A 144,179-nucleotide genomic window follows, 5' to 3' on the forward strand; every position below is an offset into this window, starting at 1 on the left:
TGTGAATCCCTAGCTCGTAGCTTGCTTTGGCCTTTTTATTTATTAATGGGGTAAAAGACATCAGCATGGAGGTTGATAACTGTTGCTCCAAAATCTCTCAGCTCCGGTTCAACCAAGAAGTGTATTGAACCTAGGAGTTGTGGATCAAGGGAAACTCATGTTAGCTAGCCACCTCTGTGAATGGAAAATCACCTTCGATGATAAAGTTAGATTATGGATAACACAGTTCCTCGTACAAAGGAGCAAATGCCTAAAGACGTGAAGTTCTCTCGGGTTGGTGTCGAAGTTAATGTTGATTTAACTTGGCTTACCTAACAAGGTGCTATTTGATCGTTTGTTTTAGTTGAAGGATAACTTCTTATTCGATATGATCTTGCCAACGAGTAATGGCTAAGAGATGTCTTGAGTGATGTGTTCAAAAAATATCTCCTGCCAAGTGGTTGAGCCAATAACCCTTTTCCAAGGAGTGTTAAGAGAGATTAGTTTTTAGTCAAGAGGCTAATCCGAAATCTAGATTCCAAGGAGGGATAAGGGCCAGTTCAAAGATTGAATTCTAAGGAGAGCCAAGTGGCTGGACAGAGGACTAAGCCGAATCCAATTGACCTTAGTTCATATAGTTTGCACCAGTTCGGAAGTCTCAAAAGTGGTATGATATAACACAAGTCCCCTAGTCTTCGGATTTGCACTTTGTGTGTCAGTTCCGAAGAGTGACTATTCAAAAAAAAAAAATCGATCTAAATCGTCATCCAAGAACTCAAAGAGCTAAGCATTCCTTGAAGTGACTCATTAAATGAAGTGTCAGTTCGGTGGCGGTTGAAAGGAAGTGTGCGCCACTTGAGGCACTTCCCACAACGTCACCTTTGCACACCATCATTGCACCATTTTAAACCGAAACATCGATCCTTTGATGACCGTTGATCAAGAAGGATCTGAACCATCCATTCAAAATTTGCTTGGCTACATAAGGCCTTCACCGCCTTCTTCTTTTTAATGGCGACTATTGTATTGAAGCTCTTGGCGAAGTTACTGAAGGTCTTCATTTCGTTCCAAGTCTATTCAAATCTTCTCTTTTTCCCACCGTAAGTTCTTTCATTCTTCGTGCTTCGTTTTCTTCCAAAACCACAGTTAGGAATTCTTTTAGGAAGTATGATGCTTGATTGAGGAAATCATCCCAGCCAACTAAGGAAGGGACTTTGTAATTTTTGGGGTAGTTCTTTTGAAGGAACCCTGCTTGACCCATATCCTGGTCTTGCTTTTGCTTCCGATAATTTTGCAATTTGTGCCAAGTGAGAAGATAATTCTTCGGAGGCAACTGTAACTGGAAGAAACTTATCTCTCGTCTCAAGTGGAGGATTGTGGGTGATGAGCCACTTGGTCTTTGACTCTTTATTAATTCTTTTTGTTTCTGAAACTTTCGTTTCACTTGTTTCTCTTTTCAGCTCCACAAATGTTTACTAGCAAGGAAATGGCTGAAAAGTACAAAGCATCAAAGGTAGCATCCTGCGAGCATTCTTTTGAGGTTGAGAGACATGAGAGAATGACTACTGCTGACGAGGGTGGTTCTAAGGAACCTGCCACTCCAATGTCGTCCCTGTCCCCTTCAGGGATTTCCCTTCGGCCTGGCTTCGTGATTAGGGATCGAAAGAGGCCTTTAATGCCTCAAAAGGGGAAGGAAAAAATGACATAGATTTCTAGGGTAGCCTCGCTTCAAGATGATGATGTAGAGATTCTAAGATACTCCTAGACGATAGAGGAGGAATTCACCTTCTAAGATCTCGAAAGAGACCTTTGTCGCCGCTAGACATTTTGAGGAAAAATGGTGGGAGATTTAGATTTCATATCTCCAAGGTGAAAGAGTGATAGAAGGAATAACGGGAAGAGATTTTATGGCTTCTCTCTCTCTCTCTCTCTCACACACGGAGGTGGGTGCGTTCCCCAACTATTGCATTTAATGAGACGTTAAGCTTTTCTTTTTCTTTATCCCAAGGCAGCACCATTGCTCTACTAGTCCACCTTCAGGGAAAGCAACCCCGTAGCACCAGCAAACCCATGCCCAAAAATCTCTCTTTGCTTCTGTCTCTCTTCGCTGATTTTAAGTTTTAACCCTTTTAAATGTGGTGATATTTCCCCGACATTTTGGGAACACTCGAATTTGGACTGACTTTTCAAACCTTGTTTGAAAATAAGATCAAGTTTGTTTTTGTTTTTTTTGTTTTTTTTTTTTTTTTTTTTTTTAGTTTTAGTTTGAGACGAGCTGGGATAATAAATTATTAGTGGGTAATTTTCATCTGGACCCCCTTAGGTTTGGTCCATGTCACTTTTAGTCCAGTTTAAGTTTCCTTTTGCATATGGCTCTCCCTGTGGTTTTAAGAAATTATTAAATAAGGACAAGCTTAACAGAAACCATTAGTTTCATAAATTTTGTGATGAAAATACCCTTGTGTCCTTTTGAATTTTATTTATTTATTTTTAATTTTAATCTACTAAATAGATACTAATAATAAAATGAAAAGCCTTACCAGAGTATTTCAGTCCCAAAAATATCAAAGTCTGAACAAAATGGAATACGAACAGTTGCTTCTACAACAAAGGAAGAAGACCAATAGTCTGCTTCAAATCCATCACTGGGTGTCATGCTCAACCCCCAATATAGGTTTTTATCTTCCTTCTAAAACCTTTGTTCAATTCTTGTTTTTTTTTTATTCTTATTTTGTGAACTGTTGTTCTACAAGTTCACAACCGAAGGAAGAAGACGGACAATCTGCTTCTTCAAATCCATCACTGGGTGTCGACGCTCAACCCTCAAATAGGTTTTTATCTTCCTTCTAAATCCTTTGTTCAGTTCTGTTTTTTTTATTCTTATTTTGTGAATTGTTGTTCTGCAAGTTCACAACCGAAGGAAGAAGACGAACAGTCTTCTTCTTCAAATCAATCACTTGGGTTATTCCTCTCTGTTCGTATCTCAACCCTCAATATAGGTTTTGATTTTTTTTTATTCTTATTTTATTCTGCTGATTGGTTATTACTCTCTATTCATATCTCCTTCTCCAATTTTTGCTTGAAATTGAATAGATTGTGGATAGAAGTTGGGTTAGTGAAGCAGGATGAAACAAGGTTCGAAGGGAGAGAAAGGGAATCAAGTCTGGATTGGAAGGCATCCAAACAAACTGTGGAGGTGTTGACATCTGGGAGCTGGAAGAGGGAGGTGTCTTTGAGACGCTGAAAAAAGCAATTCCATAGAGGTTGAGAAGGGTTTGCCAGCAATCGCTTGTTGTTCCATTTTGGCTCATCTTTTGCTGTGGTATTACTCCTGCAAGAAGAATCATCCCAAGAGATCGTCTACACATAGCTAAGATCAAGCGGGCATGTAGAGGTATTGGAATCGACTGCAGCTGCACCTGAGAGAAACAAAAACAGTAACTCTAAGAGCAAGAACCCAGATTGAAGCTTCATCTCTCTATGTGACTGCAAACCTCTTTGTGTTGGGGATTTACAGGGTTATCTATTTTCTTCTTCATCGGCTTCAGGTGGATCTGTGGAAGAGAATCATAGTTTATTAACGTCAAGAGGAAGCTTGGGCTGATCCTTCCTTTAGTCGCCTGAAATCGAGTGATGGTGAACCTTAAAGCCCTAACAGAACAAAGAAGCTCGGTGCTAGCCGTTGTTTAAACCTTGTTGGCGTTGCCGTCTATAAATTCATAGTTGGGAGACCAAAACAGGGTTCCAAAAAACCGAAATTGGAGAAGGAGATACAGAGAGGAATAACCGCCTCAAGTGATGGATTTGAAAAAGCAGATTGTTACAAAAAAAAAAAAAAAAAAAAAAAAAGACTGTTCGTCTTCTTCCTTCGGTTTTGAACTTGCAGAGCAACCATTCCCTTTTGTTTTCAAACTCCCTTGTTTTTGCCTTGGTATAGTTTCGTAAGCTTTTCATTTATTTATTTATTATTATTTATTTTAGCATGTATTTTAGTATATTAAAACTTAATAAATAAAAAAATACAAAGGACAAAAAGGTATTTTCGTTACAAAATTTATTGAACTAACGGTTTCTGTTAAGCTTGTCCTTATTTAATCATTTCTTAAACCATAGGGGAGCCATATGCAAAAGAAACCTTAAACTGGACTAAAAGTGACATGGACCAAACCTCAGGGGGTCCAGATGAAAATTACCCATTATTAGTTGAAGTATGCGACTTCAGAACTGAGATCAAGGTTTTTTTTTTTTGAGTTTCAGACCGGCATCTTATTGTGATTTATTGTTTGCATTCTATTTTTTAAACTTTGTGATTTCACATCTCCAATCGCCTTCTTGATTTACCAAGCTGCAATCGAGTTTCTTGAATTTCTTAAAACTCTTCTAGAGATTTATTTTGCAATTTGCATTTCGAAGCTTCTGGGCTGCGATTGAACATAGGCTTTGGTAGATGAGTGTGGATCATGTCCCGCTGACGGGTGTTCCGAACAAATTATGTGGGCCTAGAAGTAAAAATAATTATCATCACCCTAATGTTGTGGGCTTCCTGTAATTTGTGGTCAATTAAAATATATATTTTAAAAGAGAAAAAGAAGAAGAAAACAATAAAAAAGAAATTAATATCAAACTAGAAAAAGAAAAGAAAACCAGCACAAAATCGATCTAAAGGCCCTTGATATTTCTGTGTCAGTAAGAGTAAAAGAGTGTTTTAATAATGCTTTGGTGAAGAACTCTCATGGCAAGAGGTACGGTTTGATTGGTCCTAATGCGAAGGGGAACTTCACCTTATTAAAGCTTATTAGTTGGAGAAAGATTCCAGCCTCAAAGGGGAAGGTGGGGTGGTTGCCGGTAATGTGGGGTTTAAGCAAATTATGGGAAGATGATGGGGGTCGGGTTAGAGAGGGCAATTTAGTCTTTTTATAATAATGAGGGTGTATCAAATATTTGACCTCCAAACTTAACAGTTAAAAGGACTTGACTGGTATCAATTTTTGAAGTTAAGCAAGGTTTGGTGCTATGCAATTTATTCCACTTAAGTGGACAGACAGAAATTAGAGGCCCACTTAAGTGGGTGCCCTGCAAAAAAACTCATAATATTCATGGAGAGTAATTTGTAGGGACCATTAGGTCACTCATATCTTTGCAATCTGAAATAGAATGATTGAGCAGTCCCCCCCCCCCCCCCAACTCAAGTAGACCTGTAAACAAATCGAATTTGGCTCAGATACACCAATATCCGAATCCGGCAGAAATTTAGAGAAGACATCCAAATTCGAATCCAAAACTTTATCGAATGTCCCATTGATAAATTATTCGATTATTAGATTGGTGATTAGTCAATTTTTTTATTTCTGATTACCGATTACTAGTTTCCGTATCCAATTATTAGTCCATTTTGAGAGAAAACGTGTTTAATATTTTACTCTAACCGGATAATTTACGATTATCTGGGTTCTGATTACCAGTTTCCAAATCCGATTATCATCATTTTTCAGATAAAAAAACATTGAATACTTTACTCTATCTGAATACATTTTTATTCAGATATTACCGGGTCCGATAAGCAATTGTCCGAATCCGAATCCGAAACTGGTTGCTTAGGAAACAGATACGGATATTTTCCGGTAAGAAAAATTCCGAATACGGACACTTGGTATCCACCTACAGGTCTAAACCCAACAATTGGGCCTGGCCATTATAATGGTAGAATCGAACTGTTTGGAGGTGGTTCATCAGATTAATTAATAGAGAGGGGCGAATGGGCCACGTATACATTCAGCCCATTTTAGATGACATCGGCTTTTTATTATCCAATTTCCCTACAAGGTGGGGTATGTTGCTAGAATGGCAAATTCTGTTGCTGATAGTGTAGTGTCTACATCACTCCCTTGGCAGAGAACAATGTATTTCTTTGATGCTTTCTCATTACACAACAGTGGTAAGACTCACTTCCAAATATTGGGGAGATGGAAATCAAATGCAAAAATCTCAGTGCATCCCATGTAGACCCCCTAATGTGTGGTTTAAAAGCGTCATGGAACATATTGTTCTCCCTTAATGGGGAGCTGATCCGAACTCAAGGGGGTATTGGTTGGGACAATTTTGCTACTCTGTGGTTGGTAGACCTTTGTAGCATATATTCCGTGAGTTCAGCTCCTGAATAAACTCACCTTTTATGAAAAATTAAAAAAAAATTAAAAAAAAAAAAAAAAAAAAAAAGAAGAATGAAGAAAGAGAGAGGAGGTATAGGGACTATGTTCCCTCACACACAATTATTACCCAAAAGATAATTCAAGTAGCAAATGATATAATAAGAAGTAAACCAAGCACCTAATCAAATGCAAATTTTACACAAATCATACAATAAATCCAAGTAAAAACATGATCATGGGAAATGTGAAGATTATTTTCTAGGTTTCTACATTTCTACCCCAGAAAGTATAAATATCAGACCATCAATGTGATCAAAGTTGTCAACATCCAGTAATAACACATGCCCAAGAAGTGCCATGGAGCTAAAGAAATGTAACTGAATCTACTCTAGATCAGGGATTCGATTTTGCAAGGACTCATTCACACTTGCCATTAAGTTTCAAAGTAAATGCCTGCAATGATAAAAGAACCTGTTTTAACCTCTCCTTGGCCTCAGCATCCAACAAGTTGCCATCAGAATCGAATTTCTGTGGAGGTTGGAATGCATTCAAGAAAAACTCTGGCTTGTTTATAAAATGAAGATCAAGATAAACCCCAATTTGGCGCAAATGGTACTGTGCTCTTCCTCCACCAAAACTTCCTCCAGCACTTACCATAGCAGCTGCCTTACCAGCCCAAACATTTGGAGGCCTAGATGCCCAGTCAATCGCATTCTTCAGAATAGCTACATTCAGAGATAGAAGAAACAAATGTTGGCAACAAACTTTAAAAAAATTCACAAACCTCAACTACTTGAGGTTTCTTGTTAGGTCAGTGAAATCCACAGCAACTGCAGACTCCAATGTGCCAAATTTTCAAATATTTGTACACAAAACAGAAAAATTCTTAAGAAACGTGACCAGCTCAAAACTTATCATTAGAAAGAGACAGAGAGAGAGAGCATTAAAGAGCTTTCTGTCCATATCAAACTTTGAAAACACATACATGATGATTTACTACACACAAAATTCTTCATCATGACTGTTTAGTGAAATTACTCATAATCAAGACCAATTGCCTGCAGTTATTAACCATTTTACCTGAATCAAATATGCCATGGCCCTATTATCTTGTGCCCAAACTAGTTCATGTTTCTCAGGATTTTCCTAACATTTCTTTTTTGTTGGACTGTGCTTCTTACGAGAATCAGCCATGCCTTGGCATTACAACAGAATCATAGTCTGTTGTACTCCAAGAGTTTTGTATAAGGATTCTTTATTTCATCAAAAAGAGAATCTTCTCCATGACAATGTTCTTTTTTTCTTTTTCCTATTTTTCATTCCATTTCTCCCTTGAGGCAAGTAGAACTTAAAGTCCAAGTTAGCTTAAGGTGGGAAAGTAGCAGGTCACAAAACTTAAATGATCTCTGCGCAACTCAGTTCTCAGGTCCAACAGGGACTGAAGATAAATCCTTTAAAGCCCAACAAACATGATAGGGGGTATTATATGACATTACTGCCAACAACTCAGATGTATCCCAACTGCATGGGAAATGCTACATGGATCCTTGCCCTCCAATCAGCTTTTTTCAAGGTCATACAAGGCTGAAGCCATGCATGCCTTATCATACCATTTCTCCTATGATTATTTTACGTCTGCCCTTGCTCTTTGGGTACCATTAGCGAAAAACATACACCAAAGAACCTCATCTTGAATGTCTCTAGTTAAATCATCCATAATAAGCATGACTAAATAAGGTCTTAATTGCAACCCATATTTTCTTCAAACACTTCTCCTCTCCAGCAGTTTTAACTCTCAAGGTACTCTGTCATAGGCTGTTTCTAGGTCAACAAAGACCAATGGAGATCCTTCTTGCAATATCTAAATCTTTCCACAAGTCTCCTTATTAGGTCAGTAGCTTCTTTCGTAGATCTTCTTGCGATAAATCCAAATTGGTTCACCATAATAGTAGTGCATAATTCTGTAGTGTGTGACATCAAAAAAATTTTTAATTTTTTTTTATGCCTCTACCGTTATTGCAGAGTTTCAAATATCACCATTATTTTTTTCCTATCAGAACCATGATTGGGGTCAAAACATTTAGCAACAAACACTGATAGTTCTACAGAATCACCTTTAGCTCTATAATGAGAGTAGAATGATTTTAAAATTTAACTAATGGCTCTGCTAATAATAAAGTTCTAATATGCTTGTTCCAAGAACTTCTCATTGACATATTTGTATACTTTTGTGAAGCAACGGTGGTTGTGGCGATGAACTAGCATACTTATTAAAAGAATAAATAGAACTTTATGTCTTTAACTTTTGAGGGCCAATGATGCAAGCCAAATACAAGCAACAGAAAATATAAAGGACTAATCAGCTCTACCCTCACTCCCAACATGTCCATTCAAGTCATCTGCAAGAATAATTGATTCTGTTTGGCTAATAACCCAATGATAACTCATCCATCCATTCAAAATTGGCAATTATTACTTTCATCCAATCCTACTTGGGGTGCTTAAGCAGAGACAATGTTGACACACACTTTCTCCAAAAACAGTTATGACATATAATCCTGTCCCCTAATATTTTGACCTCTACCAAACCATTATTGATGTTTTGTCCACAATTATGCCCACTCCATTTCTACTGATATCTGCTCCCACATGCCAAGGTTTGAAGCCATCCAACACCTTAGCTTTGTTACGGTTGCTTCCATCTTGTCTCTTGGCTACATGTGGAATTATCCTTTGTTTCCTCATAAGTCATAACATCCACCAACTCTAAGCTCATTATGGATTCAATATTCTAGAAGACATATGTAATTGTACATTCGTACATTTCTAGACTGAAATAAATCCTTTCACATGCCCTTGAGTATCAAAGCTTTAGGGGCATCTGCACAATGCATTGCCTAAAGGGGTTCTCCTCAAAGGACGTGGACAGAAATGCATGAAATGATGTGAAAAATATCAAAAAGAAAATGAAAGAATCCATGCAAAAGGTGATCGGCCAAATGTAATGAAGTGCCAGCTGCCAACCAGATGCATCACTATTGGAAATTAAACATATTTATCAGAAAAGTATAAACAATAGATTCCCAAACCATGAGCCAGCCAAAGGATGCAAATCAAAAGCAATACACTAAGCTGAGAGAGACCATAATAAATGGCCAAGAAGCAAATTTTGGCACAATATATGATACAGATAATAAGATAACAGAGGAATGTATCACAGATAAAACTACTTGCCAAATAAGCTACTAGCAGGTCACCATAAACAAAGGGGCCAACAAATAATCAATTCACAGATTATTATAATAAAAAAATAAAAAATAAAAAACCAAAACTGCCAGCAAGATAAACAGTTCAAGAAGTAGTACAAAAGTACCAAGTAAAGGAACAAACTAAACACAGAATACTCAAAATGAAGTAATCGGTATACTTAGTTAAGATCATTTGCTGCTTGAACCATTAGCCATGTACTTCTGGTTAGTCAAAATAAGCATCTAATTCAATTCCAACCCACGGATCTGCAAGCATTTCAGTTTTTTCCCAAACATATGATCTTATCTATGGCGTATACAGTAATTACTTGAGATTATAATTCATTAAGTGGTTGTTTTTTCCTTGCATAGTCATACCTGGTCCTGCTTTAGTACAGTTTTTCTCGGATCCACCAAGGAAAAGCATTTTCCTTATTTAATTTTTTATTATAAGTTCTGATAATCTAATCTCAGGTCACAAACACCAACTGCAAAAATCCAGAACTAATCAGGTTCAGATTATTTTGAACCATAAGGAAAACTCCGAATCTCCCTCTTAGAATATTGGACGAACATGTTTCCAATAGCCTTAGAAAGATGACTGAACACACAACTTCCATGTGCACATTTCCTTCCAAATCTGCGATTTGGCCTACTCAAATGATTTCAAAACATGGACCCATAAAGTTTCTATTCGAACTTCAAAGCATATTTCCACCTCACCCAGAGCTGCCACATGCTACCAATCACTACCAAATGCTGTACATATGCTCAGATCCCTCTGTATCACTGCTAAACTGACACCGCGTGCTCTACCAAGTCAGTATTTGATACAGTCAACATTACCCCATCACACGTGAACACTGTCATATCATTGGAACTCTGCATACAGTTGCCAACAATGACAACATCTGCTCCAGTTTGCCAGCCATTATTACCAAAACAAGTTATCGTTCCATCATAGAAATACTTAATCAACTGAAAATGTCCACTTGGACAGTTTACTTTAAACAAGCAAACAGCAAATGTAAATTTAGTAAACAATTTCAAATATATCCTAGAAATGCTTTCCAAACTACAAAAGAGATAGACAAGATAATAACCAACCCATGAAAAAATGTCAAAGAGCCCCCTCTTAACAAAACATTTAACCTCAGCAAAGGTGCGAAGTCAATCTCTAAAAAAACAGTGAAACATCTTGCATGTGGGAAGTCCCCATGTACAATTTGCAGATCAATGGTATAGGCAGAAAATACAGGATTCTTGAAGAAAAGAGGAGAAGATTCTTGATCATTTATCTATACACCTGTCCTGGAAATCAAATAAATATGTGCTATAAAGCTTTCTATCATATGTCCTGGCCCCCAAATCCTTTGGAGATGATTTTGGATCGGTCCAACAGAGATGAAGCCAGGTTATATAATAGTGCCTCATCTTAAAGAAACTTTCTAGCACCCTAATTTTCACTAACTGATCAGTGAAGCTCTTAGCTGCCCTCTCTCCATTTGATTATTACAAGCGCAGCGAAGAACTTGGTTGTCCTAATCAAGTGTGGGCATCTTAATGGGCTACTAGAGTCTTAACCATTCAGGGACCAAAGGCTGCACATTCCTCAATAATTAACAGTTTTTATACATCTGATTTAGATTTTTTTTTGTATGTGATATATAAAACTATACACCCGAAAGGGTTTTAAACATTGTGCTTCACTTGAATTTATTGTTTTCTGCTTCATATGTCTAAAGAGGTAACAAGAAAATAAAACAGAAGAAATTAATAGTGACTTCTAATTCATAGTCACACATGGTAAGGCGACCCCAAAACATGCCTAGAAAGTGGGGTTGGGAATCATAATATCTCAAATTACTAAATCTTAAGCAATTGCAAGCCTTCTACGAACTGTTCCATGATTATTTGGAGTGTAACGCCTTGCTTTCCCACCAAAAGAAAAATGTTCAAGACTTATTTCTTTCATGAATGAAAAACTTACTCCATAGAAAATAGAAAAAACTTGTTGAGCAGGATAATAACAAAAGAATCAAACTACATACAAAACCAAAACTGGGAATAAAGAAAGAACTATAACAGAATTAAAATTAAAATAACCAGAAATAACAGAGAACTTAAGGAAAAGAGAAGAAGTGGTGGAGAAGGAGGGAATGAAGTAGCTGAATTCCAAACTAGAAAAGAGCTTCAAATATCTTTCCAGATTAGAAATATCTTCCAATCTGATTACAAGTACAGAAGAAGGAAACCAATTACAATCCTAAGCGGACTTGCTTGACATCCAAACAACAAGACAAGAAAAGGAAACATTGAAAATGGAAGCATGTCCATGACCACATGCACCCCCACAGTGTACGAGGGTCATGCCCCTTACAATACTTACCCGTCAACAAGAACAAATACCCGTTATGTCATGGCATTGCATATTGCACCTACCAGAATCATAGTTTGGTAACACTTGGGCATCCAGGTGCCTTGGTCTCCTTGAGTCTGAACCCCCTATAGTGCCTGGGGTCACCTGTACACCACGACAACTATGACTAGAATGCTTTCCTCTCATTCCTCATTCCAGTCAAGAAACTGAAGTATGTTTCAGCATAATCTTCTCAAGCAGTTGTTTTCTTCTCACTCCAATCAAGAATACTGAGAAAGGTCCACCATAATCTTCTTAAGCATTTCACTATCCTGAACATCATTATATATGTTAGACATAATATCAGTTCCCCTTGATGCTTGCCACTTGTATATTTCCTGGTTTTGTCATCATCAAAGCTGGTTTTTATAATGATCAAGGCTTCCAGTAAAGGATGGACATAATAGTGCTCACCCAGAAAGCTAATTCACTAACTAAAAATGGGAAGAATACCTCAATTATGCACATTTCAACCTAGGTGTAACTCTACACGTCAAGACAGGCTTTACTGATGGCACATTAATAGTGCTCACCCAGAAAGCTAATTCACTGACTAAAAATGGGAAGAATACCTCATTTATGCACATTTCAACCTAGGTGTGACTTACATGTCAAGACAGGCTTTACTGATTTTCTGTGCCAGCAGTCAGCACTTACAACTCAACCTCATTTCAGATCTACACTACCAAGAGAAATACTATGTTGAAACATGTCGTCAGAGAGCTAAGGGGTGGACATGGACATTTGTAAATCTACCCCAGCATACAATAGAATTCACATCTATCTCCTTAGTTCTCTTCTAACCAACCGGTGAAGAACTAAGGGCATCTCCTTTTAAGCATATAAAGGCCCACTCCACATAATCCCATAAGTAATTAACATGAAGGGGTGGACATGGATATTTGTAGATTTCCCCCAGCATCCAAAATAATTCGCATCTATTTCCTCAGTTCTCTTCTAAGTAATCCGTGAAGTACTAAGGGCCTACCCTTTTAAGCATATTCAAGGGATTTTCGGTTTTCCTCATCTTTCTTGATAAAAATGCAACCTATGTGGATAAGAATTTGGGTGAAGGATCTTTAAGAATGTACCTAGTTGGCTAAAACATGAAGGTACCGAGCAAACCCAAGTCACAGTGAGAAAATAGGGAAAGGTCTTCAGGTTTCATAATTTGTTTCTGGTCTGACTTCTAAAAGTTTGTTGGGCACCAACCAAATAACCATATGAGCCAAGAATTGCAAATAATATTAATTTAAATTTCTTTTAGGAAAGGGGAAAAAAAAGAAAGAAGCCTTTAGAGCAGGGCAAGTTAAGGTTGGGAGTTCAATGTGATTGATGAACCAGAACATAAGGACCAATTCAGGAGGGGGGGGGGGGGGGGGGTGCCCATGATTTGCAAGTAAATCTGCAGAATCATTTACTACAGCATACAAGAAACCAGTTAACATGCTTCTCTCTAAAGCTGTACAAGGAGCAAATCGACATTGAGCAAAACTTAACAACTCAAATAAAACTCATAAATCAAGCAAATTAGAAGAAATGAAGAAGAAACAAAGTGAAGGGGAGAGAAGAATTACGGGAAACAGAGTAGTTGTATTCAGGAGAAGCAAAGAGAAAGCAATCAGCAGCAGCGATCTTTTGACGGAAAGCCTCAACAACCGGTGGGTAAGTACCGTCGACCTCGAGATCGGTATTGATGAAAGGGAGTGGTGAGACGTCGACATACTCAATCTTCAATCTCTTAATGGACCCCTGGCTTAACTCAACCGCTACAAGCAGCAGATGAAGGAACACTGACTCAGAACACTAAAAAGTTCATAGCAAGAAATGGAGGAGGAAGAAGAAGAAGAAGCAAGAATTACCAGAACGAATCAGGCCACGATTGTAGGAAGCTTTGCGAAGGGAGCCACAAAGGGCAACCACATTGATGTCCGGCACAGATAATGAAGTAGCCATACTCCTTTCTCTCTCTCTCTCGCTCACCCACTACAGCACTTACACTGTCTCAGTGATCAACCCAAAAGTGTCGCTGGAAAGGCGACGAAGGAATATATAAAGGCAGATCACATAAACAATAATTAACTGTCACGTGTAAAATTTCCGTTCCTAATTTTCAAATCATTTTGCACGTGTAATAATTGGACTTTCCTCCTTTTTGTGAGAATGAGATGTGTACTAAAATATTAAATTAGTCTTCCCATTTTCTGTTCCAAGTAGAAAAGTATAGGTTTTTTTTTTTTTTTTAACATAATATAATAAAAGAAAAAGACTATATTAAGCTAATCTCTAAAAAAAGACGACCAAACCGCTTCTCCCTAACAAACAATCGCAACGGCTTTGGGAGCACCTCAACATCAAGGTTAAGTTAACCAATCGACAACATTATTGATGCCAACCAATCCGCACATCGGTTGGTCTTGCGGACATTATGGACCACCCACCAGTGAGAATCCTTCTAAGAGGATCTGAATCTCTTCCATCAGTTCAACAACAATCTAAGGAGCAACAACTTCTCCCAGAATGGCCTACACAACATTCAAAGAATCGCAACGAATCTTCATAGCCGAAAAGTTATGCTTCCTAACTTTTAGAATACCACACCTGATTCCTCTCAATTCACATGATAGAATATTGTTGTCAGCAACACCACCTCTTATGGCAAACACCACCTGACCATTCCGCAATCTTCCAATTGCACCATATCATGCTCTATGACCCTCCACCGAACCATTAGTATTACAATCATCCAACCCTTCGGAGGATGAACCCAATGGTGAATGGATGGTTCTTTGTGGAAAAATGATACATCAATACTCCAATGCCTGAAAAACTCTTTGTTAACACCTTTGTCTTGCACCTGCAACTTTTGGTCATCGAACCTGTATTGATCCAGCCGCTTCACACGAGCACACACACCTGTGTAGCGGTAAATGTGTCTTACATAATATTAAGTATAATTCTTTCTTACCACTTAATTCAAATCCGATTACTAGGTTTCCTTAATTATGAGTTTTCACAAAGGTACGAGTCTTACCAATCGACCCCCCCTTGCAGACGCCACATCCCCAACGAACCCCTTTGGCACCCCTTAGGTTACCCCTTCACCCCCCCCCCGGCCTTTCTTCAATCACTTTCAGTGATCTCAATTTTCTTCACATTTTCACTACCTATAGGGAGTTAGGTGGGTTTAAGGGAATAAAGATCATACATTTTTTTTGGGTGGTTTTTTGTTGTGTGTTGTGTGTTTTTTTGTGTGAGTTTTGGGCCCGGAGTTAATTTCCCTCTCGGGGGGGGGGGGGGGGGGGGGTGAGGGGGCCCGGGGGGGGGTCTCAGGGGGGGGAAGACTCGAATATCCAACACCTTATCCATTTTTATCTCTCTGAAGATTGAAGGCCATTTAACGGTTTTCTTCGTTTATGTGTTGTCTGGTTTTTTTCCATACATGCCGTGAGTTCAACTTTGGCACCCTCCGATGATCGATCTGAACCTTCTCACTGGAGGAGGGAATGGGGGTGATAAGCGACCATCATGGGCGGGTCTATTCAAGGGGGAAAAGGTTTGGGTGGGCGCTCATCCACTGCCTTTCCTTGCCCTAAGTGTTGTCAATGGTGAAAAAGTTGCACTATGTAAATCGGCCTATATCAATGCAGAATTTCGACGCTGGGAGTGTGTATTAGAAAAACTAGCTAAAACATAGAATCAAGATTATTTAATCTATAAAAGAAAAAATTACGATTTGAAAAAATCATAATAGAATTAACATACCTCTTTGAAGATATGTTTCAACCTTGTAGAAAAGATATAAATAAAATGAAGATCATTCGCCACTAAAGCAAAACAACTTGAAAGATGAAACTTAAAGAAGATTGCCACAATAAGAAGCATATATGATGCCAAGGATCTCACAAGCAATTAGGGTGTTCACCCCAACTGGACAAGTATACCATCACTTGGTATTTTGAGCTTCTAAAGATCAAGATCCCTTTGATTGTGTGATCTTAAGATATTTATATCTCTAGGGTGGAGATGACCAGCCACAACGTCCACCCTAAGTGAGATGCTAGCCCACTAATGCTCATATCCAGAATGTCTTTAAAGCTTACATTGACAATTACTAAAAAGCCCCCAAAAGAATTAGGGAACAAAATCACATAACTGCCATTAAATAAAACAAAACAAAATTGGTTTAGCAAAAATAGAGAAGAAAATAGATAAATTTTTACTAATATATAAAAGCAAATTTACAAAACCACTTTATCGATAAATCCTTTCAAAAGGCAGTCTGTAGGTACCCGTACACTTTTGTCATTGTCAAGTCACTGGCAATGGAGTACTAGTCACTAAGATCAACACTCAACGTACACATAATTTTTACATGGATGGACTCCACAAATTCAAAGTGTACTAACCATAAAGAGACTAGTCCTTATATCTCCCATAGTCTGAGCAATTTTAACTTGCATCCCTCAAACCCATCATAGTCCAACAATGTATATTTACACAATAACACATTATGATGTGTGCGGTCAAGTCAAGGACTACAAAGTGGTTCAAACCAGGTAATCATCCATAAAAACAATCCAAACAATCTAATGGACTAGGGCTTTTTTTGGTATCAATTATCATTCTCAATTATGAGAATTTTTTATTATTTTAAATTATTTGGCATTTATTATCAGTTTTGTTTTTATTTAAATAATAGAAAAACCTCCAAAATCCATAATAGACTTTTTGCCTATAATGGATTATGGTGAGAATTTCATTCTCTTCATTTATGCAAATGTTTACTTAAATTTTATAATTATTATGAGGGTAAAATAGTTAATACACATTCTTTTATAAAAAGCCATACTTTTTTTTTCTTTCTCTTTTCTCTTTTCTCACTTGCTCACTATCATTTTCTAACAATTTTTTATTTTGACATACCAAACTTATTTTTCACTCCATAATTTATTTTTGATAAAATTCACCAAAGTATTTTTCATTCTTAACCAATAATGAATTCTTGTACTTATTTCTTTTAAATAGGCATAATAGAGAATGAGATTTGATACAAAAAAAGAGCTTAGATAACCACATAAATCATCACAAACAATAAATGCCACATATAATCAAAATAACCTTACAAGTGTCCAATGTGAATGTGCAAGTAATATAATGACATATGTTGGGCCACACAATTCCTACAGTGTGCACTAGTGGGTTATGTTGTGGGAAATAAACCTACATTTACAATGATGAAATCCAATGTAGAACAGAAATGGGGCCATGTCAAGCTTGTGAATGTATTCGGATTGAACTTAGGAGTTTTTGTCTTTGAATTCCAAGAGGTTTATTTGGGTCTTCAAGTTCTAGAGGAGGGACCATGGAGTATTGGATCCAAACCTCTCATCTTACGCCCTTGGAGCCTTGATGTTTCACTAACTAAAAAAGATGTGAGTGAACTCCCTTTATGGGTATGTTTCCCTAGTATGAATCTACATCTCTGGAGTGATAAGGGATTGGGCTGCCTTGCCAGTTGTTTGGGTGTTCCAATTTGTGCCACTCGATACACCACTAGTCGTGAGCACTTATCCTATGCTCGTTGTTGTGTCTCCATCAAAGTTGCAGATGGCCTTCCATCGATGATTAAGGTGGCGATGGACTCGGGTCAAATTTGGGAACAATTTGTTGAATATGATTGGGCACCCCCTTTGTGTCCACTGTAAAGTTTTCGGCTACAATGCTACATCTTGTCATGTGATGTCGTCGTCGACTATTGCGTCTATGGGTGAGACTATTGAGATGGTATCCACTGCCCTAAGCCAATGGCAGAAGCCTCGACAACGTTGTCCAAGTGGAAGACGAGTTGAGAACGGAACAATTACTAATTGTGCACCGTCTCCTTCGAAACAATCAACGGGTCAAAAACAAGTTTCTCCTTGTGCTCCTATCCCAAGTTCGCCTAATCTGGTTTTAAGAGACTATTGATTGGCCTGTGACAAATCATTTGTCTACTAGACCCCAAAATATCTTAGCTTTACCTTCTCCTGATGATGGACCAAGTGAGGATAATCCATGTTCTACCTCTCAACAACTTGTGTTGTCATCCTCAAGCAATGAACAACGGGTGATGTCATCACCCACGAAGGTCAAATCACCGGCAAGTAAGACTTGATGAATTTTACTGGCCACTTTATGTGGGCCATCAGGAAGTAATTACTCTGGATTAGTTTTGGATGCTCAGAACAAGTTTTATGTCCTTCATGAATCCATTGACCTTTCACTCCCTAAGAAGGATGAGTCACTTTGTGTTTGTGATCATAGTCCTGTGGGGGGAAATTTTGAGGACGCCCCTGCACACCGGGAGTTTCTCTATGAAGTTTGGAGTATGGAACGTTCAAAGTCTCTATTATACTCAAGGACGGTATAACCAAATTAATCGCTTGGTGGAGAACACCCCTCTTAATTGAGAATTTTTTGGTTCCTAACATATTCCTATCACCTATATTAATTCACACGAACGACGCCTAACTTGGATCCATCCACCGGTGGATTGGATAGCAATAAGTTGTGATGGATCTGTTGTTGGGGATCAAGGAGGCTATGGAACGATGGGTCGTGATTCTAACGGTGATGTTGTCTTCACGATTGCAGGAGGGTGTATTAGTAACAACGTTTCACGAATGGAATTACTCGCTTTGAAGGCTAGAATGGAGGCCGCAAGTAGCCGTGGATTTATGAATGTCAAAGTTTAGAGTGATTCATTACAAAGCAATCACACTAGTGGATCAACCAGAGGCTGCACCTTGGACAGTGTGTGATTTGTTGGAGAACAATCTAAGAGTCGCGACGAGGATTTTACAAATTGTATTTCCGTCCATCACTTGCGTGAGGTGAATGCTGCTGCTGTTTGGCGAGATTTATTTCATTTGAGGCCGAGACGGAACATGTATTCTTAGTTCATGCTTTACCCCCTCGTCTGATGGAAATTGTTGCCGACGATAAAGTGGGGCATATCTATTATAGGTTGTAACTATCTTTTTTATACTACATCATATTAATCATCGCCTTTTTACCAAAAAAAATTCATACATCTCTTTTTTTGTCAACGATTCCATTTATTTTTCTTTCATTTTTTACTGTTGCGCCTCTGACTTGTATTTGGGCACTATTAAAGCAGCCATGGTTTTGTTCTCAAGCCTATTGGGTAGCTAATGTTTCTTTTCAGGAGCGTGCTTCACTTAGCCAAACCATATGGCTGCCTCCAGCACTGATCTCTTCTGCACTCGATCCCGTGTGAAGGATTTCAAATTCTTGATAGACAAGGTTGCGAGTAGGCGAGGTGCTTGAAATACAAACTCCCTCTCTTATGCATGTAGGCAAGTCCTAATTAAATTAGTCCTCGCAACCATTCTCTTGTTTCATATGGGATGTTTTCAATTGCCTAAGATTGTTTGTAACTCCATAGACTCCATTGCTCTACCATTTTGCAATGGGAGTGTGGGTAAGAACTCCAGCTTTTCTTGCATTAAAAAAAGTTGAACTATTCAGACATATGGTGTTAGCTAGGGGGGCTTGGGTTTCACTTCACCCTAGCAAGGTAACAAGGTTAACTTTTAAGGCCATGCATGGGGACAATGAACTGATCCTTCTTCTATATAGGCTAGGATTCTAAAATTTCTGAGTACCTCCACTTTGGGAGCCATGCTTCACTGATGCCCAATTAATGCGCAGCAATGAGCTGCCTACAGTTCTAGATCAATTCCCACCATTTTGTATTTTTTTTTTGATTTTTAACTACACCACTAAAACTCAAAAAAAAAAGAAAAAAAAAAAGGAGGGGTCAAGATTGACCACTACTTTAGATCTGGATTGTAGGCAGCTCAGTATGCAGCACTGAAGCGAAGCTCAGCGCCCCCTTTCGACGTGGGGGGGAAATGGTCAATGGTCTGGACTCTGGAATAGTCTTACAAGTATGCTGCCATGTTTGAAGACATTTTTTGATTAGGAAGGTGAGGGATGGGTGCTCTAGGCATAACTTCTGGTTTGGTTTCAGCATCTTCTATATTGTCTCTATGTATAGATTGTTGTGTCAGGCTAAAGTGGGATAAGGCTATGCTGAATTGGGTTTTCTCCGTCCTTGGCTATTATCTTTTTACTACTAGTGAAAGGCTTGTGATGCCTATGTTCTGAAACAACAGCCTCTTGACCCAGGAAAAGTCCTCTCTACTGTTCTCTTTTGGCTTAAACAACTGAATATTGTCTCTCCTGGAAGTTCACTTCAGGTGGGCATCTCCCCATCCCCAGTAGCAGGTATAGGAACTCTTATTTCTTCTCCAATTTGGCAAAATACTTTCCTACCCACGTTGGTGATTGCAGGTGTTCGCCTCTCTGGGCTGACAAGCAGGACTTGAGGCTTCTTTTTTTATCCATAATGGCTTGTGTATAGATGAGCATGTAGGTGCTGATGAAGTTTTTGACTTGAAGCTTGAGGCAGTGTTAGATGGATGGACTTCTTCAGGGTACTCTTCAGTGTTGCATGTGGTTCGTGTTAATAGCAATCGATTGCCAGAGTTGCTCCCTCTCCTATTGAAAGACCTTAATTGGCCTCTATTTAGCTCCTCTTTTGCCTACTTAAGCATTGTAAATTCCAGCAACTTGCAGCGTTTATAGATGCTGCTGCTGGTAAACTTTTATTCATTTACTGGTACTGTTTGGCCGTTGGTTGTATTTAATAAATTATTCTGACAATTTCTTGAATACAAAATTCTTAAATACAAATTTTAAGTATGTGATTTGGTGTCATTTTGATAACAGAATCTTACTACCACTATTTTGGATTGAATACATCACAAAATGATCTAGTTTTCCTTAAATCAAGGCGCTATAAAATTCATTCTTAAATTCGTGGAGCTCTACGGCTCCACCATCGTAAGATTGGTCAGTTGATAATACCAACACCTCTTAGTAAACAAGTCGTAGGTTTGATCCAGCCTAATGGTATATTACGTAATACCTCCATCCACAATATATTAAAAAAAATTCTACTTCAAAATAAAATTCATGGAGCTCCTGACAAAGTTGGTATCAGGGTGGATCACTATCAAGGTGGATCACTCCTAAATGTTTGGTGACTAGAAATCAAGCTAGTAGTATCCGATTTCATGTGGTTAACAGTTTCCAGAACCCTTGAATCTATTAGGAGATTAGAAATGCAAAAGGCCAGCCGTATTTGTTTAAGGTGGGGTTATGAGACTCTGTACCAATCAAGATTGGATCAGCTGTATTAGGTATTGCTGAGATATCAAAAGCAACAAATAAATTATTTTCCAAAATTTAATTTTGCAGATGGGAAAGATTAAAAGGTGAAGTTTTGGATCCAACAACCTGAGAAAATTCATCTAGGTTGGTCTTTTTTCTTCTATTGGGAAGAGAATCCAGCTTGGGTTGGCAGATAATGCAAAAGATTTGGTCAACCACCTGAACAACCTTGAATTTTTAGTAAATGGCTTTGAAAAATCCTGAAGTGTCAAACTTCACTAGACACCTTGTTAAGTATAATTTATTATCTTTTAAGTTTACAAGTCAAACTCTGATCTCTCAACCCAATAGCCTCTCCAAAAGTCAGGAAAACGTAAAAAACCAGACATTTCTGATCACCAAAGATTGCCAAACTCTACTGTCCACAACAGATTCAATACTGCTTCATGAACCAAACTCAAACCACTCAAATCTTAGTTCCAAAACTCCCTCCCACACTCAACCAACAAAGTCTTAGTTCTAGAACTCCCTTCCTTTCATCTTTATCTGTCTTCCCACTTCAAATTTTCTTCCAACTCTTCATTCTCCTCCTGAAGAAATCAATCACTTAAAATGGCAGCATGCTTCTGTGTGACAGGTACAAACCTAGACGACGATGCAATGGTACTCTTTTCAACTTCCAACTCGCCACAAGACTCAGCCAGCCCCTCCTCTTCATTCTACTATTCATCACATTCATCACCCCAAACACATCAATACCAATCCACTTACAAGCTAACTGTAAGGAATCTGTCCTATTCAATAACTCACCAGAGCTCAATTAGCATTCCATGGTGTTTTCCAGTGAAAAAGCCTAAGCCCATTAACATACTCAACTCTGTTTCTTTCACTGCTAGGAGTTCTGAGATCCTCGCAGTTGTTGGCCCAAGCGGTGCAGGGAAGTCAACTCTTCTCCAGATCATCTCTGGTCGGGTTAGTGAGAGCCAATTTAATCCGAAGAGTCTGTCACTTAATGATCAGTACATAACCAGTCCAACCCAGTTGCGAAGGATATGTGGGTTCATCCAGCAAGAGGATAATCTGCTTCCCCTGCTCACTGTTAAGGAGACATTGATGTTCAGTGCCAGGTTTAGGCTTAAAGGGTTAGGTTCAAAAGAGAAAGAAGAGAAGGTTGACTCCGTAATGCAAGAACTGGGAATCCTTCATATTGCAGATAGCTTCATTGGAGATGAAGAAACCAGAGGAATATCAGGTGGGGAAAGGAAACGTGTATCGATAGGCATTGATGTGATTCATGACCCACGAATTTTACTGCTAGATGAACCAACTTCAGGTCTTGACAGCACATCGGCGCATCAAGTTATTGAGCTTCTTTCTTCCATGGCAAAAGCAAAGCAGATGACTGTAATTTTAACTATCCATCAACCTAGTTACAGAATTCTTCAGTATATCTCTGAATTCTTGATTCTCTCTCATGGTTCAGTTATCTACAATGGTAGCCTTGAATATCTTGAAGAAGTCATCAACCAAACAGGATACAAAATCCCTGACCAGATAAACCCTTTAGAATTTGCCATGGAGATTATCACCCCCTTGGAAAATTCAAGTCACAGAAGTTCCATAACTGCTGAAGCAGACAAGGTACAATCATCTTACTTAATATGGCCTGAAGAAACTGATATTCAACCAACATTTGATGATAGGGGAATAAGTTATTATAACAACTGGAGATTGCTAGAGGTACTCTCTCTTTGTCTGAGATTTTTCAAAATTATTTATAGAACCAAACAGTTACTCTTGGCAAGAACAACGCAGGCAGTAGTTGGTGGTTTTGGATTGGCTAGTGTTTATTTAAAGCTGAATAGAGATGAAAATGGAGTTGCTGAGAGATTAGGTCTGTTTGCTTTCAGTCTTAGCTTTCTCTTATCTTCCACAGTTGAAGCACTACCCATATACCTGCAAGAACGGAGTGTTTTAATGAAGGAAGCTTCAAGGGGAGCTTATAGGATTTCGTCCTACATGATTGCCAACACCATAATCTTTGTGCCCTTCTTGCTTGTAGTTGCTATTCTTTTTGCTGCACCTGTTTACTGGCTTGTAGGACTCAATCCTACCTTTAATGCTTTTGCATTCTTTGTTTTCATAGTTTGGCTGATTGTTTTAATGGCAAGTTCCTTGGTACTCTTTCTGAGTGCTGTATCTCCAGACTTCATCTCTGGGAATTCTCTCATATGCACTGTTCTTGGAGCCTTCTTCCTATTCTCAGGATATTTCATTCCTAAGGAGAGCATCCCAAAATATTGGTTATTCATGTACTATGTTTCTCTCTACAAGTATCCCCTGGATGCCTTACTCATCAATGAATACTGGAGCATGAGAGAAGACTGTTTTTCCAGGGGAAGACAAGACAATTCAAATTGTTTGCTCACAGGAAGAGATGTTCTGAGGAGTAGAGGACTAAATGAGGATAGCAGGTGGATTAATGTGGGAATCATGTTTGGCTTTTTCTTGTTTTATCGTGTGCTCTGTTGGATTGTCCTTAGCCGTAAGGCTGCAAAAACAATGCTCTAGCCATGGCATCTATGATATTAATGATAATAATTATCAGTCGGTACAGTTCTTAAGAAATGATGTGTAGATTTTCACATTTTCATCCAATAAGTTCCTAAATCCAGAAAAAGTGAGCACTTCTAAGTTGCCTGAATCATTAGTGTTGAAGAGAAATAGGCATTTTACGGCTTAATGGTGGGTTAAAATAATTTTAATATGTCTTAATGGTAGTTAATGACTGAAAATATGAAATATGAATCAGAATTCCACTCAGCTGGATGTTTTAAGAGACCTGCTTCAGGGATGAGCAGAGCAGTTTCGATAAACTTGTGTTTAAGAACGCTAGACATTGCTAGGTTTGAATTTCTGAGTAAAACAAGCTTTCTTGAATACTTTGTGGTGCATTTCAATTTTCTTTTCTTTTATCTGAGAAAGAAAATTTTCTCTTATCTGAAGAGTTAATTACTAAACCTTTTTTGACAGAAAGGTCTAAAACAGTTTTTCATTTTCTTAGATATAGATTTCGTTAATAACATGGAAAGGCGAAACTCCTGATTGAAATATAAAAGGCATGAAAAAGAGTTTCAACTGTTTTCATGAATTCCTTTCTAGGGCTTCAATCAAATTCTGTACCTCATATATTTTCTGCAATTTTCTGTTTCAGAACTAGGGCTATGGTTGTGGAAGGGATGGGATGGTTTCTAGGGTTTATAAGGGTAACCAAACATGAAGGGGGAATTGTGCAGATTTAACAACTACACCGACGAATAATAAGGAATCACAAAAAATAAAGAATGGACTCCATTATTATAAATAAAGTTATTGATATTTTGAAAAAATCCCAAAATTCAAAGCATTACAAGATTGCCCCCCTTCCCCTCCTTCCCTAACTTTCTTCGTTTCCTTTTTTTTTTTTTTTTTTTTTTTTCCCCCCCCTCCTTTTTTCCCCCCCCCCCTTCTTTTTTTTTTGGTAAGGGGGGGAACAGGCTTCTTCACAACTGAGCTGAGACTCAGAATCATTCCTTTCATCATTGTGGAAGCTATCAAAAGAACTGCCTTTTCTCAACGAAAATTGCGAGTTGCACCTGCCTCAACCACATAATCTGAATTTTGTGGATCTGTTTTGATTGTCAGTTCAGCAGAGCACTTGGTGCATTTGAAGTAGAACCGTAATATTTGGATCCCTAAATATATCTCACCAATCACATCTTCTTTCCTGGAGTTGAACTTTGTCCCCTTGTATATATAGTTTCCTACAGGTATTACAACGAATACTCATGGGAAGCATCATACGGACTTTGATCTGTTTGTCCTTGTGTAGCCTCTGACGAGGAAGTTTTGAGGGATCAAAATCTGGTGGGTAGTCTTTATTCAATACCTTTCTCTCTCCCATCTTTGCTTCTCAAAAGTACAGAAATCTATCAGACCTGCAAAAACGAGTAATTTCGCAAACCAGAGCAATTACTGTTCCCTCGCGCTCTTTCTCTCTCTATCTCTCGTTCTCGAGTCTCGTTCTCTCTGGTTCTCTCGTTCTCTGAAATTGAATTCAAGTGAGGGGGACAACAAGATTTCAAAATTTTCTAGGGAGTGAACAAACACACAGGGGCGGCCGCAGGGTTTCCTCCTCTGGAAGCCTTACCTCAACCCATTCGAACCCCCATGGTATATCGTTGTTTACACTCTCAGCAAATTTTATTAATGATCGAAATTGATTTGTTAAATCACTGGCTTTGAATTTATAGTTAATTTTGTCAAAAGAAAAAAGTGATATGTTAATGCTTGGACCCTGAAGGTCCGACTTATGTCACTTTTAACCCAAAAAAGATGATATTTTGCATCTACCTCCCCTGAGGTATATTAATTGAATTTATAGTTAATTTTGTCGATGAACCTCATATCCGCAAAAAAAAAAAAAAAAAAAATTATAGCTAATTTCTACCCAAAAAAAATTATAGCCCTAAAGACTCCCATTGGAATTTTAACTTTTTTGATAATATAAAAAAGTTATCATACTCTCATACTATCATACTATATATAAAATCTATATTCCTCTTTTGCTACAAATCTTTCACTCCACTATTATATCTTTTGTTTTTTATTTAAATGTTATATTTTTTATATTAATTTATCTCTCTTTTTATTTTATTTTCACAAATTCTTGCTCTGTTTTATATTTCTTTTTATTTAAATGCGTAAAATCAAATCAAGAAAGAAATTTTTTTTCTAGATATACTCTTAATATGTTAAAAGAAAAAATTTCACAAAAACATATTTTAAGATGGAAAAAAATATAATATTCGTATTTTTTTAATATTTTATTTAAAATTTTTATATCTTATCTAATAAAATTAAGAAAGAGAATATCACAAAAATTAACATTTAAAAGAAAAAATTCACAAAAACATATTTTAGGGAAAAATAATAATCTTTTTTTTATCTTTTATTTAAAATTTTTCTATCGTATCAAATTAAATTAAGAAAGAGAATATCCCACAAATTTTACGATTCAGCATTCCCACCCAAAAAAAAGAAATATAACTTTGTTTTTTTCAAGAATTTCACAAAAACCATATTTTACGGATAAAAACGCTCTTCATATTTTTCTTTTCCTTTTATTTAAAATTTTTTATATCTTATCAAATCAAATTAAGAAAGAAAATGTCCTAGGATTTTACGATTTAACATTCTGATAATTTTTTTAATCTTTTATTTAAAATTTTTATATCTTTTCAAATCAAATTAAGAAAGAGAATATCCCACAAATTAATATCTTAAAAGAAGAAAAAAATTCACAAAAACATATTTTAGGAAGGAAAAAAATAATATTTGTATTTTTTAATCTTTTATTTAAAATTTTTATATCTTACCAAATCAAATTAAGAAAGAAAATATCCCACAAATTTGACGATTTAGCATTCCCACCCAAAAAAATAAATATAACTTCGTTTTTTTTTTCAAGAATTTCACGAAAACCTATTTTAGGAAAAAAAAAAAGGCCTCTTTCATATTTTTTTTTCCTTTTACTTAAATCTTTTTATATCTTATCAAACCAAATTAAGAAAGAAAATGTCCTAGGATTTTACGATTTAATATTTTGATCATTTTTTAATCTTTTATTTACAATTTTTATATCTTTTCAAATCAAATTAAGAAAAAAATATCCCACAATTAATAACTTAAAAGAAAAAAAATTTCACAAAAACATATTTAGGAAGGAAAAAAATAATATTCGTATTTTTTTAATCTTTTATTTAAAATTTTTAATCTTATCAAATCAAATTAAGAAAGAGAATATCCCACAAATTTTACCATTTTGCATTCCCACCCATAAAAAGAAATATAACTTCGTTTTTTTCAAGAATTTCACAAAAACATATTTCAGGGGAAAAAAAGGCTCTTCATATTTTTTTTCTTTTCTTTTATTTAAGTTTTTTATATCTTATCAAATCAAATTAAGAAAGAAAATGTCCTAGGATTTTACCACTTAACATTTTGACCACAAAAAAGAAATATAACTTCGTTTTTCTAAAAAATCTCACGAAAACTTATTGTAGGAAAAAAATAACCACCTTTCATATTTTTCTTTTATTTATTTATTTAATTCTTTTATATTTTATCAAATCAAATTAAGAAATAAAATATCCATCGATTTCACGGTTTAACATTCCCATCCCACCCCAAAAAAATATATATAACTTAATTTTTCCCAAAAATCTCACAAAAACATAGAAAAAAATAAAACCTTTCCTTTTCTTTCTTCCCTCCCCCTTTTGGGAAACATGTATTTTATTTCTTTCTAGTTCTCCACCTCAATATGCTACAATCATAGAACAAAATTCCATCGAAACTTGCAAAATTTTCCATTTTGAAAAATGTGAAATAAAACTCATGAAAGTCCTCAGTTTTGATCGAAATTGTTGAAATTTCGTCGAAACTTGTCATAACCTCGAAACCTGTCGAAACTTGGTTCAACCCAATTGGACTAGCTGGTTCACGAGGGGAAAAAATTCCCAAATTTCGTGGGAAACTTGAGAAATTTCATGGAAACTTAGGAAATTTTGTGGAAACCTGGGAACTTTTGTGAAAACTTGGGATTTTTTCCTGTAAATTTTGTAGCTTTTTCAAATTTTCAAAATTTTTTTGTTTATTTCATGTTTCCCCAAATACCCACGACAAATACCCCCTCCATTAGGATTTCCCTATCCAAAGTGCCGTGTTCCCTCAGGTTGGTTATCTTAAGCATATTGATGACGAGACTCATAAAGTTACAGTTGTCGATTAATTTGACAACCATAGGCATAAAATGTCATGAGATATCTATGTTCGTTGGTTGGAGGAAAGGATGTTATAGGCATAGTATTATTCAGCTTGCTCATAGGATGAATCCACTCTTGGCACTCCTCTTAACACTAATTTATATTTTCCTTTTATTGTCAACTATTTTGAAATTAGAAATTAAATATTGAATGTTATGTGCTTAAGTAGTTAAGTTTATAATATACTTTTTGGACAACTCTACATTGATGTTATGTACATTGAATGACATATCTACATTGATTTTTTTAGCAAAATACAACAAATGTATTATTTATACTCTAATTAACTTAAATACAGGATCCCACCCCAAAATACTCTCTAAAACCTGTTGAAACTTATATGAAAAAGTCATCGGTTTCCTCGAAATTTCCCAAGTTTCTACCTAAGTTTTCCATTTTCACTTGGTCGAAACTTGAGTTTCCCTCGAATTTTTTACCATGGTTGCAATTGCCATGATCTCTGTTGCCAATTGCCATGATCTTCGTTCTTCTGTTAACAACTCGTCTCTCTCTCTCTCTCTCATGGTTCTACGGAAAATTTCTGTCGCAAACCAGTCCTTGCAAGACAGAAAAATTCTGGGTTTAGCTACAGAAATTGAATGCATATTGTATGGATATGGTGTTTAAGATTATTGAGTAATAACCAATCTTTGTTCTGCAGCTGTTTTAAGTTGTTCAAGGATGGTCACCTGAAGAATTTTGCTGACTTGTTTTTTTCACAAAGGTCTTATTAACTCTTCTCTCCCCCTCTTCCCCTTCTTTACTTAATGTGGATACATGCTTTTGCTGTTGGTTTCTACTGGGGAAGACCCCACTGCTTGAAAATTATGAAGATGTCTGCAGTTTCTTCTGAGTGCTTGTCAAGTAGTGGCAGTTGAATTCTATTGACTTTTGGTACCTATTAGTTTGTTTTTACATGATGATCTGTTTTTGAAGTGATTGAGATAAACAAAAAGACTGAAAGATTCTTCAAGTCAGGCCAATCCACTTTGACATCCATATGTTGGCCAAGGAGATTGTAAAGGGGTGATGGCCAACATATGTGCTTCATGGTGTGAGCATATGGACAGAAACAATCACATATCAGAAAATACATGCCACCCAACACAGAACGATAGGTAATTACTGATTTATCAAGGAAACAGGAACACAATAAAGCCTGTCTGTTTAGTTAGTCAATGAAAGTGAAAAGTTTCAATATCCTTCCACTGAGAAATGCTTAAAGTGGGTTGAACATAAACTACTAGCTCCACTTATCTATCTTAGAGATATCCTCATGAATTGGTATATTGTCAAATGAGTTGAGCAGATATAATGGCTTAAAACCAATTCGTCTTTGTTTGCAAGGCCCCTGCCCTGTACGTTCTTTTAGGCAGCAACATGCTTGGAACAAAGAACCATCCAATAAATCTTAGCTGATTTTTAGTGGATATCTGAAGCGAGCTAATCTCTGCGATTCTTGTGGATAATACAATTCTGTTTTCCCGGTGCTCACCTTTGGGAAAAAACTACTGTTCTCTGGTGCGTTAAATAACGATTCTGTTCGTACTGGCTGGGCGGTTGGCTTGACTTTTTGGTTTACTAAATTTCTAACCTGTTTCTGGCTGGGCTTCATTACCTCACTGATCTAGCAAAAGCACTACGAGAACTAGTTGTGGACAGAATACTTTTGGGAAAAATCCAATCATAAATTTAATATCCAATCTTACAGAGTAATTTGGAATCATTTATTTCAACCCAAAATATTCCATGCCAAATTGGAAATCAGCCACTGCAAAACAGAATATGCTTTAAAAACAACAAACATTTCTGAACACCTATGGTATCACTGAGGAAAGAACACCAGAGGCATCAGCACTGAGTGAGCTTTGTAGCTGCAAATAATTACTGAGCCTTACCATTAAGCTTCAAAGTAAATGCCTCCAATGATTCAAGCATCTGCTGTAGGATCTCCTTGCTTGTCGAGTCAATTAAGTTTCCTTCAGCATCAAACTTCGGTGGAGGGTTAAATGCAGGCACAAAAAATTCTGGCTTGTTAATGAAGTGTAGATCAATATAAACCCCAACTTGGCGCAAATGGTAGTGTGATCTTCCACCGCCAAAACCTCCTCCTGTGCTTATAATGGCAGCTGGCTTACCACCCCAAACATTGGCAGGTCTTGATCCCCAGTCAATAGCATTCTTCAAAGCAGCTACATTCATGGGAAAATTAGTATTAAAAAAAATAGCAAAAAACCAAAGAAGCAAATGCAATATTCTTTAATTGATCCTTTGTTCCTTCCCTTTTGGAGTTAGCAACTTAAATCTTCCTATGGTTCAAGAAGATAAATAAAAGAAGAAAAAAATTAGCAAGAAATTCAAGTCCAACAAGACTCATATAATCCCAAACATTCTCCTCTGGTTGATAAGGCAAATCCTACCACACCCAAAAGGAACAAGAGAGATTTTAAATGAAAACTAAATCAATTAATCTATTTCATTTACTAGCATTAGATTCTCATTTTTCTTTCTTTTGCATAACTTGTAAGAAATTATTTAGATGGGTAATATTTCACTGTTCATATGATAAGCTGCAGCACTGCTGCTAATCTGATTTCTCTTAACCATGAGAATATAACCTAAAAGGAAATGCTTTCAGAACAACAAGAAAAGGTGTATGATGTACAGAAAGAACAGGACGCCCCCAGAACAACTAGACTCATGGATTTTCTAATGCATACCCCAAACCACCAGGTCCCCTAGCTTTTCAAAGCATTTGAAGCACCTATGAGATTGATGTTGAGGGTTTCAACTCTGCAAACCAACCCTACAGTCAGTTTAGAGATTAATCTTTCCATTCCAGTCAACTAAAACTGAAATCCCAGAATCTTCACGGCCCTGGAACCGTTAAGAGATCACAATTGACTTCTCATAGCCCATGCCAAGCAAGATTCAAAACTGTGTTCTCAAACGAAATCAGCAATCAACCCTTTCTGATCGTCTAGATTCATCTCCTGTTCTAAAAGAAAAACATGCTTGGAAATACCCAGAAAAAAGAGGTTCATAAAGAAAGAGAAAGAGCAGAGAAATTACGAGTAAGCGAGTAGTTGTACTCCGGTGATGCAAAAAGAATGCTGTCGGAAGTGAGAATTTTCTGCCGGAAATCCTCAACCATTGTAGGGTAAGTCCCATTAGTCTCGAGATCAGTATTCACAAGAGGGAGTTCTGAAATCCCCACAAGATTAATTTCCATTCCCTTGACAGATTCCTGGCATATTTGTTGTGCTGCAAGAAAAAACAAAGAATCAAAACTCAAACCCACCAAAAGAAAGACATAGAAAACAGAGTAGATCAAAGAAGAAGAATCAATTAACCTACCAGCTCTGATGAGACCAAGATGGTAAGAACCCTTCCTGAGAGAACCACATAGAGCTGCAACTTTGAGAACCATAGCTTCTTCTTCTTCTTCCACTGGCTGCTTCAACTTTGGCAAGCTGGAAGCAAATTTATGGGGAAAGGAAGAGCGGAGGGAGAGACGGCTTGTACTTTGCTCGGATGGTCAGGATTTGATTTATATTTTAACAAACGGAATCTAACGCACTATGTTCGAATTTAAAAATAATAATTGACAAACGGTAATGAAGGACACGTGGAAGTACGAGGATTGGCGGAGGGAACCGTTGACGTAGCGGTTTAACTACTTTGGCTGACTCAGCCTCAAAAGAACCCAAATACTCATCGGCTATTAGCTGTCAGTTGACACGTAGGAAAGAGAGTCATGAGAGAGGCGTGGAAGAGGCAGTATTCCTAGAGTCCGGGTCATCTCCCCGTTAACTCCTGATCATCTCTCCTGATCATCTCGCCGTCAGGGGTGCACTCTGTGCTCCTGGACAGCTTTATAACCACACACTAGGGCGGGGCCCACAGGTAAAAAAATAATAAAATATTTTAAAAAATATCTCTCCATCTTCACCTGTGGGCTTCACTGTAGCGTGTGGTTGTAAAGCCGTCCGGGAGTACAGAGTGCACTTCCGACAGGGAGATGATCCGGACTCATATAGTTGTATTCCTATTCTTATATCTTGGGATAAACTAGTGGGTCTTTATATTGAAAGAAAGCAAACATGAACATAGTTATTATACATGACCGTGCATGAAACACAGTCAACACAGTATTCTAATCGAACGGCTATTTTGTTACAGTCATTTATGAGATTTAAAGAGTTCCTTTGAAAATTAGTGGGTGAGCATACCTATTGTACCAAATAATATGAGAAAGAATAAGATGAATATTCTCTGTCTTTTTGAAATAATATGAAAATCTAATCGTTTGATGTGAAAATAAATCATAAACTGAATTTTAGTCTCAAGATGAATTATTTACTATATATTTAGGGGAGATGGTGGTCAACTTATGCAATGCTTGATGTGAGGGCATAAGAGAGCAAGAAAGTATATCAATATTGATGTATTTTTCAATGAAGAAATAAGAGGGTTAGGTTTTTTTTTTTTTTTTTTTTTAGTTTAATTATATTTAAAGGGTGATTTGTTATTTATGTTAATTTATTGGAGAAAAGGTGTGGGAATTATTGCATATAAGATTGAACCCTAACATCTTTATCAAGAGGCATAGCTCCTTATCAATTGAATTGAATTTTAATGGCATATAATCGGGTTGATTGGATCGGACTTTTTAATACTTTTGACTTGCTCTCAATACCAAATCTGTACGAAAGAAAGTGAGCTTGGTTTAAACTATATCTAAGAAGGAAACCAAGGCTTTCACTGGCAAAACCTATTCCCCCAAATTAACTAGTGGGGAAGGAATCCTTAAAAAAGTTAAAAAAAAAAAAAAACTCTATCGGTCCAATTAATTCATTTCAACTTTGAATTATGTGCCTGTCAAGTTTTCAAACTAAACAATTATGTTTGATTGCATTATGCTCAATGAAAATGGTCGACGTCTATGTTTAATTGGGTTGCTATCGTTCCCTCTATGGCTATAATAACCAAAAATTTCAAATGCAGATCACCTCCCCGTCAGGGAACAATATATATGTGTTCTTTCAACATTTCTTCACCACAAAATCAAATAGGGCCTGCATCTAAATAATAATTGAAAAAATTAGGAATAAAACATGTGACACCTTGATTTTGTCGAACCGGAATGCAACACTGGGAACATTTACCACTCTGCTCCCAGACCAAATGAAGATTATGTTGTTGTATGCTCTCATTCGTCACAAGAACCGACCACAACAAATCAACAAGGTTAGACAAATAATAACAATAAATATTTGAGAGCAAAAAAGAAAACTTGTGTTATTTCATTTCTATCTAAAAGTTACTTGTATGTAAAAACACAATCTCAAAGGCTGAGGTGCATTACACAAAAAAGACATATTTGATGCCGACCCTAAACAAGTGACACTCATGCAACAAAAGAAAATAACACAAACTCCCATCTTAAGGTCCTTCGCTATGCACAAACTAGTCGTAACCCAAAACTCACTTTGATGTCCACTATGTTTCCAAATATTCCACATGGTCTATATGGGTCTACAATATGCACAAATATCGTGTGTGTGTATATATATATATATATATATATATATATATATATATATATATATATATATATATATATATATATATATATATATATATATATATATATATATATATATATATATATATATATATATATATATATATTTCTACTATAATAAAAGCATGTACTCTACCTTTTTCGAAATCTTTTTCTCTCTTTTTCTGTCCTTATCATTGTTCTAAATACCAATAATGTTGTCTATTTGCTATTTCTTTACTTATTTTTACAAGGATAATTTAGACATTTTAGTATCATACTACTATAATAAAAGCATGTACTCTACCTTTTTCGCAAATCTTTTTCTGTCTTTTTCTGTCCTTATCATTGTTCTAAATACCAATAATGTTGTACTATTTGCTATTTCTTTACTTATTTTTACAAGGATAATTTAGACATTTTAGTCATAAATTATTATTAATTTATCATTAATTTAATCTCTCTCTTAATTTCTCTCTCGACCTCTTTCAATCTCTCTAAAAGTCTGTCACTCTCTATATCCCTCTCCCTCTCGAACTCTCTTTCCCTGAATCTCTCTCTAAATCACCACTCTCTATATATCTCTCTGACGACCTCTCTCAGTCTCTCTCAAAGTCTATCGCTCTATATATCCCTCTCCCTCTCGAACTCTCTCTGAATCTCTCTTTAAATCCCTCTCGATTTCTTTGAATCTCTCTCTCAATTTTTCTTTTCAGATAAAGATACATCTTGTTCTTTCTCTTCTTGCTGTTTGTTGGGTGGGCTTAATTTGTTCATTAGTTTTAATTGATCGTAGGTTCCGATGATTTCTCTGATTAATTAGGTTTTTCTGCTAATATTTTCTTGCCCTGTTTCCTGCAGTTTGATTTAGAAGTATAACTTCAAAACGGATTTGCCTTTGGAAACGATGTTCGGAAAGCTCGATACTCTTTTGAAACCTGATGGGTCCGATAAGATGGTTATTGAAGAGTCTATAAGTAATAATAATGGGAAGCTTGAAAACGAAACTTGAAACAACGATGTCGTTCAAAGATTTAGTCTCAAGAAGTGAGGAAGCTGAATTAGCTTCTTCAACTGATAACAAAGACGATGACTTTGTTCGAATTCAGAAACCAAAGATTTCTCTTCCTGAACCAGAACCATTTTTATTTGTCTCTCCAAGGCCTGTAAGTGAGCTTGATGCTGCTGCAGTTAATATTCGTAAAGTATATAAGAGTTACAGGCAGAAGATCTTGCAGTTGTCTGTCACGGTGGAAGAGCTTTGGTTCGTCCTCTTTTTCTTACCAAAAATTGCCCCTTTTTTTTCTGAAGATTTTGTTTCTTTTGTTTTGTTTGGTTTGGTGGGTATTAATGGATGAGTTATTGCAGGTGGAAGGCATTAGATTTTGTTTCTTTTGTATTTTTCTCTTTCATCTGATTTTCCAAATTTTGCAGAATTTACCTTTGCAGAGGTTCAGAATAAAGTAATAACTGAAAAGATATTCTCTGCACCTTCCACTGAATCGAAGGTAAGAGCTCCTTGAAGTAAACCCTTGCACAATTCAAGTTTTTCTTTTGGTATATTATTGTTAATGCATGTTCACGGAAAAGCAAGCTATAATGGGTGAGGTGGGTTGCCTTCTACTTCTCTCTTCCTCTCAATTTTAAAATTTGAATTCGATGTTCTGTTATATTCGAGAAATTTATTGGGTTTCTATGTATTTGTTCTCTCTTTGCGAAAGATAATTAGAAGCCGACGATGGAGAGAGAGGAAGATGGATCGATAATGGCGGTTTTGAAGGTCGACATGCATTGCGAAGGATGTGCCAAGAAAATAAAGCGGCTGTCAAGGGTTTTCAAGGTATTAATCCACTCTCTATAACTTTTTTCGAAGTGCATGAATCATGAATCTTGTAATTTGGGTTATGTCGTATTCAATATTTGTGTTTGTATCTCCAATATTTTCTTGCAACTGAGGGATGGTCTATTATTTAATCGATAACTTCTTTTCAACCGTATGCATCATCTATGCTCGAATGGTTATCTTTTCTTTGTACAGTGGCACCTAGCAACATTCTGGTGCAGTTACGTAGAAACTAATTTTCTTTGATGGGTTACTGCAGGAGAATATCAGAAGGTGTGTGTGCATTATATATGATCCTTCACGCTCCAATCAAGGGGTTTTAGTTCTCAAGGCTATGAAGCTAACGGACTCTTTCATGGAAAAAAATCCTCTGCTGTGCACAGCAGTGCAGCACCACAATTTGACACGTGGCATATTCTTAATAAACGGCTCAGATTAGAAAGTTGGATTTTAAGTATAATTAACCCATGTTATGACCCATTTCAACAAAAAAATAACCCATTTTTGGACCCGGTTCTAAATATGGGTTGTTAAAGATTTTTCACCCATCGTGTTCTCACTTTTTGGACTCCATCTTCTTCCCTCTCCACTGCTGTTCTTCCATTCATCTTCTTTCCCTCTCAGTGGCGCCTGTCTTTCACTATAATGTTTAACAAACCTCCACAACCCCAGCAATCGTGGTGATCAAACAGTGCCGCCTATCTTTCACTATATGCCCCTTTTTAATAATCCGATCAAAATGCCCTCCACCAGCACATTGTTCCATAACCAAATGCACAAAGGGAATCTTCTCACCACATTAGGGTGCTCAGATAACAGGTGCATTATTTTAATCCCTTGATATCCATCTTCATAATCCTCTCTGGAAAAAAAGCTTTCTCTTGGGTATAGATTTGGATGCATAATGGTTACCTGTAGACTTCTCTATGCAGAGATATGTGGTTCCAAACTGCCTTAAAAGTTTCAATGATTGGGTACTTTACCCTCCCTCCCTCCCTCCCATTTCTTTATGCGGCTCGAGCTCGATTATTTTCTTCCTTTTTTTCCTTCTTCCAATTTCGATTTCAGCGTTTATCGCGAGGTTTGTGAGAGATGGAATTGTGACCCGACTCTCCTATCCTCACCCTTTTGGTGAAACGGGTCATAACATGGGTTACTTTTATTTAAAATTCAGCCTTCTAATCTGAACCGTTTATTAAGAATATGCCACGTGTCAAATTGTGTCGCTCTCCCGTTTTTCCCTCTTTCATGGATCTTCATCGCAATAACAATTTTTCAGGGAAAAGTTGTCTGTTCCTCATGTTGTTAATGTATAGTTTTGCAGTTCAAATCTCATCATATTTTCCTTCTCCATATGGTTGGAATGGTGAGGGTTCCTTGTTCTCTGACTCTTTGCACAATTTACATGTATAATTATCGAGTTTTGGTAATTGGTGATGTCTTTAATCAATTTTGGTCTGGTCCTGTCGTTGTTTCATACATCAAAAAGCAAGAGTCATATTTGTTACTACTGTGAGAATAGCATTCCTCATAGGTGGTGCTATTTCAAGAATCAATTTTGAGATCTAGTCTTTTATTTTTATTTTTTTCTTTTTCAGGAAAATGTGAACTTTCCCAACCCCACGATTTCAGTTTCTATTTTTATATTGTAAAAAAAAATCTAATTCTCTCCCATTCTTATAAAAACCATATCTTTTTTTATAAAAGCCAAAAACCTTATATGAGATTCATTTTTTTAGCTGATAAATTTTCCAATATTCTTGATATATTGTCACCTACAAGTCTCATTCTTCCTATCTAAAACTAAAATAAAAATAAACAAAATTTACCCCACTACTAAGGTTGGAATTCAACTCTTCCAACTATATTTCAGCTCCACTATCCAATGAAAAATTACCTTGTTCTTCTCACATTCTCCTTCCCTCCCTCTCCAATTACCCATTTTTGTTAACTTTTCAAAATAATTACCTTATTCCTCCATTCCGTGCCCCTTCATTGCTTTTCCACTTTCTTTTCTATTTTGAAATCATCCATCTGGTTTATATTTTTTCGGTAAAAAAAAAAAATCTTTGTAACCTTTATATTTTTATTTTATTTAAATTTATAAGACCAAATCAAAAGATAATATTCTATAGATTTCACATAAATCACGAATCAGCATTCACACCCAAAAGGAAAATAGTTTCATTGAATACCAATAAGAAATCAAATTAAATTAATTTTTAAAAAATTACCATTCTTCTCCGTCTCCTCCCCTCCCTCCTCTCTTACCCTTCCTTTAACTTTCCAAAATAATTAACTCATCCTATTCGTCTCCTTCCTTCATTCTCTTCCCCTCTTTTCTTTTGAATATATCTCATCTTAGTTTGTATTTTTTCTTCAATTTCAATATCCTAAGAGCTTTCCTATTCTCTCTCTTCTATTTGCAGTCAACAAGCCACCGAAGAAACCTTCAAATATTCCCTAAAGCCTTCATTTGACGCCAATGTTTTCACTAACATGTATTGTAATTTTTTCCCGTTGAGAACTTGTGTCCTGTGTCAACTGTTCCGCATTGTCGTTTATCTATGGCTTGCGCCGCACTCTTTTACTTTGTTTCTTCTAAGTTTAGAACATTTAAATTTTTGAGTTGATCTTTTTGCACATATCCATTGTACCATTGAAGTACTACTATGAATATACTTAAGTGAAGCAATACTTCTTTCTTTAAAATGGTGATATTTGAGTTTACGCCTATACTCAGGGTTTCCTACGGAAGATAAAGCTCAAACATTTATGAAGAAATTTATCTTTACAAAGGCATCCATGCTCAAATTTTACATAATAGAAAAAGCTTTACAAATCTACATTAGGTCTTCTGGAATAGATGAATTGTATTTTAGGTTATTTTAAATTGCTTTACCCTTTGGTGTTCTAATATAAATCTATAATAAAAATTAAAGCATATCTAAGGTGCTATAAAGAAGAATAAGCACGCAAGATGCTATAAAAGGTTCTTCTCGGTCGGCATATTATTAATGAGTGAAGCCATGCTTTGGTTATTCTAGAACATTCTATTAGGGAATAAATTTCTAGAATATCTCTCTTCCGTGTTTGGGTGCGTTCGTTTCCCCCCTTCCCTGCCGGCTGCCCGGTCGTTATATATATATATATATAATATATATATATATATATATATATATATATATATATATATATATATATATATATATATATATATATATATAGTAGTATGATGAATATGATGCACAAACATATGATTTAGCACATAAATGCCTAGGTCCGTGAGGGTTAAGCACTACTCTAATCCCAGTGCAATATTTTTCCATCAAGGGATAATTTCGTATCATTCACATAATACCCTAATATCATCAATATCAACAAAGGCCTCTCATCACCTATCATAATCATATATCCACAAGAATATCATTGGACCATTGGGATACTCACATTTTACCCTAGAAAACCACATGGTACACACATTCTTTGGGCTATTCAAATTTCACTTTGGGCTACTCACAGTTCACATACATCTCATTGGTTGGCCAAAAATTAACCCCATGTTAGCAAGGGGAATAGCACTGGAGTATGCACTCTAACATGCAATCTACTATGATAATTATGCAAGGTCTAAGGTAATGCACTCTAACATGCAATTTACCATGATAATTATGCAAGGTCTAAGGTATGTTTTGTGTCTCATACCATAGGCATACAACTAACATTGTATACAATATAAAACTAGAGCAAAGTATTGTCCATTTAATTGTAATACATTCATACATCCATTTCATACATATCATCATCAGGGTAGTGATGAGTGTAAGAATGCCAAGTGTACTATCCATGAATGTAACATCCATCATACACTCCCACAAGTGTACTATCCATGAGTAATTTCAAACCTGACACTCGAAATGTGCCGTACATAATTTATACTCTACGGTATGAAGACGGTATTTTAAAAATGACACGATACGATTTGGGTATAGAAAATAGTACAAAAAAATGGCATGGTTCGGTATACGGTACGGTATAATTTTGGCATGAAAAAAATTCATTCTTCTAATCTTCTAATTTATAATGTTTCCACAGGAATTTCTAATTTCAGTCTACATCCATAACTGAAGTCCAAGCCATCAAAACCATCTCTAATCTATAGCATAGTCTCATTTCCATTTTATCCAAGTTGGAGCAAATCAAGCGGTTTTGTTCCAGACAATAACTTTACTTTGGATGAATTGTTTCAAGACATTAAGTTACTGATTTATGTCCCTAATTCTAATACTTTGATTTTTAGATAAATGGAGCTAAATCATCCTTGACTTGGCTTTACATTAGTAAGCTTAAACTACACATACTAATTATTTTCACAAAGCACTAGAAATGCATATTTATTGAACAAAAGACAAAATAAGATGCTAAACCAAAGTTGTTAAAAGAAGAAGCCAACAAGAATAATCAAGAAGTCCCATACCATTGCTGACATTTTTATGGTGGTTAAATAAAAGATAAAAAAGTGATAAAAATTCCCATTACAAAAGCCAACATTGCCCAGCCCACGTCCATTACAAAACCTACCATGTTTGAGCCCATCTACATTACTAAACCCACTTTCTCAAAACTCATAGTTGTTACAAAGCCCAACACCGCCTAGCCCATATTGATTACAAAATCCACCATCACTCAACTAAAGGTATCAAATTTGATACGTTCAGGATAGTATTCAAACCAATGGTATACTACCTAAACAGATACCATACCATATCAAATGTCAAAAATTCAGTTTCAGTACATACTATACCGAATTTGAAACTGTATAGTTTAAATGGTGCGGGTTTGGTATCAGTAAACGATTTCGGCACCAAATTGATTGTCACACCCCACCCAACTGGATTTGGACTCACCCGAATACCCTTGGGGTGATAACTCTATAGGATCAGGTTCATAGTCAACCCTTAACAACATAATACAACATAGCATAATCCAAGAGCAGGGATAAAGATATAATATCAAATATCAAGGGATCTAAATTAATTACATGTATCCTCAATTCATATCTCAAAGTTAGTAAATAAGAATATGATCAAAGTTTAAAAGAAGAAAGAAAAAATTACATGACACTCACAATTTTTGGGGGTGAAACTAGTGACCACCCACCATTAGCTTCAAAATTACATGGCACCCACATGCATAATTACAAGTTACCCACAGTTAAATTATATTGTTAAATAAGTAGTAGAATTACCTAAATGCCCTTACCCTTAAAGTCATTTAAAATTTAAGTCTAATTACTCAAATGCCCTTTGGTTAGTAAATTACATAATTACCCCCAAGTAACTCCCTTACCCTCTCCCTTCAACGTCTTCATCTCCACAACGTCTTTAGAAAGCAAGAGAGAGAACAAAGAACAAAGACTACAATCTAGTGGACAATATTTAAAGTATCGGTATCGAGTATCGTATCGGTCAGGTGATTTTAAGAGACGTATCATCCTGGTATCACTCGGCTAATGTATTTTAGTGTAATTTAATGGAGAGACGTATCGAGATGTATCGTATCGGTTGGGTCAAATAAAGTACGTATCGGCTAGTATCGTATGGTATCATAAGATACTTTAAACCTTGCTAGTGGATTGCAGCCCATGTTGAAGGCAGCGCCACTGAACCTTGGTTGAGCAATCACGCAGATTTCGATCAAGTTTTCATCGGCGGCGATAATGTTGGAACCAACATCGCCCATAACGTGGCCATCCATGCATGTAAGCATGGCTTGCCTAATGGTTTGGAAATTTATGGTGCTCTCCTAGTGCATCCTTACTTCTAGGGATCTGGAATAATTGGGTCAGAAAAATTAAACAGGAAAATGCAAATCGTCATTTCATGATCCAAACTCCCAATGGGGAATTATGGTTCGATTGTAGATTCCAGAGTGCATGATGCAGGGAAGTGAATTAAAGAAATTGAATATGGGATCTTTTTTGGCTTGGAAGTTTTGAGCGGAGCCTTTCCACTCCAAGGTCTGGGCATGGTTGGAGTCGCAAATGGAAAAAATGTGGGTTCTCTGATGGCCAAGGGCTTATCTTCTGAGGTTTCTAAATAGCTTTACTGAAACTCAAATGGAGCTCCAGGAAGGAGTTAAGTTATGCCGGACTCGTCGATGATGACAAAGCGATTGTCGTCCGATGAAATTACTCCATCCTTAACTGGTTTGTAGTAGTTGGAGCGGCGATAAATGGATTTAAGTGCTAGGTTTGGTTTCTCAGATTGTGGAGGTGAAGTGGTTTTGCTTTGATGGGATTTTTGGATTTGAGGGTTCTACGGTATCTCCTTTGGATGACATATTTAATTTACATTTGAATCTCAATCGAGAATGAAACCTCTTGCAGAGGCATTGCGAACTACCAATAGAGGGGGTGGGTTGGGGAGGAGGAAAGCGAATCCAACGTGCGCGAGAGAGATGTAGGTAGAAAATTGGTAAAGGGAGAATCCCTTCACCCACCTAAGGGTTGGGTAGATCATTTTAAATGAGTTAAACAAGGGTAAGGGTATTTAAGTAATTTTACTAACCATTTAACATCATAATTCAACTATCGGTAACTTGTAATTATGTATGTGGGTGCCATGTAAGTTTGGAGATAATAGAGGGTGGTCAGTTTCACCACAAAAATAGTGGGTGCCTTGTAATTTTCTCAAGAAGAACTTGTTTAACAACGGAAGTCTACATATTCTTGAAGAGGGTTAAAAGCATAAAACGAAATTTTGTTCATATCGCCCAGTTCGCTGGGCAGCGAACCGTTCGAAATGGCGAAATATCGCCGATATCTTGGCGATATTTCGCCATCCGGTTCGGTAAATTTCGCCCCCCAGTTTCGGGGGTTATTTTTTGTCAAAATGAGCTAAAATTTGGTGAGTAGTCTAATTTGACGCCAATAAACACAGTGGAATTGTTGGTTTTGCTTAAAAACTCACTCAAATTGGTGTTCTTGATCCGCATATAATCAATTGTATATACCGGTAAAATTGTAATTCTACAACATTATTTTAAACAATTAAACTAACATAAATATGCACAATGATAATAGAGTGATAAACATCATTAAAAAAAACTATTATACTAGTAACAAATACAAGTATACAACTACGTACCAGTCAATACTAAATACCAAGGACTATGCCTTGGTGGATCCACGTCCCCCAGCTCTGTGTCCGTTGATAGTTGGGTACAAGGCCCAAAGACTACAACGTCAAACTTACGCTCCATTATTTTCTTGAAGTCACTCCAAGACATGTCATGCTGATGGTTGTTGACATACAAAGAAACCAGGCCTCTGTAATTTTCATCATCCATGATTGTAAAACTACTCCCCTCAGGGAGGGTAACATGAACGGAGCTCTTCAATTGACATCATATGATTGAAAGGATATCGGTATGTTGCCTCCAACATAGCAATTCTCTGCGAGCCAAATGGAGGCATAAGTGGGACACCCTGATGTTGATAACCCCAACTATCAATACCCCAACCACCATACGTGTTGCCTTCCTGCGAACCCAAACTCATGGAAGATCCATCATTATATCCATGGTAGTGTAAACTCCTAGAAGACAGGTGTGTATCATCGTGTCCAAAAGCAGAAGGGACACCATAGCCATAAGCAAGTGTGGAGCCTACAGACTCCTCCAAGGTCATGTACTACACTATGGTAGGGCCCGTAGGTGAAAAACAATAAAATATATATTTTTTAAATCTCAACACCTTCACCTATGGGCCCCACCGTATTATGTGATTGTAAAGCTGTCGGGGAGCACCAAGGGCAGTCCCGACAAGGAGGTGATCCAGATTCAGTATAGTCGTAGTCCTATTCCTATAGCTTAGGATAAACTAGTGGGTCTCATTATTGAAAGAAAGCAAACATGAGCATTGTTATTATACATGACCGTGCATGAAACACAGTCAACACAATATTCTTATCAAACGGCTATTTTATTACAGTCATTTATGAAATTTAAAGCGTTCCTTTGAAAATTAGTGGGTGAGCATACCTATTGTACCAAGTAATATGAAAAAGAATAAGATGGATATTCTCTCTTTCTTTTTGAAATAAAATGAAAATCTAATCGTTTGATGTGAAAATAAATCATAAACTGAATTTTAGTCTCAAGATGAATTATTTATTTATTTACTATATATTTAGTGGAGATGGTTGTCAACTTATGCAATGCTTCATGTGAGGGCATAAGAGAGCAAGAAAGTATTTTTCAATGAAGAAATAAGAGGGTTAGATTTTTTTTTAAATTTAATTATTTAAAAGGTGATTTATTATTTATGTTAATTAATTAGAGAAAAGGTGTGGGAATTATTGCATATAAGATTGAACCCTAACATCTTTATCAAGAGGCATAGCTCCTTATCAATTGAATTGAATCTGTACGAAAGAAAGTGAGCTTGTTTTAAACTATATCGAAGAAGGTAACCAAGGCTTTAAAAAACTATCAAAACCTATTCCACCAATGGTGTTCCCAGACCAAACGAAGATTACGTTGTTGTATGCTATCATTCGTCACAAGAACCAACCACAACAAATCAATAGGGCTAGACAAATAATAACAATGAATATTTTAGGGCAAAAAAGAAAACTTGTATTATTTCATTTTTATCTAAAAGTCACTTGTATGTAGAAACACAATATCAAAGGCTGAGGTGCATTACACAAAAAAGATATACTTGATGCCGACCCCAAACAAGTAACACACATGCAACAAAAGGAAATAACACAAACTCCCATCATAAGGTCCTTCGCTATGCACAAACTAATCGTAACCCAAAACTCACTTTGATGTCCACTATGTTTCCAAATATTCCACATGGTTTATGTGGATCTACAATATGCACAAATATATATATATTATATATATATATATGATGCGCAACATATGCTTTAGCACATAAATGCCTAAGTCCGTGAGGGTTAAGCGCTACTTCAATCGCAATGCAATATTTTTCCATTACGGGGTAATTTCATATCATTCACATAATACCCTAATATCATCAATATCAACAAGAACCTCTCATTGCCTATCATAATCATACATCCACAATAATACCACTGAATCGTTGGGATACTGACAATTTACCCTAGAAAACCACATGGTATACACATTCTTTGAGCTATTCAAATTTCAGTTTGGGCTACTCACATTTCACATTCATCTCATTGGTTGGCCAAAAACTAACTCCGTGTTGGCAAGGGGAATAGCACTGGGGTATGCACTCTAACATGCAATCTACCATGATAATTATGCAGGGTCCGAGGTATGTTTTGTGTCTCATACCATAGGCATACAACTAACATCGTATACAATATGGAATTAGAGCAAAGCATTGTCCATTTAATTGTAAGACATCCACTTCATACATAACATCATCAGGGTAGTGATGAGTGTAAGAATGCCGAGTATATATACTCCATGAATGTAACATCCATCATACACTCCCACAAGTGTACTATCCATGAGTAATTTCAAACCTGACACTCAAAATGTGTCGTACATAATTTATACGCTACGGTATGAAGACGGTATTTTAAAAATGGCACAGTACAATTTGGGTATAGAAAACAGTACAAAAAAATGGCATGGTTCGGTATACGGTACGGTATAATTTCGGCATGAAAAAAAATTCATTATTCTAATCTTCTAATCTTCTAATTTATAATGTTTCCACAGAGAATTTCTAATTTCAGTCTACATCCATAACTGAAGTTCAAGCCATCAAAACCATCTGTAATCTATAGCATAGTCTCACTTCCATTTTATCCAAGTTGGAGCAAATCAGTGGCTGATTTGTTCCACACGATAAGTTAATGTGGATGAATTGTTTCAAGACATTAAGTTACTGATTTATGTCCCTAATTCTAATACTTGATTTGTAGATAAATGGAGCTAAATCATCCTTGACTTGGCTTTACATTAGTAAGCTTAAACTACACATAGTAATTATTTTCACAAAACACTAGAAATGCATACTTATTGAACAAAAGACAAAATAAGATGCCAAACCAAAGTTGTTAAATAAGAAGCCAACAAGAATAATGAAGAAAGCCCAACTTCTTACGGGGAGGTCCTGGGCTTGCACCCATCCAGCGGCACCTATATTAGTAATATTCCCCCACCCTATATATAAACTCTTCGGATTCACAAAAAATAAAAAATTAAAAAAATTAAAAAAAAATGAAGAAAGTAAGAAATCTATTGAAAAGAATGCCACAAAAAATAAAAGATAAAAAGTGATAAAAATTCTCATTACAAAACCCAACATTTCCCAGCCCACATCCATTACAAAACCTACAATGTTTGAGCCCATCTACATTACTAAACCCAATTTCTCAAAACCCATAGTTGTTACAAAACCCAACACCACCTAGCCCATATCCATTACAAAATCCACCATCACTCAATTGAGGGTATCAAATTCGATACGTTCGGTACAGTATTCATACCAATGGTATGCTACCTAAAACAAATACCATATATACCATATCAAATGTCGAAAATTCAGTAAATGGTTTCGGTACCAAATTGATTGTCACACCCCACCCAATTGGATTTGAACTTTCCTGCATACCCTTGGGGTGATAACTCTATAGGATTAGGTTCATAGTCAACCTATAACAACATAACATAATCCAAGAGCAGGAATGGAGATACAATATCAAATATCAATTTTTTGAACCCGGAGGTATCTATATATATATATATTGGTACCTCCGGATTCAAAAAGTTGTACGATCATTTTTCGTATTTGGGTTAGTAGAATTTCATTGAATATAGAATCTACGGGCATTATTGAAGTTCCGCCAAAATATAAATTTAGGGTTACCTTTATTATACTTTTAACTCAATTATTGGATCCTTAGTTATTTCAGGATGTCGGTACCCATTTGTGTTTTGGTCCGGTTCATCGTCATCGGCGTTGGCCACCAAATGTATGCCAAATTAGTGCGAGAAGACTAAAGGCTAAATTTTTAAATAATTGAATTGTACCTTTTCGGAATGACTATTCCACTAAGGGTATCTAGTGGTTCATTCACCAATTCGATAATGTCGACTCGAGGTTCATCGGTCTAAGTTGATTCTGTAGCTAAAAATCAAAAGTTCAAATTAGACTGTGACTTGGGCTACGGGTATTACAAAACCACCACTTGGTTCCATATGAAACCCACCCCATTTTGGGGGTGAAAGAAGCGTCAGGAGAGCACATATTGCTCCATTGACAGGGAGGTGATCTGAATATAAATTCGCATCAATATCCGTTAAGTGGTATTTGAATTTGCTTAATTAATGATAATATATGGATATGATAATAGACATGAAGTTGTTATTTCATACAAAGCATAGGGGCTACATGGTACAAGGTTAATGTTCACTTTAACTAACAATATTATTAAATCATTCAAATGCCATTGTAATGGAAAAATAGAAGATTGGATTGCAATGTGAGAAAGAAATGTGGTTGCACTCTAGCCACTTTGGAGGAAATACTGAAAAAAAAAGAAAAAGAGCCCGTAATGCAAGAATCATGTAAAATTAATAATGTCTAATCCAACTTCAAATTTTCTTGGGACCAGCCAACTAGGAATGAAGTTTCATTGTATGTAGACGCACATAACATCAATTCTAGAAAAAGAGGTGTGTTGCTAAAAATATAAGTATATGCATCGTTTGATGCAAAGAAGGTTGTGGTTACTTAACTTAAAAGTCGATTTTAATTGCCAAGCTAACCACAGCTTAGGGCAACTTCACCTTCAAGTGTGTTCAAATAAAAATTTCATTCCCGGGCTATGTTTTGTTGGATTCACATCCTCTGTAATTCCTTTTCCTACAATTCTAAGTGTAGCCAAGGAAAGCGATAGTGTCAGGGATGGAGATACTAATATGCCTCAATGAGATTCGAACACACTACCTCTTCACTAAGAGGTGTTGGTTTCAACCATTAGAACAGATCTGCGTTGGCGGATGTCACTTATTTCTAACACTGGTAAATTCTCTACTAAGATGGCGGGGTGAGCCTCAATGAAATTAAGAATGTATCCCTCACTGAATATCTTCACTCCATGGTGGGATTTTTTTAGAAACTTAATCTTCATTTCAATTTAAGTCTTTATTTTGGTGCCTTGTGAATGCAAGGCTACTAGATAAGGCTGCTTTATCTTGATTGGCATCCACATGATTTGTTTGTGAATTATGTGGAAAATGTGAGGAGTCAATATGGTACATCTCTATTTCTTGTGAATGGACCAAGAGGATGTGGACGGTAGGGTCTTTAGGATTGAGAATGAAGTCTCTCACTCATACCTCAATATTCCATCTTTGCAATTCCTTCATTTCTAATTTCCAGATGGATAAGACTTCTACCTAGTGGTTTATTTTAGTGTTTATAATAAAATGCTATTTTGTATGTGTAATAACCCCCATATTCCTAATTTGAAACTTGAATTGTAGGTCTCAATACCCAAAGTTTTAGTCGGAAGAAGCTATGGGACATCTGGATTAAAGCCCATGTTTCGGCCCTAGAGTCTATGGATTTGGATGATGTTGGTGAAGAACATGCCTTATTGGGAACAAGAAGGAGATCAAGTTGGAACTCGGATGAATTGGGTAGGTGGATATCCAGTACGAGAAAAGTCGAGTTGGAAAATGTCCATGAGCGAGGTAAGAGCCATCCACTTGTTGGTTAAGGTTGTAACAGAACTAGGGATCAACCGGAAGTGAAAAATACTCGAGTATTGAAAAGTACTAGAGGTGGTTGCTTAAGGTCTATCGATTGGCCAAGCAACCGCCACCCTTGGCGGTTGATTAGAAAATTTTGCTGAAAAACCCTATTTTGCCCCTGACACTCTATTTAAAGCCTTCCACGACCTAATTTCATTATTCTATTTCTGAAGGTTGTTGTGGATTGAGAAGAGCCATAGAACATGTGTTGCTAGAACAAAGCCTCTTTTTGCGGAGAAGCTTTCAAGTTTTCTTTGATTTTCGGATCCTAAGTGAATGTAAGTTTAACCACTCTCTTAATTTATTGAATTTCATCATATTAAAGAATATTTATTCTTCTCTAATTCTCTTGTGGTGATTTAGATTAATAATATATTGCCTTCTCATAGTGAAAAAAATAGATGATTCAATTGCAACAGATAAAGGAAGGAGGTTGCACGCTAGTCACTTGGGAGAAATATTAGGATAAAAAAAGGGCCTGTAATGCACATGTAAAATTAAGTAATCTAATCTTGCTAATGGTGGATTAGTAGAGCGGTTAAAAGCCCAACTTCCCATCGGGGGATAAACCGGTCTTGGGTCACAACCAAAAAAAAGACAAAGCAAGGATGTTAGTAAGCTATTCCCCTGGGACCCATATAGGATAAAAAAAGGGTCTGTAATGCAAAAAAAAATTAAGTAATCTTTTTGAAGGCTCTTATGTCAATGATAAATTAATAACTGTTTACTTAACTTCAAATCTCTTTAAAGCCAAGGTGAAGTACTATTTATAGTTACGACACCCTCCTAAGAAAATTTTGAAAGTATCTCTTATTTCCTAAAAAATAAAAACCTCGAAAAAGTTGTTGGATCTGGATTGAGTGTTTTATAAGCTCATCACTTTAGTGTAACCAGTTAGTCTGTAAATCTATTGTAAATGGTCATTTTCTAATTGATGTATAGAAGAAGCTTGTGGTTCCTTAACTTAGAAGTTCATTCTAATGGCAAACCTAACCTCTACCTCTCTTTTTTTTGGATCCAAGACCACAACCTAACCACAACTAAGACAACTTCACCTTCAAGGGTATTTGTTTAAATAGGATTTTCGTTCCAGCCTATGTGGTGTGGGCCTCTTTCTTTCTTCTTCTTCTTTTTATTTTTTATTTTTTATATTTATTATTTATTTTTTTTAAAAAAATTGAGGTTCATTGATTTAGATCCGTTTATGTGCACCTTGAGTATATCTTAAGAGAGTAATTTTATATTTATTTATTTAAATATACGAATTCATCCTTGATCCAAGGAGATTCAAACTCTTGATCTCATACTAGGAAGCGTTGGTCTTGAGTTCAAATCCTCTGTAGTGCTAAAGTGAGTGGCCATCAAGCAACCAACTCTCAATGAGAGTCACGTGTCTCTTATCTATTTCCAACACTTGGATTATAATTTTTTAAACCGGCCTAATTACTTTGGTTCATCAATCAAATCAATTTATGAATAATCCACAGGTCAAAAATAGAAGGTGACACGTTGCACTCATTGAGAGCTGGTTGCTAGATGGCCGCTCACTTTGGCGCTGCAATGGATTTGAACCCGTTAGTTTTTTTCCAAATGAGCATATGAAGGCATTAATTTGAGTGCAAATTTAGCTCTAGTGTTCTACCTAACCCAACCTAGACTAATTAAGTAGACTCAAGATCAAGGTCAAGCTAGGGAATTTAAGCCAGGGTTTTACAAGCTTGACCCAACCCAATCTTGTTGAAACCCTTACACACTAATACAAAAATTGATTGGTTGCATTTCGATGCTTGGTATATGAATTTCCCGTCTAATTAATTATTCAAGTCTCATATTGATTGGGAGATTAATAGTTGTGCTGACTTTCTAGCTAAGAGGGCTTTGAGAGATAATTTGACATATTTCCGTTCCTTAGGTCCAGGATTTGTTGCTTTGGAAACCTTAGTTTTTTTTTTTTTTGGATCTAAGGTTCATCAAGGCCAACTTGCGCGCACTATGACTACATTCTCAGGAGAGCTTTTCGATAATTAATATAGGCGGAGCTTCGCCCCTGGCCTGAGGGGATTTGAACTCTGACCTCCTATGTGGAAGCGCAACTGAGCCCCCTCGGGATTATACCTTAGTTGTTTTCCCTCAATTATCTCAATGAAAGTCCCAGAAAAAAAAAATAATAATGACCCAAGTTGATAATATCAACTATAAATGACTTCTCTATGATTTCAGAATGTTTATTGGCTTTAAATATGACGTTTATTTCCTTTTTAGATGCCCTAATTAGGAAAGTTCTGTCCTTAATTACAGTTGGGTCGGGTTTCTCGATTAAACCGCCCGATTTTATTGAGCAAAGAAAAGTCAAAGGGGAGATTGCAAATGAGATGAATTTGAAATGGAAAATTATTGGGAAAAAAAAAAGGTCAAAGGGGTTAGTTATAAATAAGATGAATTTTAAACTTGAATATTATCTTATATCGAAAAAAACTAATCTAAAAATTTCTCAGACAGCCGAGACCTTTCTGTTCTAATTCAAATCTCTGCAATTTGTCTTTTTTTTTTTTAAATAAAAATAATCTCTGCAATTTTTTTTTATGATCGTACAAGCGGCGAAAGCTCTCTCTCGCACTATCTTCTTTGCATTATTTCAGTTCTTCCGATTTTGGGATTTATTGGATCTCTCTTTCAGATAATTTGGTTTCTTGAATTCCGCTTCTTCGTTTCAGTAGTAAGTTACATGCACTGTACTGCATTCAATCTTCTTTGAATTCTTGCAATAACTTTGAAGTCGCTAGATTTCTTTCGTGCTCTGGTTTCCTGTTTCGGGTTTAGTGATCTGCTTCGTTACGAATTTCACCATTTACTCTCTGTTTTGGATAATTTCAGATCTGAAGTTCCGGAATTCATGGAAATGATTTAAAGCTTCGTTTAACTTGTGAAGTATTTTATTTAGTTCATCTTCTTTACTTTTCAACTAGTTTGAACGCTTCCTATCGAATTCTTAGGAACTGGTTTTAAATTGTTGGCTACCTCATGCTAACGAGATTTACCCCCTCCTCCCCCCACCCAAATTTCATAGTTTAAATTACATTTATTGTGTTTAGATTTTGATTATCGGTTCTGTTTTCATGAAAAAGCGTTGTCTTTATTGGGATGTATCATTCATCTTTCTTCTGAATTTTGGTGCAGTTGACTTTGGGCGGGGATTTTTGTTTAAATTTGCGTAAAGATACTGACTTTAATGGGATTAATCTGTGCCGTCCGTAGCTGTTAATAAATGGAGAATTGAGTTGAATAGAGGTTGAGAATTTTGGACTTCGCCTAATACAACGACGAAGAAAGATGATTGGAAGAAAGAACATGGGACGGGCATCACCTCTATTTCTAGTGCTTGTGGCGCTAGGGTTTTTCTTTGCAACGTATAATTTCTTAACAATGATGATTCAGTACAGAGGGAAAGGGTTAACTGATGGTGGATCGTTTTCTGATCCAATTATACAAATGCCTAATAATGTGAAGACAATAGGAGGTGCTAAGGTTCCGTTTCATGTTGCCTTGACGGCAACTGATGCTCCATACAGCAAATGGCAGTGTCGCATTATGTACTATTGGTATAAGAAGATGAAGGACTTGCCTGGGTCAGATATGGGAGGGTTCACTAGGGTTCTGCATTCAGGAAATCCTGACAACTTGATGGATGAAATCCCAACAGTCGTGGTTGATCCTCTTCCACCAGGTCTAGATCGGGTGAGCATTCTTTTATTTAAACATTTATTGGTCTCTTCTAGGCTGGAGAATTATTCTTCTCTTATGTATGCATTTGTTTTTCTATATTTTCTCATCGAAGAATTTTCTTCTGGAAAGAGTAATTCTGGGACATGTTGTAAATTCCAAAGGCTATCTTACTGTAAATTCTGAAGCCATTCATTAGTTTGAAGAAATAAACATCTATTGCTGTCTATATGGATAACTGGTCATCCTATATAGAGATCCCTTTCCTCTTATCATTTTGGTTCGTAATTCAATTTTTGGGTTGTTTATTTATGCTGTTTTCAGGGGTACATTGTCTTAAATAGACCATGGGCTTTTGTTCAGTGGCTGGAAAAGGCAACAATTGAGGAAGAGTGAGTTCCTTCTGATAAAATATTCTGAATATATACTTTTTCTATTTCTCTATGGTCTTCAATAGGTCTGAAAGTCTATGAATTCTGTGACTAATGCAGATATATACTTATGGCAGAGCCTGATCACATCTTTGTAAATCCTCTGCCTAACTTGGGACTTGGAGGGCATCCAGCTGGGTTCCCATTTTTCTACATTAAACCTTCTGACCATGAGAAAATAATAAGAAAATTCTATCCTACGGAGATGGGCCCTGTAACAAATGTTGATCCAATTGGCAATTCTCCAGTGATTATCAAAAAGGTAAGTTTCTTCCTGCTATGGCAGATAAGGAAATTGATTGGACTAAATGGGTGTGTATGTTTAAGGTTGTAACCTACTAATCATTGCATCCATCGGCAGTTGGGGAAGTGTGTATGCTAAGCCTGACTGAATTGTGGCACTATATACAGATCAAGAGTCCTTACCACTGTTCTGTTGCCATTTTCATTTTCATTTTCATTTTCGTCATCCTTAGGACCTTATCTATTCTAGCCTTCTTGGGAGTTTATAATGCCTCTTGTGTGTCCCCTTCGTCCTTTGTTTAGTGTTGATACTTGATTAATTGTCCTAGTCATACACAAGTCAATATCATCCTGTTTCAGGACTTGCTGGAGAAAATTGCACCTACATGGATGAATGTATCATTGAGGATGAAAGATGATCCAGGAGAGTGATAAAGCTTTTGGATGGGTGTTAGAAATGTGAGTGATTATTAGTGATATCTTACATCTTTCTCAACTTTGGTTTTGTTAGAGGTCAGCACCTGAGATATCAAGAACATTCTTTTGATGGTTTGATTGCTTCCTTCTGAACTAAGGTATGCATATGCTGTTGCATCTGCTTTGCATGGTGTCCGACATGTTCTTCGCAAAGATTTTATGCTACAGGTTTGTCTTGATTTATCTCCTCTTTGTTTGATTAATTCTATTTCTGCAAACTTTTCATATATTTTTTGAATTTTACAATCAGTTTGTAAATATAGTTTTTGTTATTAAGTACTCTAAATGGTTATTTCAGCCCCCATGGGATCTGGAAGTTGGAAAGAAGTTCATTATCCATTACACTTATGGATGTGATTATAGTATGAAGGTAGGCTGATCTTTCATGAAAAGTTGATGGTCCAGCTATGACAGTGCCCTTGTTCATCTCTTTGCTTGCTTTATTTGCAATCATTTAATGACAAAATGCTTTCTTTTTGAAGCATATAGTTTTCTTGGCTGCTTCCTTGGGTTTATCATGGGCACCCATGTCATGCATCTAGAGTTGTTTCCTGTGCAGGGTGAGCTAACATATGGGAAAATTGGGGAATGGCGCTTTGACAAGAGATCCCATCTTCGTGGTCCTCCACCAAAAAATATCTCCTTGCCTCCGCCAGGAGTTCCTGAGAGTGTGGTATGCCTATATCTGCTTTTTTTTTCTTAATTAGAAGTAACGCATACTGTGAAACATGTAAGCATATCACTTCATTAAGCCCAACATTTATAGTTTATATAATAATGCTCATATGTTTTTGTCCATGACTGTTTTGTGCTTTTGGATGACCTGTGATGGTAAGCATTCTCTCTCTCTCTGTCTTTTAGTGTTGGGATAATGCTGAGTTGTTGTTATTTACTGTTACAGCATGCCAAGCTGATGTCCTTTATATGGCATTATTATAGCTCTTTCCATATAATGGCTCTATCATTTCTTAATGTCTTCACCTGGTAAAAATGTTAGTCCTTTTGTTGCAGTCTCCACAAGCTTTTGATGGGCCTTGAATGGCATCAATGTGTTAGTTGAGTTTACTAGAACTGTAATTCCTAATGTATAACACCACAAAAACAAACTAGCCTTAAACCAACTTAATGGGGTCGGCTGCATGAATCCAACAAAACCAAAGTCAGTGGGAACTGGGTTCAAGCCAAGAAAGAGGAGAATGAAGGAGAGAGGGATGAGGAATGTGATGAGAAATGAAAAATGGAACGATGTAAAATAAAAGGAAAAGGTAAAAAAAAGATAGAAGGATGAAAGTGACAGGAGAATCTCAGCTTGGGTTTGCTGCAAGTATCTTGCCCTTCAGTAGGTTATAATTGAGGTCTTGCTTGGCACAGGGCCTAGAATATGCATTCCCTTTCTCATAGCTTCTCCCATAGCCTAATTGGGCCTGCCCGTGGTTCTTTATGCTCCCTCAATCGAAATTGTATCACTTCATTCTAGGATGACTGTCCATACCACCTCAAGCGACTCTTTCAGCTCTTGTTATTGATTTGGGTAACACCCTAGTCAGTTCTAATATGGTCATTCCTTTATTTATCTTTCTTTAGTTTTTCCACATCTATCTTACCATCCTCATCTTTGCTATACAAAGCCTATTAAAGTAGGACTTTTAACTTTCCAACATTTTTCTCCACACATCGTGGCAGTTGTATGACAATCCTACAGAACTTCCCTTTCAGCTCTATAGGAATACTTCAGTCACAAAGCACTATGGATGTCCCCCTCCACTTCTTGCATCCTACTTTAATTCTTTGAGCCACATCAATATGTTGTCCTCTATATCACTTTTTTATTCGTGATTGACCTTATATATCTAAATTGTTGTTTTGCATATCTTCCTTTCCTAAATTTGCACCATGTTAGTATCCATCATTGGGGTACAAACAATAGGAGTTTAAAAAATTTGTAACTCAGTGCCTCACGATGTTGCAACCATTTGATGAAAAAGAAATTACAATAGAGGAAACTAGGATGGGGGGTTGTGTAACATACCGAAAGATAGGTTCATGTTCCTACTTGGATGTAAAGAAAACCTTCATTGAAGTTGCTCAAAGAAAGCCCCAAAACAGAGAGTGCTGTAGGATAGTATAGTGTCTCCACACTTCACCCTAAGTAATTAGTGGGAGTTTGATCATCTATGATAACAACTGCTATCAACATTTAAATCAAGGTTTTAGAGATCTGTCTGACCCCCACCAACACCTTCCCCTCCCCTGTTTATGGTGGCATCCCTTCCCCTCCAGCCACCTCTCTTGCTCCAATCTATGAACCTCCAACACCACAAACATCTCACCTTTCTTTTCTTACCCCTTGGAACTCTCTCTTCTCTCCTACCCCTAAACCCCCTGGAGCTGGAATACTTGTGTGACTAATCCCTCCTTTGGTTGTCAATGGCTGCATCACTGCCTTTTGCCCAGTCGGCATTCTTGATGATGAAGCTTCCAATTGGAGTTTTTGCTTGGTGAGCAACTTCCTTAGCTCGAGGCCTCCCTTCCACATTGTCCAAGTATCCCTCTTGAAGCATTGGAAAATCTCTAGCTCCTTGGAGATATATCTACTCGGCGGCCATAGATTCTTCTCTCTTTCAGTTTTCCATCAATGAAGATAAGGTTCCTGCATTCGAGGGAGGACCATGGTTTTTTGGCAAAAGACTGCTTTTCCTATGGCAATGGCACAAAAAATTGTAGCTTTCTTGAGGCCCATTCTTCCCTCCCCCACTAGATTTGACTATTGGGTCTACCTCTCCACTTTTGGTGTGCCAAGGGGTTTAGCATCATCAGCTTTGCTCTATGCATCCACCATCTCCTTTAACACCATCATGGTGAAGAAGGAATGACTTTCATACGCCTGAATTTGCATTGACATCTTTGCAGGGGCACCCCTCCCCTCCGCAATCTCCATCATGGAGGAATCAAGGCTTAGTTTCACTCAAGAGGTGCAATTAGTGAAAATCCCCCTCCCCACTGCTTGACTTGTAAAAGCTTCGGCCACCTCAAAATGCTCCCGTTGGCTTCTGTGTCTCACCAAGATTACACAGTTGTCTCTAATCTGAGAATCTCCTTGATTGTTCCTCTAAGGGATCCTTCACTTGGTAGATCCAAGATGCACTATGGTCGGAATGACTGTCCTCTTCTCCAGCGGAACAAGTTGCTGGCAACCTCTACTGTGGTTGATTAAAAAGGATTCTCGATCTTGTTGGATGAGGTTGACCTTGATTGCCCATTGGAGCTCTTTGATCAATGTCCCCCTACAACACATTGCGTTTGACCAATTTGCTCCTACTTCCTTGTCAATTCTTGCTCACCCTAAAACCCATAGTTCCCTTGAATTGCTAACTACAAGCCTGTTCCTTCCTAAACCTTTTTCTCCCTTTGTTGTCGTCTGCCTCCATGAATTTCCTTATCCCCTTTGCCACCCTGCCTTCTTCTTTTGGTTCCACTTTGCCTCTCCTTCAATCTTCAAGCCTCCCTTGCTTCCCCCTTGCCTCTCTCCTTTTATCCCTAGAACCGTCTTGTTTCCCTTCTTGTGATAATCCCTCACTTGTTCCCTCTCTCTCCCCTCCCTCTGTGGGCCCCCTGCCCTTCCCTTTCGCTCTCACCTACCTCATCTAACCCCCTCTCTTTCCATTTTACTCCTCCCCTATGGGTCTCTCTCTTGTGGACCCAGATCTACCCCTACAGGCTTCTATTTTCTTCCTCTTCTCTAGCCCAGCCCACTCCACCCCCATCTTCACCACTTTGATCGCCAAAAACTCCATCCAACTTGTTCCTCTTCCCCCACTCTCTCCTCTCCCTTGCCTTTCCTCTTACCCAACCCTTCCCCTTGGCCCATCTCGTTGCTTTCCCTCCTCCCTCAACCCAATTTCTCCCAACACAAACCGGATCCCCCCCCCCCCCCTAAAACCAATCATTTCCTCAAGCTCTTCCCCCTTCTCCTTGTAGCCCACTTAATCTTAATCCCATCTCTAATGGGGGACAGAATAAAGCAGAAGGTAGGATAAAGGAGATAGGGGGAAAAGGAGAAACCTGAGAAGAAGTAAGTCAACACAAGGAAAGATGGAGAAGAATACTCATAAGAAGAAGAAGAAGAAGGGAAGGGGGCTGCAAGCATACAAAGATCAAACTTTACTATGTTTTTTCTATTCTATGCTCAAATAAACTGATTTGAAGTTTTTAAATAAAACAGACATACTTCGATAGGAAAACAACTATAGTAGGACTCTTGGTAACAAAAACACTCATCCTAATAGGACTCTTCACAATTTAAAACTAACTAAAACTGATCCTAGATATCCTACCCAAATTAAAAATTTGATTACATGATTATCCCAATAAATAACAAGATCCTACATTATCTCTAAGAATCTTACGAAGACAATTCCTATTTTATTTCCTTGCAAGCTAAACCTGGGGCTCACTAAATTTGTATTTATCTCCTTACAAGCTGGACTCGGGGCCCACCAAATATGAAGAATTATCTCATAAGTTACTGTAGCAGGACTAGTAACTTCTGGTATTGCTGCATCAGTTTCTCTATCACCCTTGGCCCATCCTGCTTCCCCCTCGACTGCCCCCCCTCCCACAAAAAAAAAAAGCCCATCCAGTCTCCTCCCTCTCCACCCCTTCCCTCCCTCTTGGTGCATCTTCTCACCCCCCCCCCTCCTCCCCTTATATCCAGCACCCTCCCTTCAGCACCACCTCCCCCTCTCTTCCGTTCCTGCCTCTCCTGTTCGTGGGATTTCTAGCTTCCTCAAGAGCTTGGCGGGCCCTTTTCCTTTTTTGCGCTCTCATCCTCCTCTAATTGCAGGCACTCTGCCCTGAGTATCCCTGTCCTTCCCTTGTCATATGATCACAATGTTGTTTAGGATGATATTGAGTTCGAAATTCCTACCCTGGTGATTGCTTCGGATCTCTATGGTTGCAGGAGAAGCAGATGTGTCCCCAAGCGACACTACCAAGCCAATGGTGATTTTAAATCTTCTAGGGAAAAAAGAAAGAAACAGAGTAGGTCGAGAAATTACGTCCGTGATTGCCTTGTGGTATGGCTGAAAGGTTTAGGGTTTTTGTTGTCTTTCCTTTGCTTTGTTGGGCTCTTGAGGATGAATAAGAATTACAGTTGCAGAAAACCCTGGAGTGGGGATAACATACTAAAAGATGGATGGTTACTGGTTGAATGTAAATGAAACCTCCATTGAAGTTGCTGACAAGAAAACCCCAAAAAGGAAAATGCTTCAGAGTGGTATAGTGTCTTCCACTCAGTTTATCCCTGGTAAATAGTGTAAAACTGTAAATTCACCAGCAGTAAACCATTCTCTCAGTAGCTCTAATGCCTCACTATAAAACTCAGCTGCAGATAAAGTGAATTAGAAACTAAGGTGAGAAGATGGAAAAGAAGAAGAAGAAGACAGAAGGGTGGGGATATGACTGAGTTCTTGGTCATTCTCCACTAACTTAGGTGATGCAGATCCAGTACCAAAGAGGCCTTTTGTTAGGAACAACCTAGGGTTGATATGTGCATAGGTGGGGCTTCCTTTGGACGGTCATCTTTGTAACAACCAACTTAATGGACTGAAAACATTGATATATTATTTAAGTACAAGAATTATCATAGGTTTTGTTTCAGTTCTGGTTTATTTTTTTAATTGAACCACGGTTGATTTGGTTCAGATTTTTTTAATTTTTTATCCAACTTAAGGGTAAATTGGTCTTTTTACATTTCAATTTAGATATTAGGATTTATTTTCCTTTCTAACTTCCAAGTGTCCAAGTCCTATTTCAGCTAGAAGTCCTAGTTCTGCCCAGGTTGCAAGTCATACTTTCAATTGGTGGAGAACATCAAATGCAAAACTATATATAAACAGCCTTGTCGATTGTGAAAAGTATGGATTGAATATTGAGCAGCTTTGCTGTGTATTCTCTTTGAGAACTGTCTGATCAGAATTAGGTTGGGCTGGTTATTTGGTGAGTGACATCCAAAGGCCTGGGATCCTTGGTGAGTAACATCCAAGGTGGTTCCTACCTCCTACTGTGTTCTTGGCAAGTACTATCCAAGTTCCTGCTGTGGCTGATGATGCAGCCTTTGAGCCTATCCTCTAACTCTTCCACAATCAACTCCCCCCCCCCTTTTCTCTCTTAGGAAAAGCTTGAGGCTTTCACCGATCCTTATCACTTTATTTATTTATTTATATTTATTTTAAATTTTCAGACTCCCTCCAAGTCATCCCAAAAAAAAAAAAAAAAAAAAAAAAAAAAAAAAAAAAAAAAAAAAAAAAAAACAAAAAAAAAAAAGAAGAGAAACATCTTCCAATTTAGCCATCCAACTCCAGCCAACTTGGGAGGATCATATCTAATGTCATTATCTACAGTTCCTCCAAGTTCCAGCCCATTCTGAGAATCCTAACCTCTAGATCCAACCAGTTCTTCATCAGAAACCTTATTTCTTGACCTGATCAAGAATTTCTATTACTTGAGAATCAGCGGTCCAAATTCTCTTAGGCTTTGAGAGCATAATCCTCTCAATAATTCCTTCCACTCAATCCAAGTTTCATTGGATTTTGATACCTCTAGGTCACCCAAACACAGCACTTGCAATTTCCCCATCCTCTGCCATGTTTATTCCATATTGAGAAGCCCTTTTTTGCCACTAAACACCACTCCATTTGAAACCAATTAACCCCAACCAATATTAGCATTTGGATCGATGTTAGGTACTTGTCCAATGCGCCAAAAGCTCTGAAGTTGATGGAACAAGTGGGTCAAGCCCTTTAACCTATCCCATACTAGGCTGGCCCAATCTAGTGCCCATACACTAGAGTGGGCCCCATTAGGCACATAACATACCACCATGCTTTTGCAGTTGTTGTCTTTGATGGGTTTCACTCTAGACTGCTCACACTTTGGCAATAGGTAGTCCTCTCCAGGCGGCTGCTTCTGCTCCCTCTTTCTTTCTTTCTCTTTTTTTTTTTTTTTTTTAGGTGGTAGGTAACCCTTTCTTGGTAGCTTTCGCTCTACACAAAGTCCTCTCCTAGGTAGCCCTTTCCGGGATTTGAACTCTTGATGTGTTGTAGCTTTGATACCAAGGGTTAGGTATATACTTGCAAGAATAAAAAAGGAAGCTAGGGATCACGTGAGCAGTAAAGGAGGGGAACCAGATCGGGGACTGAGATTTAGACCAACTAATTAGAAACTACTGTTCTGGAAAGGAGGGGAAATTTATAGGGAAGGAACTGATAAATATTGTGAAGGGAAGAGAGGAGAGGCATGTTAGGGAAACTGCAACGTAGGCCGTTCAAGGGGAGAGCTGCCGCTCTGGGCTTGCTGTAGGAGAAGAGTGATATTGCTTAATTAAATTATCTGTATTATTATGTTATGTTGCTTTGTTCTATACTTGAGTACTAGATCAATAGAAGTTATTATGTTTTGCCCTGTCTTGCTGGTTGCTTCTTGTGTGTGTGTGTGTGTGTGTGTGTGAGAGAGAGAGAGAGAGAGAGAGAGAGAGAGAGAGAGAGAGAGAGAGAGAGAGAGAGAGAGAGAGAGAGAGAGAGAGAGAGAGAGAGAGAGAGATGTTAAGTCACAATTAGGGGTTTAACAATTGCCAGATGCCGAATCCATAAACCATTGCCCATTTTATCCCATTTTGCAAAACCACCCCATGACACACCAACTGGATATAGAGTTGGTTTTGATCAAAGTTCTTGGTTGTATTGGTCCTTGCCCCTGTAAGGCTGCATCACTACGTTTCTAACCTAATTCCAATTCTTTACTAGTCATGACATCAACCAATTTCCACAATTAACTTCAAAATGGTGAAGAGGGGATCTAAGTCCCCTTACATCTCTTGTAGGCTATTGCCTAAACATAACAGTTGTCATATTGTACATATGTATTAAACAACTTTCCAGCAAAAACTGATATTTTTTCCTTAATATTTTATAGATTTTGTAGTTTTGTAGTACTTTAATAAATCAGAAAAATATAATACTTTAATTAATGGATGAAAAGGTCATCCAATGTCAAACCAAACTTCCAAACGATCATTATTAATCTTTCTTTTCAGGTTTACTTTGCGAGAATTCTTTGTGTTTTTCAAAAAACATTATATACAATTATTAGTAGAAAAGAAAAAAAAAAAAAGATATTATACAAACTGTCAACCTGTAGATCAAGCAAAGTTGTTTAACAAATATTAACCTAACTTGTTTTAGGCAAGTGTTTCTTAAAAAACAGATTTGGGAGAAATGCTTTAGCTTGCTTGGATTTGTTGAATATAAATTTTTCTATGGTGGATGTAGCACAAATCAAAGAGCAATGCCCTTATTTGGCTGCTCCGGCAAATTTTCCTCCCAAAATTGAACTAAGAATGCATGTTCCAGAGGTTGCAGTAGCCAAAAGCACCAAAACCAGCAGACCAACGAGTTCTGTCGAGATCTTGTCTTTCTCAGTTGTGTCCGGAAAATTCTATAAGCTTTATAAGCTGGGTTAACTGAGATCTCAGTTGAGTTGGGGTCTTTTTTGTTTCACAAATGGTTTCTTCTTGGTCCATAGAAAAACCAAGGTATTATGATCTCGGTGAGTTCTTGGACAATGTCTCTACTTTTTAAATCCACGTGGTAGTGTGCCCAACTTGGAAAACTAACCACTTACACATGGATTGGTCTTTGTCTACAGTTGAAGTATTCTAAATTGCATAAAAATTTACACGGTTGCATTGGAACTCACTGAATCAGGGGTGTAAATGTTGTGATTAGTAGGACGAGAGAACCTGTACGTGCTTGTGAACCTATCAATAACAATCTGGTTCAGTAACTTAACCCTACCTAATCTGTTGATATTTGAGATTGGGTTTCTCAGTCGAAATTCTCCTTTGAAACCTTCCTACTCAGTGCATCTCTTACTTATTCTGTCGCTCAGTAATCTATTATAATTTTTGGCATTCAGTTCAAATAGTTGAATGTTTAATTACTTAATCTTCTGTTTGAGTCCTCATTTCTGCATCCTGTGACTGTTCTGCAACCACTGATTCAGGAAGCTTGGCTGAAGTCTTAGTTGCCTGGAAACATAACACTCTTTGAGAATATACTTCTTAAACCTGTGACACACTTTATTCTCTAGAGTGCACCAATCACCTGGTTTTGTCTGGAGAGATCCAATGTAAAATTTTGTCTATTAAATAGTGAATAGTCTTTGGCTTTGCTTCTGTATCTGGCACATAATATTGGAGTGTGAAGTGTGAACTACATTAAATCTTTGTACCATCTTTGTGCTACTTATCGTCTAGTTTAGAAAAATGCGTGAAAACCTGAAACCTAGTGTAAAAATTGTCACAATCTGGCATTGGTGTTGTCCAACACTCACATCCCTTATGATAGGGACAAAGAAAATGAGATGTTGACTAGGATTTAAGTATTGGAGAGGTGATTTTAATGGTCGTTCCACATAGTGGTGGAGACGCTAAGGGTACACATTGCGACGGTCAAGGTTTGAAGCATTAGACAATTGATTATGCATTAATGTAGTACGGTTCAGCTTGATGCACGGATTGGAGTAATTGTTGCTTAATCATATGTGTGAGTGAAGAAAAAAGGGCACTGCTCAGTGAAAAGTGTCAATATGATACTTAAAGATCTTCTGTGGCCTAAGACGGGATGTAGTGAAGAATTTACTAGAAGACTCAGGTTTGTGTATGAGTGGGGATTTTGAAGTTTAGTTTAGTTCTATTTTCAGAATCATCCTCTTAGTGATTTTTGGTTGTCTACTACGCAACCTTGACTTGTAGGATCTGATTCCAGATTCAGAAAGTAGGTTTACCTTTTATCTAGAAGTTCCTGTTTTCTTGAAGTCTCAATTTTTGGCTTATTTTCTTTTCTTGTGAGTTTCTAATCTTTTTTTGTTTGTAAAGCAAGCATAGCCGCCCAATATGCAATAATGCCCTTAAGAGGCTCCCACCAATGACTATGATCAAGCCTTTGTGCAAAGTTTTATTGTCCTATTGTGTGGATGAAGGGATGAGAGGCCTGGCTGCTGAGAGCCGAATCTCCAGCTCCCTTTTACTCTCTGTTTTCCCTTCTTCTACCATACTTCTTCCAACCGATCTTTTTCTACTACCATTGTTATGAATGTTTGTTCTGTTGTTGCTATCTCTGTGAAGGCCATGACCCATTGTTGATCATCAGTCAAAGACTGTTACTGCTCCTGGGATCTAGACATCCAGTTTTGCTGCTGCAACTTGTGAGGTTCATAACTCTGTAGCCAGCCATTGGCTTGGTCAATATCTGGAGCGCACAGTTCACTAATGCCTTCTCCACTTGGTCCAAGTTTGAATAGATTCTGCTGGCTGGTTTTGTCTACTCAAGTTACCAAGTCTGAGTTACCTTCTATTTTGGTAACTTTCTGGTACCTTTATCTCCAATTAACAAACCAAGCTAAGAGTTCTAGGGTTTATTCACCCCTGCTGAACCTTTGCGTTAGGAATATCAGTACTGAACAAGTAAGGAAACTACTGGTTCTGGAGTTAGCAATTTTTTGGTGCTAAACTTATGTTTCAGGTGTGCAGTTGCAATGTTCCGGTTATTTGTTTTGTGTGCATTTTGGAACTAGGTGATTTGAGCACTTCAAATCGCAAAACTTGTCTCTTGCAACTCATATAAAACTTTAGATCCAAAAACTTGATTCCTGCACAACCAATATGTAAGAGGAAACAAGTTTCTAAGACTTTCAGCTGCTCAAAGTTTTGAATCAAAGTCAATATATATATATATATATATATATATATATATATATATATATATATATATATATATATATATATATATATATATATATATATATATATTTGTTTTTTGAGGGTGGGGGGATGAATGAGTAAATTCATTAACCAAAGCCCAAAAAGGGCAACAAAGAATGTACAAGGAGAGAAGAGAGAGATGTACAAAGAGAGGAGAGAGAGGGGGGGGGGGGGGCTACAGCCTACTAGCCAGCAAAAAAGAGGATTTTCAAGACCCTAGGAAACAACAATGGTTTTGCTTCTTGGGGTATCCAGAACAGGGGGTGGTGGGAGAGGTACTGTAGATGACTAGAGACCTCAAAATGGATTGCCTTCCAACTCAAATCAATGGATCTAGATTTGGAGGTCCATCACCTAAAGTTCAGCCCTACCATATGTGAGAGATCAAAGTGTTGAAACACCAATTTACTTACCAAGTCACAAATGGATCTGTTTGCGAAATGCCTTAAGAACCAATGAGGTGTCTAGGTCAGGGCCAAATGGAGGTGATGGCTATCAAGTATCAACCACAAGTAACTGGAGAAGGGGCAAGAAAAGAAAAGATGGTCCACATCTTCAGGGCTGTTCCAACAAAGGATGGAGTTAGGGTTGACATTGAGATGGTGTTGGATGAGGAATGATTGGGTGGGTAGGCAATGGTTGAAGGCTCTCCAAGCTGCAAAGGAATGACAGGGGATGTGGTTTTTTAACCAAACAAGGGGGTGCCAATCAACATGGGGGGAAGGGGGTCGGAGGAGGTTCCACACAAGGCAGTGGAAAAAGATCCCAAGGGGAAGGGGGGCCAAATGGTTCAGTCACGGGGGAGATTGGGGTGAAAGCGGGCAGGGGGGGGGCGGTTTGGACCAAACTTGAGTGAGATGTGGATGGGAAGAGGCGGGAGGAGACCAAGAGTGACCAGCAATTAAGTCAGAAAGAAGGGTGAGTTTGGGGATGCAATAGGAATAGACTTGGCAAGGGCCAAAAGGGTGTAAAGGACGCCAAGGATCTAATAAAAAAATGGGTGGATCCTCCATCCACCACTTGAATGGAGCAGGCAGGGAGAGCAAGGGGATGGAGAAGGAGAAACTTCCTTCAAACCCACAAAGGTTTAGTGGGGAGGGAAGCAGTCCAAATGGAGTCTATCTCATACTGGTGGGAATAGATCCAGTTGACCCAAATGGAGTCATGCTTGGTGGCAATAAGAACTCATTTTTCAATGTGCAAGATAATAAAGAGTTAGGGTCAGTTAGAAATTTTGGTGAATTACATTTAGGGGATAAGATTAAATGTTTCTTGGCATACAAAGAGGAGGTTGACTACTTTGCTGTAAACTTAAGAATGGAGTGAGTTGGATAATTTGGTACAACAACTTAAGTTCTATTGTCGTGAATGAGATTTAGGTTATGTGCCCCTAAACTATGTTCTGAAATTAGATTTCATGTCTATGTAGATTTGTCTGTTAATCATCTGTGGGAACTTCCTAAGTTCTGATGAAGGTTTATAATTATTTCATGTACATTTTTTAGCTCGTGGAGTAGAGATTGCATATCTGATATATCTATTGGCATATCTCTGATACCACGCAGCTACTGTTTGCGCATGGCATGTTCCTGATAAAATGTTAAATGAGAGAAGAAAGTCACTGCTAAACATTTTAATTTTTTAAGAATTACTGAATAGAATTCTAAGAAGTCTAATTAGATATCGCAAGCGACTAAAACTAGTTCTGAATTATTTTGCAGCAGTTCTGCTCTAGCATACAAATTTATAAATCTAATTTCTCAGTTAAAAACATAGACAAGCAGCCATATTTACAACCCCTCCCAAAAATAAAAAAGAACCACCAACCCCCGCTGTAGTCTAGGTAAAAAGAGTGCTGATGAGTTAAAAGTGCAATATGAGAGAAGCACACATTTTTCAACTTGCAATGATCATTATTAGCTCAAGATGCAAACAAATCCTCACTTAAAAATAGAAGATGCAACCAAATGTTTGAGGAAGAAGGCTATTGTGGAAGTAATTTGAGTGGCTGTTTTTATTTATTATGAGCTTAATCTGTTGTCTTTGTTACTTTTTAACATGAATGCTATGTTCTCATCGAAAAATATAGTTTTCATATAAAAATGATAAGAGTATAAAACGGAATCTCATTTCTGTTAATTCACAGACTTTTGGTTAATGGATGTACAGGCTATCCATGGGAGTGTGAAAGAGGTTTATCAGGTTGTTTGTTGATTTTCCTGTTGATTATATCTGCAGGTTACACTTGTAAAAATGGTGAATGAGGCTACTGCAAATATTCCTAATTGGGAACAGGATAGTTCTGGCTGAGATGAAGATCAACCTGACAGCACTGATTTTTGGAACTTTCTTCTTAGAGAATCACCATAGGGAGAGAAATCATGTATATAAAGCACTTGGTAAACACTAAAAAGTTTGAAAATGAGAAAAGAAAGGTATGGAAGGAAAAACAATACAACATTTTTTACCGCTAAATTCTTCTCAATGCATTGTTACTCTTGTTATAGCTTTTATTGTTGGTCGTGCGAGGGGCTGAAATAGTAATTTCTAGTTGTCTGTTGTTAATTGCATAGCTAGCTCTTGATTTGTATATTTGGATTTACTTTCTGGGCAGAAGCTGGTCTAGTGGAGATCATTGCATTGGTTAACAACAAATATCAATAGGATTGCTGTGACTCTATATATATGATAGCCAAATTTTGGGGAGCTGATTCCTAACAGAAATGCTAGCTTTGATTTGCACTTCTGTACTTCTTGGTGGAATGATTCCCCCAAACATGTTAAATTTAAACTTGATGGTCCTTACTGACAGTGAAAATTGGGTATCTGATATCCATATCCCAGAATCCAGATTTACTGAAACCTAACCTGCCCTGGGAGCATACATTTCTTTGTGTTTAAAATCGAAGTCAATTTTTACTGGTCCCAGTCAACTAATTACATGTAAAACATCTATATAAATGTGGAAGAAGTGAACTATTGCCAGTAGATAGCTTTAATCAGTAAGAAAGTTGTTAATTGTTACTCGAATTCTTGTACCCGATTTTAAAGATTGACCTGCATAGATATACTTGGGTGCGCGTGGACAATCTGATGATCCGTTTTCTGACAAGAGTAAAGTGGCCCTAGACCTCAAAAGTGGGGGAGAAAGGAAGAAGGGAGTGATTTACTATTTTCACTTGTTCTTGTAGATAAATTACATCTGGACCTCATTTGTGTCTCATGCTTCTTTCTTTTTGGATGCCCAACAGGAAGGGGAGAACAAAGAAAGGTACCGATAACAATATATACAAACTGTAAAGTAGTTTTGCTTTTTTATATCTTCTAATTTAAAGTTTCTTTCTGTTCTAATTTAATCAATATGTCTTCTGTTTCCTACCTTTTAAAAAGCTAACAAACAAGAATCTTATGATACAGAACACATATGAATAGACTGCCCCAATGCCATCACTGTGCTTTCTCTTCAGAGATTACTTTCACGTGACTCAGTGATAAAGAATCTAAAAGTAGAGAGAGAAAGAGATAGCAAGCACTTCATGCTGCTTAAGATGCCATTAGAGTGAAACAGCTCAGTTATGGGACCTTTAATTAGATACTGACACCCTTCTCTGGACTATTATATTTCGGATCCTATGAACAAGTCTTTGTCAGAAAAAAGATGCAATGTTTACCAGGAAGAAATGAAAATGCCATCCTTACTCGACCAATGGCTCAAGATCATAGCTATCATGAGCATAATCTCATTCTACAGATTTCTAGATCTGTTTTCGAGATGTGATATTTAATACTCTATTGATGGCTCAGATCTCACCTGAAGAGTATCACATGCATGACACCTGTAGGTAAAAGAAAAGGACAAAGAAATGATGATCTCAGAGCCAGCAACTCTTCAATCAAATTGAAGCAAATGGGTTCCAGTCTGTGTTATCTCACTGCAGTTTTGATTCATTTGCTCACTCACACCCTATATATACACACACACACTTCTTCAAGCTCAACCAACTTTCTATCAGAAGTTGTAAAGATGGAGAAAACTCCATCACTCTCTCTTCTCCTCTCCCTTTTAGCAGCCCTTCTCTGCCTCTACCCTTCTCATGGCTCTGCCCTCACCTGTGGCTCCTCTGACCAAGGCTCAAACCTTGAGGTCATGCACATCTACAGCCCATGCTCTCCTTTCCGGCCCAAGCAAGCTCTCTCCTGGGAACAAACCATCCTTGACATGGCTGCCAAAGATGAAGCTCGGTTACTTTATCTCTCCAGTCTCATTGGCCGGAGATCCACAGTTCCGATTGCTTCCGGCCGGCAAATTGTCCAGAGCCCAACCTACATTATCCGAACCAGATTTGGAACTCCATCACAACCCATGTTTTTGGCTATGGACACAAGCAGTGATACAGCTTGGATCCCCTGCACCAGCTGCGTAGGATGTGGTTCCAGCCTCTTCAGCACTGCCAGGTCATCCACTTACAAACCCGTCGGGTGCTCCGCACCGCAATGCCATCAGGTCCCAAACCCGACTTGCAGCGGCGGCGCCACCTGCTCCTTCAACCTCACATATGGCTCCGCCAACATCTCCGCCGCCGTCTGCCAAGACAGACTAGCCCTTGCGCAGGACATTATTCCCAACTACGCCTTCGGCTGCGTTAAATCGGTAACCGGAAATTCGATCTCGCCGCAGGGCTTACTCGGACTCGGTCGGGGCCCCATGTCGCTTCTCTCCCAAACCCAATCCCTCTACAAATCCACCTTCTCCTACTGCTTACCCGACTTCCGAACCGCCAACTTTTCCGGTTCACTCCGGCTCGGACCAGTCTCTCAACCACCAGTGATAAAATTCACTCCACTCCTCACCAACCCAAGAAGGTCCTCTCTCTACTACGTCAACATGGTTGGCATCAGCGTCGGCCGCCAGAGAGTCAACATTCCGGCAAATGCATTAGCCTTCGACAAGACCGCCGGTGCCGGAACCATCCTTGATTCAGGCACAGTCTTCACCCGGCTGGTCCAACCGGCTTACATTGCCGTGCGAGACGCTTTCCGGAAACGGGTTAAGGCCGGACCGGTAGCATCATTGGGTGGGTTTGATACCTGTTATCTACAGCCGGTGGTTGCACCGACGATAACGCTGCATTTCACGGGGATGAACATGACATTGCCACCGGAAAACTTCCTGATTCATAGCACAGCAGGAAGCATAACTTGCTTGGCCATGGCGGCATCGCCGGAAAATGTGAACTCGGTGTTGAACGTGATAGCTAACATGCAGCAGCAGAACCATAGAGTACTATTCGATGTACCCAACTCCAGGGTGGGTGTAGCACGTGAACGCTGCACCCATTGACACAGAGATAAGCTCGTGAGCTTCTGTTGTTTTTTTCTGGTTTTGAGGATCTGTGTCGGTGGATGGCTGGTTTGATTTTTTTTGCTTTATCAGTGTAGTTTTGGTTCAATTTTCTGTTTTTTTTACTTCCCTTCCTATATAGTTAATGTAAGCTTTTAACATCTCTTGGTGGAAGTTTGTGGGAGTAGTTCTGATTAGGGTTAAGAGCTAAAATATTCTGTATTAAATAAAATAGAAATTCTCACCCAAAAAAATAGAAAATTTTCAATACATGACATGGTTCTAGGTATTGGTGTTCATTGGGCAGTATCCATAGTTTACACATTATCGATATCTAGTCAATGTCACATTAGTTATGAGATTTGAGTAAGGGATAGTGCAATCCAAGAATCCATTTGGTAAGTATTACTAAAGACAAATTTGTCTATACCATGGATACAATTTTTGAATCAATAATATGCATTTGATAGTGTTAGATGTCATGAGTTAGGGTTGATAATACGTATTTCTTACACCAACGGAAATGTGATTTGCTTTCTTGAGATTGACTATATATAATATAGATTACAACAGATTACATATTTATAGTTATGAGAGTCCTGCTCAACAGTAATTTTGGACTCTTAACTCTAGAGTTTGAATTATTTAATTTATTTATTTGTGTTTGGTATGAACTATGTTTCTTCTGTGTTTGAGTGTAACTCTGAGTCTGATCAACTTGTAGATAAGATGTAATCTGCTGGAGTCTCTTGAATAGTTGAGTTTGAGTCTGATTCTTAAAGAATCATAAGGAATAGAAGATGGGAGGAGGGAGGGGAGGGGGAGGGGAGGAGTGATGGAAAAGAGGTCCAATCACAAGATCAAATCACGTATATATTATTATTTTATTATTTTTATTTCCACATTTCCTCCCTAAAAAACAGCTTACATGGCGACATGGCAAGGTGGATGAACTTTTTCATGCTTATGAAATTCTCGACGTCACAAGCAAAAAGCAGAAATATTTAACGTCGATTATTTTCATTATTGTTGGATGAAAAGGTATGTGTTTTGGTGGTTGGTTGTTGAAGACACAAGAGGGGCTTTGGAGCTTTGGAGCCATCTGTTTGATTTTGAACAATAGAAATACTGGCATCTTTGGCGATGAGCATGTTCTTCTTGTTTTGTTCAAAAATACTATTGCTATAATCCACTCAATCACTATATTCTTTTTTATTTTTATGGGTAACTTTCAAATAAATTCATGGACCTTGTTCTCTAACTATGATAAGACTATAGATAAAAGGGTTCAAATTTGATAGAATTATTATCTAAAATTCAATTTAAATCAAAATGAATGATAATAAGACTTCAACTCTCTATACAAAAGAAAAAAGAAATGGATGTAGCTTATTACATCAATCACAGTCAGCTAAGAAAACTTTTGTCCCATGGTTACTAGATTCTTTTTTTCATTGTCAAGTGAAGGGATCTACATCTTGCACTATTCATATTCCTACAGTTCCCTGTGGTTACTATCTAAGATGTGACACTTGGTAGGTAGTCAATTATTCAATTGTCACAATTAGAATCCAATTAGAAATTGAATCTAATGAATCCCTAAAATTAGGTGCCTTTAGAAAAAAGAAGAGATAAAATTGGGAGAAATCTTCAGGATTCATTAGATTTAGTTTCTAATTAGATTTTAATTGTGACCGCTGGATATAAATGCCACGTGCCACAATTTTAAATGCTAATATAGGATTGTCACCTTTTGAAAATTAAAAGCATTGACCCAATGTTTTCATGGTCAAATAAAATACAAGGGAGGGATCTTGTGAAAGAGTGTGTCTAGATAGGGTTTTTGTAAATTTAGAATTTTTGAATCTTTTTGGTAGTGTTCAGGAGATAGATTTGCCATGGTAAGTTTTGATCATATACTCCAATGGAGATTCCTTGAATCCTGGTTAACAAAAGACCAATTAAATTTCACTATGAAACCAAATGGGAAGACCACCCCTGATCTTGTAACTCAAGTCAATCTAGGTTGGAAGGACCCAAACCTGGGTTCCCCTACTTATCAGCTCTAACAAAAAATAAAAAGTTGTACGAAACTCCTAAGGAGTTGGAGCAAGACCACTTTTCAAAATGCCTCCATTGAATTCTAAAAGCTTTCTCAATTGCTAAAAGCTTGCCAACAAAATCCCCCCCTGTGATTTCACAATTAGAGAGGAACTTGAACTAAAAAGAGAGATAGAGAAACAATTACTGACTAAGGAAAAATTCTGGCATTAGCAATTTCGAGTCCTATAGTTAAAGGAAGAGGATATAAACACCAAATTCTTCAATGCGTCCACAACCCAAAGAAGACAAGAAAATATCATAAACAAATTAAAAGATAGGAATGGTCTTTGATTGAATGAGGATCCACAAATCCACTTTGAGATCTGCTTTCATTTCTCTTGCCTCTTCACCTCTTCTTCATCCCAACCTTGGGGGAATTTCTTTCTAATACTCCTCGTTGCATTACAACTTCAAATAATATTTCTCTATGCTCTCATTTCTCTCTTAAGGAAATCAAATCCACTATTTTCCAGATGAAGGGAATAAAAACCCATTCTTCCAAAAACATTGTGATGTAATTGGTATTGATCTTATTCATGGGGTATATCATTTCTTCAATGGGGGTCATACTTAGAAGCCTCTACAAAACCATCACTTCTCTTATTCCTAAGAGTGCCCATCCCTAGGAGGTCTCACACTTTAGACCTATTAGTACTTTATGCACCACTCCATATAAAATCATAGTCAAATGTTTGGCTAACAGACTCAAACCTATTGTTAGATCCATCATTAGCTAGACACAAAGTGCTTTTGTTCCAGGCATTGCCATCTCAAACAATATCTACCTTGCCCTTGAATATCTTTGTTTTCTTCAAAGTCTAGATCATCCTCTAGGTATATGGCTTTAAAGTTGGATTAATGCAAAGCCTATGACAAATTAGAATGGTCATACATAGAGCATACTTTACGACACTTGGGGTTTGATGATAAATGAGTCGAATGGGTTATGCAGTGCATTACCCCTCTCTAGGAAAATTACCCCCACAAGAGGTATTAGGCAAGGGTGCCTTCTAAGCCCATGTATCTTCATTCTTTGCCAATAAACTCTTTCCCAAAGGCTCTCCTCTATCCTTAGATTCCCTAGAATACCCGTTATCAAGATTGCCTAAAATGCCCCTAAGGTAAACCATTTATTTATTTTATTGATGATTGCATGGTTTTCTCATTGACATCCATTATTCCCAATGCCTCCCAGATTAATACCTTGCTGTAGGATAATGAATTAGTATCGGGTCTCCATATTAATCTAGACAAACCCGCAGTGATGTTTAGTAGGCTGACTCTCCATCCTCTTCGAGATGACATTTTTTCTAACTTTGATATTAAGGAAGTCTAGTATCATGGAACCTATCTTAGTCTTCCTTCATTGATTGGGAAATTAAAAGCAAAGACCTTTTCTTTCATTCTAAAAAGATTAAATTTCCAACTATCTGGTTGGAAAGGGATGTTGTTGTCTATGTAGGTAAAGAGATCTTAATCAAGGTGGTTGCTTTTGCCTGACCTATGTATGCTATGTTATGTTTCCTCTTATCAAATGAATTATGAATGAACTAAAAAAGTTAGACAATTTTAGCGGAAAATGACCAACAGGGAGAATTTAGTGGGTCAATTGGGGTACTTTGTGTAAAGGAAAAGAGAGTGGGTCCTGGTATTTAGGGATGTCCAATGTTTCAATAAAGCCTTTCTTGAAACAAAGTTGGGACTCCTTACTTCTCCCGATTCAATTTGGGCTCAAGTGATGCATGCAAAATACATTAAAGATATTCATTTTCTTGAGTGTGTCCCCTGTAGCTAGTTGGAAGAGTGTTCTGATGGGGAGAGATGTTCTAAGACATGGAATCTTAAGACAAGTGGGAAATTGGACAAATATCAACATCTATATGGACCCTTGGCTCCCATCCATTCCTTTTAAGTGCATCAGCTCTACCCCTAATCCATCTAGTCCAACCTGGGTTAAGGATCTAATCCTTTGGCATAAGTCTCAATGGAATTTACCCTTGCTACAATCCCTCTTCAAGACTGGGGCTATCCTCACAATCCCCAATCTTTCTTAAAACACCTCAGATTCTTGGATTTGGAGAAGACTAAAGATGGTACCTATTTTCAATGTATAGCAATGGCAGATGATCAATGGAATATTGCATCATCTTCTTCTTCCTTAGCTCTCAGGAAATAAATTTGGTAGATCCTCACACTCTAGGATGAAACAATTTCTTTAGAGAGCTTCTCAAGAGGCCATTGCTATTGGTAGCTCTCTATTCCATAGAAGGGTAATACCTGCCCTGGTGTGCTTGATTTGTGGATTGGGTGTTGAAAACATTGATCATGCCCTTTTTCATTGTCCTCGTGCAAAAGAATGTTGGAGACTATCCCTTCTACGTATTGACAAAAGAGATTTTAGGGGTACACATTTGCATGATTGGATGGAATTTATCCAAGTTCTTTTTCGGGGCATGAAAATGTTTCTTTTGTAAATCAAATTGGGAGCACAATGGTTTGGTGTATTTGGAATACTAAAAATGCAAATGTGTATAGAGGAATAGATACTTCAATACTTCATACAATGATTATATTCTCTTTCATCTTTGCAGATATTCAAAATCATAGTTGCTCCAACAATTTTGGGAGAATTGGGAACCCACAATCTCTTGAGGACCCTAGAGAAGGCCTTGATTATTTCCAAGTTTTTCTCGATGGTTCTTGGGATGCGAAGTCTCTTAAAGGAGGTAGATGTTGCATTATTTGGGATTTGGTGGGTAACTTTATAGCAGCCAATTGCAAGACTGGTGTAGGTGGCTAGGTAAAAGCTTAGGAGCTTGAGGCTATTAGAGATGGATTCATTTTTGGTACCTCGTTGGGAGTCTCAAATCCATAAGTTAACTCTGACTGTTTGAATGCAATTTCATCTTTAGAAGGGCATGCTTTCTCTTTAGATTGGATAAGTATTAGTCTTGCTAATGATATATGGAGGTTGTCCTCTTCTTTTCATCATGTTTATTTTCATTATATTCCTAGGAATGGTAGATATTTTAGCCAAGGGAGCAACTGAGCTCTCTTTAGTTAGGTCTTGGTGGCATGTTCCACCTTTGTTTATCACTGACTCTTCCTTGTTTTTGACCAGCTCCCTTAGTCTTTTTGCTTTCAATTAATATAGTTGTTAGTTCTTGACCAAAAGTTCATACCAAGTTTGTAGCAAGATGAGGATCAAGGTGCGAAATGAGATTTCGCCTTTCGTTGGTTACCGAAACCAACGAATCGAGATTTCGCCGATTCATATCTGATTTTCAAAGCTTCCGGTGTAAGTTTTTAGTTTCCACTTTTCATGTATTATTTAATTAATTGTGATGTCATATTAAAATTGTTGAACTTGGTGTGCTGTAAAACACAGATGGGACACAAGTAATTAACGTGATAGGGACAAGTCTTTTACCTTTAATTAATGTAATATAAAGACAAAAAAAGGAGAGAGACTTTAACTTTCACGGGTTTCCAAAATCCAATTTTCCATAACTTAAACCTATGCCCCCCCTTTTGCTTTTGGCCGCCCTCACTTCATCTTCTTCATCTTCTTCTTTCCATCTTATCTGGGTCCGGGGGTTGGGGGTGATCTCCAGGAGTGCGGTGAGCGAAATCGTCATTGGCCTACTCGCTGACGCTAGGGAGCTGGTCTGCTCATTCCAGCAAGTTCGCCTAGTTCAAATCTTCGTTTCTACAACTCCTTTATCGTTTCCCTCTAATTTTGTTTCGAACCCAACAGAGTTCATGACCTTCGTTGATTCGTCGGGGAGGGACTTTTGCGATCTTTCACGACTTTTCGGCGATCTTCGCGATTTTCGGGCTTCGTTTCGCTTTTCATTTCGGTCCTTGCGACTTGGCGTTTCATTCGGGCTTCCCCCGTCGGGATGAAACTAGACAATGAAATTCAATCACATATGGGGATGCAGAAAAGCGAAAATTTCATGGATACCCCAAGATAATTGCCAAAAAACACAAACACCCAAAACTCTTGGGATTCAAATCCTCTATAATTCCTTGTAATTAGCTTCTAGAACCGTGACACGTGGCATTCAATTATCCAATTGTCGTAATTAGAACCCAATTAGAAATTGAATCTAATGAATCCTTAACATTTCTCCCTATTTTGTCTCTTCTCTTTCCTTATGTTGCCTAATTCTAGGGATTCATTAGATTTAATTTCTAATTGGGTTCTAATTGTGACAATTGGATAATTAACTACCACATGTCACAATCTTAGATACTAACCAGAGGGAATTGTAGGAATATGAATTGTAGAAGATGTAGATCCCTTCACTTGACAATAGAAAAATAAGCTAGTAACCATGGGGCAAAGGTTTTCTTGGCCGACTATGGTTGATGTAATGGACTACATCCATTTCTTTTTGCTTTCGTATAGAGAGTTGAAGCCTTCTTTAAAACCAATAAAAAGACCATAAGTTCATACCAAATGTGTAGCAAGATCATGATGAAACTAGGCAATGAGATTCAATCACATATGGGATGTAGAAAAGGGAAAATTTCATGGATGCCCCCAAGGTAATTGGCGAAAAAAAAAAAAAAAGAACTATGCAAATTGGCAATGATCTCCTGAAATGTTTCTTAGATTTGCACTATCGTGCAATCCACTAGTAAATTATGTTAAGTCATGGTTAGATAATTCACAATTTCAAAAATGTCCTTTATCATTCGGCAGTTTACACTATTGCCTTAGTAAAATAGAATCCTAAAGTTCATCTTCTTTCTTCATCTATGAGATCCTTCTTCTTCCGTCATTCGTCATTTTATGTTACAAGATACAAAATAACAGAACTCTGGATATATTTGTGAACATTTCCTCTGAATTATTAATTGTTTTGACGAAAAAGGGGGATTGCCAATTTGGTATAGTTTTAGAGTATCTATACTTTTGCCAATTATCTTAGGATGTTCTTTGAGAACTTTCAAACAAAAAAATATTTTTATTGCACCAAGAAAAATGGTGTATAATTAGATTTCTTGGCAAAATATTTGAATATTTTCAATGCCATTAAATTTATTAGACCAAACCCCACGGTTAGTGGACCAGTGGTTAAATATAATTGAAAAGGATCCAACTTTGGCAATCTCTAATGCACAATCTCCACCTAAATTAGGAATTACTAGGTCATGGTATATCCCAAAATCTTTTGAAGAAAATATTTGTAGAAGAAATTCCTAAAGCATATTGATTTAGATTTGCACAAAGTGATTTCTCCTTCAACTTCTAGGATTACGATTATAAAGTTGTTGTTATTGATGTTGATATTGATTTAATACAACACCAGTTATAAGGTAGGAACAAAATAATAGTGAAATCCATTAATGACAAATCTGTCTAATATTTTTCTTTTTTTTTGGGAAAAGATAGCTTGTATATCATACTATCATGGGAAAAAAATCGTCTGTTGTACAATGATCTTGTGGTGAGTTGCAATGCATATCTCCTAGTGTGCCATGTGGCATATTAACATCCAACAGTTAACAAACTATTTGAGTGTTTTTGTTCTTTAATACCCGAGTAGATTTTCTGGTTTAGATCCCACCCGCCCTACTTGTTTTCTATCGATGGTTTCCTTGGCATTATGGTGTCCAGTTGCAAAGCATGAAACTCATAGATACGAACCTCCTCAACCTAGTGGGTGTAGATTCTTTGACTTGAGTGGCATATAACTGGAGAACAAGCATCACAAGAGATATAAATGGTGAAAATGTGATTCTTCTTCCGCAACTGTTGTGCATAAAACGCTCTAAAGATTCTTAGAAACAAAGAGAAAACTAAGCAAATAAGGACCCTAGGAGGAAAAAAAAAACACAAAACCTACTTTCAATCTCAGAGAAAGAGAGTTGCGTTAATCAGAAGAGGAAAAATTGAATCAAAGTCTAATAGCTACACTTCCTCCACCAAACCCCTCTACCAAACTGTCGTCTTTGCTAGATTTGTTATCTTTCTTCTCTGCTTTGGTCTCTTCGCAAAACTTTTCTTGTCTTTGATCTCAATTCCTTCTAGATTTAACTATTTAATTAATGTTAAACGTTCCTAATAAAAAAGGTTTTAACAGCTTTAATAGTGAATTGATTTATTTTGATTCTTAATTTATATAACCAGTCTCATCCTTTTACCTTGTTCTAAGAATTTTGACATCAAATGAAACCCCTATGACATGCATAAGCTTCCATTGATCGTCTCCCTCACTAGAAGAATCTAATGATCAGCTGATGATGTACCAAACTCCTCAACACGTCCCCTCATGCGAGAGGCATCCATAACCCCTAGCTTGTCCCTTAGTCAAAGAAAATAAGCCCGAGCCAAACCCTTGGTAAGAAAATCCGCTAGCTAATCTATAGTAGAGACATAACGCACAGAAAATTGTCAAAAAACAACCAAGTCTCGAGCAAAATGAAAGTCGATCTCCACATGCTTGGTGCGAGCATGAAAAATTGGGTTCGCGGTTATATAAGTAGCCCCGATGTTGTCATACCATACAAGAGGAGCAGATGGTGTTAGCGAAAATGGAGGAGCGAATCCAATCCTCTAGCTTGATGGAAAGATTTAAATATTTTCAGATGCTTTTCAGATGCTTTGCTCAAAGCATCTGAAAATATTTAAAAAATTCCATCCACATAATTCCACCTTAGTTTAACTGTCCAAAAATCACTATGATTTTAAAGTCTTAACAGCAAAAACATCACATTTACCAAGGCTTCCAATACCAATATTCAACAAAGAAATATGTATAATCTTTATACAAAATTCAATTCAACCACGACTAAGTGAAACTCAGAATGATTGAGAAACCATCACTCAAGTGGTTAGAATAAAGTTGGCTTGTGCTAGCCTAAGTGATGGAACATTTCAAACCAATGATTCATGAGCATCTAACAAGAATCACAAGTAGTAGCTAATGATTGTAACATTAATCAAGGTTAACACCCATGCTAGATTTAAAAATTAAAATCAGCAATGCAATGTTTATAGAAAAATCTACAGAGGAAAGATTAGAAGTACCTTATACCCGTATATTCAAGAGTCATACTTGAAAACAAATACGATTGTACATTCTTGATTTTCTCTCTACTTCTAGAGCTCTACTGATACGGAGCCAAGATTTAGCATCTCAACCAATTGCACTAAAGTTGGACACCTCCAGGTGAGAGAGAGTAAAGCATCTACTGTTGGGTGCTTATTTTCCTTCTCAAACTTTGTAAGTGTTGTGGGGCCCAACAGCATCTATATTTTAATTATCTATCAAGCCCCATTCACAGGCTGGACTACTGGAGGGTCGTGGTTGATCGGTCCCACACGTTAGGGGCCATCATGAACAGCCCGTGGCTGCACACTGCCTTCTCCAGATTGAAGGACGATGACTGCGACGCTGGCTCTCTAAGGGGAATTCGGATCATCACCCCCGGCGTTTGTGCTCCCGGACGGTTTTTCCACCACAAAAAGTGGTGAGCCCCACCTGAAAAATATATTAAAAAAAAAAAAAGAAAAACCCTCCCATCACCACCCTGGGCCCCCCTTTTTTTTGTGGTGGTAAGCCGTCGGAGAGCACGTTGCCCGGATTCCTCCAAGGGGCAGTGCTAGCAGGAAGGAGGACACCGCAGCCGTGTCACCGTTTTCCTCATCTTCTGAACTCAGAAATTTTACAAAACAAATTCTGAAGTTTCCTTGTGATCAGGTACAGCTAATTGCTTACACATGTTGCTGATGACACAGAAGAGTTTCCAATAAAATAAGCAATGCATGGCATGATGAGCATGACCAGAAGAGAGAGATCGAGATGGTCTTTGTGGTAGATGCAACGGAAATTCCAATTCTCCAATTGCTCCAATTGCCTGGGAAGCGGAAGGCCTTGGAGATGACATTGGTATCACCGACGCCGGCAGCGTGGAAAGAAGCAGTGCCAGTAGTATTATAAGAAACAAACAAGAAAACAAAAGACGCAATCTTTCGCCAAGTAGGCACGACTAAAATTCACAAAAAAATTCTTAATTCTTTAAGATTGTTAGGGTTAGGTTGCTTAAGCATTACACCCTAAATATCTAGATTGGAATACCCAGACCGCTGGATTCAGCTAGTATTTATAGAATAAATACTGAATTCTATTGGTAATTGGACTCTCCTACAAAAGCCCATTACACCATTAGATCGTGGCTTATATTAGAACATAAGTTGAATATGATTCAAATACCTCAACATAAGTTGGGTTATAACTTGAGTACCTCAACCTAAGTTGGGTATAACTCAAATACCTCAACAGATGGTATGAGCCAATCTCACACCCAACAAAGACCGATCCCACACAAGCTTTGTAGCAACACAAGCAATACTTCGGTAAAAACCAGAGGATCCTAAACCTTAAACTGCAGAAAAATATTTTTACTGTCACCAAGAAAAATTCTGTGTATAATTGGAATTTTAGGCTGAGTATTTGAATATTTCCAATGACATTTAATTTATCGACCATAACCCATGGTCAGTGGAAGTCTGGCTCAGTGGTTAAATGCAAGGTTTAAAGTATCCCACGATACTTGTCGATACGTATCCATATTTGACCCATTCGATACAATACATCTCGATACCTCTCTCCATTGAATTACACTAAAATACATTAGCCAGAGCGATACAATACTCATTACTCGATATAGGATGATACGTCTCTTAAAATCAACCGACCGATACTTTAAACCTTGTAAATGTAATTGGACAGGACCTAATCTTGGCAATCTATGATGTATAATCTCCACCTAAAACCCCGATATTGACCAGGTAATGTAGGTGCCCAAATCTTTTGAAGAAAAGAACTTGTATTACAATTTCCCAAAGCATATTGGTTTAGACGTACCCACAATGATTTCTCCTTGAATTTCTGGAATCATGGTTATCAAGTTTTTGTTCGTCCTCTTAATAATGGCACCTTCAGAAGAATTTCAAAAAAAATAAAAAAAATAAAATTCTAAATGGCTTTGTAGATATGCATGCACAACAATATGCTTGCATTCTTGGAAGAAGCCAAGCATCAGGTTAAAGACATTGCCACTTTGTTCTCAACCGAAGACAGAACCAATGTGAGAAGCCAATGCCCATCCAGTAATCCTAGAAACAAACCCATCTAACTGATACCTGACTTCCACCCCTATACAAAGAAATTGTCACAAAATGCAACAGAAGGCCATCACTTGACCCAAAAATTTCTTTGCCAAGAACAACTACCAAGATTAGTACTCCACAAACTTGCAAAAGCCAGATGCAGAGAATGATTTTTCAGACTCAAGACCCGTTTGATAATCCATCAAGTGTTTCTGCTATAAAAAATACTTAACTAGTTTTGAATGCTTTTTAGATGCAAAAGCACTTCAATAACCATTTGATAAAACTGGCTTTTAGAAGTAAAAATAATATTACTAGGCATTTTATACTAGTGAACAGAGATGGAGACGATGAAGAGTAGCTATCCATATCTTTAGGTATGAAGAAACAAGTGAAAGATTTCTATCACAAAGTGAAAATATTTTGACAGGATTGTTATGTTTAAGATCCCAGATTCTATGAATCACCCTCTCTAGACTTAAACCCATTGTCACCATATCACTCTCAGAAGTTCTTCACCAATGATCCAGAGCTTCTCAAGAGGGTATAAGATTTACAAGGTAACAAACTCAATATCTGTGAAATCAATTATTGTGGGTTTTACAGTCTGATAATTAAGCAAAAATATATGAATAGAATAAACTTACATAAGAAAACCAAACAATTAAAAAGGATGCCATTCTGAATAATCCAAACCATTAAAAATTTAAGCAAGGCATTAACATATGTTCCAATTCAATCCAAATCAAACTTGGCTAAAACACAACATCGGCTACCATTAGATCTTTTAGCTGCAAGACCATAAATGGTACTTCATCCAGCAAGGCAACACCATAACTAGAATGGAGTAATAGTAGCAGTAGCCTATGATTTAGTTCATTACTTAATCACTCGAAGTCCACATTGGACTTCCTTATAACCCAACCGACCCATCCCCAGTAACTATCAACCACTTGATGATCTTCCCAAAGTGCAGCTCCAACCCTATATGGTTATTTAACCTGATATCTGCCATCTATTATTGCTGCTGCTAATAGTAATGATGACAATGACTAACTGACATTGCTCCAATATAAAGATCAGTTCCACAGCAATAGCAGGATAGCATGTAACATTCTCCTCACTTCACACACTTACCTGAAATGTATAGCGCCAAACCCATTTCCACGATGTTGACGAACATTATGAATTTCCAACCCACCGACTGGGTGTTTACTTACTCTTATCAAATCATTTTATCCCTTCCACAACCAGGTTCGTCTTGTCTGGGAAGGATGGAACACGCTGAAAGCAAAATAATTGAATTCTCAGTCCAAGGTGCATAAGGAGCTACTTTGTTCCCCACTCTAAAATTGATGGCATAGCTTTATACCTGGAAATACTTTTGATTCAATTTAGGAAAATACTTACCCAAATGAACCTAACATTTTAAGCTAGTTCATCAGTAATTTAGCACTGGAGTGACTCACCTGTATCAGAAGCAAGTGTCTGCAGCACTCCAAGACCATCCATGCTCCATCAGAAATTTAGTTAACATTGAAAGAGCTGCAGGAAAGGTGAAGTCCGAATCCAGTAGCAACAGGCCGCAGTGCAACCACCGAAACATATTCTTGGCAACTACAAGAACCCCAAAAAATAAAAAACCCTCTAATCAGCCAAGGTTATAGCAGTATAAAACTTTAGGTGAAGCTAATTATGAATGCAAAATTTGGGGTTGGGGTGGATGTAGGGACAAGACGGGAGGGTGAACAAGGTTCCGAAACTTGGAATCAGGAACTGAACCAGATCAAAAAAATCAGCCTGAACAGATTCAAAGATCAGGAATCTAAGTTATTTTATAGTGAAAATCAAATCAGGAACCACCAATTAATGGGTCAAATTCAAGTCGATCTATAAAGAAAATAAGAATAGCCAACCTGATCCAGACTAAGGATTCAGGAAGCAGTGATTAGAACCAACGTCATCCGATTCAATCTGAATCAGCCAATCCACTGATCCAATTCCAAACTTTAGAACATTGTGGAGAAAGGCAAGGCCCAATTCCAGGTCTCAGCATAAACAATAAGTAATCTAACAAGCTTGGTAAAAGGGGGGAAAACACAATCACGTAATGCAGGAAGAAGCAATATCTTACCATGTATGCTCTGAAATGGAGGAATTCACACAAAGAAATTATTAGCCCACAGAGACTGTCCCTGGTATTGTTCCGACTGTGAAGTAAATTGCTGATTCCCTTGCTGGAGCTGCTGCTTATGCTGCTGTCCTTGGTACAGTTTCAGTTGCTCCTGAAGCTGGTAATCCTGCAAGATTTTCTGATTTTCCAATTGCAACTGTATATTAGCAGCTTTTCCAGGAAAAGGAAAATTGATTGCCTCAGCCAAGCTGCTGCTCATAAGATGTGGGGTCAAATTTGTCATGTCATTCATAGACTTCTGTGGGATGCCATTGGTCGAGGTTGACAACCGATACCCGTCCAACCAGCTATAATCATCCATTGGTGAATTCTCATTCCTCAGCTCTGAACCACCCATGGGTTGATCAAAATACTTAGGTGGAAGAGGACTAAAACCTGGAGGAGGCCCAAAATGCCTAACTGGTCTACTCACAGGGTTCTTCTTTGAATTTGGTGGTAAGGCTAATGATAGCTTCACCATTAGACTATCAGCAGTTGCTCCTGAAGCCATGATTGAATCAAACTTTGATGGTATCTCAGCCTCTGGGACTTGGGTTGGACGTGGTAAAATATTTCCATCGGTTATATTTACATGCGGAAGGCCAAGTGAAGGCATGTGAGACTGTACAACATCAAATGGACCCTGCCTGTCAAGTTTGGGAAATGATCCATTCCCGGTGAAACTGAGACTCATAATCCCATTAGCAAGAGAATCTTGTTCTTCAGCATGCCACTTTGAAGCACTTATGCTAATTGGTTGCAAATGTGGAGGGACAATGTTAGCAAAGGAAGCAGGTTGTTGAGAATTGTTATCCGAAGTGCTCTGTAAGGAAAGACTATTAAGAGGGGCTGAACGAGTACTGATATAAGAACTCCATTCACCTAGTGAAGCATTTTCGGTAGAATCAAGAATCTGCCACTTTGGAGACACCATGCTGGCAGGTTTCTCAACAACCAATGGCTTAAAGACAATCTCTTCATCCTCTTCCTCTACTTCCACATACTGTGATTTTGATTGCACAATACCCAAACTCTTTTTTTCATCCTCAGGAGTATCTGCTATCATTTCATTTGGCATGGTTATATCTGAACTAGAGAGCATGAGACCATCAGACATTTGAGGCTCGACAATGATAGCAAATTTCTTTAGCTTCTCGTCAAAATATATTCCCTGTTGAACAATCTGTACTACATTTGCAAGGGCCCTTCCTGCAGCAATTATTCTTTGTACACGAGCTTTTTTCTCCTTGTCCCCACTTTCACTGCCGATGGAATGCTTTCTGGAGAAGTCCAATATTTGCTGTGCTGGAAGAATAGGCAAGAACCCTCTTAACTCAAAATCTTCCCATAATGCAAGTCGGTTGTCAGTTTCCCCCTCATCATACCTGCTCATATTGAAAAAGCAGGTCTGGTCTTCGTTGTTACCAACAGAGACTAACCTGTTCAACATGAGCTTGTTTAGAAAGGATGTGCTCTGATTCCAAAAGAATGATCTAGCAGCAGCTTGTTTTCCCTCAGCATCCTTGCCAACTGCAATATCTGGTTGACAAGCTAACCACTCTACAAAAACCAATATACCAGGTAGTAGATAACTTGACAAAGGATCCTGTAACTGTATGCATCTCTGTAGGATGTGTCCCATAAACTCAAATGCAGCAGTGAATGCATTTTGGAGTAGAAGCGAACGCTGCAATATCTCAGCATAGGATTGCCCTTCGACTTCCCTATTTACATTATGTACTGTGAATATAAGAATCGCAACAAGCCTAACAATGACAACACCATTTTCAACAGCATCTGAACCAAAATTTAGCTCCTCTTCCAGCCCTGAAGTAAGAAGTTCCTTCAGATCGCTTATGAGTGAGGAGAAAACTTCTCCAAAGGTCTCCAAGCTGCAGAAATAGAGCAATGAAAAGGAAAAGAGAAGATGGTGTTACTTAAGCAAAAGCAGACATATTTTAGCTCACAAGCCACGTCATTCTAACTTGTAATTAGAAGCAGAGTTCTTGGGTTTAAGATTAAAGACCTGGTCCTTGTGAAAAGAATGCCATTTAACCGTGCAAATCGAACACAAAATGCTTTAAAAGTTTCGTTTATATTATTGGTTCTCTCTTGTTCAGAAGCGACTTCAGGTTTGGCATCTTTTGATAATACTTTTGCTTCCCCTTTTCCTCTTCCTATTCCAGCCACTAGCACAGGAACAACCTTGCCAGAACTCTGTGTCTCCACAGGTATCTGTAAGTAGCTCTGCCGGTTCTGCAATATATAAATGTACATTGAAGACTACCTCGAAGAATTTATAGGACCCATAGACAAATGAAGCAAAAATACCAGCAATAATCAACCGCATAACTAACCCTATTGAATTACATCCACAAAGCAGTAAGCCAGTAACATGGCTCGACCTTTCACTCGACTAATCAATGATGCGGCAAAAAGGAAAAGGAGGAAGGGCTAGCTAGCAGGGACTGTTTTATCTTAGGTTTACTGAACAATTCCACATAAGTATTTGATTTGATCCTTCTAACGTGCTCCAAGGCCAGAGGCCCCTGCCCTTCTGTCTCCCATCCCCTCATCCCCAAACAAAAACCATGGCCTACCACAATCTTATGAATAAAGCTTTTATCATGTACTGTGAGAAATTGGCAGTAGTGCTTGGTGAGATCTCAGGTGGCTGACTGGTAATCATGCACTAACTCCGCCTAAATGTTGTTTGACATCAGCTATGGCCAAGGTTAAGCAGCCTGCAATCTCAACCACCACAATTAAACATCGAAGGTTCTCCTAATCTCAGCTGACAAATTCATCTCATGCATAATACCAATTATCATAATAAAGACAATGCATATAAGTATATCACCATTGTCTACAGATATTCTACCCAAAAAAAAATCACTATCCACAGATAAACAATTATTTAAGCAAAACACTTGCTCAAAAAGAAAATAAAAATGAGAGGAAAAGATGAACAAATCCGGCATGACTGTTAAGACAATAACCCAGAATGCATACAAAACAGATATTATTTCACCAGTCCTCATACCCAAAGTAATACCTTTTCAAATGCAATAATCAAGTTGTCCCTTGCAGTTGTAAAAGGACAATCTACCGCCAGGCTCCTGAAGTACCGGTAAATAGCCACCAGCTCATCTCCAAAATAAGAAGCCAGTATTGCAAGCTGAAAACCAGAAGGATACATCCCATCCAATAGATTAGAATCATAATGAAACCAAGAGTCAGAAATTGAAATTGATATGCCCACAGGATATCTGCTTAAAGCTAAAATCAGGACAACGGAATCTAATGAAAGAAAACCTGATGATGCGGGTTGCCGCTTGAAGGCCACAGTGAGGCAGCTTGCATGTAGTAACTTGAAGCAGCTGCATAATCACGAGCTCTAGATTCACCTTCCCCACATAACCCCTTGTAACGTGCAAGGTCACCCAAATATATAAGACAACGATGACAGGACAGAAAGCCTTTCTTCATCTCAGCAGACTTCTTCGCATCCTTTGCCATAATGGTTTGGTTCTCCGAATTGTCAGAAAAATTACCCAGATGCAGTCCATATTTTGCTCTTATCTTCAATATTAGGTCATGATAAAATCCAGTTGCTTCTGAAAGGAAGGTTTTAAACTGAGAACGAATTTTAGCAACACGATCAGGACGGGCTGGACCTTTCACACCTGGAGTAGCAGTTGAACCTGTAGGAGCTAGAGCAGCACTGAGATGTGCTCTCAGCTCCTCAATTCTCCTGTAGTGCAACTGCCATAATGCATACTCTATATCATGCTGTTCGGAAAAAGCATGATCCTCAAGAATTATGGCTTCATAGTTCTCACGCATACGTTGCCATGCATTAGGATCTAAGGGGATTTTTGCCTGCCCTGACTTCTGATGCTTATTCTCCAACTCAATATTCTGCAGAAAAAACAATTCAATCAAATACACTGCAAAACTCATCACTTTCAACGTAGAAAATGAATGTATTGCTATGACCATTTACTTCTTATAGAAAGGAATCTCACTGACTCCCTGCCTACAAGGATAAGAAAAAACTGAAATATGTAATGGCAACAAAAGAACCAAAACATACAAACAAGAACCAAAATGTCAGCAAATAAACTGCTGAAATTGAATTGGTTGAAATTGGTCATAACTTGCCATTTATTAGTTGTGAAACTTAAAGAGTGAAAAAATGAAGAAGGAGAGAAGCCACACAATAACTTAAATTGAACCAGTGGCCTGAATCTGCAGAACTGGTAAGATTTAAAACACCCAAAACATGAAAAACAAACCAAATATAGAAGCTACTTTCGTATTCAACCTAATAATCCCCACTTAGATCCTTAGCAAGGTTTAAAGTATCAGTATCGAGTATCATTTCGGTAAAGTGATTTTAAAAGATGTGTCATCTCGTATCAAGTATTGTATCGTACTGGCCAATGTATTTTAGTGCAACACAAAAGAGAGACATCGATATGTATCATATCCGTGATATCCATCATGGAAACATATTGATTTATATTGTGTAGTATCGTGGGCTACTTTAAACCTTGCTTGGAGTAACCTATCACGTAGGAAAGCCCAAGGAAAAAAGGCCCAATATGGGTGTAACCAACCCTAGACTTATTTCTCATGACTGAAGCACAATTTGATGACAAATCCACATCAACCCAATTCATAATATATTCACTTGCTTTAACTTCTGATCAACTAAAAACCCTAGCAGTCAAATACAGACAAAAACATACAACATTAGGTTCATAATTAGTGAACTTATTCACCCAAAATAAAATTAATTGATGAACTGGCAAATCCAACTGATTATTGCCCAATTCTCAGGAAGAAACAATGCAACAAAAAGGGTCTTCCATCAATTCAAGCCAAAATTAAAGAAAGATATGGAATTTATTGGTAATTAGCTGCCAGATTACAGACTACCCTCGTGATCCAATATCTGGCTTTAGGTGGCACAAAAACCACATGATTGACTGACTGGAAGGAACAAATTTTGTATTCACTAGTAAAAATACATGTGGATTATAAGATAAAAGCACAGTTGAGACTCGATGCAGTGCTGGTATTCCCTTCAATAAATGAGGTAATGTGAATGCCACAGCTTTGGCAATTGAAGAGCCCCTTTTTCTAGCTCAAGAGGAAAAGGCGCAATCTATAGGATTTGTTTCTTGACATGGCCACCTATGGCAAAGAAACTATATTCTGGATTCTGCGTTGCTTTTGCCGTCCTTTTTCTTGGTGGACTCTTCAGTAGGGATGATGTGAACACAAAAACCCCCGGCCACAGTTGTCAAGGCGGCAAGGAGACCAAAGCGATTGGAGCTCCGCCTAGGCAATTAGGAGACAAAGCGGTGCCTCGGCAATAAGGCGACCCAAGCGGTTGGGTAAAAATTTTTCGATACAACTACTTTTAAACTACTTTTCAATATAACTACTTTCTATAATAAGCTAAACAAATATTCGATAGTCACATTCATCCCAAAAAAAAAGCATTCAAAAATCATAATTATGAAAAATTATTCAAAAAAAGAACACAAACATAAGTTCATCTCATCAAACCATGGTTGTCAAAGCGTCTACCTAGGCAATTATTGATTCTTGATGTTGAGTATGACTCATGCTTCACATTCTATTGCCGACAAGCATAGTGGCCCCGGCGGGGGTGTGGGGGCAGCGCCCCTACAGCAAAAAATAGGTTCCATGTCACTTTGGGCCTTGGAGTTCCTTTGCAAATTGAGCATCAATTAAGCAGTTCAAAACAAGGTGGTTGAAAAACCGCCTTGCCGCCAAGGCAAACACTTTGACAACCATGCCCCCGGCCAAAACCCTAGAAGGGGCCCCCAAGATCAAGAAGCCCCAAGCTGGCGAAACCCCTAGTATTAGGGCATTATCAACCCCTCTTTTATTACTGGAATTATTTCAAAATTTTTTTCTAGAGTTCAAATTGACCTTTACTCCTTAATTTGAGTTGTGTTGGAATTGGTTATGTTATGGATAAGACTCGACTCTTGTAAAAAGAGGGTTCCTATCTTTTAGGAGGGTCTTATCCCTTAAGAGTTTACTTTTAATTAGAAGTTATCTTTTAAGTAGTAGGTGATTGAGTGTCCTCAAAAGCTCCTTTTCAAGTGAACTCCCTTAGATAGTCATAAGTTAATTAGTCTTTTATTTTCAACATGTCTTTAATTATGTGGTGGGATCTTTTTCTGTAAACGAAACCCACATAGTGTTAGACTCTTGTCATAGGCTATAAATAAGCCTATTGTTTCTTTGTAATGGAAAGTTTGATTGAATAAAATTAAGAGTATTTGTGAGACGTCATGGCTCTCTTTGGGAGGGCCACGATGGATTTTGAAGAGTTCTTCAACTAGAATCAGCAGCTAATCTCCACACAGCAGCCATTAGTCCTCCACAGAAGATCCTAACAAGTGAAACCCCCAGCCCCATTCCCCTCTTCTTCCCTACCCACACAAGCATCCTTACCCTGCCCCTTCATCCCCAGCCACTCCCCACCCCTCCCCTGTCCTGCACACCTTGGTAATCGCCTCTCCCTTGCTGCCACAACACAGCAGCCCCCAATCCTCCTGCAACACCCCTTATGCCATACCCCCCATCTCTACGACCCTCCCAGCCCATTCCCCACGTCCCCTTGCACCTGCAGGCCTTCCCCACCCCTTCTTCCCCACGGCAGCCCTAGAACCCCTCCCCTTGCAACTTACAAATTCCCAGCCCCTAACCTCCCATTCTTCTCCCCTTAGGATCCAAGCATCCCCTAGGCGTTAACCCTGTTGTTAATCCCTCAATTAAGCCTTGTTTCCTTAGGTCTGAAACTTTTCCTGCACTTCATCTTCTTCCTCTAAATTCTGCAACTTATTTTTCAAACTTCTGGAACCTGCAACCTCCCCTATGTTCCAGAATCATTAAAACAAGGTCTGAACAGTCAAGGCAGCAACCACAACACCTGATGAAACTCCGAATCTAGGTTAGGGGTAATTTGGTAAATTCCCTAGATTCCTAGGGTTGCCCATGATTTCCAGCAAAACAGGGAAGGATGCTTAGGGTTTTAGGGGACTCTTGAGGCTCTAAAACTCTGTTCTAGGTTGTGGTTCAGATCTGAATTTTGGAACTCGGTTTATGGAAGCTTAAATTCTGCAAAATTTCTTATAAGAAGTGCAGAATTTAGAAACTTAGAAAACAAGGCCTAATTCTCAAATTAATTTGCAGTTTCAGTTCCAAAGGGTGAGGCAACCTAAATGGGGTGAAAAGGGAGGCTTAAGGGGCTGGGAAAAGGAAGCCGCAGGGGGGTGGTCTCTAGGGTAGCTGTAGGTAAGGAGGGGAAGGGAGACCTGCTGGTGTTTGGGGAAGTGGGGGAAGGGGCTGGGCAGGGCCGTAGGGCCTAAAGGGAATAATTAGGGAGCCATAGGGGTGAGCATGGTTATTAAAGCGTCCGCCTAGGCGGCAAAGCGGTTTATTAACCGCTTAAAATGTAACCGCCAAACAAACGGTCTGATTTCTTGCCACTTTTTTGCTTAGGCACTACCGCTTTGCCGCCTTTTGCGCCATATTGCCGCCTAGATGCTAAAGCAGCTGCTTTTTTTACATTTTTTAATTTGTGCATATTATTATTATTTTTAATCATCATTTATTCTACAATGCCATATATAAATTTAAATATGTGAGCCATTTTGAAATCGACACCCAATTTGCAAATGAACTCCAAGGCCCAAAGTACTTGTCGGCAACAAAAAGTTAAGCATGAGCCATATTCAACATTGATAATCAATGAATCATTAATAAACAATAACTTGGAAATTGGAATAATGAGATCTATTAATTTATCATGTCAGCACTGATTGGTTAAAAAAAGGGAAAATTTGATACATCAATTTTGATTCCAATTCGAATATTATTCATGTATATTTTATAAAAAAGTCATGAACTCATGTTAAAAATAATTTCACTAAAGTATATATGAATAATATTGTTATTCATTTCGGATTTGCAACTTGCGAGTGATTAGATGGTGGATTGTTCAGAATAATAAAAAATGTAATCCATTAATTTATTGCGGCAAACAAATAGACAAATTAAATTCAGAGAATTCCTTATATAAAAAACGATGACATTATAAGTTTATAACGAAACTGTGCTCCATTTTATGAATCACTATATTGCTCAATATACACAGTTTTTCATAATTGAGATTCTTGAATGTTATTTTATTTATATTTTTATGAATGTGATTGTTGAATGTTTGTTTAGTACTTTAGTTTATTATAAAAAGTAGTTTAAAAGTAGTTATATTAAAAATATTTACTAAACCGCTTTGGTCGCTTTATTGCCGCCTAAGCGCCGCTTAGTCGCCTAATCGCTAAGACGGATCCCCAATCGCTTTAACCACTTTGCCTCTTTAATAACCATGTAACAAACTTCTAAGGACTTGGACACTTCATGATTCAAAATTGACTAACCCAAATAGAAAAACAAAAGTAGATCCATGACCCTTAGATCGAGGGGATTTTGTCAAGACCCATATTGAGACCTAAAAGGGGATGAAAAATGACCAAAATACCCCAGGGTATTTCGGCCAGCTCTAGAAGCTTCTTTGGGTCTGGCTTTTTTGGCTCAATTATAAGAGCCTAACCGAGGTTATATCAGTTCTCCCCTTCTTGAAAACAATCATCTCCTGATGAATGTGATTGTCATGGAACTCAGGATAAACCCTCCAGAAGGCTTGCATGTAAACCCTCCTCTCATCTTGCAGTGTGAAGGAAGTAGTAATTGTGTCACTACTTGCACCTTTCCCTAACAAACCTTGGGAATATAGGATCAGTGGCAATGAAATCTTCATTCCTAGTGGCTTGTGTGTCAGGAGCCCTAGAAGGAACGATGAAGTCAATATCCAAGCCTTTGGGGCCCTGCTTTATCAGCACTTTTATCATTACTGTAGCTATAGCCCTAAGGATCTTTGTAGTATCTTCTCCAAAAAATTTGAGACCCCAAGGAGGGTCAGTCTCGCTTGGGATTGGTGCTGGTATGGACTTGATATCCGAGGGCAGTAATGCTCTTCTTGTACTATAAAGAATCCCTGGAGGAGTGGGTGCTCAACTCTTTACTTAGTTGCTAGGACCTTGTCAACATGGGCTAGGTCTAATTACTATTAATAAGGCAATAACAATTATAGACATATTAATCCCATCCAATTGGATAATGAGATTCAGGGTATTTTAGGAAAGAAAATGTAGCCATCCTTCTCTAGTTCGTGCTTTTATAATAGAGTAATATGGTATGATAATTAACGCAATATCTTGTAAAACAATAATTAAAAAATATATATATGACATAGGCCACAAAAGCAATAATATACCTTCTTGTGAAGACGTTGGACAAGCTCTCGTGATGAAGGAGCAGCCAAATTATCCATTCGAACAGTCATCATCCATCAAACATACACCCAATGGACTTTCTACCTTCCAAAAAAAAAAACTTCAATGCTAGCAAATATGATTGGATCTATACAGAAGTATGTGTTCATCAAAAAAGCATTCGAGAGGGTAAAGGAGCAAAGCTTTGCAAACACATAGGTGACAACATTGAGCCAAGAATATTCAATTCATCCAACAATTAAGCAAATATTTTCCAATTGCATCTTAAAACTAAGAAGGCCATCCTTCTTTGCCACTGTAAGATAATAAAGTTTATGTAATCTTATTGGGGGAGACGACTTCTAATGATAACATGCATACGAGATATATGAGAATTTGCACCAAGAATTACAAGAGAACTACTAATGACATGCAATGTGTTTCGAGTAGCAAATCATGGTAGTTAACCAATATGTTAACAAAAAAGCACCACCCACATAATATCATATAGCTTGGCAACCTCATTATAAAGGACTGATACATATGCAATTCCTTGGATGCTTGTACCGCTCTAAGTATACCTAATTAACTTAGTATGGTTTTTTTAATAGTTGAAGTTATCATGGGGATTCCTATTTTAGTTAAAAAAATAAATGGTGGCAATGTTTAGTTAAGATTTTACTTCAGTCATTAAGTCCCATTGGACTTTAAGGTTAATTTCAATTTTAGAGCTTAATTAGGAACCTTTAATTATAACAACAACAACAATAAGCCTTATCCCAACTAAATGGGGTCAGCTATATGGATTCTTACCCTCCAATCAATTCTATTTGAGGTCATGCTAGATACAAGGCCTAAGTTGTGCATATCCTTTCTCACCACTTCTCCTAAGGTTATCTTTGGTCTACCCCTAGCTCTTCTAGTTCCTTTAATTTGGACTATATCACTTCTACGTACAAAGGCATATATAGTCTCCGTTGAACGCGGTCGTGACGTCATAGCTTATCACTTAAGGAAGCAACTCTCAAACCAACTCTAATATGATCATTCCTTTTCATATCCTTCCTAGTTTTGCAACTCATCCATTTTGGCATCCTCATTTCTGCTACACTGATTTTATCTATATGATTCCTTTTAACAGCCTAACACTTTGCACCGTATATCATAGTTGGTCAAAAGACAGTCCTACAGAATTTTCTTTTAAGCTTTAATGGAATGCATTGATCACACGAGACCTCGGACGCAGCTCTCTACTTCATCCACCTTATTTGGCTCTTTGGAAAACATCATCCTCTATATCACCTCTTTTATTTATGATTAAACCAAAATAACTAAAACAATCACTCTGAGGAATCTCCTTATCATCAAGTTTCACCACCTCATTGTCTGCCCGATCATGACTAAAGTTACAAACTAGATATTTTGTCTTCGTTCTACTTAGTTTCATAAAACAAAATTCCATCGAAACTTACAAAATTTCCACTAAAATTTCCTATTTTGGAAAAGGCGAAACGAAACTCATGGGGACCGAAAAAAATCCTCAGTTTCGATCGAAACTGTCGAAATTTCGTCGAAACTTGTCGAAATTTGGCTCATCCCAGTTGGACCAGCTGGTTCATGAGAAAAAAATTCCCAAATTTCATGGGAAACTTGAGAAATTTCGTGGGAAACTTGGGAAATTTCATGGAAACTTAGGAAATTTCATGGAAACATAGGAAATTTCGTGGAAACTTGGGAAATTTCATGGAAACTTGGGACTTTTTTCCTGTAAATTTTTGTAGTTTTCCCAAATTTTTTATTTTTTTGTTTATTTTATGTTTCCCCAAATACCCCCTCCATCAGGACTTCCCTATCCAAAGTGTGTATTCCCTCAAGTTGGTTATCTTAAGCATATTGATGACCAGACTCATAAAGTTACAGTTGTCGATTAACTTGACAACCATAGGCATAAAATGTCATGGGATGTCTATGTTCGTTGGTTGGAGGAGAGGATGTTACAAGCATAATACTACTCAGCTCACAGGATGAATCCACTCTTGGCACTCCTCTTAACACTAAGTTGTATTTTCCTTTTATTGTCAACTATTTTGAAATTAGAAATTATATATTGAATGTTATGTGCTTAAGTAGTTAAGTTTATAATGTACTTTTTGGACAACTCTACATTGATGTACATTGAATGACATATCTACATTGATTTTTTAGCAAAATACAACAAATGTATTCTTTATACTTTAATTAGCTTAAATACAGGATCCCACCCCAAAATACTCTCTAAAACCTATTGAAACTTGATGTTGAAACTTGTACGGAAAAGTCCTCAATTTTCTCGAAATTTCCCAAGTTTCCACCTAAGTTTCCCATTTTCACCCGGTCGAACTTGAGTTTCCCTCGAATATTTTACCATGCTTAGTTTAAAGCCTCTTGATTGCAAAGTTGCTCTCCATGATTTTAACTTTGTATTAATCCCTATTTAAGTCTCATCTATCAACACAATATCATCAGCAAAAAGCATACACTAAGGAACCTCATCTTGAATGACTTTGGTAAATTCATCAATTATAAGTGCAAATAAATATGGGCTTAAAGTTGATTCTTGATGTAACCCAACTGTAATTGAGAATTTATTACTTTCTCCCCCCACTCTTCTTACACTTGTCACTGAACCATCACACATATCCTTAATCATGTCCATGTATTTATTTGCAACCCTTCTTTTCTCTAGCAATTGCCAAATTAACGTTATAGGAACTCTATCATAAGGTTTTTCTAGGTCAATAAATATCATATAAAGGTCTTTCTACGCTATACATTTCCATAAATCTTCTAATTAGGTAAATAGTATCTGTCGTAGATCTTCCTGGCATAAACCCAAATCAGTTCTCCATAATTGAGGTTAAGTGTCTCAAACAGATTTCAATTACTCTCTCCCATAATTTCAGAATATGGTTCATCAGTTTAATACCTCTATAGTTATTACAGCTTTGAATATCTACTTTATTTTTGTATATTGGAACCATGATGCTTCTCCTCCATTCATCTGGCATTTTCCCCGTGTTCATAATCCTATTAAACAACTTAGTCAACCAAGCTAGCTCGTGGGTTCCTAAGTTCTTCCATACTTCTATTAAGATTTCATCAGGACCTTGTGTTTTGCCTAATTTCATTCTCTTTAGTGCTTCTTTTACTTCGAACATTGAAATGCTCTGTATATATGTTCGAGAATTGGTGCCTTGGTGGATGGTGTAATCATCCAATCACAGATACTTGAAGTGTGCTTGTTTAACAAACTAGAGAAATAGATTTTCCATCTCTTTTTAAAGTCCTCATCTCATACTAATACTTTATCATCTCCACTTTTAACACATCTAACATACTCAAGATCTCTACTCTTCCTATCCCTTATTTTAGCTATCCCATAAATAGATCTTTCCTCCTCCTTAGTGCCCAACTTATTATATACCTCTTCACACTTCTTCTCCCTTACTTTTCCTACAATTTTCTTAGCTTCATTTCTAGCCAACCTATACCTTTAAAGATCCTCAATTTCCTTAGTCCTTTGCCATGAATTAAAACTAGCTTTCTTATTCATAATGGTAGCTTAAACCTCACTATTCCACCATAAAGTCTCTTTATAAGAATGAATTTTTCCTTTTGATTCACCTAGGACATCTTTAGCCACCTTCTTGATACACATAGCCATCTCATTCCACATCGCAATAGTGTCATCAAAATCTCACTTTCCTTGTTTAACATTTCATTAGCGAAGAATTTCAAGCACTCTCCTTTAAAGTTTCACCATCTTATCCTAGGATAGTTAACCTTGCATTTTTCATGAGTTTTCCAAGTTAGACACATATCCAAGACCACAAGTCTATGTTATACAATGAAGCTTTTCCCTAGTATCACTTTGCAATCCTTGCACAACAATTTATCAGTCCTTTTAATTAGGAAGAAATTTATTTGGCTTCTATAGTGCCCACTTTTGAAGGAAATCAAATAATCATCTCTTTTTAAAGTATTTAGATAGATCAAAAGCAACAACAAAATCTAAAATTGAAATCCCTTCCTCATTCCTCTCTCCAAAACCATAACCTCTAATGTATACTCTTATAGCTTCTTTCATCTTTTTCAATATGTCCATTTAGATCACCCCCTATGATAATCTTTTTCTCCTTGACGAATTCCTTGCATTAATCCATCCATATTTTCCCAAAATTCTTACTTCAGACTTTCATCCAATCCTCCTTAAGATGCACATGCACAAATAATATTTACAATCTCTTTCTCCATTACAAGCTTGATAGCAATAATCTCTAATTAGGAACCTTTAATTATTATCTTTAAATACTTCTATAATCGCATTTTATTTCAATTATGATTTTAGAGCTTAATTAGGAACCTTCAATTATTATAGATTCTTCTCATCAGGAATGGAATTATCAAAGGTTTCATGAAATCAAGCAAAGGAAATTAAAGTTGATCTCTCTCTCTCTCTCTCCGTCTGGTTAATTGATTACTACTGCATCTTTTGCTGCTACTCTTTTAAGTGATTTATTGATCTAATTACTGATTAGTATTAGCCTTGCTGCTTCTCTTTTTGCTACTCTCACTTCTATACCACATTCCTCTCCTGGCAAATTACTTTCTGTTTTTGATCCCCGACCTGGTTCAATCCCTTCTTCCCTCTAAAAGCAAATAAGCAGGTAACTCCCTAACCCTTCATCATATTCATCTCAAATTTCACACATCAGCCCTACTCCTACCCCCAAAAAAAAAAAGAAGAAGAAGATTAGTTTGAACTGTCTAACAGTAGATCCATCAATTCTTGATTAGAAACCCTAAATTTCAACCTGAAAAATCAAGAAAACACATAACTTGATAACCACCCATCCAAATTCATTCATACGTAGAGGACCCCATCCCAAACCCCTCCCCCACTGATGCAGTTTCGGAATTGGCTTTGCTATGATGGGCTTTCATAGGAGGGTGATTCGTGTGAACAGGATTGACCTGACCTTGAACACACCCTGAAGTGGGCCCATCTAGGGCCAGCCAAACCCTCTAGGAGGGGTACTTTGGTCACTTTAGCCATATTTTAGTTGCTGGGTTTTATTTTCAAAATTTTCTCTTTTATTTTCTGAAGAGTTTCAGACAGTTAGGAAGTACCGTTTGAGTTAAATAATAATCCTTTAGTCTTTCGTTCCTTTTAAATCCAGCACATGTATATTAGAGTTTTTAATTAAATAGAATTTAGCGTGTGTCAATTAGAGTTGTAGTTAATTAGGACTTTATTTCAGCATGTGTCAATTAGAGTCCATTAGATCTTTTATTATTTATTTCAAAGGTCAAATTAATGTGGTAGGATCCTAATCTATAAAGAAATCACACTTAAGAGTTAAGGTCTTTTAGTATTCAAAGGTCAAATTTATGTGGTAGGATCCTAATATATAAAGAAATCCCACTTAAGAGTTAAGGTCTTTTAGTAGGCTATAAATAGCCAATTCTTTCTTTGTATTCCTCAAGTCTGATTAATTGAATAAGAATACTGAAGTTGAGGACCATGGTTCCTGTTTGAGGAGGCCATAACGAATTTTTGAGTCAAGTTCTCTTCTTCAAGATCAGCAACTCTGTCTAGTACTCTTCTTCAACAATTTCCAGCAGTTATTGACAGACACAGCAGCCTTAAACAAGTACAGCACCCCACCCCTGCCCCTCCCATCACAAGCCCCTGCCTCTCCCTCCCCATCCCTGTGCACCCTAGTTTTCCTCTTCCCCTTGCTGCCATGACTTCACCGCAACCTCCCCCAACCCCCTTTGACATCCCAGCCCCTCTCCCTCGCCCCTATGGTCACTCCTACCCCTCCCCTGTTATGCAAAACGCTAACAGTCCCTCCTCTTAGCTGCCGCACCTAGGCAGCAGCCTCCCTAGGAGCCCATGACAACCCCCACCCCTTCCCCGTACAACCACCTCCCCTCCCCCATGATACCCTCCTTCCCCTCCTTACTCCCTTGGACACTCTCTCCGTGCCCCTTCTTCTTTGCGGCACAGAAAAACAGAAAAGGAAAAGCAGGGGGGGGGGAGGAAGAAGAAGAAGAAAGAAAGGAAAAGATCCAGCCCCATATTGATCAATCCCTAACTTTTTTCCTTTTCCCCAAATTATCGCATCCCATATAATTTTGCCAAACCCACACCTACCCATAACCTTTACATTTAGATCCCCATCTTTATTAAACAATATCATCCTTACCAACTAGATTTGACAATTACTCTGCTGGAGGATTCCGGGCGAACCCTAAATTTTAGGGAATTCATCTTAGAAACCTTAACCCTAAAATCAGGTTTCACATTAGTGATTAGGAGGAGGAAGAAGTGGGAAGTAGAGACAGGGGAAGGAAATCTCACAATCAACTAACACTTAGTCTATTCAAGCTATTCGATCTCAAATTGCATCCTAACACAAGCTATTTAAAAGAAGGAACACAAATCCTAGTTGAAATATGTTCTGACACTTGAATCGAGCCGTAAATGGATTCACTCAAAAAAACACCCACACACATAGAGCATTCTAATTGTATTAAAAAGATCTGAAGATGAAGTGTAAATAACTAACCCATTAAACTCAGTAACTAAACTCTATTACAAGACTCCCTGGACCTGAATACACTCTTAAAATGCCCCAAGGGTCTTCCCCTTTCCGCAAGCAAACTTGGCCCCAAACAAAACACTAATTGATTCCCCCCTTCAGTCACTCTCTTCCCCACAATATAGCGCCCACATAATTCTACCGAACTACTTCCCATTATTGGAATTGATTCCCTAAAACTCCTTATGTTCTACCCCTCTTGTTTGCGCCCCTAAATATTGGTGGCCTATCATAATACGAAACTCAAAACAAAACTCAAACCCAAGTCTAACTCCCTTTTACATAGGAATACTAAAATAATTAAAAGACTAAATTTAAAATTGAACAAAAGTTTATTTTATTAAGTATGACTTTGTTGGACCAAAGGTTGAAGACAACCAAATGGTTGTGTTTCTAGTTCCTTCTAGATATTTATTCCAGATGTGCCCTCCACCATTCCTATCAATCATTGTTGTCCTTATTGTTCTCCTCCTCCAAGTTTACCCTATTCACTAGTATGTACATTCCAATATGTGCATCCCACTCACTTAACCTCTTTAATATGATACTGCCAATCCATTACTCTATTCAGTTATTTACCATTCTAATTTTGTTTATAAAACTTCAAAAATATAAACTGTTTTGCAACTTGCGATTACAATTTGAGTTAGTACCTGGGAGGGCATGCAAGCTATCCAAGTAGGGTTCTCAAATCCTCGATCTGCTTCTAGTATTTCAGCAACAAAAGAAAACAGGAATTGATTGTTTATGGACCATGGTTTTCAAAGTGCGCCTAGGATGTAAAGCAGCTGAAAAACCCGCCTTAGTTGCCACCGTTTTGTTGACATGCAAATTTTCAACTTTTTTTTTGCCTAATTGCTTCCGGTTTGTTGCCTTGTGCTCCTTATTGCCGCCCAGACACCAAAGTGGCTTGTTTGACATTTTATACATAATAATATTTTTTTCTTGATTTTTTTTTTCACATCAAATTTTATTCCACAAAGACATACAAATTTAACAATTAGTCATTTCGGTATTGGGAATCAAAAGAATCATTAGATGTCTAAGGCACTTATTTGGCATCACACTATCATAGACGTAAGTAAAAATATAAAATTACTACTATCATTTTCATACTTATAATTTTATATAGTTCATAGTCATATGTTATGATATGCTTAATGAGATAAACTTATGTTTGTGTTCATTTTTGGATAATCTTTAATAATTATGATTCTTGAATGTTTCTTCTTCTTTTTTGGATAAATGTGATTCTTGAATTTTTATTTTATTTTTAGCTTATAATAGAAATTTATCAGTTTAAAAGTAGTTGTATTGAAAAATTTTGACCCAAATGCTTTAGTCGCCTTATTGCTGCCTAGGCACTGATTTGTTGCCAAATCGCCTAGGTGAAGCCCCAATTGCTTTGGTCACCTTGCCACCTTGACAACCATGTTATGGACTACCTTCTAAGTTACAAAAGAAGAAAAACAGCACTAAGAGAACTTTTCCACAATAAATAAAAAACCACTCAGATTTACTTCTTCAATGAATGTAATCTTCTATTTTGTGGAACCAATTGTAAGTATCTCTTGATTAATCTTAGATTAGCAAGAAAGACAGAACATAGATTATGAGTAAGCTCGACTCAGCTTCTAATAAACTACCCAAAGGGGAATTTTTGTTCATCCCTGAAAACTCATAAAGGAAAGGAAAAATCCTACAATTTTGTCATTATCTGTGATGATTCAAATAATGGCTCCCACTGCTACCTTCCCAATTCAAAAGGATTATTCTGGCAAGATTTAAATATACTACATGGCTAACTCCTTTGAAATACCAGACTGGACTTTTTAAGCAGTTTCTCTGTTCACCCACCTGCAGGGTTGGAATACAAAAGTGACCAAATCTTCCTTTTACTGTTTTCCTTGAGACATATTTAACAGTACTAGATGTGTCATAGACTGCAAAATAACTCTAAACTAGCTACATTAGACGGAACCCCCAGACGCATCTTTTACTCTACTAATATTCAATATCCAACAAGAGAAGTCCAGATGGGAGATCGAAAAAGTAAAAATTATCATTGATAACACTGTAAACTCAATAAATTATTGTTCCGGTCGGCTACATAGATCCTATTTTTCTATTAATTAAAACTCTATCAAAAATAAGAGTATCGACTAGGTTATTTATATGCATCAAAATTGTACAATGATTTCCCACAATCTAAAGAGGCAGGAAGGCTTCCCTAGAGAACATAATTTGGATAGGATACATCCAGAGATGTCTGGATGATGATGGGAATTTGTACATATTTTTCCTTTATGGTGGAATTGTTTGATCAAAGAATCGAATAACTATGAACAATCAAAGCCTATCAGAAAGACTACCCTGGTAAAACAACAAAAATCCATCTCAGGCCCAGCAGAAGAAACCAATCAGAAAAAAAAACCGACCAAAAACCACCTCAACAACAAATTTTTATGGATAATTGCAGCAGAATGCAAAAGCCACGATAACTGGTTGGAATTAAAAAAATTATATTTCAATATTTCGACGTTCTCTTTTTCTGTTTTAATTAATGTTATTCCCCTTCCTTTCCAACGATCTTGTTTTCCCCAAAGTTCCTAAAACATAGAATGAAAAGAAGGAGAAAATAAAAAATCGACAAATTTATTATCCAAACCAAAATCTAAAAACGCAACAAACACAAGATCGGATCTTCTGCAGGCTCTAGATTTGAAATTCGCATTAGACAACATGTAAGAGAGCTTGGACAAGAAAACTCACTTTTGAATCAGAACCAACGAAGACCAAAAACCCTTCTGCAAAGGTCGACCGAAAACCCTTTCTTAGTTCCTCCAAGACCCAAAATCCCCAAAGGAGAGATTGAATTTGGGGAAGGAATCTAGGGGTTTCAGGGTGTTTTGCCCATTAAACAACCAGAATTTCTCGCGTTCGGTCCTGGCGGAGACGAGACGAAACGACCCTGACTTATCTATTATTTTCCTTTTTTTTAGCCAACGCAGGATTTTGGAGACCGGCTCTTGCTAAAGGGGTCGTAGGTTCGACTCTCGTCAAGGGATTTCCTACTCCTATCAGAATTCAGAATACGGTTGAGGTGCGCCCGAAAGAAGATTTTCTTAAATTAAATTTCTCTGCCTCCTTTAACTTTAACTTTAACTCTATCCTATCATACTATACTAAGTACAAATCAATTAGAGATGGCTACATTTTCTTACCTAAAAACTCCTTACTCATTCACGTAATATATATAATTAAATAATATTCAAAAATGTAATTTTACTTTTAATACATATGAATAAATTAAATTAAATTAAATTAAATTAATACTAATTATATCATTTTTTTAATATCATAATTAATAATTTTAATTTATAATTAATCAAACAAATATAATAACTAAATAATATTAATAAATTCATTTTGCAAAGCCTTGAAAATTAAAACCAAAATAGTCCTTCCCTTTTCTTAGTTTTTGTACTATTTTTACTTTTTAATTCTTAAATATTTTGTAGAGTTTTTTACGTAGGTTTATTTAGTAGACCATAAACTAATGTGGGTCCTTTTAGTATAGTATATTATGTGTGGATCGCAACCAAACTAACACTGTTATCCACCATTAAGTATTTTCAAATTTTAAATTTGGAGGAACCAAATTACCCTTCAAGTTATCTAATTTAATGTGTTATAATTAAATCTCCTTGAAAGAATGCAAAGAAAAACTCTAATTTTGATAAGTAGGTTGCTTACCTTGATGGGTAAGTCTTATATATTTATAAATAAACATGGTTGTTGTACAAAATTCGTTTATCATACTATCATACTATCATACTATCATACTATCATACTATCATACTACTAAATAAAAGAAAAGCCTCCAACACTATGGCACATATTTTCTTAGACCAAAATACCCCTCATAAATAGACATGAACCTCCTCAAAAAATTCGTAATCAAACGACCACACCCCTTAAAATCATATCATACTATCATACTATCATACTATCTATATATAAAAAGGAAAACTTCCAACACTTGTGGCACGTATTTTCTTAGACCAAAATACCCCTCCTAAATAGACATGAACCTTCTCAAAAAACCCGTAATCAAACAACCGCACCCCTTAAAAACGTCTGAAAATTGAGCCCCTACACTCCCGTCCGTAGAAAAGTATATAAAAAAAAAAAAAAAGAAAACAACCCAAGAATGGAAAGCAAACCATCACATGACCTCACTCAAACGACAACAAGGTACACATGACCTTACTCAAACGACAGCAACAAATAGTACCTCCCATACAGATATAATAAACTGAACTCTCCAACCCCAAATCCACGCATTATCAATCAATTACAATTACACATTACACATAGTTAAATATCCAATTACCATCAATTCTTAACTTAACTTTCTTCAAAGTTAAATATCCAAAGACCGAATCCCCAAACACGAGATTCTTAACTTAACTTTCTTCAAAGTTAAATATTAAAAGACCGAATCCCCAAACACGCAATGTATAAAAACAATTAACCACCCAAAGAGTTCAGTATTGAATTACCGCTACCCCAAAGACGAATGAGACAGAAAACTATTAATGAACCACACATAGTTACCAAATTAATCTTATAAACCAATCATATGGCCTGCTCGACTCAAATTTGACAAACTGACACCTCTTCAGAAACACAACGACACAATCGTAACCAGCAGCTCCACGAATTGGCACCTCTAAATCCCAGAGTCAATGAAAAGAAGTGATTACCGCAAGATGGCCCTAGGGTCCCACGAGCCAACCTAAAAATAAATTAACACACGATGAATGACGCCCAAAGTTTAAACATTACCAACAACTGCAACTTCCAAAAGAAATCACTCCCAATACACTCATGGAGACTAACAACAACACACAGGTATGGGAATTCCACCTATTATTGTACTCACCATGCACAACCAGCAGAAAAACACACTAACATACAATCTCCTGCAGGGCTCGACAAACCGGAACAAACTGCAAAACATCAACTCCCTCAAACTTCACCTACAAGAATGGAAACTCAGAGCGATTGTACTACAAAAAAGTTGCATCCACGAATGCAACATTGTTAAGGGATCTGGCTGACTGCAAAAAACCATACTACTGGATGAAGAGGTCAGCAACCCTATCCACTCCTGTTTCCACTCCCTCCAATCATCCCTTCAAGAGCAACGCATCACACAACATTACAAACAACCCCCGACTAAAAGAGCATTCCCTGCACAGGAAACACAACCATTAAAACAATTGCAGATTAAATATACCCACATACCCATCATAGCATAGAAAACATTGAAGATGCATGGACTACGTACCAAACCACTGGTGGGAGTGAACACAAAACTAAGAGTAAACCGAATCTTCCCTTTTAGCTTCTGCTTGACGATTTCAAGTTAGAGTTAATGATTCTTTTGTTTTTTAACTATGCATGTTCTTCCTAACATGTCAAATTGAGTCTACTGGTTATTCCCAAACAAAATTGTGGAACAGAAGAAAAAAAAAAACAACTACTACTGTAACTAATCCTATATTAACTTTTGACGGACAACAAGGTACTGCCAAAGGAAGCAAAAACTATGAGGAAAAAACCACAACTTGGAAGGCTTGCTTAACGAAAACAAAATTCTAGGAATACAAGAACCAAGGCAAAAATCCACAAGAAGCCCACTGAAATCTCAATGCACAAACAACCCTTCGAACAGAAACTATACTACCATAGTCACCAACAGCCATTTAAACATGCTATCCTAACAACTAAACCCATAAAATTAGGCAAACATACCCCCAAAAAGGAAAAAAAAAATTTGAAACATAGATATAACAAAAAACAAAAACATAGCATAAGAACCACAAAATGCAGATCGCAACACCCAAACAAAACTAAAACCTAGAAATACCAAAAAATCAAAAACTCGAATGAAGGCCTGACTGAAAAAAAGAACATCACAACCACATAAGTTGCTCATTAACTAAACCCAATGCACAAGCAACCTTGGTAACAAACACAGCAACTTCAGTGTTGTCCAACTTCTACTGAGTCTCTCTTTGGTGAGAGACAGATGGGAGTTGAAATTCAAACCACATATCTATCGAATGTGACATGCAATAGAAAGAATACAAGAATAATGCAATCCATGATGTCTACTTACATGATATGTTAGGAGTGAAGGATAATAATGAATACACGAAAAACCAGATGGTACGCTCACCTGAAGTTGAATTCAAATAGTACTTACAGTCCCTGATTTTCTCACAACCAATATGTTAGATTTTCTCACAGCCAATATGTTCACTAATTAGAAAAGCATGCAATATATGAACAAAGTAGAATAAAGAAGTATAAAAGAGGCACCAAAAATAAAAGAAGAGAGGAAAAGTAATCACATCAAAGTGGAGAAGAATGATATGAGGTAGAAAAGCAACAGCAGGAAGAAATTGTCGAAGGCTGGATAACTATTTGTTGAATAAATCAATGTGAGGATTCATGGATACGTCACTAACCTAATAGGCTCTTGACTCTATTAACATCTAACCCAATCAGCAAGAAAAGAGGAGGACTAAAGTCTGAAACTAAACCTCAAGGTAAACAGAGAACTGATGTTCTGATTCTTACCACAACGTAGAGCTTAGGTGTGATGCTCTAAGGATTTCACCCAGTGATTTATGTAGCTTTAGACTGAATATGAACAGCTAACAGCCAATTCTGCAAAGATATCTAAACAACAACCAACTTCCAAGTTGAGCAACTAAGGTTAGGGATGGAAAAATCTGGAACTTATGGTCTAACTGTGGAACTTGGGACTACACCTCAAGTTGAATTCCAATAAAGGGAAATGGGTTGTCCTATCCAGAAACTGGATAGACCTGATGATTGGATTACATTTGGGGCTAAGGGTTATGTCTAGGAATTCATTAAGCACTTTGTATGCAACCTAATCGCCCATATACACGCCCATAAAAAGGCTATTTTATAAAAAATTGTAGGATCAAAGACCCAATCCTTGATTGCCTAGCACAATCAATAGGGAATTTAATTCAAAAATAAAAAGGAATGAGAGTCTACAGTAACTAAAATATTAGGAGATGAACCTGATTGATATAAACCAAAATAAATAAACCAAAATCCAACTCAATAAAAAAACCAAATGGACTTAGTTCTCAATCAGTTTGAGTCAATCTATAAATATGCCCCTGCATAGTTGAGTCTATTGCATTGTTTACATGAGATGCGTCTATATATAGTGTAGGTGAACGGTAAATAAATAGTACAACTAAAGACAAAGCACTCGAGTAATGTATTAAGATGGATTTCATTTCATGTTAGTCAACCAATTCAAATGAGACAATCAACAATAAATTTAAGATAGAAGAGAAATTCCAAAAGAAGAGACCAGTATGACTGATTGTGTGGGGATTATTCTCCATCGCTACCTCTAGGGAAGAAAATTGCTCATGCTTCAATATTTAGCAACTATCACAATCCTCCAAGTGGGAATACTATCTACTTGATCATCAAAGTTCAAATTTATACAATTCAAATAATAGAGAAAAAAAATAAAACAATAAAATGCATACACAGAAAAAGTAGCTCTTATCTTCTCTATTGGCAACAACACAATGGAAGATAAAATATATAAGAATGATTTATATTCTCCACTTGCAACAAAGAAATGGAGAATTAATATAAATTAGTAACCCAGGTATAGAAAGTGATTCCAACTCCAATAGTCAACTATTAAAATTTATCTCACTTCAAGTAGTAGTTTTTTTGGTCGTATTTGTACTAGACTTGGTGGGGATAATTCTCCATCGCTACCTCCAGGGAAGAAATTTGCTCATGCTTCATTTAATTGTTGCTCGACAATTTGCCCACCAAGTTTATTTCTTGCAATTGGGTGTGACTCTAACATTGTAGATCCAATGTCTGAAAAAATACCTAATATCCTTCACAAGCATCCTACTTGTCCAAGATGGTGGAATCAAATAATTGAAAATATTGAGCTATTAGAATCATTGAAAAATCTAGCTATAGTTTATCAACTTCATTGATGGGTAGCATGAAACAACTCTTAGCTGCCTTAACATTATAGCATGCTTTGCTGTTCTTATCTACTGTTGTTCCATGTTCATCTCAAGCTCACCTATTTAAGCCTCTGATACATCAAAGTTTGCTTTGACAGTACCTCCATCTCGAGGAAACTAGATAAAACGGTTAAATTGAGGTCTTCCACTCCTCAGCTGGCTTTCACTCAGGGGTGCTTACCATTGCTGATTCAACAAATAATAAATCAGCAAAACTTAGCGCCGACATCGGAAAGATTGAAAAAGTTTCATTGTGCTTGACCTATGCCTTGAACCACCGGATAGCCTGACTCATTAGAAGATTAAGATTTTGTTGCTCAGGGGGCTAAGGCCTTTCTTCTCTCTAGGGAGTGTGGCATTGTGCAACCCTCCCCCCCCCCCTTCCCTGTTCATGTTAAACAATTTTTTTACAGCCTCTAGGTCTCTTTTCTTGGAGAGCTTTTTATTGTATTTTTGTTGAACGAAAAAAAAGACAAGGAATACTAGAGATGGAGGCCCCTTCTAAATATGTGGTGGAATGAGTGTGAGGAGAATGCAGATTTGCAGTCTTCAACCCTTGCAGGTAGAAGATCCCAACTTAGGTTAACACGGCTTCTAGGAAGATCTCTACAATTCACTTTTTGGTACAAGGAAGCTTCTATATATGGAGGGGAACTATTATGTTTACTACAAGGGAGAATCCAGCTGGTGACCTCTTCAGTCTACACTAAGAGGTGTTTGGTCACTATGAACTAAGGCAACTCTTTGGTGGTGCTTTATAATTCACTTTACTATAATTCCCTACAGTACACTATTAGGATTGTACACCTAACTATATAAACCAAATGCTCAATAATAAAACGCATATTAGAAAAAATTGAAGAATTTATGAATTTTAATGTTAACCATTAGATTTTATATTGTTCGGTGTCACAATCCTAACAATGTATACCAGGGAATTACAAATAAAAAAAGTGAATTCTAGAAGATGAAAATCCAGGGAGATAGACTGTTCTACCCACTAATCCTTGCAACTTGACATGGGCATGCTGAATTGCCATCACACTCCCATGGAAAAATAATATTCTCATAACATGATTATCATTTCACATTTATTTTTGTTCAGGTGAAAAAGTAATGCATCACACATGTTATCTGAAAAAGAAGAAAAGGAAAAGGGCTGCAAGCCTTGCTATTTAAAAAGAGAAAAAGAAGATGCTGCTATATTTTTTGTTTTCTCATTTTAATCCAATGCGGTGGCAAATTCATGTTTAATGGGGTCATTTTCTCGCAAGGTTTGTGGGATTTGTGGCTATGACACCTCAAGAATACTGTTAAGAACGATGGTTTGATTCAAACTATTGGTCCTTATTGTGTCCCATGAACTGTTTGTTGTTTTTCCTATGAGAGATATTAGAAGTTAAAAATTGTTAGCTGAGCTACAACACAAGAGCAGGGACATGGATAATTATTATATCAAGGGAAAACTGAGAAAGATTGAAAAGAGAGAAGAATTTGAGGTTGAAGAAAATTCAAGTCATGTTACCGTTTATTTTGCCTAGGTTGAGGTAATCTGTATTCATAAGTTCTTGTTTATTATTTTTCTAGATTATGTTTGGTGGTGAAAAACCTAGATCTTTTTTTTTATTATTTTATTTTTGGTAGAACGAAAGACCTAGATAGTGGATGTAATTTGGGGAACTTTAATTAATGTTTTACATTGAAAGTTGGCAAGTTGGTGCTTATCTAGGGGGTAGGGGTTGTTGCCCTTGTTTGAGTTCCATTTCAGACTGAAACAAGGATTGATGTTCTTGGACTATTATAGCAGTCAAACTTTCAGGAGTGTATTAAGTAATATACGAAACCCTAGGTAGGGTATTACTTCGTGGATGTAGGCAGTTTGGCCAAACCACGTAAAATTTGGTGACTTGTGTCTTTGGTTTATTTTTTCTTTGTTTCACATATTGGAGTGTTTCGATTGCAGAGTGGTGGACATTGTTTGGTAGACCTAGCCACATTGTTGTGTGTGGTGAACATGTCATTGTATGGTTAACAACTTCGAACTATTCTGATCAATCTTGTTTTGAGATTAAAGAAGCGTCACCTTAAAAAGAATTTTTTTTAAAGTCATTTCACACCCCCACTCAATGTCAACTTGGGAATAACAATTGGTATCAAAGCTTGGTTCCCGTGGAGAGAAGTTTAACCACTTCGAGATCTGATCAAAGAGGTTGTAAGAATGGCTACAAGTGACGGAAGCTCAAAAGACTTTTGGAAAGTTCCTGTTTTTAACTTGTTATTGTTGTGGTTGATTGGAACACTTCTTCCTCTTTTAACTCTATTCTTTTTGACAGCGTCATGGAATTTCTAATTTTGCTGCATCTTTCTGGATTTTTATTAAATGGGTGGGATGTTCTTGATGGGTTTGCCTAGTGTCACTTGTTTTCTTCAATATACGTATTACTCAATTTTGTGGTGCAACTTTTCCATCTCGATCATCATCTGCATTGACTATGGTTGTTTAACATTTTGCTTCTTTAAACCTTGCTGCTTCTCAAAACTTTCACCTCTTAAAAGCTTCAGAAAGAAAAATGGAAAAAGAATGGCATGATAGCAAGCTTGTCAAAATTAATTTCCCATGATTCTAATCATGTGAATCTGAACCATTCAACTTGCTCTAAGATGACCGACACATCAACAAAGGTTTAACAAGGTGTTGAATCAGTATCCCACACACTCTTCCACTGTGAGCATGCCTGTGAGGTTTGGGAGGCTTTCCCACTTAGAATTGACAAGATCCTCATCACAGTTTTCCCTTTATCACAATTTTTTTGGTTTTAGGAAATCCAATCAAAGATGACATGATCCTCATTTTGGGAAACAAGGGAAAAACTACAGGTCTCAAAAACTATGTTTTTGAAGTGCAAAGCAGTGGTCAAGCTTCTGCAAGATGAACTGGGCTTAGATGTCATCCTGGAACAACCAAGAAATCCATTTACTAGAAATGATCCTGGAGGCCCTTGCAACCTAGACATGAACGAGAAGCTGCCTATTGACTTGGAACCTTTGACCAGAAGACCTGAACTTTTACAAAGGCTGAAGGTGACAAGGAAGTCATTGTGTCAATGGTTACAGAAATGAGGTAGGTATCACTAAAATAAAAGTATCACACAGCTTCCATAACCAGTTTGGCTTGTAAATTTGTGCTTTTGTTGCTTTACAATTTGTATTTAATCATACAGTTTCTGCAGAATGAGTGTTGGGGTAATTGTATTACAAGTTCTTCAAACACACAAAAATGAATTGCAATACAATTGAATGAATCTTCACCGGCTGTGCCCTCATCGATGGGTTGATCTCTTGTCTTTAGGTTTGTGTCTCGGGTTTTCCCTGATGACCTCATGGTGGTTTCTTCTGTTCTTGGCCGCTACACTTAGACTTCGGTTCTTTGTCCTTTAAGTGTGGGGTGTCTCTTGCACCCTGGGTGGTTGGGTTTTTGGCCCAACCTCACCTTACCCTTGGTTCTTGGCTGTTGGTTTTCCATTCAATCCTCCCCCTTGGTTGGCTGTGGTTGGTTGTGGTTGTGGTCAGGTTGATTGTTTCCACCTTCGTACCCCACCACACCACCATGATCAAGACCATTAAGACCCATGACCAATGTCATGAAGAGCCTCATAACCAAGATCATGAAGGACCTCCTTTACTCATGGTGCCTCATTACCACCTTTACCTCATGGGTCCCACACACTAACAAAATAATTAAATAAAAAAAATGCAAAAACTAATTTTGAAACTTAATATATAGATAATATAGATTTTAATAAAAACCCAACAATGAGCCCACTGTATTGTAACATGTACAGATGCTATGAGTCATTGGAAATATTTTGTATAGCTGATGCAAAGTAAAAGTTGAAACTGCTTCTTTTTGGCTCTTTTCTTTTTCCTTCATATTTTTTCTCTTCTCTTAGCAGCTTCAAATTGTTTTGAAAAACCAGAAATGGTTCTCAATTCTAAATTTTACATTGTTAGCAACTAATGCAAGCACAATTGCATTAGCTTGAACATCACTTCATTGTGTGCCATCTTTGTGGTTAAAACTAATTACTATATATAGTTTCAAAATTGTTTTGCTTTCTTATTTAATTGTTTGTTTGTGTGCCCGGGGTGGCCCTGGTGAGCCCTGGGGGGCCCCTGCCGGTTGGGGCCCTCTGGCTTGGTGGGCTCTTCGCTTGGTCTGGGTTTGGTCTTGTCTGGTGTGGTGCTCTTGTGGTGGTTCTCTTCTCTCTTGCCTTTTTCTCTTTCCTCTGCCTTCTGGCCCCGTGGGGTTGTCTTTGTGGGTTAGCTTCATTCCGGTGTATGGGTTCTTCCCGTGTGGGGAGGTTGGTCGGGGTTTTTCACTTAGTGGAGGGGGCCCTTGTTCTCCCTTGTGGGGGGTGTGGTTTGGGCCTTTCGCCTTCCTGCTTGTGGCTTTGTGTTCTCCTCCTCTTTTTTGTTCCGTTCTTTCTTTCTTGGTTGTCGGTTGTGCTCTGCTTTGGCTCCTTGGGACTGGCTCCTCATCTTCGTTGGGGTTGCTTTTCTTGGAGGTGGTGGTGCGCCCTTGGTGTGGGTGCATCTTCCTTGCGCTCGGTGTGCTCACCTCTCTCGTGGTTGGTTGCTCTCGCTCTTCTTTGCTGCGTCTTCTCTCTCTTGTTGCGTTTCTCTTTGTTGTTTGGTTTGTTCTTCCCCAGTTTTGCTCTTGAACCAAAAAAGGAAAAAGAAAAAAGACCACAGTTTTGCTTGTTCTTTCCTTTGTACAAGTTTCTTTTCTTTTTTTCCCCCCTTTTGAGAGGTTGAACACATCTAGTTTTGCTGATGTTCTGTTACAATGTTGAAGTTGAAGCTTCGGGTGTAATATCTGCACAAATATGCAGGGAGTGCCAAAATGCTAATATGATATGCTAGGCACCAACGTTCTTGTTTCAAACTCACTCAAACAAAAATGGGCATACATATAAAACTCATGTTGGTTCTGATTATCTAAACAACAATTTCAGAATCTTATATCATATGATGTAAGGAAGCAAAAGCAGAGGAACACCAAAAATGCAATCTAATGTAGTCGTTCTTACATGACACAGATGTATAAGTGAGCAAAACAGTTTGAGTTCCCAACAAGGCAATTTGTTTTAATACAACACAGCTTAAAGAGCAGGTTTCCAATTCTGGCTAAAATGCGTCATGGGTTTATATTACGTACTCAAGCCAAAATTGTCATTGCTTGTTGTGTTATTCATAATTACATCCGCAATGAGTAAGTTGCTGACAAAAAGTTTTAAGAGTAAGGAAACCCGTATTGGATACCTAAAGAAGTCATATCGGACCCTTATGTTCCCCCCTAAAAACATTTAAAATGAAGCAAGATAAATGAAAGAGCAAAGGAAGACAATTGCAAATCAATTGGCAGCAATAATGAGACTCCTACCAATCACTTGAAACATTATAATTTCACCTGATTTTATGTAAGCAACTGTGTATCAATTGATGTGTATCGTCTTTTTTAATTATTCTATTAAAAATTTAAAAAAAAGTGCCAATTTTGTACTTTGAATTTTGTACATACCATATAAGATTATGTACCAATTTTGCCAGAGAAACGTGCCCTTCTATGTCCAACCATACAAGATTTCAATATATATACTGTGCCAAATTTGCCTAATTCAACACAGAAGCATAAAAAGTGGATTCTGTGTTGAATTTGGAAATTTGGCACAAAATCGTATCATACAACCCCTTGTATATAGATTTATATTTGTCTACCATTGATTGTTTTCTCCTTATTCTTAAATGGATACAAATTTCATATTCCTTTTAGTTAAACTCATAGATTTAATATTTACATATTTTAAAATGGTGAATGTTGTACAATTTTCGATTCAATCCCGAATCAAAGGTTCAACAGATCGATGCATGATATTCAACCGAGGAGCTCGAGACTATTGGAGGGGCTTGTCCTTGTGTCCTTAGAATAGATCAATGATGACATCATTACTATAGCCCCACAACAGGAGAAGCTCGGGAAGACCAATGCTCAAGAGTGTATATCCTAAGCCATAGTTGAAAAGGATTGGGAGTCTAGTGTCATATCCCACTTAAGCAGGATACTTAATAATGAATCAGTGAGGATGACATGTCCACTAAAGAATTTGCAAAACAATTATCAGAACTGAATATTAGGGTGAGACTTATGCGAATTGGACTCCGACATGTCAAGTGGAGAGAGAATCAACGTTATGCAACGTGAGAAGATCCAATGGACACACCGACAAGCTACTCCATATAAACCACATATCTACCCAGGGCAGAGCTACCCCAAGTCCAAGGGTCCATGTCACCCTCCCCTCCAAATTTTTTGAAATTTTTTTTCCTTTCCTTGCCAAATTTTGGAAATTTTCTCTTTAGCTCTCTTTTCATGTGTTAAATATCAGCACTTAGCCCCCATAATTTTTTGAATTTTTCCTCTATTACATTCCTAATTTTTTTAAATTTTCCCTGTAGCCCTCTTTTCATATGTAAAATATTTGTACTTAGTCCCCATCGATGTTAAATCCTAGCTCTGCCCTTGTATTTACGCTGATCAAAATTAATTACATACAACTAAAATCTATTCACTGTGTGTATTCATTTTTTTCTCCTTTAGCTCCGCAACTCCTTCAATTGAGTGTAGGTATAATGTTGCTTCTTACCCATAATCTTCCTCAAATTGTTTATTTCTCTTCTGTTTAACTTTACAAATGAATCGACCCATGGCTATCTCTTATATTTAACAATGGCAAATTCTCTGCTAAATTGGGGAGATAAGCATTGACGAGATCAAGCATAACTTCTTCCCGTAATACTTTCTCACCATGGTGGAACTATTTCTGGAAGCTATCTCTTCACCCCAAATTTAAAACAAATTTCTTTCGGCATCTCTTTTCAATGCAACACTACTAGTCAAAGCAGTACTCTTTCAATGGACATCTATACCACCTGCATGTGATTCTCTGTGGGCCGTCATGCAAAGTCCATCTGGCATGCTTTTCATTCTTGTGATTGGACCAAGAGGATCTGTGCAATAGGACCCCTAGGCTTGAGGATAGAAAGATTCACCCAACAATCTATACTTCATCTCTACAGCTCCTTTATTTTTGAATTTATGCTCAATAGAACATCCAAGCAGTGGCGTGTGCCAATTTTTATAATAACTTGCTACTATGTATGGCAAGAAAGAAACAATAAAACTTTCAATAATATAGTACCCAAACCTCTTAGATGCTTGAATAACATATTAAAGTGGATCAAGGACCTCAAACTTGAACGGGATGTACTTTTGCTCCGTTTGCTAAAGGCTGCCTAGCAAAGTAGACTTGAAGGCAACCAGAACTCAAACGATTCTCAGAGATTTAGAAGACTTATAAAGAATTCAGATCCACTTCGTCTCATGTTGCCCTTCATCGTATCAGTCCAACCGTCGGATGGGCAAGTGGCGAGATAAATTTCAACCTTTAGGATGAAAAAGCTGAAAACAGAATCCGTCCATTTAAAAATAGCTAAAACAAAATTAGTCAATTTTTATAAGGTGTGATTGTTAGGTTTATCTTAAGCAATATATGGGCTTAAATTAAATACTGGAGTTAATAATTGATGGGAGTCTTAACACATCAGAGCCAATGCACTACCATTAGGTTTGAGATGGACCAAACTGGTCCATTGTGGAAGTGGACTAGGGTTTAAGATTGCTATTATAAATAGCTATGATGGGGTCGCTTCAATCTCTCAAGTTCTTTTGTTCTCTTTTCTTTCCACAACAAAGAGGTACGGTAAGAAAGACAAGGAGATTGGAGAAGGCTTCATCATTAGAGAAAGCTTCATCAATTGAAGAAGGCTTCTGGTGTAAGGTATGTTCAATGCTCTCTAAATATTATGTCACATTCTAGTTCTTGTATGGTTTTTATTAGGGTTTTGAGAAAAACCTTAGATGTTCTAACAGTGATTCCACTCCATCAGACAATTGTAATTTTACCAGTCCATGCGTTGCCCATCTAACAGTCGGACGAATAAGACGGAGGGCAACACAAGATGAAGACTTCTCAGCAATTAAATTCAGCATCATCTGCAAATCTAACAAAAGAATAATAGAACCTGGCCAAGAAGCATTTCAACTATTGAAGAATATTCTAGTTTGATCCTGCTAACTAATATTAAAGAAGATGCATATCTCAACTAGAATATCTTTTAAGCAAGCATTCTTTGAAGAGCAAAGATCCTACATTTCAACACTTTATTAGCCACCACCTGTGTCTAGCAGCAAACAACCATTTATGGAGATTATAATAGTTCATCATCATTTTGAGACCAAACCTGGACCAAATTGGTATCACTGATGCAAGAAATAAACCTGCCATACATGCCAAGAAGATAAAGCTTAACACCAAAACCATTGAAGCCAGCCAACTGATTCCACCAGTTACCAAACACAAGCCGGCCGTGAATGACACAGACATCATTGTAAGTGATGCACCCAAGAAAACCAAAGAAATATTGGTGGCCAAATTCGCAAGCTTGACGGATCCTGTTCTTGCCCAGATGAGAGAGATAACAACAATCACAGCAAGATACATTGCTATGGTATCAAAAATCACAAACACTTGGAATAACCTGTTTCTGAGAAAAACTGCCATGCCTTTATCTGGTTCGTCGCTATTGATGCCACCAGGTATTGTGAAACCAGCATCAAAAGTTACAGTCAAAACAAGAGATGACACCACCAGAAGAGTATCAATAAAGGCATTGTAATATTCTGTTGAGCGCCACTGGAAGTCATTTTTACTTTGTTTGAACACTTCGATGCTGTGTCTTTGGTTCATTGACCTTGGTGCACCCACATTGTACAAGGCAATCAATGTTGTGGCCTAGATGATAAACATAAAGAATGTACATCAGGTTTAGATTTTCATCTTGTGGAGATTGAGCCTAGTAATTTGGTTAAATGACACAATTATTTGGTAGTTTTGATAATTGTTTGAAAACCAACCTAAAAAAGCACACACGAGACAAGATTTTACATGGTTCACCCAAAGCTACATTCATGTCCAAGCAAATATGGTGTTTCACTATGAGGAAGAAGATGAACAGCATAGAAACCTAGTTGTTTTTCCACCACTCTCAACCCTGTTAAAAGACTATTAGTATTTATAAGTGATAAACCCTACTTCAAAGTGAAAAGACCAAAACGCCCTAGCCCCTAAAAATGCCTAAAACAACAGCACTAACCCATAATCAATCATTTCAAAGAACTCGAAATTCTTAAGATTACCCATTCCTAAGTGGCAGGTCAACAAATGGTCATCTAGACGCATTTAACATTGAAATGAACCACGGAATATTTCAGATTGTGAAAGTTGGTCTCCACAATAACAATACTATCCTTAATTTATTTAATTCAAAGGCTTAAACTAGATGCTATCATATGCTAAATCCCACTTCAAAGAGAAAGATCAAAATGCCCCTGTACACTAAAAGGTCAAAAAACAATGACACATGACCTCCAAATAGTTTGGGGCTCACAACCAATCATTTTGAAGAACTCAAAATTCTGAAGACCCACACCTAAATGACAATGTCCAACGTAGAAAAAATGCCGTCTAGATGCATTTAGACTTCAAAACAAATCCCAAAATATTCACACAGTAAAAATGATTCTTCAGCACAACAATATTATACTGAGTTATTTGATTTTTAGCACCAAAAAAAAAAAAAAAACACTGATTTGATTCAAAAGCTTAAACTAACAAATGCTAAATCCTAATGCAAACAACTTACCTTGCCGAATGTTGATACCTCCATGCTTCTCTTGGTCTCAGCAATATCAAGAGCTGTTAGTTTATCATTGTTTGTGAGGCTTAAATCAACTCTGGCATCATTTGCAAGAATATTAACAAATTTATAAAGCCAATCCATGGTTGCCAAATGCAAAGGAGTGTTTCCATCTTTCCGCTTCTCATTTAACAATTTCTCTAGCTTGGGGTTTCTGAGAATGTACCTTAACACATTTTCATTTCCACTTTTAACCGCAACATGAAGAAAATTTTCTTTTTCAACTACAGTGAGCAATTCCCAAGAACCAGGATAATTTTCCACGAAATGTTTAATAATGTTAACTCTCCCCATATGGGCAGCAATATGAATTGGGAAGTAGCCAATCTTATCACTTCGGTAGACAACTGAAGTATTCTCTTTCAACAATTCAATAGCTCCATTCACATCTCCCTTGAAGGACACAAGGTGAAGAGGGGTCATCCCTTCTGAATCTGCAATTCCTATTAGTTGTGGCTTGAACTTCACTATCGCTTTCATGATTTCTGAAACAAAATGAATAGCCAAAAACATAAATATATATTGAAATGCTATGAGAGTAAGTTAGGGGCTTATTATATCTGTCCAAACTATTAACCTGTATATAGATCTGAACATTTACTTGGGTTCAGCTAATGCCAAGGTTGAGTTCATATTCTCTACCCCTATTATGTTCTCCTCACACTCTTCTACAATTCTACTATACGTTTAGGAAGGAGACTTACCTTTAAGCACTGACTTCTTGTTGTGTTGATGAAATTCTAATACTTAGGAGCTTGTTTAAGTTAGTTGTGTTCAGTTATATTAGGGTCTAATAATGTTTTCAGATTTTTTTGGCTAGGGGGCTAAGGCCTTTCTTCTCTCTAGGGAGTGTGGCATTGTGCAACACCCCCCCCCCCCCTTCCCTGTTCATGTTAAACAATTTTTTTCAGCCTCTAGGTCTCTTTTCTTGGAGAGCTTTTTATAGTATTTTTGTAGAACGAAAAAAAAAAAGACAAGGAATACTAGAGATGGAGGCCCCTTCTAAATATGTGGTGAAATGGATGTGAGGAGATTGCCGTCTCCCTTGTAGGTAGAAGATCCCAACTTAGGTTAAGACAGCTTCTAGGCATTCCTTCGTCTATTCAAATAAAACTTTAGCCCAACATATACACCCCCTAGAATTTATTCACTTTCATTTACATCCGCAATGTTTCAAATTATTTATTAAACACATCTCTACTATTACAAAAATGGGCTGAAGTGTGGACTCAACATTGATTGTATTTTCAAAATTTCCAAATAACTCTCTATTACCATCAAACCTACTTCAACTTTCAAGGGAAAAAAAATATTAAAAGGAAAAATGGAGAAGGGAGAGTGAAGAAGTTCTCATTACTGAATTTGAAGTATCTTCCTCAAAATTTTCTCACTTATAAAAAGACTCAGCAAATATGTCTCTAGTATTTTAAAGCTAATGGTGTTAGCACATGGGACAATTGTAATATAACAAATTTTAGGGATGTACATATAATAGTTTGCAAAATTAGGGGTGTATATGTAATTTTCTCTTAAAGAAAAGGCGGAGAAAGATTGGGATTGGGGGCAGGAAAGGGATTTTCATGCTCTACAATTCACTTTTTGGTAGAAGGAAGCTTCTATATATGGAGGGGAACTATTATGTATTTACTACAAGGGAGAATCCAGCCGATAACCTCTTCAGTCTTCACTAAGAGGTGTTGGGTCACTACGAACTAAGGCAACTCTTTGGTGGTGCGTGCTTTATAATTCACTTTACTATAATTCCCTACAGTACACTATTAGGACTGTTCACCTAACTATATAAACCTAATGCTCAATATTAAAACCCATATCAGAAAAAATTGAAGAATTTATGAATTTTAATGTTAAATCATTCGGTGTCACAATTCTAAAAATGTATACCAGGGAATTACAAATCAAAAAGTGAATTCTAGAAGATGAAAATCCATGGAGATAGAGTGTTCTACCCACTAATCCTTGCACCTTGACATGGGCATGCTAAATTGCCATCACACTCCCATGGAAAAATAATATTCTCATAACATGATTATCATTTCACATTTATTTTGGTTCAGATGTAAAAGTAATGCATCACACATCTTCATTGGAAACTTCACCTACTCCCTCCCAAAAAAATTGAGTTGGGATCACCTTCCCTTGAGGATACAATATGACATTATTCCTCACCTTCACCACATAATCAGGTGAGAATTTTACATTTGAAAACTAACAAAATAGACTCCCTGAATGAATGGTTTGTGGGAGGAATTTGATTGGGTGTAGCTCCCCAAAACCCTGAGTGTAGACCCAGATCCTCTACCCATCAATTGTACTCTCCTCAAGTCTCTTCACCCCCAAAGGAAAAAAAAAGAGAAAACAAAACAAAGAAGAAAAAAAAGATGAAAAATAAATTAAAATTATGGTGTGGAATTTTATCTGGAGTATGTGGTGTGTATATATAATTATATATACCTTGGTCGCCTCGTAATCGTAAGATGGCAGAATGGAGAGGTGTCTTCCCTCCTTCCCATTGTTGTACATCTGAACTGTCATGAGGAAATTCCAACATAAACTGAAGAAGTTCCCGACGATTCGCTTCAGCAGCCAAAGAAGCTGGTGAAACCCCTTCTTTGTTTCGCAAATATATGAGTCTCGGATCAGCCTGAACCAAAGTGTTGGCAATCTTTTCAAGCATTTCTACTTTGGTTGCTTCCTTCGTCCTTTCCATAATATGAAACCTTTTCATGGCTCGTGCAAGGCAGTGTTTCCTTCTCTGTTTCTTTTCCTCGTTAAGGGCTCTTCTTCTTCTTCTTCTTCTTCTTCTTCTTCTTCTTCTTCTTCTTCTTCTTCTTCTTCTTCTTCAACTTCAGCTGCATTTCCCATCTCGATATCTTGAGAAAATTGGCAATTTTTGATGATAAACTGGACAATGCTTTCTTGTGCATCTCTTGCAGCGACATGAAGGGGAGTGTCGCCGTGAAAGTTTTTCTTATACAGAAGAGATCGACATCGTTGGTAAAGAAGCTCTATGACTTCGTCATGGCCTAAGCTTGCTGCTATATGAGCCACTGTGTTCTCTTGAGGGCTTACTTGCTGGAGTATGTTAGCAGTCATGCCTCTAAGGGTGTTCACGTCGCCGGAAACTGCAGCGTTGTACACATTTGCATCCATCTCTCTCTCTCTCTCTCTCTCTCTCTCTGTCTTTCTGACTCCCACTTTTTTGGTTGTGTAGATGCCTCTCAATCTCAATCTCAATCTTCACTAATACGAAAAAAAAAATGAAAAAAGTAGGCAGGTGACTGAAAGGGACTAAATTTATTGGACGCCAGCTAATAGAAAGCAACACTTTGAGCGACATCTGTTCTTGTTCTAATTGATGGAACTTGCTTGGGTTAAAAAGCCATGCACTTTCGGTGGATAGGATCATAAAAAGCCATGCACTTTAGGCGGCTGAAATCGGAATTTCGATGTTAAGGTTTCGCATTTTACCAAACTTGTTGGATTGCTTAAGAGGTTTCAATTTCACAAACAGGCAGGTGGCTGTTAATTGTTTTTTTTGGGTCACTGTCATACATTAATAAATCTATTAGTGGAATAACGCAGGGAAAGGGACTTCATTTTCATCGTCTGTTTCCAAGTTTAGTTCATTTTCGAATTTAAGATTTGGCTTATTATTGTTTTCTTGGAAGTCTAAACAATGTTGACCCTTCTAATATTTTTTTGTCACAAATATTATATAGAATTCACGTAAGATTTACTATAATTTCTATATATAAATTATTTTATTAATATCAATATGGCCCCATACAAATGTGTGGTGAAAAAGTTTCAAAGAGCATGAACATAGTGCTCCCTGCCAGGGTGGTAATCTAGACTCTTATTTCATGTTTTAATTTGTAGTTCTAATATTTTAGTGCTTTATGATTCTTTGTTTGTAGTTTGAGCATGAAACCTTTCTTTGAGAAAAGCTGGCCTCCGTGCAGCCTTCTTATATGTCTGGGTGTTTTTGTATTCTAAAAATGGTATATTCTTCTCTTGATTACATTTATAACATTTATAATATATTGTTCATTTGGCTTAAAAAGAAGGTGTTTTTGTCATTGTTGGCAACTTAAGTGAAATGATGTCAAAGGTGGTATGTTAAAGCGGTTAAAGACCCAACTTCCCTAGGGGAGGTCTTGGATTCACCCACTCAACGGCATTAATATAACGCTTCCCTTTGAGGAAGTAAATCGTGGTGCGCGCAAGCTGGCCGGAATGAATCTCAGTTCCAAAAAAAAAAATAAATAAAACTTAAGTGAGATGATTGAGTTGGTTGAGCAGTTCAATAGATGGGCTCAAATCAAATTTGGGTCTGCCAAGTAGTGGAGCCAATTCAACCAACGGTTCATTGTTTATGGGATTTGATATGATACAACACATACATGAAGATAACTTTAATCTGGTATAGTACATTCATAGAAAAGAGGTTGAGTCAAGACTGGAAGTTATGAAAAAAGGGGTTTGCAATCACTTTTCACAGATTTTAAAGAGGGTTTGGATTAAAAAGAAAAGAAGTCTTTTACGTTTTCTAGAGCTTCTGAACTAGAGAGAGCGTGAGAGAAAGAAACAAAGGGAGAAAAACAAGAAGAAGATGTTGTTGCAAGGGCTTTGAATCGTTCTTCTTCAATATCTTCTATTTCTGAAAAGTTGAAAGAGAAAATATGAAGAAAAAACAAGAAGAAGAAGATGTTATTGCTCGATTGAAGAACAATAGCCTGCCTTTTCTTCTATTGCTGAAAATTTCAAAGGAAAGAAGAGCTTACATGAGTATGTCTTCCATTGATGAACAAAAAAGTAAGAATGGAGAGAAAAAAAAGAGAAAAGAAGCTAATGCCAGCGTTCAACATGCAGGGTGTTAAGCCTGTAAGCACACCTCTTTCCAGTCACTTTAAACTGAGTAAGCAGTCATGTTCATCTACCAGTCAATAAAGAAAAGCAATGCTAGGTATTCCTTACTTTTTTGTTGTTGGTAGTCTTATGTATGCCCATGGTCTGCACTAGATCAGACATTGCACAGATAGTTAGTGTTGTGAGCAAGTTTCTTGATAATCCAAGGAGAGATCATTGGGAAGCTGTGAAATGGATCTTCAGATATTTGAGAGGAAGTTCCAAATTGTGTTTATGTTTTGGAGGTTCAGATCCAGTCTTGGAAGGGTATACTGATTTTGACATGGCGGGTGACCTTGATTATAGAAAGTCAACTTCTGGGTATTTGTTTCCTTTTGCAGGGGGAGCTGTTTCTTGGCAGTCCAAACTATAGAAATGTGTGGTTTTGTCTACAACTGAGGCTGAATACATCGCCACTGTGCAGAAGCAGGGAAATAAATGTTGTGGTTGAAAAGATTTCTCCAAGAATTGGGTTTGAAGCAAGACATGTATGTGATATACTATGACAGTCAAAGTGCTATTGACTTAAGCAAGAACTCTACATACCACTCTTGCACAAAGCACATTGATGTAAGATATCATTGGTTGCGTGATGTGGTGGAATATGAGTTGTTGAAGATTGTGAAAATTCACACAGATAAGAATGCCTCTGATATGTTAATAAAGATGGTTACTCGAGAGAAGTTTGAGATGTGCAAGGAGCTTGCACACATGGATTCCAAGTAAGGAGTCAAGTTGTGGTTTCCTCCCTCATGGGCACAAAGGGGGAGAATTGTTGGGTCCGGCCCATGGCCCATAACCCATGTGGGGCCCAGGATTTTTAAAAGAACCAAGCAAATAGGGTTTCTTGAATTGAAGAGGCGGCTGCACTATAGAAGAGCAGGAGAGAGAAAAGAACAACGCAGAAACAGAGTGAGAGAGAATAGAAGTGGGAGAAGAAAAGGAAGAAGAGTTTTTTGTGGTTTCTTCGGCTAATCCGACGGTGATACGTTGCTGGAATGAAGTGAAATTTGAAAGGATTGGTCGTGGCACCTAATTCTTCATATCCAACGGTCAGAATATCATTCTACCACAGTTCTCAGGAAGCCTCTCTGGTGACTTCTCTCCATTCTCTCTGATTTCCATTTCTTTGATAATGTGGTTGTGCCTTTGTATTATTCTAGTATTATCTAGAGATGAGATGTTGATTGCATACCTATTGTTATTATCATTTGGTGATAGTGGAAGTTTGGGTGGACTCCGATAACGGTCCTGTGGTTTTTTCCCTTTACGGATTTTTCTACGTTAAGAAATTATTGTGTGTCTGTTGTGGTTTGCTTGTTGAATGTTTGATTCATTCGTGTTGTGTTTGTTACTTTAATTTACACTAGCATATTGTTTAGCACCCATCGAGAAGAACATAACATTATCCAGATAAAAAGTCAAAACTGAAGAAAGTTTGAATAGAAACACTCTGATTTGTAAGAAAAAGAAGAAAGCTGTTAAGAGTATAATCTGTCCAAGGATGACTGCAATACAATGAACTAATAGGTTTTGACAAATTTCTACTTTTGCCTACTTAAAAGTAAGCTCAAGTGATGTCCATTTGAATTTAATCATGAAGAAACCCCAAATCAAATCATGCATAATCCATTCTGCTTTAGGAAATACAGTTTTTGAACTCAATATGCATTTAGGTCTCACATGATAACATTAATGAACTACATATTATACAGGTGAACCACAAGCAACTGAAATTACTAAGCAACGGTTACATAGTTCCAGTAGTACAAGAAACGCCAACCATGCCAAATTCAAATCAAAATTATGAAAGTTTTGGTTAGGTGTGTAAACTAACTCAAAATGGCGAGAATACTAAGCTAGCTGAATTAGTAAGTCTACATGGTAGATCGGTCAAGGGCAAGATAAAATAGGATAAACTCTAAACATCATTTCTTCCATAGTCAAGATTGTTAAATTCAAAATGTTAAGAGATTCAACCATTTCCATTCTTTTTTTCCAAGCTGTTAGAGCTGCATCAATAGGGTCTTCTGTGAGGGAGATCCCATGTCCCTTGTGATACATATTTCTTTGCTGACTAAGCAGAAAGCCCAGCCTTGCTTCTTCCCTGTTGTAGAATTTGTTCCTGCAATGACAAGAGTTGGGTTAAAAATGAGATCCCAATCCAGAAGATGAACTGATTCACCAAGGACAAGAGTAGCCTGGTTTTCCATCTTACTAGGATGAATGAGATTGTAAACATTCAACCAAGAAACCCATTTTGAAATCAGATCAATAGTTGCTGTTAAAGAAGGTTTAGAAGAATCATAACTAACCTTATTTTGGGCCATCAATACATAGTAACAAGTAAACAAAATTAGAAAAACAAAAAAACCACCTCAACCTGGATTTATCTTTCCTGAGAGATCTAAATGTGGATACACAGAATGATAGCAGAGAAGCAAGCAAGAGCTGGTCGGTTCTCCAAACCAAATGTGCTGTGACCAAGAACATCTAAGAAAGAGATGCATCCATCATTCACTTCTTGATCATAGAGATACCTTAGGGTCCTACCCTGTTGTCAAGAAATCAAATGAACTAAGACTGCTAATGCATTATTGAGAAGTCTCCAAAAGAACAACCCAAATCTAGGAAGCACATTCAGTTTCCATAGAAAACACCACCAGCCTTTTAAGTTCACCTACAATACAACAGGGTTAGACAAAAACATCGCAGCATTCCTAGTTGTAAACTTACCATCTTTCAATAGCCGACAGAACTAGTAATACCTACTGGAAGAGATTGGAATTTGAGAGATAAAAGAAACAAAGTGGGAGGGAACAACAGAAAAAAAAAACAGCAAGATCTCATATTGAGGATAGTATGAAATCAACCACTTGATAGAGTTCTGAATAATGTTTGGTAACCAGGGTCATGCCAAAAATCCATAGTAACCCCATTCCCTATCACTCGAAAAGAGACAGATTTAGGAAGAACAGAGCACATGCTGTTCCAAGTACGAGATCCTCAGGCTTTAAGGGTTATAGGATCAAAGATGGAACAATTAGGAAACTTCTTCCCTTTAAGAACACAGGGCCAAATTGAATTGGGTTCCTTGATCAGTCCCCAGCTCTGTTTAAGAATAAGGGACAATTATGGAGTTATTTAACTTTGAGATCACATTGATGTCAGCCAACTATAGTCTGAACATTTTTTGACTGATCTACCAATCTGTAAGTCATTTAAATATTTTTGGCATCAAATTAGTAGTGGCAAATCATATCGTTAATGCTTTTCAACACAGCAATCAACAGGGACACATACCAATTACCAAAAAGTGATAAGAAAGTAACCACAATAAATAGTTGCTACAACATCTAGGCATTTGAAGTGGCGAAGAACTAATTGTGACACCAACAGGCGACAAGGTGACAGCAAATCACCTGGATGCAAGATCTGTTTCACTTGCGTTGGACATAAACACGAATGGAAAAGCCACATTTTTTTCTTTGCAATATGTTCTCACAGGCTATCATTGTGAGGTGGCTTGAATAAACTTGATCCTTCTAAGCGCATATGCCACTTCCATCATAGTAGGCCTTTCCTCAGGATTCACTTTGACACATTTTAAAGCAAGCTCAGCACATGCCATTGATTGCTCTTTGTTGCTCTCCTCCAAGAAATTTGCTTTTAAGTACCTTTCAAGATCATTTTCATTATCCCTAACAGTATATTTGGAACCCTTTCTATTCTGCTCAACCAACATTTCAGTATTGTTTTCACTCCTGATGAGATCAGAAGAATCATCAAACAGCTCCTCGAATATATGACGAACCCTCCTACCAGTCAAAATCTCAATCAGTACACATCCGAAGCTATAAACATCACTCTTCTCGGTAAACCTCCCATTCGACACGGCTTCAGGAGCGATGAACCCATATGATCCAACAACATCTGATTCTACATATGTTTTACCTAAAGGAATTGATATAGAGAGCCCAAACTCAAATAGCTTGGCAACAAAGTTTTTACCTAAAAAAATATTTCTGGTTTTGATTTCCCTGTGGATGATGGGCTTGGAAGTACCCGTATGGAGATAGGTTATTGCATCTGCGACCTCAGTCGCAATCCTTAACCTGTTATCCCATGTTAATGGTGGATGATGCTTTGAAGGAGGTTCCCAGTTTTTGTAAATATGCTCAGAGAGATCTCCATTCTCTGCATATTCATACACTAGCGTGGGAACTTGAGTCTGTAAACAAGCACCCAAAAGTTTCAAAACATGCTTGTGATGACTCATCTGCGATGCAACGGCGAATTCATTGATGTACCATTGGATGAAACTTTCAGCATCAATTTCAGTAAACCTCTTGACTGAAACTTCACGATCTTCTAGGGTTCCTCTATACAATTTATAGGTCAAATCCCTGTGAAGAATTCCATCCTGAGCATAGTTGTTGGTTGCAATCTGGAGCTCTTTCTTGGAGAAGGTACAAAAAGGAATTGACTTGCCACCAAAGGAACAGATTAGCTCTTCTAATATTCTACCTCCATTCTCTATCATGAATGATTCCTCTTCTGTTTTCCCCTTCAAGAACCTGAATTGCTCCTGTCCTGGGTTTTCCATCTTGAGTGTAGACATAGAATCCTTTTCTGTTGGGTTTCTTCCATTGTTTGGTAATTTAAAGCATGACCACATGCTTGCTTGATGTGGAGACTGCTGTAAACCTGTAAGCCCCCTGTCAAGATACTTCTAAACAGAAAAAATGAATTCGCAAGGAAGACTTGAAGATAATGGGAAATTCTACCAAAAAGAAAAAAGAAAAAAAAAAAATAATGGGAAATTGTATAAAAACAAAACACCAAAAAGTTAAATTGTTTGATCAGAAAGACGGCCCTGGTTAAAACAACACAAATCCATCACAGCCCAGCAGAAGAAATCAATCCAAAAAATGCTCACCACAAACCATTTATCAACAACAAATTTGTACAAATAAGAAAATTATAGGAGAACGCAAATGCTACAACAACAACAATAAGCCTTGTCCCAACTAAATGGGGTCGGCTACATGGATTCTTGCCCTCCAATCAGTTCTGTTCGAGGCCATGCTAGATACAAGGCCTAAGCTATACATATCCTTTCTCACCACTTCTCCTAAGGTTATCTTAGGTCTACCCCTAGCTCTTCTAGTTCCTTCAATATGGATTATATCACTTCTCCGTACAGGAGCATTTATAGGTCTTCGTTGAACGTGGCCGTGCCACCTCAAACGACTTTCTCTAAGCTTGTCACTTATGAGAGCAACTCCCAGCCCAACTCTAATATGATCGTTTCTTTTCTTATCCATCCTAGTTTGCCACTCATCCATCTTAGCATCCTCATTTCTGCTACACTGAGTTTATCTATATGATTCTTTTTAACAGCCCAACATTCTGCACCGTACATCATAGCTGGTCGAACAACGATCCTATAAAATTTTCCTTTAAGCTTTAATGGAATACGCCGATCACATAAGACCCCGGACGCACCTCTCCACTTCATCCACCCTATTTTAATTATTTGGGAAACTTCATCTTCCAAATCACCTCTTTTACTTATGATTGAACTTAGGTACCTAAAACAATCACTCTGAGGAATCTCTTAGCGTCAAGTATCACCACCTCATCATCTGGCCGATCTTGACTAAAGTTACAAACTAAATATTCTGTCTTCGATCTACTAAGTTTAAAGCCTTTTGATTCCAAAGCTAATCTCCATGATTCTAATTTGGTATTAATCCCCACTTGGGTCTCATCAATCAACACAATATCATCCGCAAAAAGCATACACCAGGGGACCTCATCTTGAATGTTTTTGGTTAATTCATCCATGCTAAAGGTATAAAATTTACACCTCGATAAGTTGAACAAAATTAAATTTCAAGATTTCGATGATTTATTTTCCTGTTCTAATTCTATTCTCTCCTTTCCTCGTGATGTTGGTTTCCCCCAAAGTTCCTAAGCACTGACATGAGAAGTGAACAAAATCAAAACTACAACAAAGTTCTTTAAAACGAAAATCAAAGAGGAAGTCTCTGCAGCCTTAATTGGTGAATTGATTAGCAGATGACAGATAAGAGGGATTGGGCAAGAAACCTCACTTTTGAACCAGATCAACAGATATCAGAAAACCTACTGCAGAGATCAACCAAAAATCCTCTCTTAGGCTCTCTTTGCTAAAGTTTCGACAATTTGAGTTGCTGATGTTTTGGGTTTTGAGGAGCAACAATAACAAGAAGAAAATTCTGTCATGCTTAATTCTGCTGTTGATGGTATGTTGTTTTTTTTCTGGGCAAAGTGAATGCTGGAAAGTCAAATGATTGAAGAAAATTTCCCAAATATGAGTTTGTCTCAAAACGACTTTGAGAAAACTAAAGAGAATATCAAAACAGGAAAAAAAATATGAAGTTTCTGAAATGGATCCACTCGTTCAGACCGGTGAATGCAAACTAACTCCTAAACCTCACGAAGCTGCTGGAAAGGAACATGGAGAGGCATGGCTGGCCCTATGAAGACCTACCCTGTTGAAAAGAGCTGTTAATTGTAGTGGGACCTGTCCCACTACAATTTGCATGGTTATGTAGTCTTAGATAACTACTCCTCTATTTAGTTGAATCTAAGCAGGACTTTAATATTCCTCTTTTGGATGAGTCTAATGAAAATTCTAATTAAGAAATTAGAGTTGACAAAAAATATTATATATAGAGGGATTGAATACCAAACAAAAATTAAATACACTGATTTTGAATACTCCCATATGCTCTACGAATTCTCCAAGCTAATCCTGAACTTCCATCATTGTGGTTCGTCGATTTGAAAGTGTGGAAATAATCTATAGTGTTCACAAACTGAAAGGAAACGCAAAGAGACACCTCCAGTGTCTAGATCCATTGCGGATCATCACTAAAGTAAATAATCTATAGTGTTCATTGATTTAGTTTTACATTGGTATCATAACCAAGTTGAGGTTAGGATGGTAAAGGGTTTAGAATTCTTTATTTCATTAATTTAATTTTACATTGGTATCAGAGCCAGGTTGGGGTTAGGATTGCTGACAACGACTAGTTTTATGGGTATTGGTTGATTTAAAATGAAAATCATAGATTTTATTTTTTCCATTGACATTAATGAATGTCAGATTTAATCCTTAACCAATTGCCTGACCTCTACCCGATCTGTGGTATGAAATTGAATGAGTAAGTTTTTTTCTTTTCCTTTCCTTTATGTAGAAGGAAGAAGTTTTATGTTCCTATGACTGTTTTTGTTTTAATGATTAAAAAAAAAGAGGGAGTTCTACGGATTTTTTTGGATTTATTTAAATTTCGGTTGGGTTTTTCTTTATTTATTTAAGATATGGACTCCTAATCTTTTTTTTTAAGATTGTTGCTGGAGTGAGGTTTGAACCTTTGACCTTATAATTGTCAACCACAAACTCAAACCATTGGAGTTTTTCTAGTACCATGTTTAGTCTCTGAATTAAAAAGATTTTAGCCTGGAATTATTTATGATTGCATCTTTCTATGTTTTGCATAAAATTTGTTTTTGTGAAATTTGTGTGATCATTAGTTTCTTGTCATGTTTGTTATATTGTTTTAACATTCTTTGCTATGATGATTATGTAAAAAAATTTGATTTGCATTGGAACCCTCCCATAGCGGTTTAGACCTTTGATTCGCTCCATTTGGTGGATGCAGAATCGATCTCTCCAAAGTAGACCATAAATTTTATTTATTTATTCCTGGAAGAGATCTTGTTCGGTGTTACCATAATGACACATTTTATGTATATATGCTAGAATTAGTATTTGAGAGTGATGCAAAATGTGGTATATCCTAGTAGTGTTGTAGTAGGATTCTTTGAGATGTAATTAAATGGTTGTAATTTTAATTATTTTTTGGAAGCCATATAATAGGGTTGTCACCAAACTACGCATCAAAATCATGTACTGACTCGATGTGTCATTAGAAGTACTAAACTTATGGGTTTCTTTGGTGGGACCCAGACGCACCCATATGTATGGCGCAATTATATGATAGAAGATGCCCATTCCTCCCCTGTATACTTTATTGAAATAATTTAAATTAATGATTCTAAATACATAATTAGTGGGGTTTGACATCGAACAGTGTTAGATGATTGACACCACAGTATGGATTAAGGATAATTAATTTGAAAATTTTCCAATTAGAGGTAAAAAAATACTAACTATGTCTTTTTTTCGCATTCTGGATGTAGTCTAGATGGCCTCTAAAAATGTGATCGTTGACCTTCTCATGGGTGAGAAACTTCTCGATCATGAGAACTTTGAGAAGTGGCAACAGAAAGTCCAGTATTACCTTAATGACCAAGATAGCTTAGAGTATCCTACCACGAAAATGACTGCACCGACCATTCCTCCCTTGGGAAGAGAGACTATCCAGTCTTGTAGAGATAAGGATCTGTATGATGCTTGGGTTAAGAAAGATTGAAGTGCACAGTTTTTCATGCTAAGTGCCATGCAAGATGACTTCCAAGGGGTATGAGGTTTTCCCTACAGTTAAGTTCATGTGGGACGAGCTGAAGCGTGCTTTTGGTGGTACATCCACAACCAGACTACGAGATATGATCCTCAAGTTTGAGATGTACCGAATGGCCAAATATAAAATGACTGAGCACATCAGAATTGTCAAGGAAATGGTTTGCAAATTAAAAGATGTTGGACATGACTTTTCTGATGAGCAACAGATCTAGGCCTGGATTAGGACCTTACCTGATTCTTGGGCACCAATGAAACAAATACTTGCTCACCTTGAGAGCATCAAGACATATGCTGATATAGCTCAACACCTTGAGATGGAAGCTGAGCACCTAGAGGCGACTCGCATAATTGCTCTTGTTGCTTAGGCAAGTATATGTAAGGGCAAATGGCCCAAACGTAAAGAACTTAAGAGAGGGAATCAAGAAGGTACCAAGAACTCGGCACCTAGGGAGGGAATGGTCAAACAGAAACATGAAAAGTGTGGGGGTAAGAAAGAAATGTCCAAATAGCGTGCTACAACTGCTAAAAAAATGGACACTTTGCTTATGATTGCATTGAGTCAAAGAAGGTACCATCTTTCTATTTTCCTTGTACCTTTGTGAGTACTCATGTTTTGGTTGCCTTAACACAATTAGATTGGATTGTTGATACAGGAGCAACCAGAAACATCACACGAGAAAGAGGCAGTTTCATAAATTATTGCAAAGCGTCGTTGGGAATGCATAGAATCTATATGGGAATTGGCGCCAACATTGATGTTCAAGGCATTGGAGCAGTCCAACTTAGCTTACGAACGGGCTGCACGTTGATCCTCCATGATGTACTCTATGCACCAAACATAATACATAATTTAGTTTCGATTTCAACACTTTTAAGTTTTGGATATTCTTTCAATTTTTCCAATAGTGCTTTGGATTTGTTATTTGAAGGGGTCATATGGGGCCACTGCATTCTTGACAATGGATTTTTTAAATTAGATTTGGTTCCGATTATCTCTAATTCTTCTTCTTTAATTGTTGATAGTAATGTAGAATCTGTAAAATGGCATTCGAGATTAGGTCACATTGGGAAGGACAGGATGTCACGGTTAGCTAGAGTCGGCCTTTTAGGCTCATTCACTAAAGTAGACATGCCCATATGTGAATCTTGTATGACTGGAAAGTCTCATCGAAAGCCTTTTGGAAAGGCACCCAAATCAACTCAACCATTAGATAAGTTAGTACACTTTGACATCTGTGGACCCATGAATGTTAAGGCAAGGCATGGAGTCTCCTATTTTCTTACCTTTATAGATGATCATTCATGATATGGTTATGCTTATTTGATCGCTCACCATCATGAAGCATTAGATTGCTTCAAACACTTTGTGATAGAAGTTGAGGATCAATTAGGCAGGAATTTAAAAATTTTGCGAACTGATCATGGACGTTAATATTTATCTGAACAATTTAAAGAGTTGTGTGAAGAAAAAGGAATTGTGAGACACTTAACTATTCCTAACACTCCGCAACAAAATGGTGTAGCAGAAATAAGGAATAGAACTCTATTGGACATGGTTAGGTCCATGATGGCGCAAGCAAACCTCCCAATTAGTTTTTGAGGAGATGCACTTCAAACTACAGCCTATATCATAAATAGAGTACAATCTTAGTCAATACCATCTATACCCTATGAGCTATGGAAAGGTACAAAGCCTGCTCTAGGACATTTATGACCATGGGGTTGTGCTGGGTATGTTCACACCTCTATCCATAAGTATGGGTAGTTAGGACCTAACGCTAAGAAATGCATCTTTGTGAGGTATCCTAATAGCTCTAAGGGATACGTTATGTACGGTGAACACCTTAGTGGACGTTTGACTGAGATTAAGTCATGAAATGTCGAATTTCTAGAAGCAAATTACCCCAGTTTATCTGATGCGCATAGAGATCTTTGACCTCTATGAGATAGAGGAGGATCACAACATACCAAATCCTCTTGCCGAGGGTGGGAATGGAACACATCCTTTAGTCGCCAGAGAAGAGATTGGTCATAGTCCACCAAGTGGGAGCACGAATGTAGACTGTGAACCTAGTGGGAGTGTACCTAGTGGGGACACACCCATAAACAAATGTGGTCTCAATGCATGTAGAAGCACAAAATGACATATTCCCCGTCGTCAATTCGAGATTGAAGGGCACGCCCTTCTTGTGTGCCTTAGCTGATGAGGAGGATCCTGCATCCCTAAAGGAAGCGCTATCATCACATGCTAAAGACAAATGATTGGCTGCTATAGAAGATGAGTTGAGTTCTATGGAAAAGAACCAAGTCTGGGAGTTAGTTGATCCTACACCTATTTGCAAAACTATTGGGAACAAATGGGTTCTTAAGGTTAAGCGTAAGGCCAATGGATCAATTGACAAATATAAGGCAAGACTTGTGGCAAAAGGCTATACTCAAAGAGAGGGTGTCGACTATGATGAGACATTCTCCCCTGTGGTGAGGATAGCATCCATTCGTCTTATATTGTCCATTGTGACAAGACTAGATCTAGAACTCTTTCAAATGGACGTTAAAATGGCATTTCTCAATGGAGAACTGGACAAATAGATCTATATGGATCAACTAGTGGGTTTTGAGTCCAAGGGACATGAGCGCAAAGTTTGCCGCCTTAAACGTTTCATATATGGCCTCAAACAAGCGTCCAGACAATGGTATTTTAGATTTCATCATGCCATAACTTCAAATGGCTTTGATTGATTGAAGAAGATCATTGTGTGTATATAAAACGGTTCAAGAAATCACTCTTAGTTTTCTCTTTATATGTAGATGATATCCTTTTAGCAGGGAATGACATTAACATGATTGTCGCCACTAAAGAGTGGTTGTCCTTCACATTTGAGATGAAGGACATGAGCAAAGCCCACTTTGTGTTAGGCATCAAGATAGTGAGGAATCGCTTAAAGAACTTTCTTGGTTTGTCTCAAAAAACTTACTTAGAGAAAGATCTTGAACAATTCCACTTGCAAAATTCTAAGCCCATTGACACACCAATGGAAAAAAATGTGCGGACTGAGCCTAGATAAATTTATAGCATATTGACGTGCTTATTCTCATTTTATAGCACCTTGGATATGCTTTAGTTTTTATTCTAGATTTATTTAGAACACTAAAGGGTAAAAGCAATTTAAAATAACCTAAAAATACAAATTCATCATATTCACAAGTAACTGACCCGGTGTAGATCTGTAAAAGCTTTTTCTATTATGTAAAATCTGAGCATGGATGCCGCTTATGTAAAGATAAATTTCTTCAAAAATGTTTGAGCTTTATCTTATGTAAAAAGAAACCTAGCTTGAAGTATAGTGCATTAAATCTCAAATACCATCATTTTAAAGAAATAAGTATTGCTCCACTTAAGTATATTCATAGTAACACTTCAATGGTACGATGGATATGTGCAAAAAGATCAATTCAAAATTTTAGATGTTCTAAACTTAAGAAACGGAATAACGTAAAAAGAAGATACATCAGTTCAAGGCACATAGATAAACAAAGACCAATTTGACAGTGTAACAAACGATTGATACAAAAAAGATCTACCAAGTTCCCAACCAGGAAAAAAATTACAATACCATGTTAATTAAAAACATTGTGCAGTTCAAATGAAGTCTTTAGGGTATGTATTTGAAAGGTTTTCTTCAGTGACTTGTTGACTACAAATAGAAAAGAAGAGAATATGAGAAAGCTCCTTAGAATGTTGAAATTAAAGTCAATGATGGTGAAGGAGAAAAAGTGAAGTAACTTGATACATATTAGAACTTACTAATCGCATATTCAAAAGTTACTCCCATTGCACCTCCTTTTTCCTGTAAAGGGACTGGAGCAAAGTAATTAAAAGGTTTTGTAAAGGGACTCGATGCAATTTGTGAACTCTACAACTTCCAATATAGCCAAAGACATAAAAGAAAATCGATAGTACTGAATTATTTAAATACTTGCAAATGTAGTAAGAGAGACAAAGAATACATATACTTCTTTTTCAGGAGTGTCTTTAATATCTTTTTGCAATTTAATACAGTTTTATTATCATCGTGAAAACCTGCACATGAAGGTAAAAACAATAGAGATTGATCGATCCTATCATAAATATAAAAGTAATCATACGATAAAAAAAAGAAACAAATGCAAAAGATACGCCCATTTCCTTGTAAATTAATAAATTAAAAAGTAATAATCTTATTGGGAAAAAATACAAACTTAGATGAGATATATTTTCAAAAAAGAAAAAGAAAAAGAAAGTGGAGAAGATAATGAAGGAAGGAGAGCGCAAATAGAGGAATAAGTTAATTATTTTGGAAAAGTTAAAGAAAAGTGGGTAAAAGAGAGAGGTAGGGGAGGAGAACGTGAGAAGAAAGGTTTTAATTTTTTAATTTTTAATTTGATTTGATTTCCTTATTAGATATTCAACCAAATTATTTTTCCTTTTTTGGGTGTGAATGCTGATTCGTGATCTATGTGAAATCTATAGAATATTATCTTTCCTAATTTGGTCTTATAAATTTAAATAAAATAAAAATATAAAGGATACAAAGAATTTTTTTTTATCGAAAAAATATAAAAACTAAGATGAGATGTATTTTCAAAATAGAAAGGAAAGTGGAGAAGACAATGAAGGGAGGAAGGAGAACGTGAATGGAGGAATAAGGTAATTATTTTGAAAAAGTTAAAGAAAAATAGGTAATAGAAAAAGGGAGGAAAGGAGAATCTGAGAAGAATAAGGTAATTTTTCACACTTTGATGCGATATTTTTGTATAATAATAGAAGAATTGATTGATATAAAAGGATGGTGGAATTTAATAAAAGTTCTTTATTAGGGATTAAATCGATTTGTTGGGTTTAAAACAACAATATTTATGAGTAATTTTTGTATAATATCTAATTTGAACAAAATTTTATTGATTAAGGATTGATATAAGAGAACGAAATCAGTGGGAAGAAATTCTCTTTCCTATTTTAATTTTAATTTAATTTATAAATTAAAAAAATTATAGAGGTTACCAACAATTTGCAAGAAAAAAAATAAAATAGATAAAATATGAGATTTGAATAAAAATAAGGATTACAATAGTCAAAGAAAAGATTTACGTCAAAAGAGGAGATACATGTTTTTATAATAATAAAAAATATGATATACTAGTAAAATATTGCACGTGCAAATGCACGTCGCTTGTTGTGCTTTATATGCTAGATAGACAGTGTTATAATAATGAAATAAATAAATTTGGTTGAGGTAGTACATTCAAATAAAAATTGACATTGAAAGGAAAAGAAAAATAAATTTCAGTATTTAATACTTATGAAGAATAATTAAACTTATCGTATCTAATTTTTCTTTATTTTGATTTTTTTGCATGTTACTTCTTCATATTCGTCTAGATCAACTACTTGCTTTCAGCTTATCATCTTTATTTTCTATTAAATCTGCAACAATGACCTTTGATCTTAAATTGTATTTGTTTCTATTATCCAATTTGAAGTAGAACGAATACACCCGACCATGACAATGATCAAATTTATTTTTATGCTGTAAAATTCAATTAAAAAAAATATTAGATTTCTAATTGAGTCATATAAATTAGTATTATAAATATACTATTTTATAATGTTAATTAAATATAAATATATATTATATTTACCTTTCTTTGGCGTTGCTGAACAATTAATAATACTCTAGATAACATTGAACATTGTAATTGTTATTGTCCTTGTCCTTGTAGAATGTGACACTCTAAATCCTCTCACAAACATGCGAATAAACAATTTATTGTTAATTAATAAAGTCACAATATAAATGCCAATGCAAAGCTATTCTAGTGGTGAAACCAACACCACTAGGAGGTCGTAGGTTATACTCTTGTTGAAGCATATTAATATCCCCATCCCCCGGCCTAATAAAGCTCCTTTATACTAAAATAAAATTTTATTAATAGAAATTAAAGTTTAGAATCTTACTGTGGTGTGTATTCGCAATCTGCATTGTTGTTTCAACACTTGTTACAAGTTGCTTCTTTTCCTTTTAAATGTTTTTTTTTTTTTGGCAAGAATTGCAAGCATTGTCATGGTTCTGGGTTTTTGATATTTTGAACTATGCCTTTAATATACAAATAACATCCCTCCTGTAATAGTAGTACATATTAGTAGTACTAAGAAATATAAGAATACAAATTATAATATTATATTATAATAAAATAAATTTGGTCACTAAAAATTTACCTTAAAAGAATCTATTGAGTTTTCAATTAAATCTTTCACTATTATATATTTTGCATCCTTATATATTTGTTCTGTTGATTTGTCATTGTAAACTTTCATTATATCACCCTTTAATTGTAAAATGTAGCATAAAAGTTTTGTAAGAAGTGTTATCAAATAAGTTGAAATATAATTAAAGTAACACGCTGGGCCAATGTCGATGGTGATATCACGCGCATGATTTTCTTTTGCATTTAACCATCAAACTTGTCTCTCATTATCTCATCACTCAAATAAACAAAAATAAAAATAACCATCACTTAAACATATAAAGTCACATTTTGATATTTTATAAGAGAATGTTCTCTCTATACACTAGGGAGACTCATTTTACACATGCCATCTAGGATTAGGATAATGGTAGTCAGCAATATCATGGTCGTAATACGACCTACAACTAGAAGGGGAAGGGCCATGGGAAGGGAAGGGCCATGGGAAGCAGCACCAGCATAGAGGTGGTTATGATGATGTCACATTTTTGCATGGATCTTACAAATCTTACGGTTCTTACGTAAATTCTTCATCTTCGGATCTAGCTGACAGTTTAGCGGGAGTAATGAGCTTGGATGAGTTTGTAGGCTCCACATCTAGTTATGGGCCTATCAGTCTTTATGGTGTCCCTCCTACTTATGGACATTATGGTATGGATATCCCCTCTAGTGGTTTGTATTATGGGCACGCACACGACGATAGTTATTACGAGTGTGGTCTCTCGAGTTAAAGTCAGCTACGGAGTCCATATTTGGCTCGTGGTAAACAGGCACACCATCTGCATATTCATTGGCACCAATAGTATCACTACCCCCACTACAACACCTTCCTCTACCTTATTTTCACTTCCCTTACATGGGAGTTCTCTTGGAGGTGGAAGATGACTGCTATAGAGCTACAGTTCATAATTATCTAGACAATTATTAGTAACAAATGAGATGGAATGAGTATGTAAGATGGTTGGGGCAAAAGATGCTTGCCACTATGGGTTTGACAAAGGAGAGTTAGGAGGAGGTGGATTCACCTAGGCACAGTACTTGGTATTGAGAATTTGAGATTTGAGATAACTGGGTGACTCTATGTACTTGCCTACACTACTATACTTATATCATAGCGTTGTATCTTGTAATTGTATAATAAATTATAGAATTTAGTACTTCTCTTCACTAGTTGTGTATTTGTGTTTTCTTTGCATGTTGACATTAGTTTGTATGAGCTTTCCATACTTCCAGTTCGCCCACATATAGCCGGCATGTTGATCAAGAACGTTAGTTTAGGTGATGTTTTATGCCAAAATAACGGTCCTAGTAAGTTTGTTGGCCTCAAATTAAGCTACGCAATAAAATTCAGGCAAAAATGACCCCAAATACCCTCTAAAATTGGGGGCCAATTTTTCTCAACACCATTCCAAATGTCACCAAAATGTAGCCGACATTTTGGGGTTTCGGTGGTTCGACAACCACCAACACCCCTTTTGTCAACGACATTTCACACCTTGGCGTTCACTTTGAGTTCAATTTTTTATATAATAGTAATAGTAATATGATATGAAATGAGAAACTTCTCTTACATCTCAATCTTGTCTCAATCAACAATTGAGAAGAAGAACTGTTGGCCACAATCTTGGAATCTCTACCATCTTCCTTGACTGTCTTCTCCTTTTTCTTCATCTCTTGTGCCGAGTTCCTCTGGATTTTGCTTTAGTTTAGCACTGTTAATGTGCTACACGTTAAGCATGATTTTAGGCCGTTGAATTGCACATCTTTGATCTCGACCAAGATCTCAATTTAACAGCCCAAAATATATCACTTAACAGTTCAATGCAATAATGGCACTAAACCCAAGCAAAATTAGGTTCCTCTTCATCTCCCACAACTATGTTGTTCTCATTCTTTACATAACGTAAAATGGTCATGCCTCTTAGACAAGTATAAATCCAACCTCAATCAAATGTAAAGAGGCTGCAACTGGACCAGGCTGGGCTTTTGAAATCCCAAGCCCAACCCTATATGTTCTAATCTGAGCCCATTCCCGCCCTAACCCTAGTTCAGGGCCAAGGATTATTGTCCCTTGCCCTAAGCCCCACAAGGCCAAGCCTAGCCCATTCCTGCCCTAATTGGCCCTAATTGGGCCGGGTCGGGATGGGTTGGCCCTGATTGGCCCTGTCTCTGGCCCTGATTGACCTTATCTTGGCCCTAATGATTGGCCTTGTCCCTAGCCTTAATTGGTCCTATCCTTGGACCTAAAATATCAAATGTAAATTCATAAAATAATAATAATAATATATAAAAGTATCACAAGTAAACTAAAAATAAAATTCATAAAAATATAAGATGATTCAAGCTCCTACAAAATGATAAAATAATCAATAAGTTGATAGTGTTGCTCTAAATATAAATTAATTCATACTCCACAACTTTATATTGAGCTCTGAAAGTCTCCCATTGCTTTGATGATGGAAATTGAAAACCTCTCCCATTACTTTGGTGATGGAAATTGAAAACTTCTCCCATTGATATCCTTATTCAACAAAAAAAAATTCAACGATAATTTAGTATTGATATTTTTTTCGTAGTTAAAGAAAATGATATTTTAGTTTTTTCTGAAATATCACATTAGAGGCAAAAGAAAGATGCCAATATTCATGATGAGAAGTTGGGGTATAGATTTGTTAGATATTATATACATTTATAATATATTATCTCGCCTAAGTCCAAAAAAAAAAAATCAATGTTTTTGGAACTAAAAGTGACTTAGTTCGAAAAATAAAAATTACCTTAAAAATAATATAAAAAGTAAACTTATAGTCCAATATGATCAAAATGACTAAAAATCAAAGTTGAGACTTATAGTTATATCAATGTTAATGTGAAGATTAGGGTAAAAGTCTAGTACATGATCATGGTCAAATTAACATTACGACTAGAGCCAAAATTAGGATCAGAATTGGGCAAAATCAGATATATGTTACTACACTGGTAATGAAGATATAATTTATTTTTATTAATTTGTTACAAAACATGATCATATTTTTAAAATTTGACACGTGTCAAGTATTCACCCATGAGAATTAGAATTAATTCCTCTCTATATGGGAGGGTCCAGACTCAAATTAAGGTCAGGATTAGGGCCAAAATCATGGGCCTAGATCAGGGCCAAAATCAGGGCTAAAATCATGGACGGGTTGGGATGGGCTGGGCGGGCCAGAGAGTAATCCCAAGCCTGCCCTTGGCCCTAATTCAGAGTCAGAATATTTTGGCCCTAACCCGCCCTTAAGGCCAAAATCTTTAGCCCAAGCCCTATTCGGGCTTAGGGTGGGCTTAAGACGGGTTAGGGCCGCTAGGGCCAAACTTGCACCCCCAGCCTAACCAATCTGTGTTAGGTTTCATTACCTTGGTACATATGTCATTAGATTTAAGAGGAGGGGAGTTGGGATCCTTTACCCCAACACTTCTAGCACATGTCTTAAGAAAGGGACCAAACATGACTACATAGGGGAACCCAGGGGTTGGGTGATGTGATCTTTTTTTATTTTTTACTTGTGGGTCCCACATGATTTGTGATGGTAAAGTCGAGGAGCATAAAGTGCTTCTCCTGACGGGGTGATGATTCGGATTCGATCAGCTCCTTGTCCAGGTGAAAAAAATGTGGTCTCTCAAGACTTTTGAACAATAGAATAAAGGTGGGACCCAGGTGAGCTGTATTGAAATTCCACCTTTTGTTATTTTTATTTTATTTTCAATATTTACTGGTGGGTTCCACTTCCACCACCATGGGGAAACACGTGTGTGAGAAGGGTGTGACCGCGTGAGAGCAATACAATAATGGTCCGGACTCAGGGGCGCACTAGGATCCGGGCACCCGGTTAGATGATTAGCAGTCAAGGGCATATTGGTAAATTCGGTTGGAAGACAAAGTCTATAAAATAACTGTTTGTTGACTTACAGTCCCCCACGAATCTCTCTCTAATCGCAAAAGACGCTCGTCTCTGTAGGTATGTATTTCTCTTTTCTTTCTCATCTGAAAAGAGGTACTTTTTCTACTCTGTGATCGAACTCGCAAACTACCTCTCTGATCCATCTATTTATAAGATTTCCACCAATTTCTGAGTTCAGTAGATTTGTTTTGTTTTCTGTAAGGTTGATTGGCCACTTCTTACATGTTGAAGTTTTCATATGTATCAGAATTTGCTTAAAAACCACGATTTGGCTACCTAAGCGCTTTTATATCTATATCAGACTCTTCAATTTCCTGGATCTTTCAACTGGAACTTTTGATTGAAGATTGTTTAGAGGATTCTTCTCAGTTGTGAGTTTGTATGGCCATTTTTTAGCCCTGATTCGACTTTCTAATTCGATGAATTTCTATTTGCTTTTGTGATCTTTCTACCAAGTTCAGTGGATGCCTTGTCTTTCTTTGTTTTTGTTATTTCTTTTAATTTTCAATGAAAAATGGTTTGAGGGTATTGGTAACTCATATTGATCATAAAAATGTATTTATATTTATTCCTGAAATTTTTGGTGGGGCTTACGATATGGATCAGTAAGGCATTTAGGTGGATCAGTACCCTTTGCTATCATCTTATGAGACAGCTAAGTAATTTCTAGACCCTAGATGTTGTGTTACTTTACTGAAATCAGATTTGGTGATTAACTTGATATAATTGAAATAGCAGCATCTGTCGACATCTGCTAGTTCAAAATGAAAGTGCATTATCATTATGAAAAGTCTGCATAGATAACCTAGGGAAGTGTCTGTTTTGTTCTTATTTGTGTGTGTTTGCTTTCCACTTCTTTGTGCTAATGAAATTATGATTGCCATGTGCCATGTCCTTTGCCATGGTGATGATCATCCCAGATTTGTAGATAGTTAGCGCAGCACTTTCATTCTTAATCTAATCGGTGAAACACATAGAGCATAATTCAATTAAATACACATTGAAGCTTTTAAAAAGTCACTCTGGTGATGAATTGATTACCAGGGAAAGAAGTGATTTGTTTAGGCAGTTATCCTAGAAGAAAAAATATGAATGCTAAAGAGGGTAGTCTGCTGTGGTGGATCAATTCTATCCTCAATATTATCTGAACATGCTCCCTTAGAGGCTTTCCAGCCTGATTATGTCACTTCTTTCTCACACCATATACAATAATAGAAAAGTGTTTCATTTTATATTCTTGCTGATGGCTACACTATTCTCTATTGTTGATGAAAACAAAGTTCTCGGTCTTTAGGATTATGTTCTTGTTTGTAGGTTTTTCTTCTTCTTTTTTCTTTTCTTTGTTGGGGGGGGGGGGGGGGTTGTTCTGTTGAGATCTTGATCAGGTTTATCTTATGAGAGAATTTAATGTACATTTGCAGTAAGTGATGGAGGCTAACAGGGGTCAAGGTGGGATTCAACTTCTATTGGCTGCTGAGCAAGAAGCTCAACACATCGTCAATGCTGCCAGAAATGGTAAGAATTTACTTCTAGTATTTCAGCTTCTGGGTTTTGGGATACTTGAAGTGACAAGTGTACAATTTGTCCAACTAGTTTGGACAGAACAGGGCTTTGATGTAATGTTTAGAAATTTTCAAGTTGGCAGATTCCCCATATGTGATTTCTTGTTTTCCTTTTGATGTTTTTTTTTTAATTTTTTTTTAATTTTTTAATTTTTTTAATTTATATTTTTACTGGAAGTTACTTATGGTCATGTACTTGTAGCTGTGCCATCTTGCAAAACTTATTTTATTTATTGCGGTCTTTTCTGATTCTAGAGAAAATTTGGCATTGAATATATGCCTTCCGATGTCAAAAGTGGTTAAGAAAAGATTCATTTTAACTATCTGACTATTGGTATGTTTTTTTCACTGTTATGTTATTCCTAATCGTATGGGAGCCTTTGCTTTTTCATGTAGTTCTTCTTACTAGTGGAGACTTAAGTTCATGTGCTTGTAGTTGTGCCATCTTATTCCAGTGTGCTATTCTAGTGGTATGTTTTGTCATACATAGTTCTCTGCCCAATTATTCTTATATGTAGAGTTGTCAAATCCTTTTAGTGTTCCTTATTATATTTACCACCACCACAACACCTTGCTCCCTGCCTCCACCCCCCCAACCCCCCAAAAAAAAAAAATTAATTATATATATATATATATATATATATATATATATATATATATATATATATATATATATATATATATATATATATATATATATACATGCTTCACCTGAATTTCCATTCTTCAAGGGTGCCATTGTGGCTGACAAGAAATCCACCATAAGGGATTCTGCCTGGATATTTTACTTCAGAGTTTTAAGTGGGATATTTTTTGTTTTACACTTCCCTCAATTATCAACCCTTTCTGGATTGGCTGCTTGTTGTGTGCCCATGCATCTGTTTCTAACATTTGTGCTGAAGTTTCTGAGTTTCTTTTGCCAAGCAATACTGAATACCCCATAGAGAATGAATGTTATCTGAGTTGTCAGGGAAGGTACCACCTTGTGTCTTGGATTCCAGAAAATATGAGATTTATGTGCTTCTTTATAGTACCTTACCATCATCTAGTTCTCTAATACCAGAAAGTAGTAGTTTAGAAATGGATAAAAAGGGGGTAGGGGGTAGGGTTGACAATCCTATAGATCTGCTTTTCTTCCAACCTACATCAGAGCCTCTACTTCAGCCTTCTCTATTTTCATTTATCGTGGCCAAGTTAACCACAACTCTTTTTTTGGTTCAAGTGTTTTGGCTCATCATGCTTGTTGCTTGCTAACTTGACATTCTGTTCTGTTTTCAGTGGATTTCATTCTTGTGAATCCAAGGTTCTGGGAGTTATAAGCTGCCCATCACTACAAGGATATCATGAGTTGAGATCTTTTGGTTCATATATCATAGATATCTTTCTTCTTCTCTTTTTGATATTGGGGAACTTATGTAGGTACCGTTCAGGGGTTTGTTCTTCCACTTCCTTTGTAATCTTTAGTACAAATTTAGCTTAAATTTTAATTGGGTCAAGTGGATTGAAACTTGCAGAAGTAGCTTTCATCAGAACAGAGCAGGTCAGCATCTGTGGTCTTTTAACACTTTCACTTCCCTCCTTTAAAAAGGATGGTATGGTTCTTTTATGATTATGGTATCAGATAGGGGGTTTTAAGAGACGTATTATATTGTAGATGTAAGATGCACTTTTGGTTGTATTGATTGCTATAGCTGTGGACTCATTTTTTTTGTTCCTTGTTGCCATGTGGAGATTCCTCGGCTTCCTGGATCATTTTGTTGCTATAGGGGTTGCTAAGTAACCTTTCTCCATGATTCCCCGTCTTTGAGAAAAGGCCCTACAAAGTTCTGAGGATTTTCCTTGCCCCTACTTTCCCCTGAGGCTGTTTCCCACTGGAAACCCACGACCATTAGATTACAGTGAAGCAACCTTACCATTGCACTGAGATCTGCATTTCTCTATTTTTACCCTACAAAAACTATACGGTCTAGGATACAAGATCAGCAATTGTACTTGAAATAAAGACTACTCTTTTTTTTTTTTCTGGGGGTGGGGGGTGGGGGGAGTTATTTATGTTTGAGTCACTTATTATGGGCTGAAACATGTGTTGTGCCACTTGAGTGCCCAGTTCCATTGCTAAATAATTGACCAAAACACCCTCCTAAGAAATGATAAAAGACAAATGTACTAAAATACCTTTGTTTCTTATACCATACTCAACCCTTAGGTGGGTGATGGGGGGCTGGAAATCTCCCACCACCCACCGCCACCCTGCCGGAAACCTCTAACCACCAATAACCCCCCCCCTCCCCAATCACTGGCAAACCCCTTTCCAAGCCCCTTCCACCTTTATCATGGGCACCCACTAATGCCGGAAACCACCCACCGTTGCGAACCCCAAAA

General features: G+C 37.2%; 7 protein-coding genes and 2 pseudogenes across 13 annotated transcripts in view; 4 read left to right on the plus strand and 5 right to left on the minus strand.

Annotated features, from left to right (window-relative positions):
- Positions 1-6,247: 6,247 nt before the first annotated feature.
- On the minus strand, positions 6,248-13,804 carry LOC149001931 (NAD(P)H:quinone oxidoreductase-like). Its single transcript, XM_089137304.1, has 3 exons — positions 13,658-13,804; positions 13,373-13,564; positions 6,248-6,853 (listed from the first exon to the last, which is right to left on the minus strand). Exons 1-3 carry the CDS (start codon positions 13,749-13,751, stop codon positions 6,546-6,548), a joined length of 594 nt encoding a protein of 197 aa, XP_088993430.1. The 5' UTR covers positions 13,752-13,804; the 3' UTR covers positions 6,248-6,545.
- Positions 13,805-21,650: 7,846 nt separating this feature from the next.
- On the plus strand, positions 21,651-23,609 carry ABCG23 (ABC-2 type transporter family protein). The gene has a single exon (XM_089137420.1). The coding sequence runs from the start codon at positions 21,651-21,653 to the stop codon at positions 23,607-23,609; it is 1,959 nt and encodes a 652-aa protein (XP_088993546.1).
- Positions 23,610-29,533: 5,924 nt separating this feature from the next.
- Positions 29,534-31,412, minus strand: LOC149001933 (NADPH:quinone oxidoreductase-like). The gene is made up of 3 exons (XM_089137469.1): positions 31,262-31,412; positions 30,977-31,168; positions 29,534-30,096 (listed from the first exon to the last, which is right to left on the minus strand). The coding sequence occupies exons 1-3, from the start codon at positions 31,332-31,334 to the stop codon at positions 29,789-29,791; spliced, it is 573 nt and encodes a 190-aa protein (XP_088993595.1). The 5' UTR covers positions 31,335-31,412; the 3' UTR covers positions 29,534-29,788.
- Positions 31,413-50,567: 19,155 nt separating this feature from the next.
- LOC149001934 (hydroxyproline O-arabinosyltransferase 3-like) lies at positions 50,568-67,308 on the plus strand. Its single transcript, XM_089136769.1, is given in 10 exon segments — positions 50,568-50,800; positions 51,262-51,819; positions 52,129-52,196; positions 52,296-52,497; positions 52,839-52,901; positions 52,903-52,937; positions 53,054-53,123; positions 53,254-53,325; positions 53,515-53,628; positions 66,013-67,308. Coding segments are annotated over 9 exon segments (1,101 nt in total). The 5' UTR covers positions 50,568-50,800; positions 51,262-51,414; the 3' UTR covers positions 66,085-67,308.
- Positions 67,309-67,507: 199 nt separating this feature from the next.
- LOC149001935 (aspartyl protease AED3 pseudogene) lies at positions 67,508-69,409 on the plus strand (annotated as a pseudogene).
- Positions 69,410-79,728: 10,319 nt separating this feature from the next.
- LOC149001936 (nonsense-mediated mRNA decay factor SMG7-like) lies at positions 79,729-101,596 on the minus strand. Of its 2 annotated transcripts, none has more exons than XM_089136230.1 (8): positions 101,321-101,596; positions 91,904-92,006; positions 85,834-86,439; positions 85,574-85,696; positions 84,545-84,774; positions 82,480-84,410; positions 81,815-81,962; positions 79,729-81,629 (listed from the first exon to the last, which is right to left on the minus strand). In XM_089136230.1, exons 2-6 carry the CDS (start codon positions 91,973-91,975, stop codon positions 82,505-82,507), a joined length of 2,937 nt encoding a protein of 978 aa, XP_088992356.1. In that variant the 5' UTR covers positions 91,976-92,006; positions 101,321-101,596; the 3' UTR covers positions 79,729-81,629; positions 81,815-81,962; positions 82,480-82,504. The 2 variants fall into 2 exon arrangements, with proteins under 2 accessions (XP_088992356.1, XP_088992357.1); XM_089136231.1 differs by lacking the exon at positions 79,729-81,629 and adding an exon at positions 81,636-81,717.
- Positions 101,597-114,944: 13,348 nt separating this feature from the next.
- LOC149001937 (protein ACCELERATED CELL DEATH 6-like) lies at positions 114,945-119,718 on the minus strand (annotated as a pseudogene). Its single transcript, XR_016170403.1, has 3 exons — positions 119,020-119,718; positions 116,494-117,032; positions 114,945-115,583 (listed from the first exon to the last, which is right to left on the minus strand). The product of XR_016170403.1 is annotated as a protein ACCELERATED CELL DEATH 6-like (transcript).
- A 3,345-nt stretch (positions 119,719-123,063) lies between these two features.
- Positions 123,064-126,240, minus strand: LOC149001938 (serine/threonine-protein kinase ZRK1-like). Of its 3 annotated transcripts, none has more exons than XR_016170455.1 (2): positions 124,899-126,240; positions 123,064-124,030 (listed from the first exon to the last, which is right to left on the minus strand). XR_016170455.1 is itself a non-coding variant. In XM_089138993.1 (1 exon), exon 1 carries the CDS (start codon positions 126,152-126,154, stop codon positions 124,988-124,990), a length of 1,167 nt encoding a protein of 388 aa, XP_088995119.1. In that variant the 5' UTR covers positions 126,155-126,240; the 3' UTR covers positions 124,898-124,987. The 3 variants fall into 3 exon arrangements, 1 of the variants encoding a protein (XP_088995119.1); XR_016170454.1 differs by having other exon boundaries at positions 123,068-123,601; XM_089138993.1 differs by lacking the exon at positions 123,064-124,030 and having other exon boundaries at positions 124,898-126,240.
- A 14,008-nt stretch (positions 126,241-140,248) lies between these two features.
- Positions 140,249-144,179, plus strand: part of LOC149001939 (V-type proton ATPase subunit G-like) — a 6,213-nt gene continuing 2,282 nt past the window's right edge. The window contains exons 1-3 of one of the 3 annotated variants that reach the window (XM_089137857.1): positions 140,275-140,292; positions 140,537-140,606; positions 141,657-141,750. In XM_089137857.1, coding sequence (XP_088993983.1) covers positions 141,663-141,750 — 88 coding nt within the window. In that variant the 5' untranslated portion in view covers positions 140,275-140,292; positions 140,537-140,606; positions 141,657-141,662. Of the gene's footprint in view, positions 140,293-140,325; positions 140,607-141,656; positions 141,751-144,179 lie in introns of those variants that run through there. The other 2 variants (XM_089137855.1, XM_089137856.1) reach the window with 2 other exon arrangements.

Source organism: Hakea prostrata, chromosome 10 (assembly GCF_041222555.1).
Source record: "Hakea prostrata isolate BN-2017 chromosome 10, UWA_Hpros_2, whole genome shotgun sequence".
Taxonomy (NCBI): Eukaryota; Viridiplantae; Streptophyta; class Magnoliopsida; order Proteales; family Proteaceae; genus Hakea; species Hakea prostrata.

What these genes read in the sequence shown, in the direction of transcription:
- LOC149001933 (XM_089137469.1), bottom strand. Translation starts at nt 31,334, where the DNA reads ATGGTTCTCAAAGTTGCAGCTCTATGTGGTTCTCTCAGGAAGGGTTCT. An exon ending in TCTTGGTCTCATCAGAGCTG is followed by an intron (nt 31,169 to 31,261) that starts GTAGGTTAATTG and finishes TTTTTCTTGCAG; the next exon opens with CACAACAAATATGCCAGGAA. An exon ending in GTACAACTACTCGCTTACTC is followed by an intron (nt 30,097 to 30,976) that starts GTAATTTCTCTG and finishes CCATGAATGTAG; the next exon opens with CTGCTTTGAAGAATGCTATT.
- LOC149001936 (XM_089136230.1), bottom strand. Translation starts at nt 91,975, where the DNA reads ATGATGACTGTTCGAATGGATAATTTGGCTGCTCCTTCATCACGAGAG. An exon ending in TCCAACGTCTTCACAAGAAG is followed by an intron (nt 86,440 to 91,903) that starts GTATATTATTGC and finishes TTTTTTCTGCAG; the next exon opens with AATATTGAGTTGGAGAATAA. An exon ending in ATTCTTTTCACAAGGACCAG is followed by an intron (nt 84,411 to 84,544) that starts GTCTTTAATCTT and finishes CTATTTCTGCAG; the next exon opens with CTTGGAGACCTTTGGAGAAG.
- LOC149001931 (XM_089137304.1), bottom strand. Translation starts at nt 13,751, where the DNA reads ATGGCTACTTCATTATCTGTGCCGGACATCAATGTGGTTGCCCTTTGT. An exon ending in TCGTGGCCTGATTCGTTCTG is followed by an intron (nt 13,565 to 13,657) that starts GTAATTCTTGCT and finishes TGCTGCTTGTAG; the next exon opens with CGGTTGAGTTAAGCCAGGGG. An exon ending in ATACAACTACTCTGTTTCCC is followed by an intron (nt 6,854 to 13,372) that starts GTAATTCTTCTC and finishes CTCTGAATGTAG; the next exon opens with CTATTCTGAAGAATGCGATT.
- ABCG23 (XM_089137420.1), top strand. Translation starts at nt 21,651, where the DNA reads ATGGCAGCATGCTTCTGTGTGACAGGTACAAACCTAGACGACGATGCA.
- LOC149001938 (XM_089138993.1), bottom strand. Translation starts at nt 126,154, where the DNA reads ATGTGGTCATGCTTTAAATTACCAAACAATGGAAGAAACCCAACAGAA.